Genomic DNA, 121,787 nt, shown 5'->3' on the forward strand with positions numbered 1-121,787 from the left:
TTTTTTTTTCAACCTTTATTTATTTTTGGGACAGAGAGAGACAGAGCATGAACGGGGGAGGGCCACAGAGAGAGGGAGACACAGAATCGGAAACAGGCTCCAGGCTCCGAGCCATCAGCCCAGAGCCTGACGCGGGGCTCGAACTCACGGACCGCGAGATCGTGACCTGGCTGAAGTCGGACGCTTAACCGACTGCACCACCCAGGCGCCCCAGGATTAGCTATTCTTAAATTGAATTTCTTGTTTCTTCTTAGGATTCACTTGCTAACTCTTTATGAACTTGAGCCAAGTGGCTCAATTCTAATACTCCCTTTACCACTTGAAAACTAGGCCACCTACCTGCTAATACTTGTGAGAATGAATAAATCAGTAGTTTCAAAAGTATGGTCTGTGGACCCCTACCCCAGAATCTCAGGGGGTATTTGTTAAAATGAAATTTCCTGTGCCACAACCATATTTGCTGAATCGGAATCTTCTAGTCTATTAGAATTACATAACAATGATGCTAGGCCAACATTTCTTCTCATACATTCATATTTTTAAAATGCCAAGTGAAGGTATTTATCTGAAAAGGTATCTATTGAACATGTAACATGTGCCTGGTGCTAGGGTTCAGTAGTGAATACACAAGGGCTAGTACTTGCTTTCAAGGAGCTTGCATTCAAGCAGGTGAGGAGACAAAAAGAAAGCAAATAGGACAGTAAGTCAGAAAGCTAAGTTCACATGGTGATAAGTAAAGAAAGTGGAATAGGATAATAGAATATTGGGGCATGGGGAGGGTTCACTTAGACTTCTAATTTTGGGGGTTATAGAAGGCCTGTCTGAGGAAGCGACAGTTGAGCTGAGAAGTACGACAAGGTACAATCATGCAAAGGTCTGCGTGAAGAGAGTCCCAGGGACAGAGAGCAAGTGCAAAAGTCTCTGATGGTGAATGCTTGGCACATTCTAGACAGAAAGAAGAAAAATAATAAAGGGCAGATGGCTGGTGCATAGTAAGTAGTAAAAGATGAGTTTAGGAGAAGCAAGTGGCAGATCACCTAGGCCTTGTGGGTCATGGAAAATTAATTTTACTGTTGTGTAACAGGAAGCTACCACTTAAGCCTAAATCACATGCCATCTGATTGATATTTTGAATAAGTAACTCTTGCTGCTCAATGGGCCCCATATGTGGAGCATGGATCATGGCAGGGCCACGAGTGAAGCAGGGGGCCCCATCAGGACCCTTACAGAAGTCCAGGTGAGAGATGATGGCAGCCACAATGTTGGGCAGCAACAGTGAGAATGGGAAGAGGCTGGATTCAGGGGCTGTTTTGGAGGGGGAGCTGATAGGTCATGGTAATGAACTTGGTGTCAGGAAGGAAAGGAACAGAAAGAATAAACTCAAAGGTGACTCCTTCCTAAGGCTTTGCCTGAGCAACTGAGCGAGCGCTGGTGCCATTTACTAAGATTGGACAACACAGGAGAGGAACAGGTTCAGAGTGGTTGGAAATATCAAGAGTTCTATTGCAGATGAGTATGTGATGCCTGGTGGGATACAGTAAGTAGGCATGCTCTCGGACAGGAGTCTGGAGCTTAGGGGATAAGTAAAGTTGGGGTTCAACCGTGTAGAGCTGATAGAGCCCATGACTACACAAGATCACCTAGGGAGGAAGTCGGAAGAGGGCTGAGACAGGGCGTGGGGCCTTCCCACACTTAAGATCAAGCAGAAGCGGAATGGGTGTGAAGGTCAGGATAAAACGAGGAGAGTGTTTATGATATAAGCCTAGAATGGGAATTTGGACAAGAAAGGAGTAGTGGATTGTGATAACGCTCTGAGAACTCAGGTTGGATGAGAATAGGTAATCAGCAAGCTGGAGGTTGTGGCCTTGATTGAGATAAAAACCAAATGAAATAGATTAAAGAGAATGGGAGATGAAGAAGTGGAGAGAACTACAGAGGAATTCAAGAAGTTGTACTCTGTAAAGGAGTAAAAGTTCCAAATTTCAATGGTAACTGGGGTATTGGGGTCAAAGAAGTGTTTTCTTTCATTTTTTTTTTATTCAAGCATATTTAAAAGTAGAATAGAACAAACCCCCACGTACCCATTATCCATTGCGGTAGGCTGAATGATGCCCCCCCAAAGATGTCCAGGTCATAATCCCCAGAACCTGCGAATATGTAATAGGGACTTTGCAGATGTGATTCAGCTAAGGACCTTGAGATGGGGAGATTATCCTGGAACATCCGAGTGGGCCCAGTGTAATCACAAGGGCCCTTCTAAGAGGGAGGCAGGAGGCTCGTGGAAGTAAGAGGCTGGAGTGATACAGGGAAGGGGCCTCATGGTGAAGGAATACAGGTGGCCTCTGGACACTGACACAGGCAGGGATATGGAGTCTCCCTGAAGCCTCACACAGAGGGAAAACACAGGAAAACGAGAAAGTGTTAAAGCAAGAGCAAGCAATTGGCTTTCCCAGCCCTGGAAGTGCTTTGGGACATTTGGCTTTTTGACAACTCTTGCAGAGTTAGCTTGCAGGTTTTTTCCTGGTCTTGAGATTCTCCCCACTGCCTTCTTAGTGTCCAACTTAGCTGTGATCTTCTGGAATCCCGTAAGCAAACAAAGGTAATACCAAGTCAAAATAAATAGAACGTGTTACCAGAAGGCTTTGCTTTCTTTCTAGTCCTGCCACCAAAGGTCTTTGTGTACCTTTGGTCTGGAAAAAACACAGAGGCCTAGCTTTGGAATAGATTTTGTAAGAGAATATTCTGGAAAAATTAAATGCTGCATACCTTCTGGCCAATAAAGAGCAGTGAGTGACCCGCCTTCCTGGCCACCTTTAACATGCATCTTTTGTCATCTTTACTTTTTGAAATTTATCTTTAAACCCCAAGTTAGTAGTTTCTAATACACCAGGGGTTGAGCTCTGGCTATACCTGTACTCTCTCAGTTGGAGAAGAGAAATTCCATTCTGGAATTCCTGGACTGTCCAGACCAGTCTGATTTTGATGTCCAACCATTATGGTTTTACTCTGAGTTTCTGTAATGAAATTTCCCCCTCTGCTTCTGCTTCAGCCTCTCGTTCCTGGCAACTTCCTCTCTTTCAACTATGAAAAGATGGTTCTTTGGGCAATGAGGAATCAGCTCTAGACGAGGAGTCCCAAAACCCAGGCTTCAGTCCACGTTCTGTCACCAACAAATCTCTTCCTCTCGGGGCCCGGATTAACTTATCTGTAAAAAGAACTAACTTGCCTGATAGGATTGTTGTAGGAATTAAATTATATAATGTGAGTGAGAGTGCTTTGAACTATAAAGTCTGATCCCGGTGTTGTCTAATTATAATTATTTATTTCTAGAATCCTAGAATATTATTACAGCTCCTCATTTTACAGATGGGGAAGCTGAAGCTTAGAGGGAGGAAGTTTATTCATTAGGGTGGTTAATTTTATATGTCAAGTTGAATTGGCTATGATGCCCAGGAGTTTGGTCAAAATCCAGTCTAGGGGGGAAAAAAAAAAAAGCCAGTCTAGGTGTTGCTGTGAAACTATTTATAAATGTGGGTTTTAAAAAAGAGATTATTCGGGGCGCCTGGGTGGCGCAGTCGGTTAAGCGTCCGACTTCAGCCAGGTCACGATCTCGCGGTCCGTGAGTTCGAGCCCCGCGTCAGGCTCTGGGCTGATGGCTCAGAGCCTGGAGCCTGTTTCCGATTCTGTGTCTCCCTCTCTCTGTGGCCCTCCCCCGTTCATGCTGTCTCTCTCTGTCCCAAAAATAAATAAAAAAATAAATAAATAAAAAAAATAAAAAAGAGATTATTCTCCATAATGTCTATAAGCTTCATCTAATCAGTTGCAGGCCTAAGAGAAAAGACAGATACCTAGAATAAACCTCTTCCTGCCCCCCTCCCTGTTTCTCCCTCTGTATGTGTACACGTGCGCGTGCACACACACACACACACACACACACAGAGCCTATTTGTTTTTCCTCTCTGCAGACCACTAACTAATACATTCCTCCTTTCATTCATATGGCAAATATTGGGCACCTACTGTGGGCTCTGTTAGAACAAATGAGACAGGGTCCCTGTCCTCAAGTAGGGAACAGACAAGTGACTTCCCAATTACGGCTTTGTGTGATCAGCATTGTGATTTGGGTCTGCTTTGGGAGCGTTGGGACCACAGTGAAGGAATGCTAAAATGGGTAACCAAGAGCTGTGAGGCGCAAGATGCTTCCCAAAAGAGGAGACCTGAGTGAATTTTGAAGGATGAATGTGAGTTAGCAAATCAAAGAGAGGGGCCGGGCATTTCTAGCTCTATGGAGTGTGGGAAAGGGTGCTAGCATCTGCCCACCTGAGGCTCTCAAGAGTTCCGGAGCTGGAGCCAGAGGGAGTTGAGAGACAAAGGTGGAGCGGTCCACAGGGACCCGTCTTGGAGAAGGCCTCTTTCCTGAAAATCACAGGGAGGCACACTGGGGATGAAAGCAGGGACGACAGAAACCCATGTTTTAGAAAGATACTGATGGCTTGTCGGTGAAAGCTGGCCAGGAGGGGGAGTCCAGCAAGGAGCCAAGGGAGGCCTGAGGTAAGGCACGGAGGAAATGCAGCAGAGGGGCTGGTGGTTAGATGTCTTCATTCACTCACACAGCAGGTATCTGTTGAGCATCTGTGTGAGCCAGGCACTCTGCCCGGTGACGGGGCTCCGTAATGAACACAGACACTGGAGCCGTGGAGCTTGGTGGGGGAACTGGAAGGATTTGGTGTTGATCTACTGGAGAAGGTGTGGTCAAAGACTGCTTCAAGGTCTTTCAACGGAGGTCAGTACCCACCCAGATGGGGAGCCCTGGAGAAGGAGCAAATTTGGGGCCAGATAAGTTCAGTCTGGGGTTTGTCGAGTTTGAGGTGGGACAACCAGATGAAACTGTCCAGGTGATCATTGATCTGTTAGTCTGAGGGGCCAGAGAGTTAGGCACCTGGGAGAGAGACTGGGAAGAAGCTGGGGGTGGCGGGGGTTGGGAGAGGAGTGGGGAGGGGGCAGAATGAAATCAGGCAGGAAGAACAGTCCTCAGGCTAAGAACCTGGAATTGTATGCAAAGTGTTCTGTGTTTGGATAAATGTAGGTTTCCCCCACCCTATGGTGGCTCCAGAGCCATCATCCTCACATTCTCAAAGGGGAGAAAAGATGCCCCCCCAATTATGAGCCACTGAGATAAAATGGGGTGAGCAGATGGCTAAAGATAGAGACCTAGGGAGTAGCAGCCTTTAAAGGGAAGCAGAGGAAGAGGCCACTGAGAAAAAGGAGGAGGAAGCCAGAATAGCGCCCCATCATGGAAACCGCAAGAGAGGAGCATTTCCGTGGTGCAGAGGGCAGAGAAGACAGATGCAAGCAGTTGGACTTGGAGTTGAGAAGGTAGCCCGGGGAGAACTTGGCATAGAAGCAGGCTGTTTTCATATCAGGAAGACTGAGACTCGACACATGTTCACGTGCTACAAGGAACAACCCAGGAGACAAGGGGAGCCATCGCAGGCCACCAGGCTCCCAAGCAGCATCAGTACCCACCTCCCACCCCCCGCACTTCAGGAAAGCAGTGGCCATGTCAGCACAGCAGTGGCTCCCCCAGAGCAAGAGGAAGCCAGTGATAGGTGAGCGAAAGCAGCCCTGTGCAGCTTGGCAAGTAGGCTTGTTCAGGAGACTGAAAACCTTGATCCCAGGAGGAGTAGCCCAGGACCGGGGAGTTGTGCAGCTTGAGAAGCCTCAGGGGGCAATGGTTAGCTGTTTTCAGATGAAGAACTTTCCTGGGACAGAGGGAACAGATAGGTTTTCTGCACCCAGAACTAATTTAAAGAGAGAGATTTGATTCAGCAATGGAAGAAAATTTCTAAACCTACAGCTACTAGGAGAGGTAGCAAGTTCCTCGTCTTTAAAAGTGTGCAAACAGAAGGCAAGGCTGGTACATAGAATCCAAACATCAGGTGGGAGTTAGGGTAGATGAACTTGAAAGTCCCCTCTAGGCTGGGCAATCTCTAATGCTTGTCAGATTTCCCTGGTCATCTCAAAGGTTTCTGTGAAATGGGCAAAAATACTATTTTGATTCATTTTATTAAAGAAAAATCATGCCATATAATGCTTATGAGGTTAGGAGTAGAAAGGGGTGATATAACTTGACAAGACAACACATCTAGCAAGTGGTATAGCTCCTGGGAAGAAAATCACTGGCTTAAGGTTGGATCAGTGATTCCGAGAAGTTCCAAGTCCTCCACTTGAGGACACTGTTTAAAAAAAAAAAAAAGTGCAGATAACCTCCACCACTCCATTCTGACTCTCAATTGCTGTTTGGCCCCAGGAACCTGCATTTTAATCAAGCAGCATTCCCCCTGCCCTCAGAATCTTAGGTGCAGGTCCCAGGACTCTTCTTTGGGAAACTGATAATGGCACGAGAACAAAAATCCTCTAAACAAAGTGCTCTGTAAATCTCTGTGTGCTGTGCAGATGGGAAGTTGGGCTCCACTGTGAGGGGGCGGGGGTGGGCTTGCGGGGAAAGTCAGGGTGTAATCTTGGACTGACTCTCAGGTCCAGTATTTCCCACAGCACTGAGCGGGCTAAATGGGGAATTTTGCAGGACTTAATCTCACTCATTACCATCAGTCCCATCTGTGGAGACCAGGAGGCTTGAGTCATTGCCTCAGTCTCCCAGCCTATAAAATGAAATTGCGATGGTTGGACCCTGGCTTCTTGATGAATGAGGTAGAACAAATCTGCAAGTGACTGGGGCTGGAAAACTCTAGGAAAGTGCCTCCCACTGCCTTTCTCAAAGGATTCAGAACACAGCCAAGATGTAATAATGGGACCAGCTTTGCCTTCCTGCCTGGAACAAACAAAAAACCAGGCAGGATACATGAAGCAACAATTTTAAAACACGGGACATCAGACCATGAAGGGTAATGATCGTTGAGACTGAATGCTTTCTCCTCAAGATCAGGAACAAGGCAAGTACGTCTAGTCTCACTGCTTCTATTCAACATTGTAAATGACCACTGAAATGAGAGAAAAAAATGATAGACATCCAGATTGGAAAGAAAGAAATAAAACTATCTTTATTCACAGATGATATAATTATCTATATGGAAAGTCTGATGGAATCTACCAAAAAAATATCTAGAACTAATGAAAGAGTTTAGCAAGGTATATATGATTGATGTACAAAAATTGTATCTTTATACAATTAGCAGTGAAAAATCAGAAATTAAAATTTGTAAATGCCACTTGACATTGAAAACCATAAAATACTTAGGGATAAATCAGACCAAGGATGTACAGACCTGTATACTGAAAACCATACCACATTGCTGAGAAAAATTAAAGGAGAACCAATAGAGATAAATGTAATCATTGGTAAGAGTACTCAGCAATGTTAAGATGTCAGTTCTCCCCAAAATGGGTCTGTAGTTTCAATGCTACTTCAATCAAAATTCCAGCAGAACTTTTCTGTAGAAATTGACAAACTAATTTTAAAATTCATATGGAAGTGCAAAGGACCTAGACAGAATAGCCAAAAAATACCTTTGGAAAAGAACAAAGTAGAAGGACTGATACTGCCTGATTTCAAGGCTTAGTATAAAGCAACAGGAATCAAGGCAGTATGGTATTGGTACCAAGACAGACTAATAGATTAGTGGAACAAATAGACCACAAATATATAGATTGCTGGGTTTTTTTTAAGTTTATTTATTTTGAGAGAGTGCAGGGGAAGGGCGGAGCGAGAGAGGGAATGAGAATCCCAAGTAAGCTCCATGCTGTCAGCACCAAGCCTGATGCAGGGCTCGATCCCGTGAACTGTGAGATCATGACCTGAGCCGAAATCAAGAGTCAGATGCTCAACCGACTAAGCCATCCAGGCGCCTCTATAAATTAATGATTTTTGACAGAGATGCAAGGGCAACTCAGTAGAGAAAGCATTGTCTTTCCAACAAATGGCACTGGAACAATACCATGTGCAAAAACAAAACAAGAATATTGATTCATTCCTTGCACCATATACAAAAATTAACTCAAAATGGGTCATAGACCTAATTGTAAAAACAAAACTATAAGCCTTCTAAAATGCAGAGGGTAAAATCTTTGTGACCTAGGGCTAGGCAATTATTTCACATATACAACACCAGAGCATTATCCATAAAAGAAAAAATCTGGGGCACCTGGGTGGCTCAGTTGGTTGAGCATCCAACTTTGGCTCAGCTCATGATCTCATGGTCTGTGAGTTCAAGCCCCGCGTCGGGCTCTCTGCTGACAGCTCAGAGCCTGGAGCTTGCTTTGAGTTCTGTGTCTCCCTCTCTCTCTCTCTGCCCCTCCTCTGCTCACTCTCTCTCTCTCTGTCTCTCTCAAAAGAATAAATCAACATTAAAAAAAAATTTTTTAATGAAAAAATCTGATAAATTGGACTTCATCAAAATAAAAAATTTCCACTCTTGGAAAGGCACTGTTAAAAGAATGAAAACACAAGCCACAGGCTGGGAGAAATATTTGCAAATTACACATCTGATAAAGAACATGTGTTCAGAGTATATAAAAAACCGTCAAAGCCCAGTAATGAAAAAACAAGCAATTTAATAAAATAAAATGGGTAAGGAATTTGAAGGAACCCTTCACCAAAGAAGAAATATACATGGCAAGTAAGCACATGAAAAGATGCTCAACATCATCAGTCATTAAGGAAATGTAATGTAAAATCACACCGAGATGCTGCCCCACACCTACTAGAATAGCTACGATGAAAAAGGCTGGCCATAGCAAGTGCCGGCAAGGATACAGAGCAAGGGAACTCTCCTGTTGCAATGGCGGGAATGTAAAATGATACAACAACCACTTTGGAAAACAGGCAGTTTCAAAAAAGGTAAACATCCAGCCATCTCACTTGCAGGTATTACTCCAGGATAAAGGAAAAGTCTCCTGTCCAGATAAAGATTTGTACATAAATGATCATAGGGGCTTCATTTGTAATAGCCCAAATTGGGAGTAATCCAAAATCCATTAACAAATGAATGCGTCACTGAAGAGTGCCTCTCTTCAGCCTGGAGTGCACCAATTGTGGTAGATTTATACAAAAGAATACTAGTCACCAATAAGAAGGAAGGCCGATCAGGCATGCTACAACATGGGTGAGCCTCATAATAGTTATTCTGAGCCAAAGAAGCCAGCCTGGCCAAAAGGGTATATACTATGTGATTCTATTTCTATAACATTGTAAAAAAAAAAAAAAAAAAAAAAAAAAAAAAAAAAAAGGACAGACTATACTGAAGAAAGATAATCACTGGCTGCCTGAATATGAGAGTAAGGACTGAGGAGAGTGAGGGTAAAGGGTGATGAATATGTTCACGATCTTGATTGTAATAGATTCATGGGTATGTACCTATGTCAAACTTATGAAAATGTACACTTAAAATATGTGTAACTTATTGTATGTCAATTATACTCCAATAAAGCTATTTTTATAAGTGTTTTTAAATGTTTATTTTCGAGAGAGAGAGAGAGAGAGCAAGAGGGGAGGGGGGAGAGAGAGAGAGAGACAGAGGATCCAAAGCGTGCTCTGTGCTGACAGCAGAAAGCCCGACGCAGGCCTTGAATTCACGAACCGTGAGATCATGACCTGAGCTGAAGTCAGACGCTTAACCGACGGGGCCACCCAGGCGCCCCGCAATAAAGCTGTTTTTAAAAACTCATTAACATATACTTGAGATCTATGCATTTACTGCGTGTAAGTTATACCTCAATAATTTTTTTTTTAAGAGGATTCAGAGAAATCACTTCTACCTTGACCTGGAGTTGCTGCATATCACTCAGAATCCCAGTGACACCCAGCAGACAGTCAGTGCCACTTTGAGCTGGTCCCAGTGTCCTCTTGTCAAAAGCCTGGCTGGGCTCTGAGTTTCTCACCACTTCCAATACCTGTGGTTCAGAGAGTCCAAGGATGGATGGAGAGTCCTGGGCAAACAGTGACCACAGAGGGTTAAAGCAGACCAGATTTCCAGTGCAAGCCCTGCAGTGAAGGCTGAGCCTCTTTAAATTTCATCCATCCGTCCCTGGGTGCGGGGGGTGGGGGGAGCCGGGGCCAGGGAGATAGCAAATATTGACGCTGGCTGCCTGGGTTCTCGATTCAGCCTGTGGCATTAAATCCGCCATTCTGTCCATGTGAGCCAGGGGAGGGGCCTGGCTGGCCGCCCTGGGCTCTGTGGCTTTCTGGACCTGGCGTATGAGTGTTGTCTGGGAGGTTGCTGTGGCACCTGCCTCCTTCTGAAAGGAAGTACCGATAAACAAGAAAAGAACAAACGCCATTCTGCCAGCGGCAGCCACCTCCTGTTGACAGGCCGGTTCCCCCTGGCCTGGCCTCCAGCTCTCTCTTCCAGGGAATCCTGGCTGAGGAAGAGTGAGACGTCAAGGGGCGGGGTGGGGGGTATGACAGGCTCTGGATCTGGACCTCTTAAGGTTTCATCCTGGCCACGTGATCTCAGGCAAGTAACTTTATCTCTCTGTGCCTCTGTAAAGTGCGAATAAGCAAACCAGGTTCCTGGAACGTTTGCGAACACGAGGGGAAATGAGATACAAGGGACAAGACGTAGATAAGTTTGTGACACTGCTTGGCAGATACTACATGCTGACTCAATGTTGCCTTTTAATAGTCACTAAAGTGAAAGGTCCCTGGCACAGTGCTTGGCCCTCCCCTTTCTTCTGCTTAAAGCTTTAAGGTTTCCCAGCGGCATTCACATTCTGGATCTCACTTTTTCTTCTCAATGAGCCTGCAAGGTAGTTTGACGATGACATCATGATTCCTGATGCACGGAAGAGAGACTTCTTTGCAGCCCCTCCTTGGAAGGAAGAATCAAATGTGTTCCTCCTGCTAAAGACCTCTGCCAGCACCCTGCAGTCTCCAGAGTCAAGTTTACTCCCTGCAGCCCAGAGTCGGAGGCTCTTCCTCACACTGCAGCCACGGGTACCGTCTCACATTCCCTCAGCCACCGGGTGCCCTGCCTGCACGCTTCAGCCTGGGCTGCCCTGTCCCTGCTTCCCACTTGGCTCCTGCATGGCCCTACTCAGGCATCACCACCACCAGAAGCTTCCCGGTGTTCAACAGCAGACTGCCACAGCTAAGTGCCCAGGCCCGTGGCTCTGCCCCTGACCGGTCGGAGGGTTAAGCTCTCACTTAGAACTGTGCATGTGTGGCTCATAGTAAGCACTCATCAAGTGCCAACTGTGTGCACCTGGAAAGCTGGCTTTTAGTCCTTGCCTTGCTACTGGCACACTTCGTGGACTGGGACAAGTTTGTCCCAGCCTTGTTTCTCTGTCCTGAGAAAGGAAGCATCTTTCACTTGCTTCCTAGGGGCCCGTGGAGGGGTTTGGTGGAGAGAGGAGGGTAAAATGATGTGCAAACAGTGGGGCCTCTGGGCACTTTCTTTTTTTAAAACTTTTTTTTTAACGGTTATTCATTTTTTGATAGAGACAGAGCGTGAGTTGGGGAGGGGCAGAGTGAGAGGGAGACACAGAATCTGAAGCAGGCTCCAGGTTCCGAGCTGTCAGCACAGAGCCCGACACGGGGCTTGAACTCACAGACCGTGAGATCGTGACCTGAGCCGAAGTCGGACGCTCACCGACTAAGCCACCCAGGCACGCCGAACGGGCACTTTCTGAAAAGAACCTCGGCCACTGAAGAAGCCCAGGACTGGGATGACCACTGGGGCCACCTGCCTCTACTCTGCAGGGCCCAACCACGGCACCAATAGGAAATGTTTTCCTGGCGGGAACCGGGCACTCTCCTGCTGCCCGAACCACTGAGGCTGACTGGTGTGAGCAAACTAAGGGCATATTCCCATGGCCTCCTCCCAGCAACTTTGTTTTCAACAGCCAGGGCTCAGGGCATTGGAAACACATTATATCTGAGTGCTGGAATGTGCCTCTGGAACGTTCCTTGTTCCTTTCTTCCCCTGGAGATGGGTGTCCTGTGGAGAAGGCATGGCCCAGGGAGGGAGGACTGGTACTCTTTCTCAGGCCTCTGGACTCCTCTATCTCCTTTTCCCTTTTCCCTCGCCCTGCCCCCCACCCAGGCACCCATAGGGACCTCCTCTCCCCGCCCCCCACCCCACTCCCATAGGGCCCTCCTCTCCCCACTGCCCCCCAGTGCTCCCATAGGGCCCTCTTCTCCCTGCCCCCACCCATGCTCCCATAGGGCCCTAAGGCCCAGGTTTCCCCACCCATAAGTAGCCCTTGACTACCCCCTCTGCCCAGTTGGTCCAAGTGCTGGCATCTCTTTCTTGGATTATTGCAATTAAAGTTCATCAAAGGTCCAGAAAACTTCCTTGCTCCTTGGCCCCGATGATGCCCACTGCCCTTAGGATGAAGCGTGACAAGCTGTGCCCTGAGGGATCACATCCCTCTTCGCCTCCTCACCTTGTCTCCTACTGTCTCCTACCCCCAGCCCATGCTTTGGCCTCTCTGGCCTGCTGGGCATTCCTTGGCCGAGGTGTGCCCTGTCACACACCCATACTTTCATTCACACTGGCCCCTTGGCGGGGAATGCCCTTCTCCTCCACCTCTACCCCTGGAAATTCTCCTACCCTCCAGAGCCAGCCCAAGTGTCCTTGCTCTGGACCAGGTGTCAGAAGTGCCTCACTTGTGCCGTTAGTTGGAATGAAACTCAGCCAAGGGTGCCAGAGCCCTGGGCTGACCATCCCTCAGCCAGCATCCCTGAGGCACCTTGTTCCAGGAGCTGGTCCTCAGGTCGTCAGTGTCGGGGACACGATTGTATCCTCACTCCCCAAAGGCCTCTCCTTGGTGCCCTGATCCCAGCATTTCCTGCTGTCCATCCATCCCTCTACGTGTGAGGTGCCTCCCCCATGAGACTCTGTTCCTCGTGTGCTGGGATCCAGCTGTCTTCCCTCTTGGGTGCCTGGCCCTGGCTTGGCCCACAGCAGGTGCACGGAGGCTGTGCAGTGAGTCAAAGGATGAACTGGAGCTCAGCAATCTCTCAGATGCTCATTTTCAACTCAAAACTCACAAAAGACTGCTATATAAAACCAATTAATTTCCAATGGAGATATGTCTGTCTCCTTCAACAGGAACCCTCTCGTTGGCCAGATTCTAAGTCTCTCTTTTGGAATAAGGGCAGGCCACATTCTGCCCTTCAAGCTACCTTGTTTAAATACCCCACAGAGATTCTGTTCCTGGCCAGGGTATAATCACATTGGTAGCAGGAAAGGCTTCAGAGCCTAGAGACCAGAGACCATGCTTGAGTTCCAGTTCCAGCACTGTCTTTGCTGTATGACCTGAGCAAGCCATTTCTTCCTCTGGGCCTCAGTTTTCTCATCTGTTCAATGGGGATACCGTCCTCTTCTGTCTGGCTATTGTGAAACCAGAAAGTATTCAAAGAAACAGTTCATTCACTCAGACACCAGCACCAAAATATAATACCCACTTCAGGAAACCTGGGCTGTTTGGCTGGGCAGCTGGTCACAGGGTAGAGGGTGGGGAGAGGTAGGGTGGAGAATGGGCAGTGAGCAGCTCCTCAAGCTTCGCTTTCTCCTGACCCTCTATTCTCCGGCTCAGAGCCTCCGGTGACAGCTTCCCAATGGCAGAATGGCCCGTACCCTGCCTCATATGCAATCTTCTGTGATCAGAAGCACTCGTTGGGATTACCGTGTTGAGAAAAATGCTAAGGCTGCACGTGAGCCCGGCCGTTTGTCTTAGGTACCAGAGGGGCAGAAAGTGGCATACACTTCACATGTATGTTCCATCCCTAAGAGCTAAATCCCTTAGCTTGGTTTTTTAAGTCCCAGACTTAACCTTTTTCTAAGGGGTGACAAGGTCAGGATCTGCAAGCCTGTCTTAGGGCAGAGGAACGTATTTCTTCTGTGTCGCCCAGAAACAGGCCCAAAGTCATGGAGGCAGATTCCATTCATCTTAGGAGCTGCCTATTACGGTAGTGAGCCCTTATCACTGTAGGCATTCAAGGAGAGGCTGACCAACTTGAAGGCAGGAGAGGCAGTTTTTTAAGAGAGAGAGCAAGCAGGGGAGGGGCAGAGTGAGAGGGAGAGAGAGATTCTTAAGTAGGCTCCATGCTCGGCTCAGAGCCTGGTGCAGGGCTCGAACTCACGACCCTGAGATCATGACCTGAGCTAAAATCAGGAGTTTGCGATTTAATCAACTGAGCCACCCAGGCGCCCCCAGGAGAGGGGATTCTTGTTCACAGGCAGTGGTGCATGGATCCCACTAGATGATCTTGTAGCCTCCTTCCTGCCCTCGCGTTCTTGGATGTGATGCTCATGTGAAGGGTTATGAGTGCCGTTCCAGCCAGCCTCCCAGCCTGGCCCGGGTGGCCCCCTCAGGGTCCAGGACAGGAGTATTCATCAGACCAGTCGGAGCAGTGCTGCGTGTGGTCACGGCACAGGACCCTCGGGATGCAGTCACAGTACTTGAAGACAGTGGAGGGGCAGCGCCACCAGCCGGGGCCACAGGGTGGGCATGCAGTCACTGTGGGCACAAGAGCCAGCAGAAGGGCTGCTGCTGTGTCCTGGAGTGCCCTAGGCACCCGCCCACCCCTGGCTCTGAAATCTGCCATAGCTCCCCATAGAGCCACCCCATCAGACATGGGTCGCCTGTATGCCTTATCTCCCAGTGGGAGAGAGAATTTAGACTCCCCAAATCATAGGCTATGTGACCACACACAGCCTTACCCTGTCTGAGCCTCAGTTTCCTCATCTGCTCAAGGATGTTATTAAGGAAGATAAGCAAAGTGCCAGGCCCATGGTCAGTATGGGATATTAAGGGGTGCATACTGTCTCCCGCAGCCCGTCTTCCCTCCCTCGCTCTGACTCAGCCACGCCAGCCAACTTATGGCGACTCTCGGAGGATGGCTCACAGACTTCCTGCCTTCACCCTGTACCCTGGGCCTCCAGTGTGCTTATTGCACACTCAGCATCTGCCTGTTAAAACCTGCTTGAACAGTGCCTCTTCTGAGAAGTCTCCCTTGATTCTTCCCCCCCCCCCGCCCCCCACTGACCACCCCGCAAACCCTCTCTAGGGTTTTTGGAACCCAGCACTTGCTTTTGGCATCAACGTGATGTTAGTCTTGAGGGTAGGACACATGTTTGACTCCTGACTATCCCCCAGCAGAACCTGGCACCAGGGCCAGCCCCTAACAGTGCTCAGAACACGTTTGTTGATTGAACAATGGGGAAGAGATTGAAAGGAAAGTCTGGGCAGTGGCTTCAGACTTGGAGTCAGGAGACCTGGGTTTATACTCATGCTTCTTTCCTATCACTTATTCTATTAAGTCCCTTCTCTGGCCTCAGTTTACCTGCATATGAATTTGGGGCCAGTGATTCCTATGCTGCTTCCTCACAGGGCTTTTGGGAGGTACAGAGGGGATGAAGGAAACTCGGGTTCACATCCCAGTTCAGCCATGTACGTACTCTTTGCGTGACCACCGTCTGGGCCCCAGTTTCCTCATCTGTGCCCTTGAGGGTGAGCTCCCCACCACAGAAGAATAACCCTCCAGCAGGAGCCACCTGGAGTGGTAGTGAGCACTCCATCACTGGAGGCATTCAAGCAGGGGTGGAGAACTTCATGGTATGTGAGAAGGGGAGGCAGGGGGAACCTCTGAGATTCTCTGGTCAACTTCTGCCCTTTGGCCACTGCCTGGTCACCTGCCCCAGCCCGGCCTGTGCCCAGACCCTTACCTGGGCTCAGTTCATCTGAGCAGTCCCCGCAGTTGTTAATGCCATCACACTTTTGGTCCGAGTAGATCCAGGAAGTCGGGTCTCCACAGCGGGCCACGAGGAAGCTGGGGAGGCTCTGGGGCACATCCCCTACAGGGGGACAGGTGAAGCAGGGGAAGTCCACATCCGGCCTCCAGACGTCTATCAGGAGGTGGATTGTCCTGGCCACCCTGGCAGTTGCCAAACGGGCTCACAAGGAGGTTTCCTGGGGCAGAGGTCACATCAAGGGCAGAGGAGTGCTCTTTCCCTGTCTGCCCAACAAGATGCCCAGAGAGTGGCATCTCCCTTCCTCATTCCCGGCTTGGCTCTGGTGCATGCCCACCCCACACCAGGGCTTGCACTACTCCTTCCTCCGGAAATGTCCTTCTTGACACCTCTCCAAAACCATCCCACTTCTAAGTCCAGGTGCAAGTTCCTTCACCTCTAGGAAGCCTCCAACAGGAACATAACAAGAGTAAACATGAAATCTTGCATTCGGGCGCCAGAACTCAGAGGATGCGGGTTCACATGCTTTGTGAGAGGGCGTCAGAGCACCGTTCTTGCAAATGGGTTCTGTGTTAGAGGGGTGAAAGGGCTACCAAAAATTCACATAAACTCAGGCCACATCACGAGAGGCCTTTGGGAGTGGAAAAGCCTTTGTTCCTTGGACAAGCCAGGGCCAGCCAGAAACGTCATGGATGCTTCTGGAGCCCGACCAGGGAGAGGGGCAAGGGTAGCTGGTGTGTGTCCTATGGTGTGCTGGTGGAATGGAGAAAACCAAGCACGAGGGGATGACTGTAGGAGTTCAGAGTGTGGCCCGAGGAAGGAGACTCTCACGGTAGGCGAGAGAGCAATCTGCAAATCCACGCAGTGCCACCATCATGGAAGATAGGTTAAAATGTGGTTCAGATGAGAGAACAGAGTTGGAACCAATCAAGGATGCTGCAGGGAGACAGCTCTAAACTTGGCACAAGGGAGACATTCCCATGGAAACTATGTGATGAAGGAGGGGAGCAGTGCCTCACACTGTAGTGAGCCCCCCGTCCTAGACATATGCAAGCAGAGGCTTGGTGGCCTTTATTGGGTTTGTTATGAGGGCATTTGAGCACGAGCTGGGACATGGACCAGATGACCTTTAACATCTCCTCTAGTCTAGCGTGTCCACGATAAAGTGACCCTTTCCCCATCCGTTCCCTCCCCCCCACCCACCCACTCCAACACAGTAGACTCTCTCCCTCCTACATGGAAAGTGCCTCGTCTACACAGCCATGGTTTTTCTCTCCTGAGTACTGTCAGGTCTCTAAGTTCTGGGACCAGGTTTTCCCACTCATTCACTCATTCCATCATTGATTCAGGAAATCATCCCAGATCTAGTCCTCTGCCAGGAACTGGAGCCCCCAGACCAAGTAGACCAGGCCTGCCCTAGAGGGGTTCACAGTCTTGTGGGGGTGGCCAATGTGCCAATGTGAGTAGGGATGGGACAGGGGGAAGCACGGGGGCTATGGGAGCCCAGGGGAGGGAATTAACCTACTTTGAGAGTCAGGGAAGGTTTCCTGGTGGAGTTAACACTTGAACTCTCCCTTGAAAGATGGATACAGGTTCTCAGGGAGTGGAGATGCACAAAGCGTAGACCTTCCTAGCATGGGCACGCATGTGTGCATGTGCCTGGGACAGGGTGAGGACAGTGCTCCTCGCTGAGGGTACCATACGAGCAAAGGCTGGGGGACATGAAGGTGCCTGGTAGACTGGGGACTGTAGAGCTTCAGTATGGCTGCAGGGAGAACAGAGTGGGGGGGCAACCGCAAATGGGCCCTGGCGGGGCCCACTCGGGGCAGGGCAGGACTGAGCAGGTACTCACGGCACATGGCCTCGTCCTCATCCTCGCCCTGGGCACAGGTGCGGATGCCGTCACAGACCCTGCTGGCTGGGACGCAGCTCCTCCGGTCGTGGCACAGGAAGCCTGTCCTGTTCATCAGTGTCACACAGGTCTGGACCCCTGAGTTGACAGGGAGAGACCCCGGAGGCTCAAGAGCGGTGCTTACAAGGACATCACGAGTACCTGAAGCTGAGCCTTACACTGAGCCTGCCCACAGGACCAGGTGTGACCCTGGCGGGATGGTGACGGAGATGAGGTCCAAGCCCCCACTCTACCATTTGCCAGCTGTGTGACCTTCGGCAGACTACTTGACCTCTCTGAGTCTCAGATTCCTTGTCTGTACAATGGAGATCAGAGCACAAACCCCATAGGACTGCTGGAGAGATTACATGAAAGCTTGTGTGTGAATGACCCTACCACAGAGAACAGGCAGAGTGAGTCATGGTTCCCTCCTTTACTGAGAGCTTAGGGCCAGTCCCATGGAGTCCCCTGAGGACAGCGTTCCAGTCCATGAAGTGGTTTTAATCATGGAGGTCCTGGTGCCAGGTCAGGTTGGCAGGAGCAATCTAGTGGGGCCTGCTGGGGACCGTTAGGCCACAGTCCCTTACCTGTGGGCACAACTTCATGGGCTGCAGAGCCCTTTCACATTTGTACTCTACTGTTTCCCCCAAAAGCCCTGTAAGGTGTCATCATTAGCCCCACTTTACAGATGAGAAAAGTGAGGCTCAGACAGATGCAAGGCCCAGTCCCACCACTGATAGCCCAGGCCTGCTGGGGCTGGCTCTTCCCTGAGGCTGAGGCTGGCCCCCCAGTGTCCAGCTGAGAGTCTTCTCTTCCATCCCACTGGGGGGAACACCCACCCCATGGCTGCTCCAAAGAACTAAAGGAGAGAGACTGGCAGACAAGTGGGGGGTCGCCCTGGCCCCACGGGCTGTGCCTGTGTATATATACGTGTGTGCAGGTTGGAGACGGGATCGGGGCTGTGCACGTGTGTTTGGGCACCCATGAACCACGTCTCACCTCCCGGAGCTAGCTTGGCTTCTAGGAGGGGGACTGACTCTCAGAGATACTCACATTGTCACACATACATACACACAGCGACACACATGCACCTACTCAGACACGTGCACACACATGCACACGAACACACACACAGACACCCGCACACACACTGACACACACATACAGACATACGTGTCATTCACGGGCACATGAGTGCAGCTCCACATGTGTTCACGTCTACCGTCAGTGCCCGTGTTCTTGCACAGGCACATAGAGTACTGTGGATTTTACCCCCTACCCCCACATTGTCCCCTTATACCCCCCCACCTGGCTCCAGAGACCTCTCTGAGAAATGACACCCCACCCCCAGCTTAAGCCCCTTCCCATGGCTCTCTGGACGATGACCCCTCACAGGACAGCCCTGAGGCCCTGAGCACCTGCTTCGCCCCCTGCTCTTGCCCTGGGTGTCCCCTGGCCTCCTGCAGTCTCTCCTTCTCCTCATGTTTCCTCTCATCCCAGGGACTCTACACATGGGGTTGCCTGTGCCCAGGACATTTTTCCTGCCACCCCCTCCAGTAACCAGTTCCCACTTTTTCTTCATGGCTCGGCTCCCTTTCACCTCTCAGGGCGCCCACGTGATTCCTAGACTGGGTCAGTGCCCCTGTTCCAGACTCGCAGAGCCCCCATTAATCCTGCCTTCAGGTGCTTATTTGATGAATGTCCTTTAATCTCCAAACTGCGAGCTCCACGAGGCAGAGACTGTGTTGGGGTTCAGCACTGAAGTCAGGGCTGCAGGGATGTCTCAGACACGTCCCTGTCCTTTATGGTGGAGGCAGATACACAGGTAGACGGCACCTCCCAGGAAAGCCAGGCCAGGGGAAGAGGAAGTATGTGGGGCTGTGGGGACCGAGACACATGGCCTAGCCTATGGGCCAGGGAGGATTCCTGAGGAAGGTGATGTCAGAGCTAGTCCTCTCAATAACTCCTGTCACGGATGTGCAAATGGCAGCTCAGACGTGCATGTGGGCCGTGTCTGCGCACACACCCTGGGAATTGTCCCAAAGCCTGTTCGTAGAGCAGCCAGCGGCGTTAGGATTCCTTATCTCCCTGTCCCCGGATCCCCTCCCGGTAAGTCCAGCCCACCCTCTCTTGACCACACTGACCTGGTGTGCGCGGGGGGAGTCCAAGGATGGTGACCAGGGCGATCAGGGCTGCGAGAGTCACCAGAAGCAGGAGCAAGAAGGCTGAGAGGCAGGCGCCTCGGCGTGAGCAACAGAGGGAGCCAAAGCCTATGATGTACGGGGTGGGAAACCAGTGACCAAGCAGCTAGGGATCCTAATCCCTGGCCCCTGTAGGTGTGCCTCCCCTCCTAGGGGTGCAGGGGCAGGAAGGGCTCCCTGGAGGAGGGGGTGCCTGAGCCTTCCACGATGCTCCCGGTCCTGCCTGTGGGCCAACCTCCACCAAGCACCCATCCCTCGCCCCGGCCAGTAGCTGGCCAGTGATAAACATGTCAGAATAAACATCCCAGTCACTGCTCCACTGCCCTCACCCAGATGTCCTCCCTCGAGGACTTCTCAGGGGACCAAGAGAGATGCCCACCTGCTTGGTGAGCCCCTGCCTGGGGAAAAACTAAAGCGGGCCTTCATAGTCATTAATTTTTCAAAAACAACCTTTATTTTATAGACGAGGAAACTGAGGCTCAGAGAAGAAAATGTCCAGGTCACCTTGTGCAGAGCTGGGACATGAGTCGTGCCCTTTGCAGGATGCCAGCTGATTGTCCATTCTGGAGCCAGCCAGGATGCAGGTTAGAATCCCAACTGGACCATACTGAGAAACCACTTTCTTTTTCTAGGCCTCTTTCCTCATGTGGAAAATGGGGGTCATAATACCTACCTTAGGGTTGTTGAGAGAGCTAAGCTAAGCTAGTTAACGGATAAGAGCAGAGCTTGGCACATAGTAAGTGCTCTAAAGGCTTTAGCTATTATTGTTTGCTGAGCACTATGTGCCAAGCTGTATCCTAGGCACTGTGGAAATAACTGTGAGAGGAGACATCCTGCTCCTTTAACTTCCCTGGCTCCTTTAAATTTTGCTTCCTCATGAAAATAATGAAAGAAAGCTTTATTAAGGACCTATGAGGTGCCCTGCTCTGTAAAGGACAGAAAAACAGTAGTCATGGCTCTGGCCCTTATGCCCTGAAAGCTTGTTGTACTTAGAGGACAAGGCATGGATGGGGAAAAGGAAGAGTGTGGGTGCCCACTGCTCTGTCCTCTGGGCCCCAGTTATCGCAGAAAAAGGGGCAAGACAGGTCTTAGGCATCTCGAGGTCTCCAGCGTCCCGTTGAGAGGCAAGACACACAGTAGGTGCTTTGTGACTGCTCTGACCTAGAGATGCCAGAGACACAGGAGGGCCCCCAGTTCGGGTGAGTTCATGTCACTTCCCTCCAGTCCACTCACATTTCCGGAGCTGCCTACTCTGTGCTTGCCCGCCCATCAGACGGGTACCTGGACACGGGCAGCTCCGGTGCCAGGCACTAAGTGTCGAGCAGGCATGAGCAAGGTGGCATGGCTGCTGGACAGAGGGGTGTGGGAAGCACAGGTGGGATTTCCACAGGCAGGTGAGGGGAGGGTGCAAGGACAAGGCATCCCAGGTAGAGAGTGTAAGAGTAAAGGCTTGACGGAGGGCGCGCGGGGAAGGGCAAGTGGCCTGGTGTGGCTGGAGCCCCTGGTGTGCCCTGGGAGAGGAGCTAGAACAGGCGATGCAGCGTGAACTGAAAATCCCCAACCCCCGCAGCCCTGGTCGGTGGCAGACACAGAGTAAACTCCGGTAACCAGGGAGACAGCGGGGAGCCTGGTCAGCCAAGCAGCTGCTCCTCAAATATTTGTGCAGCACGGGCTGCGGGCGGGGTGTCGCGGGAGACGCTTGAGACCCATTGGCGGCACCAGGGCCTGAGCCCAGGTGAAGATGCCGCTCGGCAAAGCTTAAAAGCCCTCGGGGCGCCAATCCGTTCCGGACAGACGGGAACCCAGACTGTCTGTTCCACAGCCACGCCCACCGGGAGCCGCACTGGGAAATACACAAGACCCGGTGTGGAGCCACAGGGACGCAGGGGCTTTGCCGCCAGAGGAACCCCAGTTCGAATTTGAACTCCACCTCTCCCAACCTCCCAGCTGTGTGGGATCCCAGTTTGGCCAAGTTCCCCAAACTCCCTTCTCCTCAGCTGCCCCGTCTTGTTACTGCCCCAAACAGGACCCCTTCCCGGAGCGGCCTGGGGATTAAAAAGAGGCCATACAGTGCCAGGCACATACTAGGGGGGTTGATTCTTTATAGCCATTATTATTATCATCCTCCTCTCTGGTTCTGTTTCCTCGGTGACAGAAATGGGCCAAGACAGGGCTCAATAGATGTGTGTTCCTTCCTTCCTTCACTGCGTAAAGGGAAAGCAAACTGTGCTGGGTACACCGTGAGTCAGTGTCACAATGGAAGTGCTAAGTATGTGATCCTGCCCGCTTTATCCCTCAGAGGTAAAGAGCAGAGCCCAGGTCATGCACTCAGTCAGGGCTTTGGCTCCAGAGCTCTTCGCTCTATAGGTTACAGGGGGCGCTGTATGTGGCGCGGGGTCTGTGATAGGCAGCGCACAGTAGCGCTCAACGAACGCATGGAGAGAAAGAACAAGCCTCGTAAGCAGGTGACCGTCAGCAGGGCTGGCCAGGAAGCTGGGAGCGGGTGACATTAGCATGGGGGCAGAGGTCCGAGGGACAGTGGGAGCCGTGGGGAGCCCTCTTCATGCGTGAGCCAGCCTCAAGGGAGCCCCACCTGGGAGCCCTCTGTCCTTTACCTTCCCCTCCAGGGAGGGCTTTGGTTCCAGCAGCAGCATTGCCATTGCCATCTCCCTGCCCAAGAGACAGAACGGGTTTTCAGAAGGGTCACGGAGAGTCTTCCATGGAACAACAGGCCCCCAAAGCCAGCGCGCTAAGTGCCTCAGACCTGCTTCTCCATTCCACACCTGTGCCTAGACTGTGCCCTCTGCCTGCAACGCCTTTCTCTCCACTTGGCAAACATTCCTCCTTCAAACTGGCTTAGGCTCCTCCTTGGAGGGGCTTTCCTTGATGCCCCCTCCCGTAATGGTGATGGCTGCCTCCCCTGGCCTCCTGTCCACCTGGTTCCTCTGTCCCCCTTCCAGCACCCACCACCCAAACTGTGCAGCTGGTTCACCTGTTGGGCCCCCTACAATCTGGGAGGGAGCCTCCAGAGCAAGGGGAACCTGGGCCACCTCAGCACCTCACCACTTTACTGCCCACTCCTTGCCCCGGGGTTGACTCCCCCAGGTCAGGAGCCATTTTAAAGCTGTTCTTGGGGCACCTGGGTGACTCAGTTGGTTGAACAACCGACTCTTGATTTCTGCTCGCATCATGATTCCAGGGTTGTGGGATCAAGCCCCACGCTGGGCTCTGCACTGAGCATGGAGCCTGCTTGAGATTTCTCTCTCCCCCTGCCTCTCTCCCCTGCTCACACACTCTCTTTCTTTCTGAAATAAAATTTGAAAAAAAAATCAATCTCTTACCTGGGGGAAGATTTTGTTCATGTCTCTGGCCTCTAGCTCCCAGCTCCAGCCTCCTGGCACTGGGGGCCCCATGCAGAGAACTCAGCGGGTTCCTGCCCTGTCACCAGGGGCAGCCTGGAGGAGGGAGGGTGTGAGGCCTGGCCACACCCTCCCTGCGGGCAGTCCCTTCCCAGGCTCCTGCCTGGCCTCTCCCCACCCTGCAGTCTGATGGCACACTCTCAGGTTAGAATCTTCCTGCCCACGTTACCAACCAAGAGCCTGTGGTTCAGAGAGGGAGAAATTGCCCCAAGTGTCGCAGTAGGGGGCAAGCGGGGTTCAGACCTGCTTTTTCCTCTACATCAGTGATGAGACTGGGGGATCTCCGGCCCCTCGGCCACATAAAGATCCAGGCAGAAATACCCAGAATTAATGTTCTAGTGGCTAAAAAACAGGAGTCGTCTTCTTATTGTTCTTCTATTCAATTTCATAGGTTATCTATGTGGAAAGAATATGAATTTTCCACTAAAATTATAAAGCAGATATAATTTTAAATTATTTTATTTTAAAAAGTAGCCATGTACCTTTTCTCTTCTCTTCTCTTTTCTTTTCCTTCCTTTAAAATTTTCTTTTAGGGGTACCTGGGCAGCTCAGTCAGTTAAGCATCCGACTTTGGCTCAGGTCATGATCTCACCGTTTGTGAGTTCTAACCCTGCATCGGGCTCTGTGCTGACACCTCAGAGACTAGAGCCTGCTTCAGATTCTGTGTCTCCCTCTCTCTGCCCCTTCCCTGCTTGCGCTCTGTCTCTCTTTCTCTCCAAAAATAAACATTAAAATTTAAAAAAAAATTTTTAATGGTTATTTATTTTTGAGAGAGAGAGAGAGAGAATGAGCGGTGGAGGGGCAGAGAGAGGGGGAGAGAGGATCCAAGCAGGCTCCATGATGTCAGCACAGAGCCCGACGTGGGGCTCAGTCTCATGAACCATGAGATCGTGACCTGAACGGAAATCAAGAGTCTGACGCTTAACCGACTAAGCCACCCAGGAGCCCCGCCACATACGGTTTCATCTTTCTGGAAGTGGGGCCCCTGATGGGGGAAGGGTGGGCAGGTTGTTCACCCGAAAAACCCCTGCCACCCAACCCTCATCCCACCGCTGGGGAGACCAAGGCCCAGGGAGCTTAAGGGACTGGTTGGAGGACCAAGGGAGGAGAGGTGTCCGTTGGGGCCTCCAGGGAAGGTCCCTCTGCAGCCTGCCTCTGATACCCAGGGGTTGTCTAACCTGTGACTGACCTTCTCTTTTGCATTGGGATATTAAGTACCAGATCCGCCTGCGGTAGGGCGGGATGGGCAGCCCTCTGGAGGCAGCAGCACTGGGAAGGGCTAAACCCGCAGGCTCTCCTGAGGGCCCTGCCACTGGCATTGCTGTGGGCGAGTGGCTCCCCTTCGCGGAGCTTCAGTTTCCTCGTGCGTAGGTGAAAAGCTTAGACTAGATGAAGGGGGCGTCTTAGCTGGGGACTCCTATAATCAGACCATAAGACCAGACTGAAAGGCAAATAGGCTTAATTGGGAGTGATGCCTGGAAATGCCAGCTGGGGAGTGCGGGAAGTGAGACGGGGAAAGGAAGGACCCCGTAACGGGCATGGTATGGAGCACATTCCCACGACGGGCACCTCAGAGTTCCCCCACCTGAAGGGCAGGGCACTGGGGTATTTATCTGCCGGCTCGTGCTAGTCACTGGCTGAGACTCACCAGAGGGTACTCACTCCTGGCACCGCTGGCCTGCCTCAGGCACAGAGATGCGGGCTAGGTTGATGTGCCCTGAAATGGAAAGGGCTGAGGGCTATGGGCGGGACGCGCCACACCATCTGCTAAAGATGCCGGCTAGATCCCATCTGGTGTGCCAATGGCAACTGATTGGTAGAGGATGTCTGGCGCACGGGGTTCGCAGGGTTTCTGAGGTCAGGACTCAGGGTTTTAAGATTGAGCAGAGACGTCTACCATGGGTTCCCTTGGGCAACCCTGCTGAGCTCCCTTGGCCTTGGCTGGGGCCTGCTGGGGCCTGCTGGACCCAACTTCCAGCAAGAACAGGAGCTTTGGAGCTGAGAGTCCAAATGGTCCCACGCTGGCTGTGTGGCCTCTGGCAGGTCGGTTACCCAACCTCTCTGAGCTTCAGCTCTCTCATCTATATCTCTAAGCTTCCTATCCATTCATTCCAGAAGAAAGGTGGTGCCCCAATAAAAGGACCTCTCTGTCCTCCCCACTCAACACCCAGTACCACCCCCAGGTGCCCTTTCCCTATTTACTCTCACCTATCCCTTCTTCCCCTCTTCCCTTCCTTGGAAAAAAAAAGAGTCTCCAAAACTTATCACAGAAAAGTAGGAAGAATCATGTAACAAATAATCATGTACCTACCCCCGGAGTTAACAAAGGGCAAGACTTAGTCATTTTTGCTTCAGACATCTTTACTATTAAGTTTAGCAAAATCAAAGGCATCTGTTCTCCCCAGTCGTGTTTATTCCCTTCCTTCCCTCCCCGGAGTCCATCAGTTTCCTGACTATGCCCTGTATGCTTCCAGGGGCTGATTTTTACAATGCTGCTGCCTTCTCTACACACACACGCGCGCGCGCACACACACACACACACACAATCACATGGTAAGGACACCTCAGTTTTACCAGAATTTGCCAAACTGCTTTGCACGCCCATTAGCAGTGTGTGGGAGTTTCTGCCTCCCATCTCCCCAGCCTTGAAGTGGTCAGACTTTCAAACACCTGTGTCTGGTAGGTTCAAAAATCGTATCTCTGGCTTAATATGTACATCTCTAGTAAGTACATCTCTACTACTGCTGCCACTAATCACTGACAATTACGGAGCGTTCGCTTTTGCCACTCGCTGTGCTACAGGCTGTATGTATGTTGACTCGTTTAGTCCTCTCAAGCACAGACTATGGGGACTCTCATGTCCATTTTACAGATGAGGAAACTGAGGCACGGGGACATTAGGTGACTTGCCCAAGGTTCACAGATGAAAAGAGGCAGAGCCGGGGCGCCTGGGTGGCTCAGTCGGTTAAGCGTCTGGCTTCGGCTCAGGTCATGATCTCACAGGTCGTGGGTTCAAGCCCCGCGTCGGGCTCTGTGCTGACAGCTCAGAGCCTGGAGCCTGCTTCGGATTCTGTGTCTCCCTCTCTCTCTGCCCCTCCCCTGCTCATGCTCTGCCTCTGTCTCAAAAATAAATAAAAACATTAAAAACGTTAAAAAAAAAAAAAAGAAAGAAAAGAAAAGAGGCAGAGCCAAGATACAGAAATGGCTGGCTGGAGAGTTCACACCCTACCTGTGCCCACACCCTCACTTCTCCAAACAGCATGTGCATCATCTGAGAGCTGTTTAGAACTGGGGTCTCACTCCAGCCCTACCAAACCAGAACCTGCATCTTAACAAGAGTCTCAGGAGATTCAAAAGCACATTCAGTTTGGAAAGCCTTGTCCTACTCCATGCTTTTGTGCCGCTCTTTTTTATACATGGGTCGTGCGGATTTCCTCCCTGGTGTGTTGCTTTTTCCTATCTGTTGTTCATTTTTCTACGGGCAGTGTGTCATTTTCTTATTGATTTATGGATTTCTTTATGCTGGATTTGAGTAAACTGTTACATGGGTTATACATCTCTCTCCAGACTATAGCTTGTCACTTGGTTAGAGTTACTTCTGCTGGCTCTCTCTGCCTTTTTTTGTTTTTTAAGATTTTTTGGAAGTTTATTTACTTTGAGAGAGAGAGTGGGCAAGCAGGGGAGAGGAGAGAGAGAGAGAGAGAGAGAGAGAGAGAGAGAATCCCAAGCAGGTTCCACACTGCCAGCACAGAGCCCGACAGGGGGCTCAAACCCATGAACTGTGAGATCATGACCTGAGCAGAAATCAAGTGTTGGATGCTCAACCACTCAGCTGACTGAGCCACCCAGGCGCCCCATCCTTCTGCCTTTCTAAATCCACCTTTTGTGCCCAGATCCGGGTAAAAACCTCACTTGGTGAAGACTTGACTCTCCCTCCTCCCCGGATTTACCTTTCCCTATATACCTTACCCTGTGGGGTTCTGTCTTAGCCCAGCTGTGGCTAGGAGAGACCCCCTAGATGTGAGATCAGCAAACCTCAGCTTGTCAGACACACCGGGGTTTTCATCCCAACTCTGTCAGATTAGTACTATCTCATTTAAGGTGGCAAGTCACAGCCTTTTGCAATCTTTCCTCATCTGAAGGATGGAGATAAGGACACTTACCTCAAAGGGCTACGTGTATTATGAAGTAAGAGCCCCTATGTGAAAAGAGCTCCGCTCCCTGCAATATTGTTTCTGGAGGCCTTGGTTTGTTTACAATCACAGAGAGATCCGCTAGGACTGCTTCTCAGTCCAGTGCCCAACGCTGGGTTGGAGAATGCTAATGGGTGCCACCGTTACATGGACCCAGGAACCGGAGAGATCTCCTTCCAGACCTGCCTAGAGTGAGGCCTGGTCCCTGCCTCGGCATTTATCACTCCTCCCCTATAAGTTGGGGAGCGCTGGCTGGCCGTCTCTCCTCTCCGAGACTGTCTACGCCAAGGCTAGAATGGGAATAGTGGGTCCCAGCCTGCTTTCCTAGAAGAATGTTGTAAGCACCCATTTAACGTGATAGTGAGACTGCTCTGAAGGGCTTGGCAGAAGTGACAAACGCCATCGTGATAGATCTAAGCAGACACTTTTCCAAGATAGCATTATAATATAGTTTAATGCAGATGATCCTCACGTTATTGAAGTTGACATACTTAAGCATTATGATTCAACAGATGTGGGGCTCCAGCAATGACTGCCTGATGGTACATCTTGAGGTAACATTATCGAGCTTTTGTGGAAACCTCTCATGTCTAATTAGTCGCTGTTTTCTTTCTGCCCAAGCCTTCAATTATTGCTGTTCCAATGTTGCAGAACAATTCAAATATAAAAAGCACACAGGAAACAGTAAAAAAAAAACAAAACAAAAAAAACAAAAAAAACCCAAATAATTTAGAATTGAAGAAGCAAACAAAAATATTTTGCTCCTAAAATGACAAAGTAAAACTGTAGGTGAACTGGAATTTCAATAAAATCTTATAAAAAATGACAAAAGTTAGATGTCCTTTAAACCAAGGATTCAGCGAACTTGAATGGGAAAAAAATTAAATCTTTATTTTCACTAACTTCTAACTGAAATCTATCATTTCCTTCAGTTATGAAATACAGGCAACAATCGACAGTATATGAGAAGTACCTGCGACTTTGTCACCAATAGAAATCACAGACATTTAGAGATCATATTACAGTTGCTGCAGATATTTCAAAATAATAATTCGCAGTTACTTTGAAATTACAGAGGTTTTAGAACCACCACTAGACCTTAATTTATGTGTTAATAAAGAAATACCTATATACACAACCACAACATTTCAAAAGTCTCTTAAGAACTATAGTTTAACATCATTAGTGTCCTTTGCAGTCCTTCATATTTAGTTTTATGCATTTGAAAACATTGTTCTAAGGAGTCCACAGTCTTCACCAGATCGCCAAAAATGTCCACAGTCTGAACAGGGTGAAGAACGCCTGCTCTAAACAAGTAAGTCATCAACATCACAGGAAGAGAGCACTTAATTTGAAATGTATGGAGCTGACTTCAACAATCACAACTTTCAGAAAAGGTATATACACTGTACCTCCCAGTATAATTATCGCAAGGAGTCAGAAAATGCACATTCATTGTACAATCTAGCTTCTCACGGAAGTCTGCATTTCCCACTATTTCAACCTCCGTTACTGTACATACCTCCACCCCCAGACTCTAGAACAAGTGGTCAAGGAAAGAAAGATAAAAAAAGGTAACTCAAATGTTGATGATACTCAAATGTAAACATGACACCCTTAGCAACTGGAAAGCTTGTGGGAGGGGCTCAGGAGCACACTGGGTTGGAAGAGACTGGGTTGGCAAACCTAGAATTTGAGCATGGTGAGAAGTTGACCTAGCATTGCAGTTTAAAAATGTAGCCCAACATAAGTCTGGTAAGAAGCTTGGGCTTCATGGAACAGCCTTCCCAGTTGGCCTGGTAACACTTAGCTTGTGACCAGGACCCAGAGACCGGTCCTAGGGTTTACCATCCAAACAGTAATGTGGAGGGGCAGAGACACTTAGAGATAAGGACTCAAAAATATATGTGAAGTAAAATGAAACAGGATTATTGGGCATTAAAAAAAAAGAACTCTGGGAAAGGAATGGAATTTCCCATTTTGGTGTGGCTGAATAAGTATGTAATTTAATAGATTCTAGAGGTTACTACAGAACCACTATTGTTGGCTTCTGAACTTGCCCCTCTGGTCTATCCTCAACGTTGCTGTCAAGTGAATCTGTTCTAAAACGCTATAACTTCTTTCAAACCTTCCTATGGCTCTCCGTCATGCTCAGGATCAAGTCTGGGTTTAAGAAGGTCCTTTATTATTTTGCCCACCCAGCACCATCTATCGTTATGCTTTTGCGTACTCTGTCTCAACCTGCCGACCAATTTGCAGTCCTCACATGTCTAGGTCTTTGTGCGCGCTGCTCCCACTGCTTGGGATACTTCTTTGTCTGGCTTTCCTTTCTCCTCCAGGTTTAAGCTTGGATACCACTTCCTCCCACAAATTAAGGTTAGGGGTCTTCCCATAGTACTTCTATGCTTATCTGCTCATAGCCCTTATCACATTAATAGTCATCTCCTTCCCCAGACTTTGAGCAACCAGTCTTGTTTGTTGCTAAAGTCCTATCACCTGGCATAGGGCCTGACACTCAGGCTCTCAAGTGGTTGTTGGATGGTTACACTGTGAATCGGGAACAGGATCCCGGCACAAAATCACTGCCATGGTGTGCGTGTGTGTGTGGCGGGGGCGGGGTTGGGACTCAGATGAGACTGTTTTATAGATTGCTCCAAAAGTGAGGGGGGCTGGTTGATTTTATCAGAAAAGGTCCAGAAACCTTTAGGTCAAGATTCCCAATATATGCCCTAAGATACACAAGAGCTCATAAAAATCCTAACAGAGCTATTTTATATATTACAAAAATCATAATGGAAATGGCACATATATCTGAGATAAAGCCAGACCAATAACAAAGGATAACGTTGTTTGCTTTTGGTTAGACTATCAGCTCAGAGTAAAATAGGTTTCACATGATGATTGAAAGCTCAGGTTGGCTGATAATGTATCATAGGAATTTCTGAGACAGGATTGATAGGCCAGATAATCTGGACATTTCTAATTTCCTGGGGAAAAAAGTGTATCCTAAACAAAAGATGTCCATAAAGTTTTGTGAAAAGATTGGGATTCTTGGGGCTTACATTCTTCATTATAGGGAATAGTAGTCTCTGTAACTGCCTGAATTAGTATGTATCTTAGACCAGGGACCTGATCCAAGCTCTTTGGAGTGTGGGGAGTTTCAGTCATAGACTCAAGGGTCTTGATAATTTGTCCAGGGCCAAGACAAGATTCTCAAGAAGATACTGTGTGGTAGGAAAGAAGGTGCTGCCTGTCTCATGGCAACAAGTGAAGATGGGCCCATCCAACAAGGGCTAAACTTTATTGATTTATTTTTTAAAGTTTATTTGAGAGAGAGAGGGAGGGCCAGAGAGAAAATCCCATGCAGGCTCCGCACTGACAGCATGGAGCCCAATGCGTGGCTTGAACCCATGAACCCGTGAGATCATGATCTGAGCCGAAATCAAGAGTTGGAGGCTTACCCAACTGAGACACCCCGGTGCCCCAAAAGGGCTAACTTTAAAAGAAGGAAAAAAAAAAAAAAAAAAAAAGAAGGAACTGGTTTTGTTGCTTCTTTTGGAATTTCAAGTCAAACATTTTTATGTTGTGTGTATTTTGTTGGGGGGGGGGGGGGTTTTTTTTTTTAAGCTAAACTCTTTCCGAAAATGTCTTTTTGGTTTCATACTAAAATAAAAAGTCAGAACACAAATATTTGCATGCCTACTAAATAACAGGAATGATTGGGTATTTCCACATATATGGAAATGTCTCATACACAAGAGGGGATAGTTTGTCTAAACTCGGATCGATACTTTCAAGAGGAGAGTGTCTCAGGGGCACCTCATTGGAGAAGCAAAGAGAATTAAGACCAAGAGAAGGTGGGAGAATCTAGGACAACTATCCAGTTGCTCCTTCTTATCTACGCATGCCTTTGTAGTGTTTCATAAGGAAGGCCCTCCCTAACAGTGGGTTCTCAGGCTACTATAAATTTGCATCATCTGGTGTACTTCCCTCGCAGCATGCTTCACTGGATGCATCACAATAAAACCTGTGCCTGACTAAGGAACATTAAGTATGTAGCATGGGTGGGAAAGTAAGACAACCGTGTGTGTTTTTAGATAACTCCAATCTATTCCTCAGGTTTTTCAACTGTTTTCTACAAAAAATAAGAAAGAGACAATGACTGCTCGACAACTGCTTAATAATTCCTTCCTTCTACCCGTTCTGGATGTGTTCGCATACTTTCAGACCCTCTGTCTTTCAAATCTAGACAAACTATTTTAAAAAATAAAACCCATCTTTTTATGACCAAAGTGTCACTTGATTAGTTAACCCTATTTTCTTCTGACTCAGAGAAAGCTGATGACCCAGCTGGAAGGTAAGCATGTGACTCACTCTGCAGAGTGCTGGCACGCAATGCCCTGTGAGTAGGGAAAGTAGTGGTCTGCAAAATTCTTTAACATTCCATGGTATAATGACACAGAATCATGTTCTGACTGTGGTGTACTATGTCGCCTAAAGTCACTCTTTTTTTAAAATCTGAATTATTGTAGGTTAAAGGAATGATGATAACAACAGTCTTTGACAAGTGAAATCTATACTTAATTCTGCATCCCGAAGAGTCTAATTCTTACCATCAACATGAAAGGTTTTCTCTGAAACTTATACTTTATATGCTTTCTAACACAGAAAAATCGTTTTTTGGAAAGACTCACCCAGCAAAAACTCTATAGCCTATACAAAATAACATCAAATGAACTTCTGAGAGAGTCATTTTTGCTTCAGTTTGTTCTCTGATCATCATATTATATAGCAATAGACATAGAACATTTCATAATTCTTTTCTAGGTTGGGTTGGGGTGAAAGGGGAAGATCTGGAAAATCAAGAGTATATTAACTCAAATTTTGGCACATAATTATTCAAATAAAATTTTAATGACTTCAGTCAATACAACTGAAAATGTAGTGTCATAAAGGGCATTTCCTGCTAAATTTCAAAATACAGCTTGTGGGCCATTTCTGAGCAGAAGCATCAAATCCTACCGAGTATTCAGTTTATTAACTAAGACGACAGATACTATCATGGTAGGAGGAGGGGAAGAGCAATGATCAACTCACACAATTTGGCTAAGAAAAAAAAAACAACAAACAAAACAATGTAAATAATAAAATAGCTACAGATATTAGTAAAATAAAAATGCAATCTCAAATATCTGTCTCTTAAATTACTAGAAAAGAAATTACAGATAAAGTTACAGCAAATACAGTCTTCACAGATCTGGGTAACTTTATTTGCAGTTTATAGTGATTTTTAAGCCCTATATCCAATGAAACCATTTTTAAAAGCTCTATGAGGAAGGGAAATTTAGATGTCTATTACCCTTTACTTTAAAAAAGAAAAAAAAAAAGCTTAAATTTCTGAATGAGCAAGATTCACTTTTGCAGGTAGAGGCCCTGCTTCTTCATGGTCTTCAGCTTTAGATCTAACAACCACAAGAGAGGAAGCTGGATATCTGTTTAGCTTTTGTTCGTTCACAAATTCCAAGTCACCATAGATACTCAGCTTCTGCAAAAGAAAATCAATGCGTATTACAATAGTTAAGAACCTCTCTGAGTACATCCTCAAATAGTAATTTAATCTACAGGTATTTGGTAAAACAAAAACAAAAACTCTACCGACATCCTCAAGAATGAAGAATGCTTTTACTCAATGTTACTGATAAGTGATTCAGCTCCCAATGGATGGCCAAAGAAAACTTTTCCACATGTCCCAGCTTAAAATACATAGAGGTATAGCAACTGAGTATCAAGAAAAATTGCTCAGGTTTCAGTGGACATAAATCTGACATGCTGTGGCCTCCTTAAACCCCAGAACTAACAGGCGCTAATTTGCTCTGCGGCACGGCGAGAGAGATACTTTCACGACCCTAACGGCATTTAGACCTTGAAGCAGTGACCAGGACCGGTTTCAGTGATCTCAAACATCCACATGGAAGAAGCTACCTAGAACAGGGTAAAAGTGTAAAATGTGTGCAGAGAAATGAATGGGAGTATATGGACACTCTGTAACCAGTAGGTATACTGATTTTGTGACTACTCTGAATTCTCAAATTCCAATTAAATATAAGGGTACAACAGAGAGCTTTTCAAAAGTGTTAACTTGATAAGTTTACCATCCAAGTATCCTTTATGAAAAACAACTACTTAAGAAAGTACTCCAGCAAAATAAAAGAATTCAAGAAAGCAAAACACACCGAATACAAGAAACAGTAGCAGTTGAGATGACTTAGAAAATGAGAAGGCTAGAACAAAACAATAAAAGGTTCCATTAAGCAGAGATATTTGGAAGATTCTCTTGGGAAAATTTTAAGTAATTCAGGTTTACATTTGCTTTTATGTGACTCTAATCACCACTGTATTTGGTTCTATTTTGCATATTTACATAATCATATTGTAAATGCTATCTACTGGATTTTAATGTTTTTAATATTTTTTAAAAGTTTTTATTTATTTATTTTGAGAGATACAGAGAGAGTATGATCAGGGGAGTGGCAGAGAGAGAGAGGAAGAAAGGAGAATCCCAAGCAGGCTCCATGCTGTCAGCACAGAGTCTGACGAAAACTCACAAACTGTGAGATCATGACCTGAGCTGAAATCAAGAGCTGGAAGCTTAACCAACTGAGCCACCCAGGCACCCTATTTTTATTTTTGAGAGAGAGCGAGAGAGAGCGAGAGCACACATGTAGGGGTGGGGGGTGGGTGGGAGGAGGAGCAGAGAGAGAGGGGGACAGAGGATCTGAAGCAGGCTGTGCACTGACAGAGAGCCTGATGTGGGGTCTACCGAACCATGAGATCATGACCTAAGCCAAAATCGAACACTTACCGACTGAGCCACCCAGGCACCCCTGGATTTTAATTTTTCAAACTAATCTATTAGAAAAGCACAGAGGGATATATAAATAATTAATATTTACATTTTATTGTCAAGGGTCATAATAACTAATGACAACTGAGAGATAGACTACGGGAAGAAAGGAGAGGGTTAAGAAGTATGAGGAGTTCAAGTAAATCACTAGAAGTATACAAAATTCACATTACAAAAACAAGAGCATGGAGAGACAAGGTGAGGTGGGACAGAGTATAAGTGAACCAAGTTCCTCATTCTTCAGTAGGAAGACCTTAGATGATGTCTGCAGTTGATAAAACAAAAAATGGAAGATAGAAGATCAAAGACAAAAATAAAAATGGAAGATAAAATTAAAAAGTGGCAGCTACTTGGAAAAATTGTTAAACTATTAACTGGTTTATCTGAGAAATGAAGAAAAGGAAGACAATTTAATTCACATGCATTATTACTTCTACAAGTTAAAAAGTAAATTAATAAATATGTATTTGGGTTTTAGGCCTCGTTCTGCCACTAACCAGTTATGGGATCGTGGATAAGTTACTTAAATCTCTCAAACTCAGTTTCTTAACAGAATTTGCATTTAAAAGCTGTGGCATTTACACTGTTTTCTGATTTTCTGACTCTTATCAGACTTAATACTTCAGAACAGCACGGTTTTTGGTCTTTTTTAAGTTAAAAAAAATAATGCTTATTACAGTTTTTTATTTTTTTTAAATTTATTTACTTTTAGAGAGAACACAAGCAGGGGAGGGGCAGAGAGAGAGGAAGAATCCCAAGCAGGCTCTGTGCTGACGGTGCAGAGCCTGACTTAAGGCTTGAATTCAGGAAACTACGAGATCATGACCTGAGCTGAAATCAAGAGTCTGATGCTTAACTGACTAAGCCACCCAGGTGCCCCCTTATTACAGTTTAAGACATATTTACTCTACTTCCCAGGTCTTGGAAGCCTTTATCATTCCATCTTGATCATAATATTCTCAATTGTATCTCTAGTGCCTTGAACAGAGCTTGGCACATATCAAGTTACTCATAAATGTATGTGATATACTAACATGAATGTTATTAGGAGTCTTCTAAAAGCCTTTTTTCTTTGTAGAAAACTGCATCTTATTTTGCAGTTAGAATTCTGAACAAAATAAACAAAACCCCCCACAACATACATCCAAACCTAATGTCAAATGTGGGAAGAAATAGGGTTTGAGGCCCTTGGATACTGCCTTAGAAAGACAGGAGAGGAAAAAACCCACTAGGTATCAGCAGAGGGAACGAGGTAGCCCAGAGCCACTCAGGGCTACTAGGAGAGCCATGGGGACACTATGCTGAGGGCACAACTTCTGCAAGCAGAAACTCCTCGTCTACTTTTTTTTTTTTTTTTTAACGTTTATTTATTTTTGAGACAGAGAGAGACAGAGCATGAACGGGGGAGGGTCAGAGAGAGAGGGAGACACAGAATCTGAAACAGGCTCCAGGCTCTGAGCAGTCAGCACAGAGTCTGACGCGTGGCTCGAACTCACGAGCCGTGAGATCATGACCTGAGCCGAAGTCGGACGCTTAACCAACTGAGCCACCCATGCGCCCCCTCATCTACTTCTTCCACACGGGAGGCATCCTCGTCACCCTCAAGGGGAGGCTCTCATCAGGAAGAGCAGCACTGGGGTCCTGTGCTGCCACTTCATCTGTATCAATGCCCGGGCCTAGTTTGACCATGAGGTAGAGACAGCTGGAGTGGGTCTGGGGATCCTCAAGTGGCAGGCCAGAAGACAGGAGTGGAGTTTCAAATACCAGCGCCACCAGATCCTTGACAACCTTATCATTCTTATGTGCCTCTGCCTTTTGGTGCAGTGTCTGCACAATGGGGTGGTCAGTGTTAAGCTCCAGGGGCTTTCTGGCCATCCTATTGCCCATTGTAGAGTTATCCCAAAGTGCCTGGGATATGATCTTTTCTGCGTTAGCTAAGTGCATTAGTCATAATGCAGCAGGGTGAAGACGTAAGCCTACTGGAAACTGTCACCTTCTTATCCAAGATTTCTTTCATGAGTTTGCAGAGGTTCTCAAGCTTGGCCTTACTCTCCTCCATTTTCTTCTTCTCCTCTTCATTCTCAGGTAGCTCACGCCCTCCTTGGTAACTGAGACCAGACTTTTCACATCAAACTCCTTGAGCTGCTACGTGCAGTATAGTCAGTAGGCTCGGTCATCTACCTTGAAGCCCTGCTTCCACATTTGCTCCACAAGAGCAGAGTTGACAACCTGCTCTTTGTTCTCACCAGTGATGTAACAGATGGACTTCTGGGTCTCCTTCATGTGAGAGACATATTTTGACAGAGAACTCACCTCATCTCTAGACTGGGAGGTGTGACAGTGCAGCAGCTCGGAAAGGAGTTGCCAATTAGTCAAGTCTCGAAGGATTCCAAGTTTTAACTTTTTAGAGATTGGCTCATACAGTTTCTTATAATTCTCCTTGTCTTCTGCCAACTCAGAGAAGAACTCAAGGCACTTATTGACAATGCTTTTTTGCAAATGACCTTCGAGATTTTGCTCTGCTGCATTCTCCGGAGATGTTGAGGGGCAGGTACTCAGAGGCAACCACAACCATGGATGAAGTTGAGATACTCCCATAGCAACTCATCACAGCTGTTCATAATGAACAGATGGCAGATGGAGAATTTGTTATTTTTCTTTTTACTCTTGCTTTCGGAGGTCAAAAGGAGCCCAATAGGGGATGAACAGCAATGCTCTGAATTCCAATTCATCTTCTAGAGGTAAGTGCTTGATTACCAAGCGGTCTTCCCAGTCATTGGTAAGGCTCTTGTAGAACTCTGCATATTCCTCCTGGGTGGTATCATTAGGTTTATGGTCCAAATGGGCTTAGTCTTGTTCAGTTCTTCCTGACAAATATATTTCTCCTTAGTCTTGTTTAATTTTTGTTGTCCTTCCTGCTATCACTCCTCCTCATCTGAGCCTACATCTCCAGTCTTCGGCTTCCCTTCATTATCCTTATCTTCTTTCTCACCTTTCTCTTCCTCTGCCTCATTATCAATGATTTCTCTCTCTTGTTCCTTCTCCAAATAAAGGGTGATAACATAACCTATGAACTGTGAGTGCTTCTTCACCACTTCTTTGACCTGACTCTCCAAAGTACTGTGTCCGGTCTTAAAGTAGAGGATCACTTCGGTAGCCTAGCCAATGGGCTCACCATGGTCTGCATGTACAGTGAAGGAGCCTCCAGCAGAAGATTCCCAAGCATACTGCTCATCATCATTGTGCTTTGTGATCACAACCACTTTCTCTGCTACCAGGGAGGCAGAATAAAAGCCAACACCGAACTGTCCAATCATGGCGATGTCTGCACCAGCCTAAAGAGCCTCCGTAAATGCTTTAGTACCTGACTTGGCAATGGTTCCCAAATTACTTATGAGGTCAGCTTTGGTTATGCCAGCCTGTGTCCACCAGAGTCAGCGTTATGTTCCTTGGGACTGGGATGTCAATTTTCACTTTTTAGCACTGTCCAACTTGGAAGGGCCTGTCAGGCTCTCATAGTGAATCTGGTTCAAAGCATCAGAAGCATTACTGATCAACTCCCAGAGGAAAACTTCCTTGTTGGAATAAAAAGTATTGATGACAAGAAATTAGAATCAGGCAATTTCTGCCTGGAAGGCAAAAGTCTCCATCTTCTCCACTCTTGGTACACTATCTCAGGCACCATAAAGGAGAAAAGCTACATGCACTACAGACCAGGGCGGGCAGGGACTGTGTCTGGCTCACACTCTGCAACAAGGCTGCAAAGGAGTTGCTCAAGAGAGATAAAACCCTTTCTAACTGACCGCCTGAAATCAGAGTATTACGATCTTGAAAAATAAGAAAAAAGGAAGCACACAGATGGGAACACTGAACAGCATCTATATCACCATCTGTTGCAACAGAAAATTTCCCTCTGATCTCTAGGAATGAATAATCCAATACTGCTACATCCTGATCTCACATGTCAAGTTTGACCTTCCTGACAAGGGCCACTATGAATGACGACTCTTTATCTTAAATGGATAGCTCAACAAGAGAAAGCGTCATGCCATGAAATTTCAAAAATGACATAAAAAATGTGAAATAGGAAAAAAGGAGAGAAAAGAGAATCAAAATCGTTATAAATGACACTGCTTCAAGATCAACCAAACAAATGAAATTCTTTGCCAACTCTTTCTGGTCATTATAATCAAATGATAAATGATGAGTACCTACTATGTGCAAAGCAGGCTAAAGATAAATTATTACAGAGCTTTCCTAAATAAGAAAAACAAAGCTGCTCGTAAGTTTCTAAGACCACACTCTTGACCTCTTTACCACAATTTTAAGCTTTGTTGTAGTGACCGAAAAGGAAGCTTTTTATATTTCGTGTTTGAGCTCTCAGATACCAGATCAGTACTGAAGAGAGACTCTCAGCAGACTTAAGATTTCCTACAAACACACAGGATTATATATGTAAGTAATTTAACAACATATAAGTAACATGGCTCACACGTGAGTTATACTTGTGGAACTTAAAATGAAGTCTCCTGTTACTATGGAGAGGGGTCAGAAATAGTTTGTGTTTCAATAATAAAATCAACAAAAAGGCTTTATGAAAGTAAAGTTTTAAAACAGGTGGCTTTTGGCCAAGAAAACCGAGTAATTTTTCTCGTGCTAAGTTTTCAGCTATTTTTTACAGTAAATAGAGGAACAAATACCAGGGACAGAGATATTTTGAAACAAGAAACAAAATATTAACAATACGTATTAAAAATTATTATTATTGGGGCGCCTGGGTGGCGCAGTCGGTTGGGCGTCCGATTTCAGCCAGGTCACGGTCTCGCGGTCCGTGAGTTCGAGCCCCGCGTCGGGCTCTGGGCTGATGGCTCAGAGCCTGGAGCCTGTTTCCGATTCTGTGTCTCCCTCTCTCTCTGCCCCTCCCCCGTTCATGCTCTGTCTCTCTCTGTCCCAAAAATAAATAAACGTTGAAAAATTATTATTATTAAAAATTTTTTAACGTTTATTTATTTTAGAGACAGAGAGAGCACAAGTGGGGGAGGGGCAGAGAGAGCCAGAGACAGAATCTGAAGCAGGCTCCAGGCTCTGAGCTGTCAGCATGGAGCTCGACACAGGGCTCGAACCCACAAACCATGAGATCATGACCTGAGCCGAAGTCGGACGCTTAACCGACTGAGCCACCCAGGTTTCCCAATATTAAAAATTATTTGTGCTGAAAAGAAATCTGCTAAAATGGAAACACCATGATAGTTTTGGATGGTGACTGACTTTTTTGTTTCTTTATACCTACTTTACAAATTTCGACAGTAAATATATGCAATTTGTATAATGAGAAAACAATAGTTAAAACTACATTATTACTTAGCCAAAGTTTGGATTCGCATTACAAAGTAAAGCCTAAGAGCAGAGAATCTAAGCGGCTGTTTTCCACACGTTTTTCTAGAAAATCTATTTTCTTAGAAAAGCACAGGTCCTTTGAAGATGGAGCCATAATTTTGATTGTTAAGGATATGCAGTAGAGTTCTAGGGAGGGGTGAGAAAGTAACATCCATATGGCAGGTATCTGGGGGGAGTATACCAGCTGCCCACAGGACTCTGCGTGGTGCTGATGCCTTAGGTTTTATGATCACAAGCCTTTTGGGGCATATGTGGCAAGAAGTGAGGTGTTTCCCCAAAGAACTTGGAAAACAGGAGAGAAAATTTCTCACAGAATTAAAGCTATACAATCAAAACAAAATTTATCAGAGCAGAGACAACACCTGAACAGAAGAGAAGATCAAGAGTCATCTAAAAGGGAGGGAAAGAGCCCCAGGTCTATAAGATGTAACCAAAGCCACGATGAGAAGCGGTCATCTCCACTAAGTCAAGTAAGGCGATAAGAGAGGAAAAACTATGAAATGTCCACCTATGAACTGTTTGGATAGGAGAGAATTTGAAGATCCTGGCGCAAAAACATGAACCACGTGGTCCGGGTGGTATCTATCTTCCTAGTGTCAAAGAGGTCCCACGGGGAGATCAGTCCTGAGATGAACCACATAATCAACTCTGCTGTTTATGATTTCAGGCTAACTAAAGACACTTCAGGGTACTAGCTTTGGAGTCAGATTCCCCGGGTTTAAATTCTGGTTCCACCACTACTGGTAGGTGACACTGGGGAAATTAAACACTCTCTTTTACAGTCTTCCTACCTGGGAAATGGGAATGATAACAGCAGCCATCTCACAGAGTTCCTGAAAGGACTCCATGTGCCAATTCAGGTAAAACACCTAGAAGGGTGTCTGCGAGAAAGTGCTCAACGTCAGTCAGGCCTGGGGACCAGGATCCAGCTTGTGGTGGACTTACAAAGTACATTCTGCCTGAGGCCAGCCATTCAGTCCTTCCCGGCAATCTCCAGACCAATCTCTACGGAATCTTGGGGATTCCAGACCAATCTCTATGGAATCTCTATGGGGAGTAAGGAGAAGGAGCTGTGCTGACATACAAAAAGCAAGGAACGAAGTGCCACAGGGTGGGTGGGGATCAACAAAGATTTAGTAATAGAGGTTTGTAGCTTTGTTGTCACGAGGGTTTAGAGAGAGCATGGGGCAGCTCTAAAGGAACAGGCCAAGGCATTCCTATGTTACATAAGTAATTTCGGTTTTATCAGGAATAAAAAAAATGATTAAAATATGGACAACAGAACTGAACAAGAACACAAGTAGATAATGTAGCCGGAGGATGTTATTAGTATATTCATATCATAAACAGATGAGTTCTATAGAGATTTACTCATTCTCTAATACTTCCACAGTTCAAGGTTCTTCCTAATCCTAACTTTATTCATTTTGTTTAATTTCCTAAGTTCTTTTAATTAAGTCAATTCCTTACAGTCCGTCACTGACAGCTTATTCTTGCCTGTACTTGGGAAAATTATCCACCCTCCTCTCTCTGCTAACCTATACCTTACTAGCCATTTTCCAAAATTCAGGTCAAGACCCCCATTATCCAAAAGCCCTCCCTGACAATCTCCACACATAGACTGTGCTTTCCTTAACACTTTATACGTTTCCTATTTGTGCCACCTTATTAGCCATGGGAAAGGTGGTATGTATACAGGAAAAAAAACAGGAGTCACAAGTCAAAAGACATGAGCTGAATTCCAGCCTCAATATTTTCATAGCTGTGCAAATCCAGGAAAGTCACCTAGACTTTGTAAGCCTATTTACTCATCTACAAAATGGATAAGAAAACCTGCTCCAGAGTATTGCTAGACATAGAAGATACATGAAAATATTTTGAACATTTTAAAGAACTCTAAATGTTAGTTACCAACATTATCCTGTCCCAGTTTCTAGCTGCTTGTATCACACAGTATCTTAATAAAAAATATGAAATATCATAATCATTACTCATGTGTAACCTTATATTAAATAAAACCTATCTTTAAAAACTACCTTTCTAGTCTATTCAGATAAGGCTATTATTGTTCAAGCACCATGGTAGGCACATCCTAACTATTTATTCGATTCTATTTTAATTTCTCTTTCTTCTTTTAAGTCTTTTTCTATTACACTTTGGAGGCACAGGAAAACTAAAGTTTCTTTCAGTTGGATTTGATGTCAACAGACATTATTATTCTCTACACAGTCACATAAATAACTTTCTTTTCTTGAAAGCTAAGTTGAGTCACCAAATTATAGCCTTTTCCGCAAACAAAAATCCTTTACACAGTTAGGTTTCTTGGGCCAGTTAAATTTTAATTACCAAGGAAGTCACAATCGTCTTCCACCTCTGTCAGGGTTAGATTACAGCACTCAGTAACTCAAAACCAAATACTCCAGCCATGTCACTTCTAAAGCAGCAATTCCTGCTGAACATCTGTGGCAATTAATTTAAAATTTTAAGTAGTTCTACAAGTCTTCCTTCTTACATATCACCTTAGAAACTGGTATCACCAGGTTCTCTCTATGCTCAAAAAATCAGGGAAAGAGAGAGACACCTTACTCAAACCAGCCAACATATGTGTCACTCTGGTAGCATCACAGAGCACTGGGAACAGTGATTCTTCTGCTGCAAACCTGCCATTTCCATGGGTGCCGACACGCATCTGTGTGATTAAAACCACCTAATCTTCTCTCATTCCATTAACAGACAGGCCTTGTTCCTCTAGTTAACAAATAAGGCATTCAAAACAGTAAATCATATGGCTCATACTTCAAACGGCCAAAGGGCTGGAATTAAATTTACCTCAGAGGGAACGTACTGCTCCACAGCCGTGGCAACAGTTGCACAACAAATCCAGAGCAGTACCATCACCGAGAGGACGAGAGTCGTGGTTAAAATCCATCCAGAGTTACTGAAAAACAAGTTAGTCATGTTAAAATTTCCTAATGTAAAAAGAAGGAGATTCTTAATAATTAAAGGCAATCAACCTGACGTATTTAGTTTAATAATACAATTAAAACTTCACATGTACCACCTTTAAAACTATTTGTTAGATTTTTTTTTTAAACATTTATTTATTGTTGAGAGAGAGCAAAAGTGGGGGAGGGGTAGAGAGAGAAGGAGACACAGAATCTGAAGCAGGCTCCAGGCTCTGAGCTGTCAGCACAGAGCCCAATGCTGGGTTCGAACCCATGGACCAATTTACAAAAGCACATCTATTATGAGACATTCTGTACCCATTATAGCATACCTCAGTAAAGAGATAGTTAAATTTCTCTTATGTTTAAAATATAAAATTGGCCAGTTACAAGAATTACCAACTGGAGTTATTTCTATAATTGACCTATTGTTTGCCAAACAATAAAAACAAAAGTCAAGCTATTTTTAAATATCTAGTAGTCCAGTTCTGAATAAACTGATACTTAAGGCAGGTAGTCTGATTTTCACATCTGTGCTCATCCGATACTGCCTGATAAGAGGTCTATACTTACCACTGTAACCCATTTAGTTGATGGTTTGCCAACACTTGAACATGCTAAAGAAAAGGTATGCGGAGTCACTGTGTGTGGGCAAAAGAGGTGGACACTGAAAAATGCACTGCATCTAAAAGCACGGAACGTCTATATGATGTTTTAAGTATTCCAATTTAGAAAGATAACAGTAGACAACATTTTTCATGAAAAAAAAAAAAAGAAAACAACACCCACTTTACATATGCCAGCCCTAACCCGAGTACTAAGGAATTTCCTTCCACGAAATGAGAAGAATATACTTGACATCTGGATTCTAGTGACAACTAGTTAAGCCAGAAAACAGGGGCTCAGTGTACAATCAATCTGCTTCTTCAACTTCCACAATAAAACAATCCTACAGATTCTCAACTATCTCTTCTCTCTTCTGTTCAGGAGTTACCACAGCTCTCCAATCTGATCTTCTATCCTTCACCTAGAAGCCTCTTCCTAATACTTAGATTTGATTACTTGCCTGCTCCTATCTAGTTCCTGTCCACCTGGTTTGGTCAAATCCCCGATTCTCCTGACTCTCCATACATAGTAATACACTTTATGTATTTAGTAGGAAGCCAGCATAACTGGAAAAAAAATTAAATCTGCTACAACTAGCAAAACTCTCTATTCATTATTTAAGACTTATTTCTATTTCCTTTGTCAATCCTCCCTTTGAAGGTATATTCCTTGTATCTGTATATGAGAGATGTGTATGTGTATGTGATACACAGCAATCACCATTGTTGACGGTTTGCATGTCTGTCTCTACCATATTAGACCTGAGAACTCCATAGAGTCAGAGACTGAAATTCTTTCTTTAGGTTCAAAGTCCCTAACACAGTTCTTGGTACACAATAGACTCTTTGAGAAGAAACGGCAAGTGGAAAAATGAGTCGACCTCAATTTCCATTCTAGAAGCTAAGGGTACCTCCATAACAGCTATACAGTACAATAAAAAGCACTGCAGTGAAGAGCCAGATTCCACTGACTGGCCAGGTGATCTTGCATTCATCATGGAACACTCATGACCCTTTAGAAAAGACAACTATAGCAGAAGAGGACAAGTAAAAGATGTAGGTTTAGAAAAGCTAGGTTTGAACTTTAACATAGTGGGTATATATAACCTTAGGGGTGGGCAATTCACCTCTGACCCACCTACTTATCACAGTGTACTGTTCTAACAGCCAAATGAGCTCACTGAGGGGGGGAAAACATTAACAAAAAAAAAAAAAGAGTATTTTTTATTAAAATGTAGAATACTATTATAATTCATGTTTGTGCACAGAAATTTCTAGGCATTAAAACTCTAGTTATAAAGTTACTTCTTTCACAAGTTAAACATTTACAAAATTACTTCTAAAATGTTAGATTTAAAAGAACTACATGAAATATAATGATAAAATGCTAAAGAGTGTAAGTCACCAATAAGCTACCAGGTAGTATACTATTGAGAATAAGCTGTAACTCAAGATTAGGTGATTACTTAGGTTTCCTAAGACCAGCAAACTACAACAAAGATCCTAAATATTAGAGAGAGGAAAAATTGCCCATATTCTGCCAAGGTCCAAAGCAGGTTTAGAGATGAAAGGAAGGGAAAATTTAAAGTTAAAGCCCCATTTTCTTACCCAGTCTTTAAAGAATTTGGTAAAAGGTATTAATTTTTAGATGCCAAATAACCCTACTGATACCTGACAAAACCTGTCGAGAAACTATTTCTATTGTAAGAAATGACAGAAGTGGGCAGTTTAGACTACTGCAGTGTTACACTTGAGACAGAACAGCATATACTGGAGTATACACACAGTGAGGGCAGGCATTGGTTGACCAAATGCTTTGTCTGGTGAGTAGATGATTATCAGTAAGTGCTCCAGGCCACTGTCTTTATCTTTTTTTTTTTTTTTTTTTTTTGGAAGGATGGAGGTGGATATAGGGGGAGAGCTCACATCAGAACTCTATGGAGGAGAAGAAGCATACGTATTTTTTTCATGTTTTTATTTATTTTTCAAGGAGAGAGAGAGACAGAGCATGAGTGGGGGAGAAGCAGAGAGAGAGAGGGAGACACAGAATTCAAAGCAGGCTCCAGGCTCTAAGCTGTCAGCACAGAGCCCGATGTGGGGCTCGAACTCACAAACTGTGAGATCATGACCTGAGCCGAAGCCAGGTGCTTAACCCACTGAGCCACCCAGGTGCCCCAGATGGCTATGTAGATAAAAACAAAATCCAACCCCAAACCATTCAGACATACTTTAAAGCTTATTTTAAACGTCTGGAGAAGCACATTTCTTAACATAATAAATCAAGGAATCTTAACAAGAACAAAAATGCTTTGGTATTGTGAAAAAAACTACCTGCTTGGGTTTTATTACAGTAGTCTATTAACTTTTAAACAAACTAAAATATCCCAAAGTACAAGTTTGGTAGGAAAAGGGTTTTAAAAAAGTTTTTTTTTACTTTTGAGCAGCTTGTATAATTTTTTCATATTTTACTTATTTATTTTGAGAGAGAGGGAGAGTGTGTGCATGCACGAGTGGGGAGAGGCAGAAAGAGAGAGACAGAAAACCCCAAGCAGGCTCTGCACTGTCAGTGCAGGGCCCAATGCAGGGCTCGATCTCACGTACCAGGAGATCGTGCCCTGAGCTGAAATCAAGAGGTGGATGCTTAACTGACTGAGCCCCCAGGTACCCCAAATATAATTTTAAAATAATAAAAAGGAATGCATCTGCTACAAGCCAGATTCTATCTCCTCTACATATAAATAAACAGGAATACGTACAGAGAGAGACATCTTAAAAAGCCATCACTTTCTCCATCTTCAAGATAGTTCCTATGTGTTTGAGAACTTCTCATTTGCAGATCTGCTGAAATAACAAGGTACAATTTATGATATCCTGTATCCCAAGAGCTAGCCTCAGATGACTACTCCTAGATACGTTCACTGTACAGACACCCAGTTGTTTTTATAAGTGTAATCTGATACGTTGATAATGAATGCAAGTTCCTCCGGCACATTAAAAACCAAATGGATATTCTACCACGTTATGGATTTCCTATTTTATTTCTAAATTCTTACTGATGTTGCTTTCTGTTTAATTACATTCTGTTTAATTCTAATTACAAAATAATTAGAAAATTAATTAAATCAGTATCTAAAATAAGGTATGAGCCAGTACATTTTAAAAGGTGAGCTCAGCTTTAGGTTGATGTTTTATATTCCTGTAAGTTAAAATTTATTTCTAGTCTAAAAGTAAATAGAACAGGAACTCACACCTTCGGGCTGATTTCACTGCTTGGTTAGCATATTACGAAATATCACAATATCTTACTAGTTTATAGTCAAAATATCCTTCAAAGCCAATTACATGTTTTTATACTATTGGTTCTCAAAGTGTGATCCCCTGACCAGCAGCATCAACAAAATCTGGGAACTTGTTAGGAATGCAAATTCTCAGGTCCTATCCCAGATCTAGTAAATTGGAAACTTGGGAAGTGGGGCTCAGAAATCTGTTCTAACAAGCTCTCCAGATCCTAATGCAAGCTAAAGTTTGAGAACCACTGTTTAAGAGTTATTTGTTCACTTTCTATTAGTGTAAGAATAATCATACAACTAATTCCAGACCACAACCAGATTTGCTAATGTTGTTATCCCAAGCTACTGGAAATAAAACTTACAGGACATTTTGCTTAGCGACGATTCTTTCAAATTTGTAGGCTCTTGCTCCAACTGTGGTGCATACTGGATTTCTGGCTTAGACTAAAATGATAATGAAAGCAATTAAGCCATTTGTACTTCTTATGCTTTTCTAAGTAACAAGTTCTATAACACATCATCTGTATAAACATTCGAATTGAGAAAAAGTAACAGAAGTATGGTATAAAAAATAAAACACATTTACCACAATATATTTTAATTGCACTTCCTAAACATCAGATCGAGTGCCTTGCAAAGAAACAGACAGATTTCTGGCATCATCAAGTATCTAGTCAGTTTAACTTTCTGACAACATTAAAAAAATTAAAAAGCAGGGACAAATGACAACATACTGCATTAAATATCATACCCTGCAAAAATGAGTTCTAATTCTAGTTGAAAAAAGAATAATTTAGCAGGCTGCTGAAATTTTGGGCTACACTAGTATTATCTCTATTTTTCTCATCTGAAACATTCCATTCTTCCCTCAGTATGAGTAACTCATACATTATAGCTAAACACTCCATACTTTACATCCTCTATGGAGCACAGACCCCCTGGAGAGGGGGTTTCTCCATTGTAGTTACACTTGATACAAAGAAACAAAGCTAATCTCACATCCAATCAGGAATGAATGAGGGCTCTACTCTCACATTCAACTCAAGCTTTAAAAGCTAATTAGCTTTAGGACACAGAACTTATTCACAAATTTAAAGAGAAAAAAGTCCTTCTGTGTTTTACTTATTACCAAATTATGTACAGAGGACCCAAGAACTCAGGATAGTGCTAAAAAATTACATGGTAGCCTTACAGTGAGCCATTCTATTAGCAATATTAAAAGGTTTACTTTATTACATGGGGTAAAGTGCCACAACATAGTTTGTGGTACACTTGAGGAATTTAAGTACCAAATTAAAAGGAAGATAGCATGGTAGGGTGTGATATGCGCCTGAGAGCGAAAAGTGACCTGTCTTAAGTCTAATTCTGTTACCTACTGGCAGGGTGATCTTAAAAAGTTAGACTGTTTCCTTATCAATAAAATAGGGATAATACAACCTCAGGAAGGTATGCAAAGATTTGAGATAATATATGTAAATGCCTAGTACCTAAGAACCTTCAAGAAAAGCAGCTATTATCATCACATCACATGGTAAATAATGAGGTAGGAGAAAAGTTACTTCTCTAGGAGGCAATATGCTTCTTTAACAAGCTCTTACAAGAATTATGAGAAAAAGCACTATAAAAAGCTAAAAATTATGTCATATTGCTTTTCTTTAATATCCGTATGTGATATATAGACATGCCATTATTTACATTCAAAGTATATTTATTATTCTTATCTCTCATATCTAGTGGTTTCATTTCATCAATTTAACCACTATAAAATTTAGAAGACTCAGAATTCTTGTTAGATAAGGATCAGCGGGGCTTCCACAGGCTTCCAATGGGTAGACAGAAGAATAAGTCACACTGTGCCCTGATGCCCAATGTTTTAATGTAGGTCAAATTAGTAATTATTATTTGATGATGTATATGGCTCTATGCCAAGACATTCATTTAAGACATGTACATTTACTCTTGTCAGTATTTAGATGAATCTATGAAGCATAGTCATTACCTGGAATATCACTATTTTTCCATCATCAGCTTGAAGATAGAAAGTCCAGGAAGAGGTTATGAAGCTCTGTGCAGAGTCCATCATGTCACTCCAGAATGACCTTACCAGAGTTAGAGGGAAAAGTAGATGCATTTTTGGCATCAGGGACATGAGCTTCAAAAAATAAAATAAAATCATATATTATTTTTATATATGTATATTCAAGAGAACAAACTTAATCAACATTCCTCAAATCCTGATTGAGACAGAGAATAAAAAGTTAAGTGATTCTACTAGCATTAAACTCTTAGTTATCTATGCAAATTAACTGTGATAAAGCTTATTATCCCAGGCTACTTTATCACCAAACACACATATAAACTACCTGTCACCTCTATCAGGCTTTTGAATTAGGTCCCAAAATACATTTTGGAGAATCTTAAGATTTGATTAAAAAAGGATTAGCAAGGACTCAAGAGATAGAAGGGGGAGGGAGAAATTATACCATCCTCATCTTTGATGTTTTCATGTAAAATAAATCATTCTAGGGGCGACTGGGTGGCTCAGTCAGTTAAGCATCTGACCTCAGCTCAGGTCATGATCCCACCATTTGTGAGTTCGAGCCCTGCATTGGGCTCTGTGCTGACAGCTCAGAGCCTGGAGCCTGCTTCAGATTCTGTGTCTCCCTCTCTCTCTCTCTCTCTCTCTCTTCAGATTCTGTGTCTCCCTCTCTCTGTCTTCAGATTCTGTGTCTCCCTCTCTCTCTGCCCCTCCCCTGCTCACACTTGCATGCACTTTCTTTCTTTAAAAAATAAATGAACATTAAAAAAATTTAAAATAAATCATTCTACAATGAACGCTGATGGAAAAGGGGAAGGAAAAAAAATCAATCAAAAGAATATATGCATAAAATGTAAGACATCTGATAATAGGGCAGAGTGAGGGGAGTATTTATGGGCTATATATATTCAGCTCCTAATATATAAGCTACTCATTTTAACATTAATTGGTTTCATGTCCCCATTCCCCCAGTTCTGACTTCTTTGCTTATTTATTAGCAGCAGTGGGCCCCTCTAGAGCACGAGTATGAGATACCATTTGCTGAACTCTAGAGATAGCTTTCGTTCTGCTGTATTTCAAGAGAGGCATTACGGGGTAAGAGATCAGTTTTTAGAATCAAAAGACCTATATTCATGATCCAATTTCCCCACTAATAGCTGTGAAATCTTTCATTGATTAATTCACCAAACAAGTATTCACTGAGATTATAAATTTTAGGATATCAGGGACCATGTGTATTTTATACATCAACGTACACCTGTGTTTAATCTGTGTAATCTATATAGGACAGAGGTTAAAAATAGGGTAATACATGTATATGGAGAGAGGCACCTAACCCAAACCAGAGTGAGAGGTGGTTAAGGCTTCACACAGGAAATGACACCTGCCCTGAATCAAGGGGATTCAATAGAAGGATGGAGAGTAGAAGAAACAGAAGCACGTAATAACTCATCATACTGTAAAAATTAAGAACTGTCCACTACGTATACAATTAAGAGAAAAAAAAGACTCTTAAAAATTAGAAAACATGTGGGGCGCCTGGGTGGCGCAGTCGGTTAAGCGTCCGACTTCAGCCAGGTCACGATCTCGCGGTCCCTGAGTTCGAGCCCCGTGTCAGGCTCTGGGCTGATGGCTCAGAGCCTGGAGCCTGTTTCCGATTCTGTGTCTCCCTCTCTCTCTGCCCCTTCCCCATTCATGCTCTGTCTCTCTCTGTCCCAAAAATAAATAAACGTTGAAAAAAAAAATTAAAAAAAAAAAAATTAGAAAACATGTTTAACATTAATCATAATAAAAGAAACATAAATTTAAACTACCTTAAAAGTGGTACATTTTCAGGAGTCGGGGAAGGGGGGAAGGAGGAAAGGAGTGGGTATGGGATTTCTTTTTGGGGTGATAAAAATTCCTGGAATTAGACAGTGATGATGGTTGCATAACTTTGTGAATATACTAACAACTATTGAATACTTTAGAAGGGTGAATTTTATAGTATGTGAATTATACCTTGAGTTAAAAAATTGGTAAAATTCCACAAAGAGCAATTTTGCTCTATTTCTCAAAATTAAAAATACAGATACCTCTTACTCAGCAATTCGACTGGTTTTATTCTATTCGTATAAGTGTGCAAAGTAGGCAACATCGCTTATAAATGAAAAAGACTAGAAACAAGGTACATTTCCAAATAAGAGACTGCTTAAATAGACACATCTATAATGGATTATGCAGTAAAAAAAAAAAAAAAGAATGACTAGACATTCTTTGTGTATACTTGTATTTTTAAAAAAGAAAGAATATCTGTTTCCTTGTATATGTATAGAATACCTGTCTTGGTAACACTTGCTACATTAATGGAGAAAAACTGAATGATTAAGAGATACAGGGGTACGAGATATTTCACTACATACTCTTTTTACCTTTTGAGTTCTTTACCATGTAAGTATGTTTCCTCTGAACAAATTTTTTCCAGTATGTTTGGAGGACAGAGTATGAGGGGTGGGGAAGAGAGATGACATAAGAGAGGAAATCAGGAGCCAGGCTGTGATAAGTGGTTTGGACTTACTCCTGTACGTAATGGGAGGTACTGGTACTGAAGAATATAATATAGGAGAATAACATGATGAGAGTTCCATTTAGAAAATAAACATCTGAACAAAGACTAAAGGATGGACTAGAAGCGGGTAAAGTGGGAAAATAGTTTGGAAGTTTAGTAATACAGATGAGAAATAGTGATGATTTAAGGAAGTAAGGCAATAGCAGTTGGGGTGGAAAAAAATGACTCTGAACTATCAACTTCTCTGAGCCTCAGTTTTTTCATATGCAAAATGGGGATAATATAGTGGACCGAGAGAAAAAACAAAAGAGATTATGGATGTGAACAGAACTTTTGGAACTTTTAACAGTAAAGCATTATACAAAAGTAATTATGCAGTTGAGTTTTCTATTTGCAAACATACAATTTGTTTGCTGAAAACTAATTATAAAATATAACACTAAAATAGTATCAAGTGGGCGATAAACACTTCAATACAAGTCAGTGCAATTTAAGCAGGCAATTTTGAAAGGCAGTATTGTTTCGTACTTGTTCTTGTCTCAGTTCAGCGAATGGCAGCTGATTCTGGCAACCAAGATGGCAAGCATATTGCTCATCAGATTGGGAATATGCTTCTGTACATGCTGTAAAAGAAAAACAGTCAAATTACAAGGAAAAAGAGAGAGAGGAAAGAAGAAAAGGAGAAAGAAGGAAGAAAAGAAAAGGGGGAAGGATAGAAAAGAAGGGACTTGGCATTTTATATAAAAATTTCTTATACTTAAAAAGCACAATATGAATTCTCAAATTTGGTAATAGTAGCAAATATATTATTTTTAATAAGCCCCATATCTTCTACCTCTCACATGTCTGATGTTTCGGGTATAAATCTACTGATTACACACTCAGGCTCAGGCTATATGATAACATTCATAATAAGGGAATCCTCACAGCTAAGGCTGTAAAGTGGAAAAAACACAGGTCTGGCATAAGTTTTGGCTCCATACACACTTGGCTGTGTATGTGACCTGGGCTGAGCTGTTTAACCTCTCCAACTATTGACTTCTATATTTTTTAAATGGAAATAGCATCACCTACTTCATGGAGTTGAACAAAACAATATATTTTAATGATCGACACAAATGTATGATATTACTGTAAAGAATTAGATCATTTCACTGAGAATCAAGGGTATTCCCACGGCAAGGAAAAACAAAACAAAGCAATCAGCCTAACACCCTAAATTCTGAGAAACTGAACTTAGAAAATGTTCTATAGTAGGATTCTGAAGTTGAAATGAGTATATACCCTCTCATTTAGCTCACTAGAGCCATTTCTTTCCTGTGACATAGAACACTTTACCACTATAACAATCTTTTATTTCTTTCCAACCCAGTCATGCATTTGTAATATACTTCTCAAAGGTGTTAGATCATAAACTGAACTGCACTAAGCAAACAGAAAGATGGCCAGTTAGGAGACTGAGCCATAAAAAGTAAGGTTATGATACCAAGGAGACTGGATAGGAGTCTTGGTATAGTGATAGGGAGAAGAGAGGTACTTCCTGCTACACTGAGGAAACAGCATGATGTAATGAATGGAGAAAATTCCATTACAGTTCTTTAAAAAGTTAAATGTCAGTTTTGTCTCGATTACAGGCTTCTTTTATTAAACACATCTCTTTCAGCAAAAGGTAAAAACAGTGGTTTAAGAGATGACAAAGACTTTGGTTACTTCTTTTATTGGCATGACCCACAAAGAATACACTATTAAATAGTGAGTCAAAGGCCTGATTCAGTAAAAAAAAAACCAAAAACTTGGAGCTAAATTAACTGACCTATGATTGAAAGGCTTTGGAAAATTATACTATCCACTGAAAAGGTAGTGATGAATTATGAGAAGGGTAATTACTACTGCATTTAAACCAAATGCTTGGTTAAACAAAGGTGTCCTATCCATAGTACAAAATAAATATTGTCTCAACAAACAGAAGTATCCCCTACTTTTCGGAAGTTCATAGCTATTTTTGCTAACCAAAAGAAATCAAAAGAGGATTTGTGCTTTTCAAAAAAGAAAGCGAAAACAGCATCCAGCAAGTGTTCCGCAGTGAGCCCCCACAGAGGCAGCGCACGCTCAAGCAGCAAGAGCGGCACCACCAACCTCCCTCCCTGGGAACTACGCTCAGCATCTCAGCGTCAGGCCACCATGGCTTTGAACTGTGTGAGCATCTGTGTTTTATCTTGATTTATTTTGTGCATCCGTTAGCAAGATGTGTCCTAAAGTATCAGAAAAGCCTAAGAGAGGTTATTTTTTGGGTCTAAAAGCACTCAAAAATTTTTCCATGTAAATTAAGGGGAGTTGCTTTGCTTTATGCCATTGTGGCTTATGAAAGGTTTCATAGGAACACTCTACTTTCATACAGCGGGGACTCCTACAGATGAAATTTAAAGCCCGTGAAATTTCTAGCAGCTGCTGCTACAACTCTGACTTCATAATAATTAAAATATGCACGAAATTAGTTTAAACAATATGCTTGCCATTTTCTGAGGAAAAGACATAAAGAGCATAACATAACCCAAAGAAAGCAGAATGTTATATATTGCTGATATCATTAGCATAGCATCTTACCAGATTCACATTCCATTTTGGTCCGATTTAAATCAATTCCATCATCCACAAATTGACAAATTGAAAACAGCCTGCAACCTCTCTGACATGCATACAACTCCTCTTCCTAGGGAGTTCAAGAAGAAGGAGGATTACCAAAAAATAAAACAGTACTTTTCTCTCAGGGAAAAGAAGGTCAAAAAGAAAGCAAAGTTAGTAGGGTTTATTATAAACGGTCCAATAAAATTTTATAACTGAAAGAAATATGATAGGAGCCAGGTGATTGATACCCAAGACCTTTGCCATATAAAGAGGCTTTAGTTTCTTATTTTAAAAGTGACACCCAAGAAAAAAGCCTACTGGGTAAAAGTATCACCTTTTTCCAATATTCCAAGGTCACATTTTATGGGGAAAAAAATTGGAGATAAAAACAACAGTGACATCATCAGAAATTTAGCAGAGGTGGAAATGAGTGAGCAAGTACCTTAGGATGAATAGCATACTTCTGCCACATAAATATTTATACAAATCATCAGGCTTCTCAAGAAAAAGTAGTATGACTGGCTTCACATAGCAAATAGTGTCATAAAGGCCCCCACAAAGTGAGGCACACAGCTATAAAAATGCTTACATGAAAGGGTTATTGAAACTTGGCTTACTTTAACTGAAAACACAAACGAGAGCAACAGTGTGGCATATGAGAAAGGCCTTTAGGATCAGCCAGACCTGGACTAAAATCCTCTGGGCGAGTGATGCTGCCGAAGTTACTTTACCTACTTAAACCTCAGTTTTCTCATCATAAAAGGGGATAATAGCTATAAATGATCTCCAAACCCCTCAACAATGCTGGAAGATACCTATTCCTAGTATAGTGGCTGGGACACAAATGGTTCTCAGTAAAGGGTAGTAGTGTTAATCATAACAGATTTTTAAAACAAAACAACGGTTGCAGGCATCATTGTAAATCTATGGGAGCTCAGGACAGGGTAGATTTTTCATTACCAGAAAATGTTAGCTGCTTAATAAGACTAATGACGATGTCTTCAATAGGTTTTTCTTAGAGGAAATATATACAGTATTGGAAACAAACCGGTACATGTGGGGGAACCCCCTCAACTTACTGTGTGATCCACTGTGTACAAATTGGCAGGCACCTAATAAGGAAGCAAACAGCATGTGCATATACTAGTTAGCAACCAATGAACACAAAGGTATGCATTTCTTTCCAGTAGAAGGATCAGTAAAATTTATGCAGCAGCAACAATCCATTAAGAAGAGATGGCTGCAGTCTAATATTAAGCAGTTGTTATCAGACGACTTTGAAGGTGGCATATATTTGGACCTCAGTTCTAGCTGCATTTACTGTTAAGGCGAAACTGAAAGAATTTTAACAATTAAGATAAATTTCATACCTGAGTAGCTTTTGCAGCTTTGGAAAAGTGGAAGAATTCTCTTACGTATTTGGAGTACACGTTTTCTTATATTGCAGAGGAAGCCTGAGCTCATTAGTAGGAGCTATATTGCATGCCATCTCATTTTCAGGTATGTTTTCTTTTGTTAAACCAAGCCAATAAGCCCTCCAGTCCCATTTTCAAAAGGGAGTATGGCATGATGAAAAGAGCCAGGGTCCAAGAATCGGTCCTGGTTTGAAGCTCAGCCTCACCACTTATTCTGTACAATCCTGGGAAGGTGACAATTTCTCTCACAGTCTCAGTTTCTTTGGTTGTAAGCTGGGGACAATACTCTTGAATCAATCTTATGATGGGGATTATATATTTTATATCCACAACATCATGAATATTATGCTATACTATCTAATAAATAGACACAACAATAATATATTCAACGAGTACCCACAATGTGCCAGGCACCACGCTAACACCTAAAGTATTATACAATATCCAGCACAGAGTAGGTACTCAGTCGGTAGCTATTAAGAATCCTATCCCAGGGGCGTCTGGGTGGCTCAGTCGGTTGAGCATCCGACTTCGGCTCAGGTCATGATCTCACGGTCCGTGAGTTCGAGACCCGCGTCGGGCTCTGTGCTGACAGTGCAGAGCCTGGAGCCTGTTTCGGATTCTGTGTCTCCCTTTCTCTCTCTGACCCTCCCCCACTCATGCTCTGTCTCTCTCTGTCTCAAAAATAAAAGAACGTTAAAAAAAAAAAAAAGAGGGGCGCCTGGGTGGCGCAGTCGGTTAAGCGTCCGACTTCAGCCAGGTCACGATCTCGCGGTCCGGGAGTTCGAGCCCCGCGTCGGGCTCTGGGCTGATGGCTCAGAGCCTGGAGCCTGTTTCCGATTCTGTGTCTCCCTCTCTCTCTGCCCCTCCCCCGTTCATGCTCTGTCTCTCTCTGTCCCCAAAATAAATAAACGTTGAAAAAAAAATTAAAAAAAAAAAAAAAAGAATCATATCCTTATTCCAACTAAGTGTTTCATGTACTACATAATATTATTGTTCTAAGTAAATATTTCATGCTCTGTGTATCTCAAATTATTGGCAAACTAATCTAAAATATATCTCCTCTGATTTAGAGCACAAGGAAATGGTGCTCCCCACCAAAACAAATACCAGATAAATAATTAGAAGGCACTTCAATGATACTATCTATAGAATATACACATTTTCTTTCCCAGAGCTAAGTCGAGCTAACTATTCTCATTATTCAGCACCACTGATACTATAGGTACCAAACGGGTTTTATGACATATAGCAGAAGAAATAACTACCTGTTGTCATCTGTTAGGCACTGTGATAAGAGTGCCACATACATTATCTTTAATCATCACACCAGCTCTGCCAGGTGTCAGGGTTTTGTTTTTGTTTCTGTTTGTTTTTTTACAGCTGACAAAATGAAGTCATGAGAAGTTAACTGATCAGCAAAAACACACAGTAAAAGTGGAGCTGGGAATGGAACACAGGTTTATATGGTTCCAGAGCCCCCACTCTGTTTAAAAGCAACCAGGCTGCACGGGATGCCTGGGTGGCTCAGTTAGTTAAGCATCTCACTGCGGCTCAGGTCATGATCTTGCAGTTTGTGGGTTCAAGCCCTGGATCAGGCTCTGTGCTGACAGCTCAGAGCCTGAGCCTGCTTCAGATTCTGTGTCTCTCTCCCTCTCTCTCTGCCCTCCCCCCTGCCACTCTCTCTCTCAAAAATAAACACTAAACAACAACGACAAAAAATGACCAAGCTGGTTCTAATTAGTTTTGTTGTTAACATAGGTCTCTCCTATTTGGATCCAGACAAATGACACAATTGCACTGCTGAGGAAAGTGAAATGGTAACTACATAGTAATTTTAAAATAATTACTTACAAACAGGTCAAGTGTTCTACTTTCTTGCAACAAATAATTAATTCTGAAAAAGAGTCATTAAAATGACCCTATCTTCCAGTTGCACATACCAGGCTAGAAAGGCTATGTGAGCTTCTAAATTCATCTCATTTGTGGTAACACACAAGGCTTTTTCCTGAACTGCAAAGCACAACAATTCAGAGGGCCAACAGAAATCAGTGAAGTAAATTAAAAATTTTAAATATAACTTTACTAACAGAAGGCAGCACATTGTAGCCAGTTTTAGGACTGAATTCCTACTACTCCACTACTTCTTGGCTATGTGGCCTTAGACAAGTCACTTAACCTTTCAGAGCCTCAACTGTAAAGCCCTACTTTGCATGCTTGTGAGAATTAGGGATAATGGGTGTAACTCTCTCATCACACTGGCTCACAGAGAGTAGGCAGTTAATAGATTTTAAGTTGATCTAACATACAGGGAGCCAGATGACTTAGAGTTCCTGGTGAGAACAGCTTTAATAAATAAGCAAAAATGACTTACAGATATCACATCAATTGTTAAAAATTGTTAAACTGTGGATATTATAAAAGTACCTGAAGTTTCCAGAAATGTTTATATTACTTAATTACTCTCCCAGCATTCTGGGTCACACTACAAGTTTGCTAGGAAAAGCTCAAAAAGGGGGGAAAAAAAAACCACAACCAAACACTAGGTTACAAAATAAGTCTCCGCCCAATGCCAGGCCAAATCAATATTAGTGAGTTTCCTCAATCTTGATGAGAGGTTTACAAGCAGAGAAGAAAGTAATGTGTTTAGGGGCAGTACACACTGATTTAAGCCTGGAAGTCAGAATTTCTCATTTCTCTCTTGATTGCTCTATCAGTGTCTGAAAACTTTAGGGTAATCTCTCCCACACTTTTTCTTGAAAACATAATCCTCATGCAATGTAAAATCCTGCAGTAAACAAGATATAGGGGAAGTGAAAGCATTTAGAGCTTTTCATTTCAAAGACCTTAAAGTATTTTGCCAATAAGAAACATCTTAAACTTCAGTAACCCTGTCCTCATGGTCACTTTGTAGTCTGAGAGAGCAAACAGGGCTAGCCACACAGTAAAGCCAACAGCACAGAAGAGATGAAGGGAAAACAAGGAGAAAAAGGCCAGAAACATGAGCAAAAGCTCTTATAAAAAAAGCAGTGGGGGGAGGGGAGCATAGATCCAAAATTACATATGGGAAAGGGTGGGGAGTCGCCACGCAATTGACCATGTCGAGTAAACAGAGTTCCTAAACTGAAAAAAACAACTTGAGGAGTGGAATGGAATTAAAGGAAAGGCATCACAGACGGGTGCACAAGGAGTGAAAGCTGGGTCACTCCCCTCCGTAAACTGGGACCCTGACCCCCCCCCCCCCGCCCCAGGGGCAGTCTCATTTCTATACTCGCTCCACAAATTCCCCCTGTCTTCTGCACTGAACGGTTACGTTCTTTGAATGCAGAAACCTAACTGCTTCTTCTCTAAGCCATCCCAAAGCCCTAGTGGCAGCGTCTTGCACACAGTAATTCAACACAAGCAGAAAGCCCTTCCTGGGCGTCTCACAACTCCTAGGGCTGACTTAATACGTTTCATACCACAGTGGAATTGTCTACTTGTCGGACTCCCAGAACAGACTGTGCGCTCTCAGCCCGGAGAAGCGCTCAGTAAACATGGGTTACGAACTAATCTTTTGTGGGTTTGCATATCTGCTCCTCCCCCGCGACCGTCCCTTAAGCTCGTTGAAGGTGAAGACCCTGCATTAATCATCCATACCCTGCATTAATCATCCATATCCTCCTCCCCAGCCGCCTCGCAAGCTCCAGAAGAAAGAAGTCCTGTCTTTTTCATCTTTGAGTCCCCCCGGCCCATATTATAGAGTAGATGCAGCACAAACTTCCTATTAATTACAGCAGGAGCGGAGTATGGGGTAGAATTAGGGAAGAAAACAGGAGCTACACAGGTGGGAGACAGAGGTTGAAGGGTGTGGGTTCGACACCCAGGTTCCCAGAGCTGACAGATGTGCGGGACAGCGGAGATGGGCAACCAGGGGAGGGTTGTAGCCCGGTTCGGACGGGCCCTACCTTGGGGTAGGTATGCAAGGGGAAGGTCAACTGACAGGCCCGGTGACAAGACGCCGTATCACCCAAGATCGAGTCAAACGCTTCAGCCGAAGCGGTCCCCGAGCCTCCGGCCAGGGCCATGGTCAGCAGCAGCAGCGGCGGGAGCCCCAGTTGGGCCCTGACCCAGAGGCTCCCCTTCGACGCCGCCATTTTGTTTCCCTCTGTCACAGCCGCTCAGCTTGTTGCTGTTTTCTTTTCAGGTTTTCCTCCGCCTTCCGGGGCCAGCCCCTTCCCCGCCCCTCAGGCCGCCGCTTCCGCCTCCGCCGTCTCCTCAGCTCCGCCCTGAGCCCACCCCGCGCCCCGAAACTGCCGCCTTCCGCCCCACCTCCAAATCTACGATCTTCTCTTAGGTTGGCAAGAAGAGATGGATCCAACCATCGCGAGTATTAGAACGAACCGGCATTCCCTGACTCCTTCCCTCCGCGGGGTACGCTGGGGGATGTAGTTCTCCGCTGGCTAGCAGTGCACGGTGGGGTCGGGAAAGTTGATCTCGGAGAACTACAATCGCCCTGGCGGGCCTCACCGGCTCCTTTGCAGTGCATTCTGGGGAATGTGGTTTGCTGTGGCTCGGAGACGCTTCGCTGGGTGGCGGAGCCAGTTCCGAGAAACCACGGTCTGAGAAGGAAGCGTCGGTTTAATTCTCACCCCCACGGCCCAGGCTTGGGTCCTCAGCGGGTGCGCTCTGGAAGGGTCCAGCTGCTGGCAGGACTGCTTTTCCTGGTGGGTTTCACGTCAGACCGTTGTTGGGTTCCCCTTGCTGGGCCCCTGAGTGCTGAGGGTAGAGGAAGATGGTGTTTCCCTTTGCCGGGGGATCCACAACACGACAGTCCTGGTTAGGGTCTTTTGACCACCGAGCAGTACCTGGAGATGGTTGCTTGTTGTGAGGACCCTGCTGAGATCTGGAGGTGGTTGTTAGTTGCTAGTTACTAGGGGGATCTTTGGAATTGTGGTTATGGTGAGATAGTTGTTAATAGAGCTTCACGGAACTCGGTGGAACTTTTAATCCTGCCTCAACCTCACCTAAGTTGGAAGAGGCTTTGGAAGTCACCAGATTCAACGCCTGGCCCAATATTGGAATCCCTTGCACAGCGTGCACTTCTGAAGCTAGGCACCTCCTAACTCAGGAATTAGACTGATCGTTATATACAATTTCAGTTCATAGCAAGATATTTCTTTTCCAAGACGAAATTTTCTTTCCTGTAAATTCCACCCCAGTCCTCCTAATTGAGGAAGGCTTCCAGAGTATATAAAAGGCCATTGTGTTACTTTAGGAGCACACATCACAGCAGTTTTGATGACGTTTTAGAATCTTCCCTCTTTCTTGAGCAGAACACGCTGCAAGCACGTGAAGGTAGTTGGGAGTCCACTAGCCATGGATAAATTCGTCATTCGAACGCCTAGAATCCAGAATAGCCCTCAGAAGAAAGATCCTGGTGCAAAGATTTATAAGCAGGCCACGATTGAATCTCTTAAGGTGAGAGGGGATATGGGACCAGAGAAAATGTGGAAAGGACTGTGATAGCAAGGTGGTGCAGGAGGTGTTCTGTGGAAGACCTGTGAATTCTTTCTTGCTGTTTTCTCCCCAAAAGGTTCCTGATCACTCCTAATTTATTTTCTTCATACCCTATACAGACTTCTATTTATCAAGGCCTGCATGCATTTCTGTTACTTTTCTGATTACTTTGGCTTTATGGTGTGTTTTGCTGTCTGGTAGGACAAGCCCCCTAGGTTATTATTATTATTATTTTTTTTTTGCAAGATTTTCTGGTTTATTAGGAATGTTAAAGTACCAAATATGATTCTATGTACTCTGTACAAACTCAATAAGGCTGGGTGATGATACTATACTCTCCTGTCTTACTGGCTGGAACTGTATCACATGGTCTTAACAGCTACAGCTGAGACTGGGAAACAGACTATTTTTTTTTTTAATTTTTTTTTTCAACGTTTATTTATTTTTGGGACAGAGAGAGACAGAGCATGAACGGGGGAGGGGCAGAGAGAGAGGGAGACACAGAATCGGAAACGGGCTCCAGGCTCCGGGCCATCAGCCCAGAGCCCGACGCGGGGCTCGAACTCACGGACCGCGAGATCGTGACCTGGCTGAAGTCGGACACTTAACCGACTGCGCCACCCAGGCGCCCCGGAAACAGACTATTTTGATAAGACTATTTGCAACTTTGACATGTCTGATTTCTGTTGGCAAAGAAGAGGCAAGGGAATAGATACAGGATAGACAACAATGCATCAATGGACATAGGTACCCAATTAATGATCAAGTAAGAATTGTTTCACTACAAACAAACAAACGGTTGTAATTAGTTCCCTTTGCCTTCTTGAACTTCTACACTTCTGGCCTTTTCTTTTTAGTTTCCTTAATGGGCTCCTCCTCTTCCACCAGACTCCTAATATTTGTGCTCCCCAGGGCTTGTCACACTTTATGTATTTGGCCAGGGTGACCTTATTTGTCTTACGGCTTACCACGGTGATGACTGCCAAATGTGTACCTCCAGCCTAGGTCTCTGAAGGTGAGAGTGGGATCTGGGGCTAGAGAAAATATGCACAGGGCTATGATAGCAAGGCAGCATTCTGAGTACTTAACTTCCGTACTTAGTTGGACTCCTCTTCTAGATGTGCTACGGATTTACCAGACCCTGATTAGAAAGCAGTGCAGGGGAGTATAAACAGAAGCCTTGGTTCTCGGCCCTGTTGTGCAGCTGGGTGATCCTTAGCAAATCATTTCTTACCTGGGATCTCAGTTTGTCCTCATCTGTAAAATGTGGGGGTCGAACCATATCAGTATTTCTTCAAAGGAACATTGTTGTCATTTGGGGCAAGGTTAATTCTTCATGATTTGGAACTGTCCTGTGAATTATAGGACATTTAACATCCTTGGCTTTCAGACACTAAATGCCAACAGCACCTCCCATTGTGATAAGCAAAAATGCCCTCATGTGTTTCCAGGCAGCCCTTGGTTTAGACCTACTGAATTCTAGATGATCTTTTTTTTTTTTAATTTTTTTTTTAACATTTTTATTTATTTTTGAGACAGAGAGAGAGCATGAACGGGGGAGGGGCAGAGAGAGAGGGAGACACAGAATCGGAAGCAGGCTCCAGGCTCTGAGCCATCAGCCCAGAGCTCGACGCGGGGCTCGAACTCACGGACCGCGAGATCGCGACCTGAGCTGAAGTCGGACGCTCAACCGACTGAGCCACCCAGGCGCCCCTTAGATGATCTTTAAAAGTCTCTCCTGGGGGGCGCCTGGGTGGCGCAGTCGGTTAAGCGTCCGACTTCAGCCAGGTCACGATCTCGCGGTCCGTGAGTTCGAGCCCCGCGTCAGGCTCTGGGCTGATGGCTCAGAGCCTGGAGCCTGTTTCCGATTCTGTGTCTCCCTCTCTCTCTGCCCCTCCCCCGTTCATGCTCTTTCTCTCTCTGTCCCAAAAATAAATAAACATTGAAAAAAAATAATTAAAAAAAAAAAAAGTCTCTCCTGGTCTTGGATTTCTGTGCATAATCAGATTTTTCAACTGTCTGTGTTTTATCAGAGTGTTCATGGATACTTGTATACAATAGTGATTCTCAATGACGTGGTGGGCAGGATTGTGGTATCAGACTGGAAGAAAAAGAGGAGGGTAGTAATCGAACTATTCATACACTCACATACAAACACCCAGATTCTAATATACCTCCACCTGCCCCTTCTCCTCTCTGTGTCCCCACTTGGGCCTCAGTTGAGAGTCCCTGTGTGTGAAGATGAGAATATGTCATGTGACGATGGAATCAGAATAAATAATAAGTGTGTATGGGGAATAACTTTCCCCTTAAATGCAGTAGCTTTTCTCTCAAACCTGTTCTTTATTCTCTTGTTTTTACTTTTAAATCCATATGCCAAGAAACTGGGACTAGAAACGTGGAAGCCATCCTTAACTCTTTCCTCTCTTGTATCTAATTTCCAATTCTGCCTCCTAAAAGTCCTTCTTGTCTCTACATCTCCAACTTTAAATTTAAAAATCCCTCATCTAGAGCAGTGCCATGGTCTGTTAACTTGTCTCCCTGCCTTTGGCATTCTCTTTCATTCTCCCCTTCACACTGAAGCCAGAGAAATCAGTCTTAAAAAAAAAGAAAATCTGTCGGGTGACTTCCCTGCCTAACCCTTCAGCTGTTTCTCATTACCTGTCAATGAAGACATTTCTTTACTTGGCACCCAAGGCCCTCTGTGACCTGGCATCTGCCTGCTTCATCCCCTGCTGCTCTCCTTGTTTACATTCTATCCGGTGCCAACCACTCAATTTTCCAAAGATGGTGTGCTGTTTCTTACCTCTGTACCTTTGCATATGCTGTCCTGTTTGGCTGGAACGGCCTTACGTTCTTGTCCTGGAGGCAATATAGTATGGTAATTAAGAACACAGACTCTGGGGGCACCTGGGTGGCTCAGTTGGTTAAGCAGTTGAGCTTCTGACTCTTGATTTTGGCTCAGTCGTGATCTCTAGGTTTGTGGGATCGAGCCCTGCATCAGGCTCTGCACTGATGTCATGGAACCTGCTTGGGATTCTGTCTCCCTCTCTCTCTCACCCTGCCCCACTCATGCACACACTCTCTCTCACAAAATAAACATTTAGAAAAAAAAAAAAAAAAGAACAAAGTTTAAATCCCAGCCATGCCACTTACTGTTTGCATGACCTTGGGCGAGTCATTTAATCTCTGTGTCTTTCTTCATAAAGTGGGATTAATGAACTATCTATTTTATAAGGTAGTTTTGAAGTTTGAGTGAGCCAATATATGTAAAGTGCTTGGAACCGAGACTGGCACATAATAAGTACTTGTGCAAGTGTTTGCTGTTATCATCAATTTATGACCTCCAGTTTATTCACTATGACCTAGTTCAAGAGTCTCCTCTACTATGAGGCCTTTCCTGACCACCCCTCTGTCTCCCAGACAGAAAGCCAATCTAATCACTCCGTTCTATAAGCCATCCCTGTATCTTAAACATGACCCTGTCACTGCACTCCTTTGTGCTATATTGTATCTTTTTTAATGCTATATCCTACTATACTCTGAGCTTCTTGAAAGACTGTCTGACTGATTTTTGCGTCCCTGGTACCTGGCACAGGGCTTGGTACATAGAAGATCACTGTGTATTTTTCTGAATGATCAAATGAACTAAAACACTAAAAGCCTTGGCATTGTGTATGAGACCCTGTTCTGCCCCAGTGAGCCTTCTCATCTCATCCCTTATGGCTCCCCATTCCCAGGAATGCATTCCAGCCACACCCCGTTCTTTGCTGTTCTCTGTATAAACTAGTTTCTTTCATGTCTCCAGTGATTTGACTTGATGCTGGTCCCTTTTCCTGGCAAACTTTTTTCTTTCTTTCTTTCTTTTTTTCTTTCTTTCTTTCTTTCTTTCTTTTTTTTTTTATGGAGACAATGCTTCTCATGGGTGAACCCACTCAAGTGCGACTTTCCTTGTGATTCCTAGATTATAAGTTTCATGAGTACAGGGACCTTGGGTATTTTATTTACCTCCTGTCACAGTGCTTGGCATATATTAAATGGTTAAATAAGTGAGTGTTGAAGTGCTTTCTGAGTCCTTTGGAGGGAATTAGTCCTTCCCTCTTCAATACTGTCTCAGCACTTCAAATATCCTCATAACACGTACCTTACTGTATTGTGATGATCAGATTACCTGTACTTTTCCCCAGTCTACTATGAATTCCTGAGCACTGAGACCACAGTGTCTTATTATGTTCTGATTCTGCTCCAAGACCTAACACAGTGCCTGCATGTAAAAATTTATTGACTAAATAATAATCATTCTTATTTGGGGATGCCCTTGCAGGGTCTGTATAGTAAACTATTTAACAAATATTATTACAAAACAACTTCATGCCCAGCACTATGCTACATACTCCAGGGAACATAAAAGAAATTAAAAAATTTTTTCTAAATGTTTATTTATTTATCTATTTATTTAATTTTTTTTAATGTTTATTTATTTTTGAGACAGAGAGAGACAGAGCATGAACGGGGGAGGGTCAGAGAGAGGGAGACACAGAATCTGAAACAGGCTCCAGGCTCTGAGCTGTCAGCACAGAGCCCGATGCGGGGCTCGAACTCACGGACCGTGAGATCATGACCTGAGCCGAAGTCAGACGCTTAACCGACTGAGCCACCCAGGTGCCCCAATGTTTATTTATTTTTAAGAGAGAGAGAGAGAGAGAGAGAGAGAGAGAGAGAGACAGAGCACAAGCAGGGGGGAGGGGAAGAGAGAGAGAGAGGGAGACACAGGATCTGGAGCAGGCTCCCAGCTGTCATCACAGAGCCTGATGCAGGGCTCGAACTCAAATCGTGAGATCATGACCTGAGCTGAAGTGGGATGCTTAACCGACTGAGCCACCCAGGTGCCCCCATAAAAGAAATTTAAGATGAAAGTATGAACCCTCATGGGACTTCCTATTGGAGGATCATATTATAAGAAATTAATAAGTAATGATAGAAAATCATATGTGATCCATTACAAAACTGTTGTTTAGACAGTAAAGGTTAAGAGATAAGAGGAGAGAGTTCAGTGTCTGTTTAGTGCTCAGAGCACCTTAAAGATTTGAAAAGATTTGGCGAGGTAGAGGGAAGTAGTGACGTATAACCACTTAATAGTAAGTAGTTCTTGCTGCTCTCTTCCCTTTGTCCACGCACACATGCTTGCTTTATGTATACACAATGACAAATTAAAAATAAGTTGAGTTAAATTTGCATTTTAAAGAGATCTACTCTGCCAAGTAACTTATTCCCACATACCAGTGTCACATTTAACTGCCAAGAATCTGCTGAATGTTCAAGCCTCAGTTTCCTCATCAGTAACATTAGAAATAACTATAACCTGCAGGGTTGTTGTGAGAACTAAATAGATAAATACATATTGAAAGGGCTAAGCATTGTGCATGTCATATAGTAAAACTGATCAGTAATGTTCTCTTTTCATGTGTGGAAAAGGAGGGGCTTGTGTGGTAACATTAGAGCTGGGAACAGTGATGATGATAGCGATGGTCATGATTACAGCTAACATTGAGCCTGTTTCTCTGGGCCAGGAATTGTGCAAAGTGCTTTACATATATTAACTCTTTAACCTCTGATAACAGCTCTATGAAATGGATGCTTTTATCATTTATATTTTACAGATGAATCTAAGTCACAGAGAGATTAAGTAGCTTGCTCAAGGTCATGCAGCTTTAAGTGGCAGAGCTGGGATTTGACCTAGACAGTCTAGTTCCACTGTCTGCCCCCTACAGGGTGAACTAAGAAAGTGGAGGTTTCTGAATGTCAAGCAGAAGAGGTATAAAAATCTTGGATATTGGGACCATTGTACTTCTGTTATCGGTATATTACAAGTAATTTTGCCGTAGCCTTATCACATTCAGTAGAAGTGATACCCAATAGAGCGTGTGTAATATACATTTGAATGGTAGAGGTTAATTTAGTTAATCTCTTCTTACTTCCTGAAGGGAAAGTGATTTCCTCTATTGGTTGCAATAGGAGATTTTTTTTAATTATTATTAAAAGATTCAAGAATATGTGAATTCTTTTAGGTTCAGCACTTTAGAATGTTCTGTAAACCTTTCCTCCTTCTGTAGGATGGAGCAGCCAATAGATTGTCCCCTGCCCCCTCTGGTGGGATGGTTTCCATGTTATTGCTTATGAGTGAATCATTTTCCCTAATTGGTTTTGTCAAACCCGATGTTTCAGCCATCCACAACTATAAGACCAGATGGTATAGGAGAGAGCACGTCGTTCTGGTGATAACCTTTCCACTGCTCATTGTAGCTTCCCCTTTGATACCTTGTGTCCACTTCCCTTGTTCCTCTAAATAATTCAGATAATAACTTGAAATATCTCTTTTGAGACCCATATTTGGACAGAAATAAGGAACATTCTTGGATATATGTGGAATTCTGTTCTGGAATTGACTGCAGATTTTTCTATTTCTGAGCTAAAATTTCGGATCTGAAAACTATACTGGATTTAGTCCTCGAGGGTAGAGATGACTTGTTCAATAATACCTAGTGTGGCAGGGAATAGAGAGACAAATAAATTGTCCCAACCCTCAAATTGCTTAGTCAGTGGTGAAGACAGCCTTATAAATAAGTATGTGCATAAAATGCAGATACAGTGGTAGGAATGTGTCCAGATTACAAAGGACTTAAAAGGGAGTGTGGTCAAATTTGGTAGGAGAGAGTCAGGAAAGGCCTCATAGAAGACGGGATGCTCGAAAGGAGTCTTAAAATATAAGTAGGTGTTTATCATATGGTTGAGGCAAAAAAAAGAGCATCCCAGGCAGAGGGTGTGAAACACTGCAATTCATTTAGGCAGCTTCAGATAGTTTGCTATGTAGCTGGAGCAAATTATGAAGCTGCAAAGGATGTCAGGAGCCAAGTCATGTAAGGCCTTTTATTCCATGCTAGAGTTTGGGCTTCTGTAGTTCCATATACTAGAATGATCTCATGTGGAATCCCTAACCTCATTCTAACCATGTAGAAATGCTAGATAAAAAGTCTCTAATACAGAGCTGAGCTTGAAAGCAAGAACGAGAAATCTTCAGATGCCAGAAAGAGAGAGGAAATTCAAACCCTAAGCTTTAAGTGGGGGCTGAAGCTGAACAGTTTTATGAAACTAGATACAATGTTTGGGGTGTGAAGTTTTAGGGCCAGTGTGGGGCCTAAGGCCTCAGGCTAATAATTCCTACTTCAAGCTGGGAGCCAAAACAGGTCTACCATGTTTGTGAAAAATGAACTAGAAAAATTCCATCCACTATTCCAAGGCAATAGCATGAAAATGATGATCTTCTCAGGGGTTTTGGATGGAAAAAGAATTGACTATAATAAATTAGAACCCCATACTTACTACTATGCGTGGTTTTAAGTTTACACTCTTAGCAAAGCAGGAAAAAAGTGAACATAACTGGCATAGATCAGAGAAATCCAGAGGCTTTGGCCAAGGCAAATGTGAGATTTCCTGTTAAAACACCTCACACCCTAGGACACCAGATCCCCATGGAAATAGTCTCCATTGAAGATGAACTCATGGTCAAAATTACCCAGAGGGAGAATGAGCAGATAGAGATAAATAATAGCATTTCTACCCCAAGAAGTGGCAATAAGAGAACAACCTGAAAGAGATCTTAAATATGTGAATTTTATAAAGAAAAGATGAGATACTGTAAGAAAAAAACAAAAGACTATGAAAAGAAATTGGGCACATTTTGAGGAAAATATTAAGTTGTCCTATGAAAAAATTATTCCTTGATGGAGACATGGAACAGGTTAAAAGTAGACAAGCCATAGCTACAGAGAGAAATAGTGTATTGGAAGCTTGAGGCGAGGAAATCACTTAGAATTCATTCCAGAGAAATAGAGAAAAATATGAAAGAACAGTTAAGGTACACGAAAGGATAGACAAGTCATTTATATTTCTAGTAGGGATTTCTGAAGCTGAAGCTTGTGAGGAGGATACTGATACAGATTTCATAGAGCATATGTCTTAAAAAGTATAATAACGAACACTATAATGATAGAAATAGAATGTATAATTTGCCAACCGTAAAGAAAAGATCAAAGAAAACTCAAGCTGTTACAATCAAAGATAAGAAAGGAAAAGTAAAAGAAGCAAAGAGGAAGTATATCCAGTTATATCAGTAATCATAATAAATGCGAGTGGCTTAACCATGCCTGTTAAAAGATAGAGATTCTCAGATTGGATGGGGAATGGGGGCAAAATAAAGCAACCATAGGCTATTTAAAGCATAATGACCCAGAAAAGTTAAAAGGCAAGGGATGGTAGACGATATTGAATATGTCACAGGCAGGAGTTCATCCTAGCAGTGTTTACAACAGGAAAAATGTTGGGTGGGGTGACCCTAAATATCCATTAGGGGAATAGATTTTAAAATTCTAAGACATTTGTGTGTAAAAATAATGGAATACTATCCATTACTATTAAGTGGATCAACTGGGTTTATGTATATGAGTATGAGTGAATGGAGAAAATATATTGAGTGAAAAAAAGCCTTTTGCAGAATGATATGATATTTATACTTTACATCTTCTTCCTATTGAAAATATCCCCTTAACTGGCTTCATTTATTTATTTTGCATACCATGTACCACTGACAGTATTGTTTTGTATTGTAGCAGATCATAACAAAGAACTTGTCTCCCTTCTGGCTAAAGCACCCCAAGGCTGAGAACAAAGCAAAGTGTTCCCAGATGAGATTCTAGACTATGCAGAAATTGTGAAGGCGGTACATGAAGACCAGTTTCGGAATCCCGAACCCATCACCTACTCTAGGCCATAAAGAAGGTTGAAATTAAAAGAAGAGAGGAGAGAGTTCCCTTGGATATAGTGGGAGGGCTGTGGTATTTTCACTTGGAGAACTTGACCTCTGTACCTGGATCTGGTGGACACAGAGACCAGATCTGTGCCTGGGAAAGACTAAAAACAGAGAGTGGCTGAATGGGAAGGCTCTTAACCCTTAGAATTCTTCAGGGCAAAGACGAGGATATAGCAGAAAAAATGCGAGCTGGCCTGGAGTTGATTTAAAGGGGTTAAGTTCACAAGGATCATTGGAAGGTCAGTGGGACCCCCACAGAGAGCGTGTGTAAAGTGGTTTGCCGAAAACTGGGGGCTTGCGGGGAGTTGGAAGTGGCTGGCTAGAAGGGCATTGCCAACACTACAGGGATGGCAAGTGAGGTCTCCACAATGGGGGCTCTCTGAGGAACCACAGAAACACCTCAAAAGAAAAAAGAGTCTGCTTTCCGAATCTGCCAAGTCTAGAGAGCACACTAAAACCGGACTAGTGTAGTATCACAAAAGAGGAGAAGGCTTTTCCTGTCCCTTACCTCTCCTCCTTTTCCCAGCTTCAAACCTGGAAGGGTCAGAGGCCAAAGCAAACAAGCAGATGGGGGAAGGGGAAGCAAAATGGGGAGAGGAGTCAGACCTCTCCCACCATGGGCTGCTAGGTTGGAAGCAGACCCCAGCCAGGGAAGGAAATTGAGATTTTGTTGTTGTTGCTTTTTATTGAACTATAACCTGTATATAGAAAAGTGAACAAATCATGAATGTGCATCTTGACAGATTTTCACAAAGTGAACATACCTGTGTCACCAGTATCCAGATCAAGAAACAGAACATTACCAGAATCCCAGAAGCCCTCTGTGCCCCCTTCCTTTCCCTAATTGGGCCTACCTCCCCGGGGAAATAACCATCCAAGACAGTATTTTTTTGTAATTATGAAAGCAACTTTATTATTTTGTCTTTCAGTTTAATTTTTTTAATTCTTAGCTGAAATAACTTCAGAACTATGAAAAAGTTGCAACAGAGTACAAGGAACTTCCTCATCCCCTTCACCCAGATTCCTTAAGTGTTCATATTTTACACCAAATGGAGAGATGCATATCAACTTGAAGGTGGTGATTTCTCTTAGAAACAGGAGCGAGATGAGTTTAGTGAAGGGTGTAAGGAGACAAACTTTAGAATGTTTTGTTATTTTATGGGAAATGGCAAAATGTTAACTTTTTTTCAGTTATAAATAGTTACTCTGTACCTTATTATGTGTTTCAGAGTTTTAAAAACTTTTCAAACAAGAGAGTTTGACTTTTATCATCTAGGAAGTGGGGAGCTGTTGAAGTATGCTTTTTATTGTTAAAATAAATATGCCTTTATGGCTTCTTTGCTTTCTATCCTTGCTTGTGAATGAAGACACTTAAGTGAGCTATAAGGTTGATTCACCTTAGTATCAGTTTTCTTTTCTTCTCATCCTTATTGCCTCTCTCTGCTAAGTGCCCAGCAGTGTCTGACATGGTTAGATTAAAACTTGCACTTTTCCTAATAGATGTAACTCTCTTCCTGATTTGCAGTAAGCGGGACCTGCTTTTAAGCAATTACCCATCATTTGGGGCCATCACGTACTGTGCTTTGGTTCAGGTCATAATCAATAATTCATATGTCAATAGGAGCCCCATTAACTCAGGTGAAGGCAGATGTTTTTCTAATGAAAATGTTCCATTTCCAAATGACTGTTCTTTTTCCCAGAGAGTTGTGGTTATAGAAGACATAAAAAGGTGGAAAACTACGTTGGAGCTTCCTGGTCAGACCAGAGAGAATCTAGTTGAAGCTTTACGAGAATTAAAGAAGAAAATACCCTCCAGGGAAGTGTTAAAATCAACAAGGATAGGTATGTTCTTCTGAATTTTATGAAAAGTGCTTATATTTTGTCTCTTCTTCCTCTCTTCCCTGCCTCAAACATTAAGTTATCTATCATATCAGTGCCTCTCAGACTGTCCGTGGTGAAGGACCATTGTTTAAAAAATTCTCCATTGGTTGCAGACCAATACTTCTATAACACATAATAAAAATTTCCAGAAAAATAAAATTAAAATATACAAAATACAAGCCCCACTTCTTCTTCTTCTTCTTCTTCTTCTTTTTTTTTTTTTTTTTTTTTTTTTTTTAGATTCAACGGATACAGAATTACTCTGTCAAATTGCTATTAAAGTTTCTTAATACATACTTCAGTTTCTGTACTTAACCTCATAGACTGGTAACCAGCAGTGATCTAGGGATAACATTTTGAGCGCGTTTGATGCAAGCTGTGTAGAAATGAATGAGACATGGTTTGTCACCTCAAGGAACTTGAGGTTTGGTAGGAGAAACAAGCGTGTAGGCAATGAGGAGCAGAAAATATTATAGGTTATAAATAAAAACATATAAAGAGTATCCTGGATATCATTTACTCTGTACAAGGTCCCTGCTGGCACAAAGGACAGAGCAGTCACCTACATCTGGGGAATTCAGAAAAGATTTCATAGAAGAGATGATATTTCCGCTAAATCTTGACAGTTAAATCTTAGCTTTTCTGTCTTGAGCAGAAATAACTTGCAGAGTGTGGTTTGTAAAAACAAAATGATGGCAACATTTGCTGCGACATCCTTTATTACAGCATTGAGATGTTTAAAAGGTAAGTCAGGGACTATGTTGAATTGCCATTTTAGTACAGTACACAACTGTGAATAATATGTAAGGGAGGGCCAACATGTGTTCCTCAAGCTGCTCCCAGCTCCCTAGGGAGTCCAGGGTAGTCATTCACAGCTGCTGTTCTTGCCCTCGCCAGTGCAACCAATGCCTTCTCTGCCTCCCCTTGACCTCTTGTTCATGGGAAGCAAAAGAGAGAGCAGCTTCAGACTGGTGCTAACAGCTGGCAAGAGCTGTGTGGAATCCCCCAGAGGGCCCCCCAAGAGTCTCGAGAGTTGCACCCCTGTAATATAAACCAGAATCTGAGAAAATTAGATGCTTAAAGAACATAAAACCCCATCATTACAGCCAAGGAGATTCTCCCATCTGCTGCTGGATTTTCTCTTTATAAGTCGTGGTCACTAGAGGGCAATAAGACCATTCATATGAGCCGATAAGGTATTTCCACCAGTAGAGGGTACTAGTGATTAATATTTTGTGACATGTATATATGTACATATGTGTATGTGTATGTTCATATTTAGGCACACACCACAAATGCCATTTCTGCTCAGATCATAAATATCAACGGAATAGGCTGGAATTGTCCCCCACACACAGAACAGATGATCATTTAAAAATATATATTTCTGTTTATGGGGTGCCTGGCTGGATCAGTCAGTAGAGCAGGTGACTCTTGATCTTAGGGTTGTGAGTTCAAGCCCCACATTGGGCACAGAGATCAATTAAAAAAAAAATTATTTGTCCTTTGAGTACAATTGCGAGTGTGCTTTTAAGAATGGATGTGTCTGATGTTCATAGATTTCAATTCAAGGATCATAATGAAACCATAACAAGGAGGCTTAACTTAGGAGGAGCTGGAAATTATCCAACTTTTGATTCCTGACCTTACCCTAAGCCCTCTCTAAACCTGAGGTTGTATGGAATATAGGGGTTTCTTGGTTCCTTTGTAGTTACTTCAGTTGCTAGGCTGAAGATTCATTTGGATCATTGCCTGAAAATGTCTCCATTCTTCTACCTTTAGCCTCCTGCCTGTCCATATCCTGTGTACTAAAAGGGACAAATATTTACTGACTACTTTGTGCTAGGAACTGCGCTGGCGTAATAATAAAGGAGACAGATATTGTCCTCTCCTTTTTGGATCCTGCAGTCTAATGGAAGGACAGACAGTTTAATAAGAGTTTATCATACAGTGTGATGAGTGCTCTGATGATGGGTAGAAGCTAGCCAAAGGAGTATATGCATTGGGAGTAGAGAAGAAGGTGTTGAAGAATGTGTTAGATAGTGGGTAACATGTGCGCTTTACAGAGGACTGGAGGGGGGAGAGAACATGATGCATTCCAGAAACTAAAAGTTTGGTGTGTGTGAAATGTAATAAACAGGAAAGTGTGGCAAGAAATGAAACTGGAGAGGCAGTCTGGACCAGATGGAAGAGGCTCTTTGTAAGCCTGTTCGGTCTTAGTGTGTGTATTAGTTGTCTATCCCTGTGTAAAAATCACCCCCAAATTTAGCAGCTTAAGCTTTTGTTATCTCACATAGTTTTTCTGAGGGTCAGGAATCTGGAAGCTGCTTATTTGGGTGGTTCTGGCTCATGGTCCCTTAAGAGGTTGCAGTCAAGCTGTTGGCTGGGGCTGCAGTCATCTGAAAGTTTCACCAGGGCTTGAGGATCTCACGATGGCTCATTCACTGAACTGTTGGCAGGAGGCCTCAGTTCCTCATCACATGGGCCTCTTCTTATGCCTGCTTATGACACGGCAGCTGACTTACCCAGAACAAGAGACCCAAGAGAGAACAACCAAGATGGATGCCACACTGTGTTTCATTACCTAATCTTGGAAGTGACAAGGTATCGCTTCTGTCACCGAGACCAACCCAGGTAAAATTTGGGAGGCAACTGCATACAGGTTATGAACACCAAGAGGTAAGGATCTTTGTAGGCTATTAGTAGATTGGCTACCACAATATGTATTTCTTTTTTTTTTTTTTAATGTTTGTTTATTTTTGAGAGAGAGAAAGTGCAAGCAGGGGAGGGGCAGAGAGAAATGGGGACAGAGTATCTAAAGTGGGCTCTGTTAACAACAGAGAGCCCAGTGTGGGGCTCAGACTCATGAACCATGAGATGACCTGAGCTGAAGTTGGATGCTCAACCAACTGAGCCACCCAGACGCCCCCAAAGTGCTTCTCTTTCATTATTCCTTCATTTTTGGATTCTACAATTAGAAGTATGTTTAGACCTTTTATTTTCCATACCCCTTAGCTTGTCTGTCATAACCCTATCTCCTTATCCCATAGAATTCCAGTAAATTTCTTCAGATATATATCTTCCAAGTCATTAATTCTCTCTTCAGCTCACTCCAATCAGCTGTTGAACCCATTCACTGAGTTTTTTGTTTCAAAAACTGTTTTACATTTTTATAAAATTTCCCCCCAATCTGTCTCTTTTAAATATTGTTTGTATATCCTTGTGATAGTGCCTTTGATTTCTTTAAATATTAATGTATGGTTCTTCTGTATACTTCATCTGACTATTCTAATATTTATAGTCCTTGGGGGTTTAAATCTTTGTTTCTTCTAAGTCTTATGGTGCTTGCCTTTCCATGTGCTCGTTGATGTTTAATTGTGAGCTCATTCTTTTCTTTTAATCCATGGAAATTCTGTGGGGTTAAGTTGGAGCTTATCTCTAGAGGGGATTTACTTTTTTTTTTTTCTTTCTGCCAGTAGTCAAGGACCACTTCTTACCTGGAATACTTTAGCACACCTTGCAAAGATCCCAGCCCAGTATCAGAGTCCAACTAACCGGTTAACTCTCCCACTTCACCATGGGCCCAAAGCTAAGTATTTTAGTAACATCGCTGTTGACATCACCCCTTAAGATAACCCTACCTCTTGTTTCCGATTCTGTGTCTCCCTCTCTCTCTGCCCCTCCCCCGTTCATGCTCTGTCTCTCTCTGTCCCAAAAATAAATAAACGTTGAAAAAAAAAAATTAAAAAAAAAAAAAAAAAGGGGGCGCCTGGGTGGCACAGTCGGTTAAGCGTCCGACTTCAGCCAGGTCACGATCTCGCGGTCCGTGAGTTCGAGCCCCGCGTCAGGCTCTGGGCTGATGGCTCAGAGCCTGGAGCCTGTTTCCGATTCTGTGTCTCCCTCTCTCTCTGCCCCTCCCCCGTTCATGCTCTGTCTCTCTCTGTCCCAAAAATAAATAAACGTTGAAAAAAAAAATTTTTAAAAAAAAAGATAACCCTACTTCTTTAGCCTCTGTCTACTTTTTTTGAAGGAATGAAGTGACTTTTGTCCAGAATTTATCTAGTATATTGCAGTGCAAGGGTAGCTTTAGTCCATCGTAAAGCCTGAGTTCTTAAGGATAAAAAGTGGTTGCATCGAAGTGTTTTGAATGGAGGAGTGACATATTCAGATTTGCGTTTTAGGGAAATCTGTCTACCAGAAGAGTGTTGGAGAAAAGCAAACCTAGAGGCAGGGAGGCCAGTTAAGATGCAATTGAAATGTCTGGGTGAGAAATGAGAGTGACCTGGATCGGATAGTCATTGTGGGTATGGAGAAGTGTGGTTGGAATCAAGAGATTAAAATCCGAAGGATGTAGATATTGATTGGATGTTGGGAATGAAGATAAAGGAACGAAGGTTGAGGCCCAGACTTCTCATATGGGCAAATTGGTGGATGGCAGTACCACTTATTACCATAGAGATGGGGGAAATAACAAGTTCCATTTTAGACTTACTGTATTTGATATACTGTGGGGCATCCAAGAGGAAATGTCCAACAAGATGTTGGATGTACAAGGCTGAAGCTAAGGAGAGACTATAAATATACACTTGAGAGTCATCATCAGCATATAACTAGAAACTGAGGCAACAGAACTAAGAAGCTTGCCCGGGGAGAGTATATAAGAAAAGCTAAGAGCCAAGTCCAAAATCCTGAGGCACACCAGTATTTAAGAGACTTGTAGAAGGAAACTGAGAAGGTGTGACCAGGAAAACAGGAGGGAATGCTGTCATGCAGTGGGAAGGAGTGGGCATTTGCTGGGGGGGGGGGGGGGGGGAGTGTCAGTATGTCCATTGTTGTCAAAGGGCCAAATAAGCTAAATCTAAAAATTGCATGTTAGATTTTGCAAAGTAAGGTCATTAACAGTTTTGATGAAGACAGCTTCAAAGGCAAGGTTAGGAGCAGAAACGGGAAGAGTAAGGAAGAAGTAAGGAAATGAAACCGGCCCTTATAAAAAATTTTGTATTGAAAGAAAAGAGAGGCAGCAGTATCAGAAAAGAAATGTGGGATGGAAGAAAGTTCTGACTTTTGGAACAGGAGAGAAGCCAGCCTGCGGAGTGACAGGTTCATAGAGGGAACCTGGTCTGGGCAAACGGACTGGACTTAGCAGGGACTGACTGTGGAAGTGACAGGGAATGAGGATGCCAACATGCCTTTCGCATTGTTGCCCTCTCCTCCAGCTCATCCTGTCTGCCCTCAGACACACTCAGATCTCCCCCTTTAACTGTCTGCTGCATCTTCCAGGCACCTGTTTCTCTTTTATAGCCAAATTCCTTTAAAAATGATTGATACGCATTCACAACTCCCATTCCCGCCCCTCCCATTCCTTCATTAAACCCTTTCCATCCTGGCTTCTCCTACACCACTGTTCTTTCTTCACAGGACACGAGTGATTTCTTTCTACCCAGATCCAGTACTCTTGTCTCATTTCTCATCTTCCCAGAACTGTAAACTTGAGACCATTGATTACTCTCTTTTCTGTTGACATAAATGGCACTGAACCTGTTGCCCATTCTGTGTCTGTTATTTTATATGTTTATTTCTTTCATATGCCTTATCTGACTTTATAATTAACTCATTTTTTGGCTTCTTTGTCTTTTATTTGCTAAATCGCAGCTCTGTGCCTGCAGGACCATGCTATTTTATTCACCAGTACTTTTCAAGCATTAGTGTGGCATATAGCAGCAGCTCAGGATATGTTCATCAAATCAGTGAAAACGACAGGGTCAAGGATTCCCTCCATGGCTCTTTCTAGCTTTGTATATCCTGTTTCTTGCCCTTGTCTCTTTCTTCAGTCCTTGTCCCTTTCCCCAAACAGAAGGGACTTTAGAGTACCTACCCAAAGAGCTTGTCCACTTCAGCTTAACTGAGGCCTTATTTCAGGTAATTCTTGGGCATATATATCTCCTAGCCTGATTCATTTTTGAATCTTAGACTTTTAGAAATATTCCAGTTTATATTCCTGCCATTTTCTTAAAATCTTACTAATTTAATGGGTAAAAATAGCATCTTGTTTTTCATTTGCTGCATAGAATGAATTGTTTTCTGTGTTTATAGGCACTCTCTTCTTTGTGAATTGTATTCTTTGTTTACTGTTGAGATCTTTTAATTTTTGTTATCTATTTCTGAATTCTATAAATGTCAATGTTGTAACACTTTTAAATCCATTTAGCTACTTGAATTTGTAAAGAAGGAAACTAAGACCCAGGAAGATGAAGTGACTTATCCAGGGCCACTTAGCGAGGTTAGCACTAGCAATGTAATGAGAACCCAGGTCTCTTGGGGCAGCGTTCTTTCCTGGTTAGCAGACAGACTGTCATTGTGCCCTGGACCCCAGCCATATGTGCCTTTATTTTATTGGAGCATTTCTATGGGTTCTGCCATCTGCTCAAACTCACCTCTTTTAAGTCAGAATTTAGTGCCATTTCTTACCTACCCCAGTTGGGAGTTTTCTCCTTGTATTCCCATTTTAGTCAGCATCTCTTGGATTTTGCTCTGACGTAAACTCTCTTAGGTAGAAATGTCCAACAGGCAATCGGAGATGTGGGATTGAAGTGCAGATGAGAGATTTAAGACTCAAAATACATGTTTGGAAGTTCATCTGCCTGGAAACATTTGCTTAAAGTCACCTAAGTGGATGAATTCTCTGAGTAAAAGAACAGATTAAAGGGGTGAAGGATTGAACCTGAGCGAATGTCTGTGGAGGGGAAGCGGGAGGAGGAAGAGGAACCAGTGAAGAGGTAGAGGGAGTGTAATTAAGAAGGAGCAGGGAGAGAGCCAGGGCAGTACAGTGATGTGCAGGCCCAGGAGGAGAGTGTTTTAAGAGGCAGGAGAAATGTGTGCCCTCACTATTCTCAAGTGGTCTGGGAAGTTGAGGCCTGGCTGGACAAAAGCCTTTGGACCTAGCAATTAAGGGCTCTGTGACTGGATACCTTTATTGTAGAGGAAATGAGTGGGCAAGGAGTACTGGGTAAATGTCTCGTAAGGCCGTGGAGTGAACAAGCATGCTCCCCTTTTTTCATATTGTATACACGAATATTCTGGGGAAAGTTTTATGTCAGTCCTATTGATCTGATTTCAGAGACGTCTTACTTTCATTCACGACTGGTTAACAACAGCAAAAAACCCTGTACTTCCAAAGTACTTTCCCATCTATGATCTCATTTCATCCACTTAACAAGTGTGTGAGGGAAACGTTATGATTTTCTCCATTTTACAAATGGGAAACTGAAGCTTAGAGAGTTTGAAGGAACTTGCCCTAGGTCAGAAAACCAAATAATAAGTGACAAAGCTCTGATGTACTTACACCATGTCATGCCACCTCTTGAAACCTAAAGGCGCACCTTTGTCCCTGGTAAACTCTTACTTTTCCTTCACTTGAGACCCAGATGAAACAGTCTTCTATGTGAAGCTAAAAATGTTTGTTGGATGAATAAGTGAGTTAGTGAGTGGGTGAATGAATGGGTGTGCGATTTAACTTGATAAAGGTTATGGAATAAGTTAGTGGTAAAGACCTTCCAAATGTCCTTTTCTTTTCGATTTGTCCCATAGATTGTCACTGCTTCAGCAATCTTGACGTATTTCTAGATTCCTGTATTCATTTTCCATTGAATGGTGCCATGACAAAGTGCCACAAAATTAGTGGTTGAAAACCTTGAAACACAGATTTATTTATTATCTTATAGTTTTATAGGTCAGAAGTTCAGGACAGGTCTCATTGGGTAAAATCAAGGTGTTGACAAGGCTGTCTTCCTTCCTGGATATTCTAGGGGAGAATCTGTTTCCTTGCCTTTTCTACTTTCTAGAAGCACCTGCATTCTGTGGCTCATGGTTCCCTTCCTTCATCTGTAGAGCTGGCAGTTGTGGGTCGAATTCTTACACTTACCTCTCCAACATAAGCCTTCTGTCTCTTCTACTTTTAAAGACCCATGTGAGTATACTGGGCCCACTTAGATAATTAAGGCTAATCTCCCCATCTCAGGGTCCTTAACATTAATCTCATCAAAGTCCCATTTTCCATGTGAGGTAATATATTCACAGGTTCTGAGGATTAGGGCATGGATATCCTTGGGAATCATTATTTTTCTTACCATAGCCCTTAAGTTATGCCATGCTATTTCAGGTTCTATGTTCTCGTTCACTGTACTTCTCATGTGAGTCCTGTCTTCTTGAGTCATTGTCGAGACTCAAGACGAGAATTACCTCTTTTCGTGGTGTTCCCCTTTGCCAGCTGAATTGACTCCTCTGTCCTTTTGATCCCCCTGGGTTTCCCCTTCAATACTGTCTTAGGACCCTGGATCTGCCTGTAATACTTTCATATTTTGTTTTGTTTAGGTGTCTTCTCCTAGGCTTAGACCTACCTAGAGCTCCTTGAGTACAGGATTGTCTTATTCAACATTCTATCCTAGGGTCTAGCACAAGACCTGGTATATACTTTGTATTCAGTAATGTTTGCCAAATGAGCAAAAAGACTGCTTCCTGCAGGGAATTCGTCTTAACAATGTGTTGGGATGCAGAAACCCCCTACCCTTAAACCTAGGGGACTGGACTTAGATCATAAGACCAGCCAGGGGCACTGCTTGCTTTAAAACATAAACTTCATGGAGCACATAATGACTTTGCAGATCATTAACTTCCTTGATGTAGCTACTGACCAACTTGTGACCTTGGGGTAAGGTCACAGAGCCTCATATTTTTTCATCTCAGTCAGGAGGAGGTAGGACTGTATCATTACCAGAGACAAGAGTATAGGATTAAAGCGTGAGCTCTGGAGCCACTTTGCCTACATTTGAAACCTGGTCCTGCTTCTTACTTGTGGTGTCCCACAAGTCACTTAATTTCCACTTCCTTAGGTTCTTTACCTGTAAAATGGTGAATCCTAACAGCACCTACCTCATAGTGTTGTTCCAACGCTTAAGTGAGTTAAGATAGGTAAAGCATTTAGCACAGTGACTAACTGTCATCATTGTTACCATGAAATTCCCTTTATGATCTAAAATTTGTTATTTTGTCTTTTTTTTTTTTTTTGTCCTAGAAGAGGATTTCCTAGACCCCCTCTCTTCTCTTTTCCTGCCCCGGACCGACTGCCTTTCCTGCTCTCACCCTCTTGGTGACAAATCTTGGATCTTCCTGGGCTCCCTTACAGTGCTACCCTTCCCGGAAGGGCTTGGCTGGTGTTGGCAGTACCTCCTGACCAGTCTGGGTGGGGTTCCTATGGGGCATCTGTGAGGTATACTGCCCCCTACAGGCCAGAAGCAGTGACCCCACTGGCCTGGCCTGAGAGTCGAAGCCTTTTGCCCTTTGGCCACCTCTTAAGACCTGTGCTCTTCTGATTTGGGCATATCCAGAAGGTGAACTACATTATATCAAACACTCCCCATGTGCCAGTCCCCAATACAGAGAAGTACAGGGTATAAGCGGCTAAGTGTGCAGGCTCTGGAGTCAGGCTGTGTGTGTTCACATCCTGGCTTATACACTTACTGGTTGTGAGGCCTTGGGCAAGTTACTTTGCTGAGCTTCCTTTTCTCATTTGGAAAAGGAGATAGAATAGTTTTTAGTTCGTTGTTCAGTTATAGAAATGAAATAACTACATAATGAGGATAATTCATATACAATCTGGAGTAGGAAGAATTCTTAACAATGAGTAAGAATTAGAAACTTTTCATTTTCCCAGCGCCTTTGGATTCCATTCTTTATAGTATAGTTCCATTATTTTGTTTGCAGTTGTGTGATTTTCCCAATCAACTGCATCCATATTCAAATGTTAGTACAAAAGCAATTTGAAAGCCAAATGTAAGTGGTTTTTATTTAACTGTTTGATTCAGTTCAGCAAACACTTATTGTGCTAGTCACTATGCCAAGAGCTGGCAATATAACTTGGAGTGACGTATGGGGTCCTGCCCTCAAGATGTTTACAGTTTAGAGGGGAAGGTGGGTATTTAAACCTTGTAGACAGAGGGAACAGTGTGAGCTAAGGCACAGAAATGTAAGAAGGCCAGACAGCCTGACCCAAAACAAGGACATGCAAGTTGCTCTCCTTAGCCAGAACTTAGCTCATGGAGGCAAAGGGGTAGGAGGGCTGGGAGGGAGGAAAGAGGGCAAAAAGGTGAGAGGTAAGGCGGGGGAAGTTCCAAGTCATCGAGAGCTTGGATGTTATACTTAGGAATTAATTTGAGAGCAGTGAGGAGAGCCATTTAAGGACTTTTGGTAAGGGAGTAATGAGATCACATTGTGTTTGTAAAAGGTTATTTTGACTTCAGTAATGAGATTGAGTTGGAGAAGACCAAACTGGGGACAGAGATTGGTTAGTACATTTTTGCAGTAGACCTGTGGAGAGGTGATGAGGACCTGGATTAAGGTAACAGTGAGGAAGAAAAGGGAAAGATACAATGATGGGTGAGTGGTGGTGCTATTGTATGACAAGTACCGGAGGAACAGGTATAGGACACTGAGGGGGGATAATAGTGAGTTCCATTCTCCATTTAGAAATGTTGAGTTAGAGGTACTTGCAAAATAAACAAGTGGAGGTGTCCAGTAGGAGACTGGTGTCAGTGGGAGCCTTTGGGCTAATACTTGGGAGTCATCTGCTTGCAGATGGTAGTTGGACCACAGGAGTGGGTAAGATTCCTCAGGGAGAGCAGGTGGAGAAAGAAGAGAAGAGACCAAGGACAACGCCCCAGCTTGGGTTCACTGATAATTAAAGTTTGGGTAAGGCATATGCAGCCAGCAGAAGAGAGAGAAAGAACAGTAACAGGTGGTGTCTCAAAAAGTGGTGGAAGAGAATATTTCAGAAGATAGAAAACAATATCAGAGGCCACAGAGGCATCAAGTTACATCAGGATGGAGAAGGTCCATTGGATTTGACAAGCAGAGGGACTCTGTTTGAGGGACTTCGGCATCTTCATTGCTCACATATAAAGCCTGATCAACAGTGTCTTTCTTGGAGAGAGAAAGGGATAAGAAGGGGGACACATGAAGAGAAGGATCTGTGTTCCAAAGAAACCGGAATGCACCTCTAGTACAACACAACCATGCCGTTAGGATTGCTTACAGGCTGAGCCAACCCATGAGACTGAGCTGAACTGCACAGATGCATTCAGTCCTACGACTCAGAGGAGATCCCAGTTAATAATTTCATTATAAATTCTTTAGACTTTTTTCCCTGCATATAAACAAATATGTGTGCTTATATGTATACACAAATATAATTTTAAAAGTAAATATTGGCTCATGCTGTGCGTGCTCTTCTGAGAACCTGAGTAAAGTAATCATCTTTCCATGTTACTACATGTAGAGCTATTCCAGTCTTTAATGGCTGCAAAGTATTTGTTGTTCAAGTGGACTATAATTTATTTAACAAATTGGACCCTGAATGATGAACTTCTCATTGTTTCTAGCTTTTCACTATCACAGTACCTATAAGGGTATTTTTGCACACGTATCATCTTTGTACACTTTGGCAGAGTGAGTGTAGGTTAAATTCCAAGGACTGTGTCTTACTTGTTTCTCTTTGTGCTAATCTTTCTATTTTACAACATTGTACATTTTCCCCTTTCGTTCACATTTTCTCATGTATTTTAGTAAAAATACATTCTTTATATGGGTGTTTCATTCCACCAACATTTACTGGACACCCACTCTGCCAACCCCTACCTTCTGCCACTGTGTTCTCTGCTGGAGAGACAAAGATGAACATGTCACAGCTCTTGCCCTGAAGCTGTTTTTGGTGGGCAAGAGAGATAGCTGATCAGATGATTACAACTTACTGTGACAATTATTGTGAACAGAAGCACAAGGTGCTAAGGAAGCACAGGAGAGGAGAGGCACCAACCAAGACTGGGGGGTGTTAGGAAGACTTCCTGGAGTAGGGGACTCCTAAACTGAGTCTTAAAGGCAGAAGGGAAGTTAACCAGATAGAGGGAAGCAAGAGTATTCCAGGCAGACTGAATGTTCATTGGAAAGTAGGTGGGAGGAGACAGATTGTGAAAGGACTTGTGTGACAAGATATGAGTTTGGATACAGGATTGAAAGCCGTAAGTGGAGGAGTGAAATGGTCAGATTTATGTTTTAGAAAAAATATCCTGAAAACAGAAAACAGTTAAGTTTTGGGGTGCCTGGGTGGCTTAGTTGGCTAAACGTCCAACTCTTGATTTCAGCTCAGATCATGATCATGAGTTCATGAGTTCGAGCCCCACATCGGGCTCTGCTGAACCTGCCTGGGATTCTCTGTGCCCCTTGCCTGCTCGCTCACTCTCTCTCCCTCTCTCTCTCTCTCTCTCTCTCTCAAAATTAAATAAATACACATAAAAGAAAGAAAGAATAGTTAGGTTTTAAAAAGGCCACTCTGGCTGCAGTGTGGGAGATCCATTAAGGGGTTTGAAACTTAGGCAGAGAAGCCAGTTGGGGCTGTTGGAATCAGAGATGACATGCCCGAAGACAGGGTACCCCACTCTTGTTAATCTTTTGCTAAGTGGTTTATGGTTTTACTTATTTAAGCAGAATCTCTCCCTAATGTGTTCAGACTAGCTATTGCAGATGTAAGAAAGCAATTGATTTTTTTAAATATAGCTAATATTTGTCTACTTTTTAAGTGTTTAAAATTTTTTTTTATCATTTATTTATTTCGAGAGTGAGTGTGAATGGGGGAGGGGCAGAGAGAGAGAGAGAGAGAGAGAGAGAGAGAGAGAGAGAATCCCAAGCAGCACACAGAGCCTGACACAGAGCTTGAACCCATGAAACCATGAGATCGTGACCTGAGTTGAAGTTGGATGCTCAATCAACCAAGCCACTCAGGTGCCCCTCTACTTTTTGTTTTTATTTTTTATTAAAAAAAAAATTTTTTTTAATGTTTATTTATTACTGAGAGACAGAGAGACACAGAGTGTGAGCAGAGGAGGGGTAGAGAGAGGGGGAGACACAGAATCTGAAGTAGGCTCCAGGCTCTGAGCTGTCAGCACAGAGCCCGACGCGGTGCTTGAACTCACGATCTGTGAGATCATGACCTGAGCAGAAGTCAGTCGCCCAACCAACTGAGCCACCCAGGTGCCCCTACTTTTTAAGTTTTTAAATCTAAGTGTTTAGTTGATTTCTTTGCTTTTCTGTGTAATTATTTTTGAGTACTTTTGCATATTGATATATTTTTGATCCTTTCCCTCTTTTTCCATTTTTATTATGCACATCTCAAACATACATAAAAATAAAGAAAATCATAGAACACACCCCCTTATGCCCTTCGCCCAGATTCAGTAACTATTAGGATTTGGTCCTGGGGCACCTGGGTGGCTCAGTTGGTTAAGTGTCCAACTCTTGGTTTTGGCTCAGGTCATGAGCTCATGGTTTTGTGAGTTTGAGCCCCGCCTTGGGCAGTTCTGCTGGCAGCGTGGAGCCTGCTTGGGATTCTCCCTCTCCCTCTCTCTCTCTGCCCCTCCCCCACTTGCACTGTCTCTGTCTCTCTCAAAATAAACAAATTAAAAAAAAAATTTTTTTTTTTAATTTTTTTTTCAACGTTTTTATTTATTTTTGGGACAGAGAGAGACAGAGCATGAACGGGGGAGGGGCAGAGAGAGAGGGAGACACAGAATCGGAAACAGGCTCCAGGCTCCGAGCCATCAGCCCAGAGCCTGACGCGGGGCTCGAACTCACGGACCGCGAGATCGTGACCTGGCTGAAGTCGGACGCTTAACCGACTGCGCCACCCAGGCGCCCAAAAAAATTTTTGTTAAAGATATGGTCCCACTTACTTCATCTTTCCTTTTTTCATGGTTTTGTGCTGTTGCTGAAGTATTTTAAAGCAGAATCCCAGACCTCTTATTATTTCAGCTCTACAGACTTCAGTACGCATCTCTGAAAATTTCCTATGTTTTTCGGATACAAATTTTCTTTTTTTAATTTTTTTAAAATTTATTTTGAGAGAGAGAAAGAGCAAGCAGGGGAGAGGGGCAGAAAGAGAGAGGAAGAGAGAATCCCTAGTAGGCTGTGTGCCGTTAGCACAGAGCCCAGTGTGGGACTTGAACTCACAAACCATGAGATCATGACCTGAGCCAAAATCAAGAGTCGAAAGCTTAACTGACTGAGCCACCCAAGCACCCCAGATACAGATATTTTCTTACATAACCACAGTGCCATTATCATTCTTAACAAATAGTAATTTCTTGGTATAATTTAATATCTAGTGTATATTCATATTCCTTGTGTATCTCAAAATCTCTTTTAATAGTTGGTTGATTTGTTGCAGTCGGGATTGGAATCACACATTGCATTTGGTAGTTTGAACTCAAAAGACTCTTAATCTATAGCAGTCCATAACGTTACTCCCTTTAAAAAAAAAAAAAAAAAATCAACAAATGAATAAGCAGGAGCACCTGGCTGGCTCAGTCTTCGGGGCATGTGACTCTTGATTGCAGGATCATGCGTTCGAGCCCCACATTGGGTGTGGAGATTACTTAACAAATAAAATACTTAATAAAAAAACAAACAAAAAACAGAATCAGACCTGTAAACACAGAGTATAAACTGATGGCTACCAGGGGAGGGGGGGAGTAGAGGATGGGCAAAATGGGTGAAGGGAAGTGGGAGATACAGGCTTCCTGTTATGGAATGAATATGTTACAGGAATGAAAAACATAGCAGAAGGAATATAGTCAATGGGACTGTCATAGCGTTGTATCGTGAGCATAGCATAAGGTATAAACTTGTGGAATCACTATGTTGTACACCTGAAACTAATGTAACATTGTGTGTCAACTACACTCAAATAAAAACTTAATTATAACACAAAGTAAAAATGCCATTGACTATTGAGGAAATCAGGTCTGTGGTCCTGTAGAATGTCCCACATTCAGGATGTGTCTTTTTCCTCCTACTATAATTTAACTTATTCTGCTGCCTCTCATATTTTCTATTAGCCAGAGGTTAGCTTTGAATAACTAGTTGGATTCTGGTTCCTCTTTTCTTTGGGAGGAGGGTGCAAGACTACTCATAGGTAGGGCTGTGAAGTGCTACCTCTGTCCGATAGCCGCACTCTTCGGGGCACTAAGATTGATTACTGGTTCAGGCATTGACGGCTCCTCCCTCCATTATAAATTTCCCCATCAGCCTTTCATCGAATGAGTTCATCCACTGATGCTTGTCACCTGAGTGAATTATTTCATCATGGGCTATGAAATTTTTAAAAATTCTGTCAATCTTTTCACACTTCTTAGTTGAATAAAGAACATTCCCTCAATAACTAGGGCTATTTGGTTGTTCTGAAATATAATATGTACCAAAAAGACAAGACAAATGCTTAATTCATTTTCTTTTATTGCAATTTTTGAATTAAGGAGTTGGTACTTTAATTGTTCCATTTTAAGTATCTATTGATCATGCTTCTATTTTATGACTTATTGCATTGGCAAGTCTAGTGATCCTCCTGCCATGATTATCTGGTTATCTCAGCCTTTGAGAAATGGGTCTTCCTTTGCACAAGAGGCTTTACATCCTTAGCTATGTGAATGACTTTCTGCATGTCACACATCAGTCCCTCTAGTCCTGTAGTTTTCAGTAGAAAACAGAACAACCTTTCCTTTGGTTTCTCCTCTCTTGTTTCAGGTCACACTGTGAATAAGATGCGTCAGCACTCAGATTCAGAAGTGGCTTGTCTTGCTGGAGAAGTTTACACTGAGTGGAGAACTTTCATTGAAAAACATTTAGATAGACCTTCTATTGAAGTGCGAAGTGACCCCAAAACTGAGACATTCAGGAAAAATGCCCAGAAGTTACTCTCAGAAGCCTTGGAATTAGAGGTAATGTCTCCTGGTTGGAATGTGATTCTCTTAGGTAAATGAGCCTCACATTTTCGTAATGATCTTTCATAGTCTTAGTGCTTTGGCTTTATTCTACCTAGGCTTGCTTTCTTTCTTTCTTTCTTTTTTTTTTTTTATTAAATATAATTTATTGTCTGATTGGTTTCCATACAACACCCAGGGCTCAAAAACCTCTCTGACCTCAGCCGCAGCAATTTCTTACTTGACACATTTCCAAAGGCAAGGGAATTAAAAGCAAAAATGAACTAGTGGGACCTCATGAAGATAAAAAGCTTCTGCACTGCAAAGGAAACATTGAACAAAACTAAAAGGCAACCGACGGAATGGGAAAAGATATTTGCAAATGACATGTCAGACAAAGGGCTAGTATCCAAAATCTATAAGAACTCCCCAAACTCCACACCCAAAAAACAAATAATCCAGTGAAGAAATGGGCAGAAAACATGAATAGACACTTCTCTAAAGAAGACATCCAGATGGCCAACAGGCACATGAAAAGATGCTCAACGTCACTCCTCATCAGGGAAATACAAATCAAAACCACACTGAGATATCACCTCACGCCAGTCAGAGTGGCTAAAATGAACAAATCAGGAGACTATAGATGCTGGTGAGGTTGTGGAGAAACGGGAACCCTCTTGCACTGTTGGTGGGAATGCAAACTGGTGCAGCCACTCTGGAAAACAGTGTGGAGGTTCCTCAAAAAATTAAAAATAGATCTACCCTATGACCCAGCAATAGCACTGCTAGGAATTTATCCAAGGGATACAGGAATGCTGATGCATAGGGGCACTTGTACCCCAATGTTTATAGCAGCACTTTCAACAATAGCCAAATGATGGAAAGAGCCTAAATGTCCATCAACTGATGAATGGATAAAGAAGTTGTGGTTTATATATACAATGGAATACTACTTGGCAATGACCAAGAGTGAAATATGGCCTTTTATAGCAACGTGGATGGAACAGGAGAGTGTTACGCTAAGTGAAATATGTCATACAGAGAAAGACACATACCTTATGTTTTCACTCTTATGTGGATCCTGAGAAACTTAACAGAAGACCGTGGGAGAGGGGAAGGAAAAAAAAAGTTAGGGAGGGAGCCAAACTATAAGAGACTCTTAAAAACTGAGAATAAACTGAGGGTTGATGGGGAGTGGGAGGGTGGGGAGGGTGGGTGATGGGCATTGAGGAGGGCACCTTTAGGGATGAGCACTGGGTGTTGTATGGAAACCAATTTGACAATAAATTTCATATTAAAAAAAAACAAACCACCTGGTGCTCATCCCAACAGATGCCCTCCTCAGTGCCCATCACCCACTTTCCCCTCATCCCCACCCCCCAACTCTACCTGGGCTTTCTTTAAGGATTCTGAATTTGTAAGCATTCTGGGAGATAGTATTGCAGAAAGACTAGCAAGACCTGGATTAAAACCCTGGCTCTATTGGGAACTGGTTGTGTCACTGTAGGCAAATCCCTTAATGCTTCTGAGACTTGACTTTTTTATCTGTAAAATGAGTATTATAATTCCTATCACCTATAGTTATTGGAAAGATGAAACACTTACACAAAGGAATAGTATATATAGTATGTGATGATTAGAAGTCACTTAACAAGTATTGGTTCCTTCCTACATAAAATTCTTCCCCTTCCCACTGAAGCAAAAATTCTGGTATGGACTCTGCTATGGACTATCAGTCTATTGAAAAGACACTACTCCCCCTTTTTTAAAATGCCAGCACTCATACCTTTAGTTCCAAGGCATATAATCAATTGGCAAGACATAATCTCTATTGTTTCCATAGCTGACAGTTCAAATGTTAGTAGTTTGAGGTACACCTGGTAGAAGGAGTTTTGCTCATAATCATCAAAAACAAATCTTATAGATCAATTAATATTTTTGAAAAATCAGATGTAACATCCATATTTTTTCCTACTCTTAAGATATCCCTATTAAAATATACTTAAAGAATAATTTGAGAGGCACCTGGGTGGCTCAGTCCATTGAGCATCCAGCTCTGGATTTAGGCTTGGGTCATGATCTCACGGTCACGGCATTGAGCCCTGCATTGGGCTCTGCCTGCTTGCCACTCTCTCTCTCTCTCTCTCCCTCTCCCTCTCCCTCTCCCTCTCCCTCTCCCTCTCCTCTTCTCCCTCTCCCTCTCCCCCTTTCTGCCCTTCTCCTGCTGGCATGTGTGTGCACTCACACTCTCTCAAAAGTAAATAAGAATAATTTAATATTATTAACAAAAGAAACAATTTCAAAAGTCTGATTTAAACACTAGGTCTGCATTCTCTGAAAAAATATTTTAACCTTTCTATCTCAATTATACATCTCCAAAAGAAAGGTAAATGGACTTGTGGTATGTTACTTTTTAAAAATAGAGTTTTGGGCTTTTTAATACAAACTTATGATAGAAAATGAGAAAATGCAGAAAGGAAAAATAAAATCACCATTGAACTACCATCAGACATAATCTTATTGACATTTTGGTGCATTTCCTGTTTGGTAAATTATTATAGCTCTTTAAATGAATATTGGGCAAGTTAATGATTATACCATATTTATTAAGAGCCAATCATATGCTAAATGTTCCATATGATGCTTTTATTGATTATTTAAATAACCGCCAAAAACTGACGATTATTTACATTTGCGTTTTACTTTTAACCTTGATCAATATCAGTGTCATTTAATATATCCTTTTCTATATATCTTTATTTTTTCATGTTTATAATTTTTAATGTCTATTTGATAGTTTAGTGAATTAATATGCTGTAAGTTTGCTTAAGTTCTTCTAAACGAAGTTTTAATATGACTATTAAACCCTTGAAGGAAGAAAAAAATACGAAGACTGTAAGTCTAATTTTCCAGAGTATCGATTAGCCAACAAGGTTTGCTATTTAATATTTTACATAAAGTTTATTTTTTAAATAAGCCAAAATTATTGCAGGAACATAGAGTGTGGGTATACAATATGTAGTTAATGTGGTGGTAAATACCAGTTCCCTGTGGTATCTTTTTAAGTAAATGATAATAACGAAGCTATGCTTGTAAGGATTAATGAGCAGTTTGCCTGCTATATTAAACTCCATAATAATTATCCTTTTAGTTTATCCATTAATTATCCTTTAAATGGCACATCAAGTGGTAAGCACTCAAGTGTTACAAAGCAAAGTTAAAAAAGTGATACATTCGTTAGCGCTTCCCAATGTAATTGGAAAAAATATCAGATTAAGCATAGCTGAATGGTTTTGCTCCCAAAGAATAAATTTTTAAAATTAAAAATGTGCATCTTACCATCTTCCTTGGGCAAAAAAAATCAATCTGTTTCCCTTGCATAATAAACAGCATTTGATAGTATTTTTATCAGTTTGGTATGTCAGAAGATATAAATATAAGCACTTTTATATAAGGTTAACTTCTAGCACCTATCATCATCTGAAATATTTCCATATTAGGGTGAATCAATGAACCATCTAATCCAGTATCTGGTCTTTGACAGTAACCAATGCTGAGTGCATTCAAATCAGACATCAGATCTCCATAAATGTACTCTATCAGCCAGTAGTAAACCATTGGGTAAGTTACTGGCCCAATGACTAAAAAGCCTTTACAATTTGATCCTAGTATGTGTTCTTGCAAATTCACTCATTACATTTTTGTAGAAAAAATGGTCTCGTGTTATTTGTTTGGGTCATGTCCTTTAGTAGTGAAAGCCACAGATGAAGAATATACACACACAGCCAAAAGGCACATCTCTTTATTACTCTACACAGGTCTCGCTTTCCAGATTTATGGATTGTTTCCTTGTTCTTGGAATAATGGGATAGATGAATAAAAACTCCACTTTTGAGACCCATGCTCCATTCCCCTTTACTTCTCCCTTCCGGATCTTCTTTGTTCTTCCCTGTCTTTTAGATCTTTCCTCATATGAACGTCCCCTGTGGTGTCATTCTCTTACTTCCCCTTCCTCATTATCCACTCTCCTTCCTACCTCATGGCCTGTGATCATTTTCCTATTATGTCATTAAAAAAAAATGAACCTGATTCTCAAAGTGAGCCCGTATCATTAAGAGTTATGAAACACTGGCCGGTTGGCCCAGTTGGTTGTCGGATGGTGCTAATGAGATCCAGGTCAGGGGTACGTCCCCATATGGGACTGTTAGTTTTTCCTTTGTTTAATGGCCTCAGACTGCACCTCTGGCTTTGACCAGCTCTCTCATAAATGTATTCGAGTGGTCAAAAAGGAGTGTGGTTAGATGTGTACAAATCCAGTCAAGCTATTGGAAAACTCATACGAAGTTTGCTCCCAGTGGATATTCAAGTCAACAAATGTTTAGTATTGGTGCTGGTGCTGGACAGAATATAAACATAAATGAGTCGCATTTCCTGGGCTAAGAAAGCTTATCCTTTCTTGGCTGAGAGCCTGCAAATGACTAAATATAAGGCAGGATGAAAATATGTCTGGAATAGCGGTTTGGCAAGTGGTATAGACACACAAAGGACAGAACAGTGAAGTCTGATGGGGGAATCTGGGAAGGTTTTATGGAAGAGATGACAGTCGAAGGGGATAGGATTTTCCTAACTAGAAAATACATATTAAAATAGAAACATTATATTTCAGATCTCATCTTTTATGCGTAGGATATTATTGGAAGAGCAAGAAAGGATGGAGGTATACACAGGGAAAAAGGATATTCATTTAACAAATGCTTACTGAGCACTTGCTTTGTGCCTGCACCTATGCTGGGCATCAGGAATTCGGGAATAATTCCGACATGGTAACAACCCTAGAGGGGCTCACCATCTTCTGAGGGAGATAGACAGATAAATAGTCACAATCCAATGTGGGAAGTTCTACACTTGAGGTAGACACCTGAAGAAGACCTCCTTAAGCTTGCTTTTAAAGAGCTTAAGGATGTGGCAAACATCACTAATTGATTATGGCACCATTTCCCACTGGGTCCAGACTCCTTGATGGAAGACAGCTCTAGATGGTCACATTTTAATTTTTTTTTTCAACGTTTATTTATTTTTGGGACAGAGAGAGACAGAGCATGAATGGGGGAGGGGCAGAGAGAGAGGGAGACACAGAATCTGAAACAGGCTCCAGGCTCTGAGCCATCAGCCCAGAGCCCGACGCGGGGCTCGGACTCACGGACCGCGAGATCGTGACCTGGCCGAAGTCGGACGCTTAACCGACTGCGCCACCCAGGCGCCCCTAGATGGTCACATTTTATATCTTCCCCAGTTACAGCCAGTTTGTCCAGGATTGGACACACAGTGAATTTACAAATAGATAAGGAAGGCAAATCAGATTCTCTGTCTCTGAGAAGTGTGAACTAGGAAACGGCAAGAAAGCAGCAGTAGGAGTGTTGAAGCAGAAGGGGTGTTGGAAGAGTTACGAGGGAGCAGAAGCTGTGGGCAGAGATGTGTAGAACAGGGGAGAGAATAAAGCGGTTAGAATTGGTAGTAAGGCAAATAGAGAGGAGCAAAAACATGTAAGAAAGAGACCAGGCAGATCTTGAGACACACGAGAGAAAGGGTATGGTCTCTAAATAAATCCCTAGGTTTCTTGTTCCCATTCCCATTCATACAGATATATCCCATTCCGGTTCCCGTTTCCATTCACATGGATGTTTCTCATGGCAAAACCTCTTTTTCTCAAGGTCTCAGTGAGACTCCGGTCCTTTCACCCCAAAGGACTTAACCTGAATCACCAAGTTAGGACCCATTGGAGAGGAGTCAACAACTTGGGTAGGTTTGAAATATCCAAAGGCAGAAGATAGACACTCTTCACTTGGGGCAATGAACTTGTACACATGGGTGTGTGATGAATTCTTTCCCCTTATGATTTACAGTTTAATATCACTGCGATTTTTCCTCCTTGTGATTGGCCTCCATTTAACAAGAAGCATGCATGAGAATCGTTAGGTGTTTGCTTTCTGTCCCTGTCACATCACTGGTACGGCACGCAGTCCACTGCCCCACGGTTATCTGTATACATGCCATCTCCTTTTTCCACTGGGAGTTCCTGGAGGGCAGGGTCAGGTCTTTTCTGCTCTGTGTCTCTAATACCCAAATCAGGCCGGACTCAGAGTAGTGACTCAGGAATTATTTGCTGAGTGAAGTATGGGTGGTATCCAGTTATGTGAATTTCAAGGTACTCTTAAAGTTCTTTTTATATGTATATTACAGCTTGATGGAATGGCCATGACCTCTTTTTGCAAATGCACATATACCCTTCTCCCCCAACAACCACTTTCCTCAAAAAAAAAAAAAAAAAGGAAAATGAAGACTTCCTCTTGTCTGTTATGTTAAGAGAATTTCTGAACAGTGACTTACTATCCTCACACTGAGGTGAGCAGCCTCTCTGGCAAATGTTGCTGGACAAACAGTGGGCCAACAGCAGCTACCCTTTCCATCTCCTAAAGTAGTCTGGTACCAGGGCTGCCTCAGGCCGGGGGCTAGTTCGGTGCCCTCCCAGGAGGCTACGAGAAGCTCAAGGAGTCTGGATTCTGGAGAACCATGTTGCCAAACCACTCACTCCAATGCAGGCCTTGGAGATAGTCATCAGGATCCCGAACTTCCCTGAGCATCTTTTGTCTGCTACACATAGGCAGACGTCTGGGCCTAGACAGTCATTCTCCTTGTCTCTTTGTTTCTCTCAGTCCTGTTCTGCTCTCTGCCTGGTCCTTATTTCTCCCAGGCTTCCCTTCTCTATTCGTTTTGTTCTGTCGGTCTCTCTGTTATGTGAGGATGTTTTATCGAATATCAGGTGTTCCTTTTTTACTTTTAGTACATTTTTTCTTAAACTTTTCTTTTAAATAGAACTGTAGTACATATATAGGAAAGTGCACAGAAGATAGATGTGTATGTAGCTCTGTGAATTTCTCACAAAGCAAATGCCCACTTTACCTCACCAGATAAGTCTCGGGTCAAACATCACTCTCTCCCAAAGCCAGGCGCTGCCCTCCTGGCTTGGGACCCTGTGCTGTATCTCTGTGCCCCAGCACCCATTCCTGTTCCCTTTCCTGATACTCCGTATACTTACGATCCTGTTCTCTACTTGTCTCCAACTGGGCTGTGCTCTCCGTGGAGTCAAGGACTGTCAGCCTTGTTCACTGCTTTTTCCTCAGCCCATGCACAGAGCCTAGCACATAGTAAGTGCTGAATAAGTATTTGAATGAGTGGCAGGGTGGGGAGAGAAGGGAAAAAAGGAAGTGAGAAAAAGAAAATTGTTTCCTGTTTTCAGGGAAGACAAACTCAGAAAATAGGTCATTCATCTTATGAAAGTGTCTACAGGAAGCTTAGGACATTGTGGCCACCCATGGAAGAACTTTCAGTCCTTTGAGCTAGGATTTGCTTTTTTGCTTTTTGGTTTTGAGCTGAGTTTTCACATGCAAATAGGAATATGTTTCTTGGGAAAAGTGGACCTTGGTGAGGGAACATGTACCTGGGCAGCGGCACAGCGGGATGTGAAAGCACCTTGGCTTGCTCAGGCTGGGCCACGGTCAGGGCTGGCGAGGCGAGTAGTGGGAGGTGGGCCTGGAAAGGAGGGTAATGAGGGAGTCTCTGAGCAGCAGCCCAGTCTGGCCTGGATCCAGACTGTGGACAAAGACCCAGACCTGTCCTGCTTTGATTAGGTCTGTGACTTCAGGAGGGCTTGGGCCTGAGCTGGACCACCCCAGAATTGCCACAGGTCCCATCCGCTAGGGCCACTCTGCTTAGCTGGCCCCGTGGAGGTCCCTTCAAACTCAACTGGTCTCTCCAAAAGTAAGGGGGCAGTTAGTGTGGTGAAAGGAGAGGATCATGAACTTTGGGGTCAGGGGTGCCAGGTCAGAGTCCCGGCTCTGCCTCTTAGTTGTGAGACCTTGAACTTTTCTTTACCCTTGAACCTATTTCCTCATCTGTAAAATGAGGTAACAGGAGTTGTGAGCATTAAATGTGAAAAGTGATTTATAAACTGTTCTACACGCATATCAGGACCCAGACCCGGTGTTTCTAAAATGTTGTAAGGGGTTAAAAGGCACTTTAAAAAACAAACCAAAAAAAGTATAAACTGTTATACTGATTTATTATCCTTGGTCTTCGTTTCCTGGTTGGTAAAGTACAGGGCCCAGTACCCGTTGCTTAGTTCAGGCCAGTTTCCTGTTATAATGGCAAATATTACCACCCGGCAGGGGTTGTGAATGAGGTCCCTGTCACAAAGCACATGGCCTTGTTCCTTAATTGCTAGGGTGGAATTAATTTGCTCTTCCTGTTTCTCTTGTGACAGGAAGTAGATGTCCTTGAATTTCAGTTGATTAATGGAGGCCTCTGAGCAGAGTGCTCCAGCCTCTCTTGCTTTTAATCCTTATGCAATGCAAGGCCCTAATTTGATAATTTTGCTGTTTTTTAGATGGATCACCTACTGGTTGAAAATATTGAGCGGGAAACGTTTCATCTCTGCTCCCGCCTCATTAATGGGCCATACCGGCGGACGGTGAGAGCCCTGGTCTTCACATTAAAGCACCAAGCTGAAATCCGGGCTCAGGTGAAGAACGGCTCGCTGCCAGTCGGCACGTTTATACAGAACCACAAAAAATGACCCGAGGATGGTTCCAAAGCTGGGCTGGGCAGAAAGCAAAATGGGCCTCTCTCTGCCATTCAAAGACTCTTTTGAGTTTGGGTGATGGCTGCTGCTGGTGGTGCTAAATTTTCCCATGGTGCCATTCCTTCAGACAGAGGATGCGGAGAGCCCCGGGAGCCAGGCCTGCGGGAGATGCTTCATTAGCTGTATGCACTTGCGCTGCCTCACGGGACGTGCGCTGGCTGTCACTAGGAAGCGCGGTATGGTTGCCATCACCCAACCCAGTGAAAGGGTGACAGATTTCACTGTGAGTGCGCCAAGGACACCTCTAAACTTCCCCCATGTCAGGCAGATGAAGTTACTACTTTATTTCGCCACCCTGCAGGTAACTGAAACTCAATTACTGTGGCTGCACACTCAGTTCCATCCCCCTGAGTTTAGATAGCTCTGGTGCCTCTCAGAACTCCCCTGTCTGTTCTCTTTGCTCTACCCCGGGGGTGAGCCTGCTGGAGCCAGCCAACTACCCCTTCTTTCCAGAACTCACTTATCTGAACATTTCAGCTCTCCCTGGAAGACCTTCTGCATTGGTCTCCAGAGCCCCCATGCTGAGGCTTCTAATGAGGAACTGGCCTGAAGCGTCCCCCTACCTTGGGGTTTATTTGAATACGCTGGCTCTTGGTTTAGGGCTCCGTAGAAGATACATAATGAAATTTCTCTTGAAATGAATTACCACAGTAGAAAAAAACACATCTATATTCTGAAATGAAATGCCTCTGTACAGGCCTGCTTGAACAATTACATAAATGAGATTTGCTCTTTTAAAGTCATAATAAACTGGGACTTTTTTTTTTTTTTTTTTTTTTTTTTTTGCCTAAAACAAAAGGTATGGCCTGTTCATTGAAAAGTATTTGGGGTTGAGAAAGGGGACAGTTGGTGAAAATAAAGAATGACTGGATGAGAATTTGAGGGAGATAGCAATACCCAAGGAAAGCTTTTTAGGTTAGGGCAGATGAGAGCATGTTTATAATCTGAAGAGAAGGAGCCAATAGAAAGGAAGAAATTAAACTGTTTAAAAAGAGGGGCTAAGTTCAAAAGCAAGGAGAAAAGAGAGGGGCCTAATGTCTACCTTCTAAGTGCTAGAGACCATTCCTAAGCTAATTTGTTAGCATTTACATTGATGTTTATGTAGGGTCTTAAAAATCCTGTTTAACCTTCTCATTGTTGCGTTAGTAAATATTGTTTCAGTTTTTTAGATTTCTTCATTTATTTAGCACTTATTTACTGAGCACCACTCCTCGGGGCACTGTGGGACCGACCGAGCGGTAGCAGCAGATGAGACCCTAAGGCTCACCAGGCAGAAGTGTCTTGCTCAGTTCCCCACTGCTAATAACTGTTGGAGCTAGAATAATAATCGAGCACTTAACCACGGGCTCGGCACTGTGGTAGACATTTTAAAAACTCCTAACAAACCAAATAAAAAAGTAAAACTAATAAACTAATACCTAATTAAAGATGAGGAAAGTGAGGCTCAGAAGGGCTGGTAACTTACTCGGGGTCACAGATGGTGAATGGTAGGTTCAAGATCCAAAACTGAAGTCTACTTGATATAGATGGTCTTCCTGGTTGATTTCGTCCACGCATGCCCTTAGGCATTTCGTATATGCCGATGACTCTCCAGTTTGTGTCTTCAGACCCCTGAGCTTCAGACAGAATCTCCTAGATGCGCATCTCAGAGGTAACATGTCTTCTTGTACTTGGCAATACTGGCACGTTAGCCAGGAGCCTGGGGGTCAGCCTAGGCTCTTCATCCCCTCACCCCCCCTCACCCCCCACCCACCCAACCAAATCCTGATGGTTTTACTTCTCACCTAGGTTTACAGTCTCTTGTCTCTCCTCCATATTTAGCACAACTTCAGGACTTTATCCTCTCTTTCCCAGGTGATCACATGCCCCGCTAACTGATCCCTCTGCCTCCAGTCTTAACCTCTTCAAATTGGCCTCTCTGTGCTAGAAACAAAGTGACATACCAAAACTGAAAATCCCACTGTGTCACTCCCCCTTGGAGCATTTTCACATGTGAGCGTTTTCTCTCTCTGGAATGCTACTCTCTATCTAATTCCCTCCCCTGCCCCTTCTGTAATACCCTGTTCTATATACATACTCACATGTTCTCTGGGTATCCCCACTCGATTGGAACCTCCTTCAGAAGTCCTGCCAGAAGTCAGAAGTCCTGTCTTACTCCTCTTGGTATCTTCAATCCTTAGAACAGTGCTTGTCCCATAGAAATACCCAATACGTACTTGTGGAATTAATGGATATCCAGGTGCCTATGCCCTGTCTACCTCCACCTTTGTTCCCCTTAGAATCTATTATCCGCTAGGGTAGGTAGAGTGAACCTTTAAAAATGTAAAACAAATCATGTATTTACTCTGCTCAAAACCTAGTGGCTTCCCTCTCAGAGCAAAATTCCAAGCCCTTCCAATGTCCTCCCAGGACCAACGTGATGTGGATCCTGGCCGCCTCTTTGACCTCACTTCATAACATTCTCTCCCTTTCTTACACCTGTGTGGTCCTACTGGCTCCCTTGCTGTTCTGAATACACACACCAGACATGTTCCTACCTCAGGGCCTTTGCACTTAAACTCTTGCGCTGATTACAATGCTCTTTTTATAGATACTTGCGTGTTCCTATTTTCACTTGATTTGGGTCTCTGTTTGCCTTATCAGAAAGGCCTTCACTGACTCCCCTAAACAAAACAGCACTCTCTCCCAATCATTTTTTAATACTCTACCTTGCTTTATTTTTGTTCAGAGTATTCATCCCCTTCCTTGATACAGTTTATTATTTCTTTATTGCCTATCACCCCACCTCCTATAAGAATTTAAGCTTCTTTTTTTAAATTTTTTTAATGTTTATTTATATTTGAGACAGAGAGCATGAGCAGGGGAGGGGAAGAGAGGGGGAGTCAGGATCTTAAGCAGGCTTTGCGCCGACACAGCCCGATGCGGGACTTGAGCCCACAAACCGTGAGATGACCTGAGCCAAAGTCAGGTGCTCAACTGACTGAGCCACCCAGACGCCCCAAGAATTTAAGATTCTTGATAGCAAGAGTCTTTGTTTTTGTTCCTACTATACCTCCAGCACCTAGAACAGAGGCTGGCACAAACTTCGTCTCCATAACTGTTTATTGAATAATTGAATGGCCAGTTGTAGCCATACAGGAAAGTCATCTAATCCAATCAGGGAATGCTTCCTGGGGGAGGTGACAACCTGTGTGCAGTCTGAAAGGGCAGAAGTAGGTAATTGGGTGGTTGAGATGTATGCCTGGCAGAGAAAGCAGAGTATGGAAAGCCCCGGAACTGTGATCCCTAGGGGGTGATTGGTATAGCTGGAGTAGAGAACACATGCAGGACAGTACCTGGGGTTGAGGCCGGATGGGAGGGCAAGGACCAGGACAAATCTGAAGGGTCTTGAGCACAAAATGAAGAGGTTTGGACTGATTGCAAGCAGGAACTAGTTAGTTTCTTATTACCGGGCTGTGTGGAAGAGAAGCTAGAGCAGGGAGAGCTGGGCAGGAGGAGGAAGCTTCATTTATAAACATCCAAAGAGTTCTGCTAACTTAGGAACCCAGAGTAAGTTGAAAACAAATTGCTGTCTAGCTGAAAGGCTTCAGTGGTGATAGTTAGAAAGTGAAATGATTGCAGAGATGTGCTTTGGAGATTTGGAAGGCAGGCTGTGTTATTTGTGGCTGTTTTCTCCTTGATGCATGTGCAGAATTTCCATGCATGGTAATGGAGCTATTCTGAGTGCTTGCCAAAGGGAAGGAGGCTCACAGACACCCACGTACGCCTGTCCACCCACAGAGAAGCACCTCTGAGCTCCAGCCTGTTACAAGTGAAAGGGACAGCTCCTGAAAAGGGGTGAGAGAGGTCCCTAGGACTCTGAGTTACCTGTAAGTCTATGCATGAATATGTCTTCTGTATTTACTTGCTGTAGGAGATTAGGAAATTAAGTACCATTAGAGTCTGCTCCACTAGTTTATTGGTCCTTTTTTGGTGGTTGAATCGGAGGTCCTGGGCCCTTGGGTAGGGACTGGGTCTTTTCATTCATTTGCTCAATGAACAGATGTTTCCCATCTACTGTGTGCCCATGACTGGACTGGCACTGGGGAAACCGCAATAAATGAGATACAATTTCTACCTTTGGGGAGCTCTTAGTCTGGTGGCGACACAGACACATAGGTAAATAATTATACATATATATATACATGTATATATATACACACACAATAATTATACATATATTTACATAGGTAAATAATTATAGTATAAGATAATAGGTATTTACTGTAGATATTTAGTTAAAATGTTGAGAAGGTGGGAAAAGGAATGATTCACACCATTCTAAGGGAAGAAAGTCTTCACAGAGCATTGATGTTTGAACCAAATCTTGAAGTAGAGGTAGGAGTTCTTAGCAGAGGGAGCAGCGTGTGCTCAGAGGCACAGGTGTAAAGGCTTGTTTCACTAGAGGCAAATGTGTGTTGGAAGCATAAGGCTCTTGGAATGGTGGGCAGAAATGGGGCAAAAAAAAAAAAAAAAAAAAAAAAAAAAAAAGTGGCCAGGGCCGTGGAGACATTATGCAGGAGTTGGACTTTGACCTTCAAATAATGGGAGGCCATGAGATGTGTTTGAGGAAGTGAGGGACCTAGTAAGGTGTGTGTTCTACAAAGATCAAAATGTTCCTACGTAAAAACGTATTTAAGAAAAAAAAAAAATTGTTAACCCAAAAGCTTAAGACAAAGGAAAGACACGCTTGAGATTCAGTAAATGAGAGATTTTTTTTTTTTTTTTGACAAATGAAGTTTAGAGTTGACCAAACAGATATCATTAGAGAGTCCCAGGTTTGAAAAATGGCAGGAGGCTGAGATAATGCATTTACTTTGTTCAGTGGTGAAGGAACAGGCAGCTGGCCTTTTTTCATTTATAGAATATCAGGTTCTTAAACTTGTGCATGTCAACCTTGGTTTTCTTTTGCTGCAGCCTCAGGCCTCAGAGCCTCACTCTGAGATTTGTAATGTGTTTTGGATGCATTTATCACAGGCAAATGGGGCGGGGGCTCGGCTTGTTACTGCCCATTACTGCTATCAAAGGGAGTCCATCCAGAAAACAAGGCTTTGGGAGCTTTGATTAGGTCAGTGACACTGCCTTCGTTTCAAAAGAGAGATGGTTTGATTGGATAACATTGTATTTTCTTTTAAGTCAACCAAAATAATAAAATTGCTGTCAGGGATAGGCTTACCCAAAAGCAAAGGAGCTTAGTCTCAAGATCCCAAGAATACCAGGATGTCCAGTCAAATGCTACTTGTTCATCTTGTTAAGATCACTCACTCAGTGTGTATGTATTGAGCTCTTACGAGCCAGGTCCGGGGGGCACAGGGATAAATGAGACATAGTCTCTGGCCCCACAGTCTAATGAAAGAAACAGATAAACCATTAAAAAAAGACAAATGATTGTGAATTCTGGGAATTCAAAGGAAAGGAAATAAGCCAATAAACATATTAGAAGATGCTCAACCTTACTAATAAAAGGGGAATGGCAAAGATCAATGCCATCCTTGAGGATGTAAAGGATGCAGGGGCAGTGATTCTCATCGTCTTCATTTCATTCACTGATCTGGCCCCTGCACAAATCAAGTGGTTCCTGGAGGATGACTGTGGATTATGGCAAAATCAACCAAGTGCTGGTTTTGCTTGCGGTGCTGTGCCAGATGTGGCGTCTGTCCTAGCGCACATTCGCATGTTCTCAGGTCCACGGTATAAAGCTATGGGCCTGGTGAGTGTGTTTCATCTCCTTCCCCATCAGAAGCAAAGATCAGAGTTCATATTCCCTTGGAACAGACAAATGTACACAATTACCATCTTGCCCCAGGGCTGTTAAGCTTCCTGCCCTCTCACGACCTAGTCTGAGAAGACCTATACTGCCTAGATACCTTGCAGAACATCAACTTGGACCAGATGAGCAATGAGCAAGTGTACTGGAAGCCTTGATGAGACACATGCATTGCAGAGAGCGGAAGAACACGCTATGAAGATTCAGAGGCCTGATAGACATCTCAGTGAAATTTTTAGGGACCAGTAGTCTGGGATATGCCAGGGACATATCTTCCAAAGTGAAAGATAATGGTGATTGCACCTCCCACCTCCACCCCGCATGAAGAAGGAAGCTCACTGTCAGGTGGGCCCCCTTGGGTTTTGGAGGCAGCGCATTTCCCACCTGGGAATACTGCTCCACCCCATATCAGATGACACAGAAGGCTGCCAGTTTTGATGCTGGCCCAGAATGGGAAAGGGCTCAGCAGCAGAACCAGACTATACAAGTAGCCATATGATCTGGCAGAAACCATGGTATTTGAGGTATATGTAGTGGGAAAAGGTACGTATGGAGTTCGCGACAAGGCTGAGTAGGAGACAATATAGACCCTTGGGGTTCTGGAGCAGGGCCATGCCATCTGTAGCCAGGAATAACACACTTTTCAAAAAATAGCTTCTGACTTGCTGAGCGTTCTGGTGGAAACAAAACAGATCATCTGACTGCAGAACATCAAGTTGACCATGGAACTAAAGCTGTTCATCGTAAGGTAGATTCTGTCAGATCCACCAAATCATAGGGTCACACAAGGCCCAATTCATCAGGATAGACATGGTACAACTGGGATTTGGCACAACAGGGCCAAAGGGCAAAAGACAGCTGCATGAGCAGGTGGCCCAGACATTTATGTCATCCACCATCTTTGCACCAGTGCCTCTCCCTGAGGTCACCTATGGCTGCCTGAGGAGCTCCTTATATCCAGCAGGAGGAGAAAAAAAGCCAAGCTTTGTTCATGGGTGGGTCAGCTCAGTATGTGTGAGTAAGCCAAAAATAGACTGTTGCTATACTGCAGGCCCCACTGCAGTGTCCTTGAAAGACAGTAGAGGAGGAAATTCTTCCAGTGGACAAGCTCTGAATAGTACACCCAGTCATCCACCTTTTGTGGAGAGACAGAGGGCCCATCGTTAGAAGACACATGGATCTAGTGGGCAGTGGTGAATGGCTTGGCTGGTTGGTTAGAGGCCTGGAAGGATAAGTTTGAAAAATCAGGGACAAAGAGGTCTGGGGTAGAGGCACGTGGATGGACCTACGAGAGTGGGCATCAAGTGTGAAGTTCATTGTATTCCATGTTAACACCCACCAGAGAATGTACACCACAGAAGAAGCATTAAACAAATACAAGTAGCCATGCTACTTGTGAACCATATGATCTAGCAGAATCCATGGTATTTGACCATGCAGCCAAAGCTGTTCATCATAAGCTGGGTTCTATCAAATCCACCAAATCATAAAGTCACACAGTCCCTAACAAACTTCCTGTACGCTAATCTCCATCTCACGGTCTACCTTCCAGGGAACGGACCTGCAACATAGCTCTTCTAATTGCTGGTAACAACTCTTAAATCAGGTGTCAGCAAAATTTTCTAAAAAGGGACAGAAAAAGTCTGGTTTGCAGGCCATATGATCTCTCACAACTACTCAACTCTGGCGTTATAGTACAAAAGCAGCCATAAATAATACATAAATGAATGAGTGTGGCTGTATTCCAAAAAACTTTCCAAAGGCATGTGGTAGGTGGCATTCAGTCCACAGCCTTAGTTCGCCAACCCCTACTCTAAAGAAATATTTTTACAAGCGTACCAAGTAGGCGTTACAAAAATTTAATTGCAGCATGGTCTGCAGTAAAATTTTAGAAGTAATCTTACACTAAAAAAAGGAAGGTTACATAAATTGTGGTATTTATAGATTTTGGAATAGTATGCAGCATATAAAAAGAATGAGTTTAGATCTATAAAGCAGCACTGTCCAATAGAAATATAACATGAGCCAGCCACATACGTAATTTTGAATTTTCCAGGAGCCACAATGAAAGCTGTAGAGAGAAACAGATGAAATTAAGAATATATTTGAGGGGCACCTTTGTGGCTCAGTCAGTTGAATGTCTGACTTCGGCTCAGGTCATGATCTCGTGGTTTTTTGAGCTCGAGCTCCGTGTTGGGCTCTGTGCTGACAGCTCAGAGCCTAGAGCCTGCTTTGGATTCTGTATCTCCTTCTCTCTCCGCCCCTCCCCTCCTTGCACTCTGTGTGTCTCTCTCTCTCTTTCTCTCTGTCTCCAGAATAAATAAACACTTTAAAAAAGGAGACATAGGGGCACCTGGGTGGCGCAGTCGGTTAAGCGTCCGACTTCAGCCAGGTCACGATCTCGCGGTCTGTGAGTTCGAGCCCCGCGTCAGGCTCTGGGCTGATGACTCAGAGCCTGGAGCCTGTTTCCGATTCTGTGTCTCCCTCTCTCTCTGCCCCTCCCCTGTTGATGCTCTGTCTCTCTCTGTCCCAAAAAATAAATAAACGTTGAAAAAAAAAATTAAAAAAAAAAAAAGGAGACATATATTTGAGCTCTCTACACTGAAGATATTATCACTTTAACATGTAATTAACATAAAAATTATTTATGAGATATTTTACATTCTTTTTTTGTACTGAGTTTTTGCAGTCTGATGTGTATTTTACATTTAACAGCCCATCTCAATTTAGGCCAACCACATTTTCAAGTGTTCAGTAGCCATGTGTGGCTAGTGCTACTGTATTGGACAGCGTAGATCTGTACTGAAAATCTGTTACTGCCACGGAGACGCCACTGATACATATATGGTTTAGTGAAAAAGGGACGGTACCACTTTGGTATGAACCACTTCGGTAAAGGGGAAACACTCCACGAACATATTGAAGAAGAAGATGTATACACATGTGTACCCAATTTAGAATGAGGCTTTGGGTGGAGCGATGGAGGGACTCACTCTGTCCTTACCTGATTTTTTACAATAAACTTTTTATTTGTGGATAATTTTAGACTCACAAAAAAGTTGCAAAGATGATACAGGGAGCTCCCATTTGCCCCTCACCCAGTTTCCCCTGTCGTTAACATTGTACATCAGCGTGGTGCATTTGTCAAAATTAAAAACCCACGATTGGCACACGACTATGAACTAAACTCCAGACTTCATTCAGCCTTTGCCAGTGTTTCCACTAGTGTCCTTTTTGTGTTCCGGATTCATGCTGGGATTGAACTGCATTTCGTCATTATGCCTCTCCAGTCTTCTCTGCTCTCTGACCAGTTTCTCAGTCTTTCCTTGTTTCCTATGACTATGACAGTCTTAAGCAGTGCTGGCCAGGCATTTTGTAAAATGTTTCTAAGTTTGGGTTTGTCTGAAGAAGGCCTCCTGACTGAACTGGGGTGATGGGTTTTGGGGAAGAATACCACAGAGGTGAGCTGTCTTTGTCACAGCACATCCAGGGGTATAGGACATCCATATACCTTATCCCTGGGAATGTTCACCTTTGTTGCTTGGTTAAGGTAGTGTCTGCCCTGTCTCTCCACTGTAAATGTTACTATTTTTCCCTTCCCATACTCTGTTCTTTGAAGGCAAGTCACTAAGTCCAGACCTTCCTCAAAGGCGGTGGTGATTAAACTTCTTTCTCCTGGGTGGAGTATCTACTTGTATTATTTGGAATTCTTCCCTAAGGAAGATCTGTCCATTCTCCCCTGTCTGTCTGGCTAGCTAGCTCGCTCTCAGTATGGACTCACATATTTGTTTTATACTTTCAGTTGTAATCCAATTGGATTGTTTTTCACAATGAATATAAATTCATGTATTGTGATGTTTTTAATGCAGAAAACACAAACAACCATGCTGTGTGAGACACAAATTCTATGATTGGCAAGACTTTTACCTCCACAGCTCTTCAAGACTGCCTTTGAGGAGGATAATCATTGGCTCATTACTATTCAACTAGCAACTTTAGACACGCTATTTCAACTCTGCAGTTCTCAGTACCCCCATCTGAATAAGAGAATGTATCATGAAATGGTCTCGAGGTGAAGAAGGGGATGATGTTTGTATTACAGGTATTTTGTTGCCTACTAATAGACATTAAGTCCTTAATGGCAAGTGTTATCTTCTCTTATTTATGTTGGAAGATGAGCCCAGAGCTAATAGCCCTTGAGAACATGACGTAAACATAATCAATATTTACATCCCCTATCACAACCCCAAATAGTTCTCCTGACCTACTCATTCACCTCTGAGTGGGATCTGGCTTTCCTATTCTCCCTCAGCTTTTTCTCCAGTGGCTGAAGTCTACCCTGAGGCCTGGCACTGGGAGCCCTGTCCTACAGATGTCTCCTGACCTCTGGCTTCATTCTTGTGCCTCTCATCTATCTCTGCTATGACCACACTGATGTCCTTATCACCCCCATGAACGAAAACGCTTACTGAATATCTCCCTCCTCTGTGGCAGGCCCTGAGATGAGATGAACCGGATAGGGGCTTTGTGTCCTAGCCCATCTTCCAGTGGGGGAACCAGGTCATCAATCCATAGCAATCTGTCATCTGGAGGAATGGGTTGGGGACTATGGGAGCATTATAGAGGGAGGGCCTAGGTGTGCCTGTGGAGGGGGTTGGTCTGGAGAGAATGAAAAAGGCTTTGCAAAGATGCTAATTTGGGAGCCGGCCTGGGACAGGTATATAGGAATTTACCAGGCAGGGAATGGGAGAAGTGGTGCTCCAGCACAAGGAAAGGTATATGCAAGCCAGAGAAATGTCAAAGAACAGGGAACAATAATATGCATGATATGGCTAGAGCCAAAGTGCAGACAGAGGACGAATGGCCTGAAGTGAGAGTGGAGACTGAGGTGGGGGACAGTCTGTGAAAGCCTGAATTCTGGGCTGGAAATTTCTACTTGGGGAATTTTTGATATTTTGAGATGAGGAAATTACCTAAGTAAAAGGAGAGGTCCTGGATCAGGGACCTACTACTCAGGTAACTGTTAATCAACAAATATTGAGCTCCTGTGGCACATCACGAGGCACTTGTTCATTTCCTCCTCCACCCTGACGGTGAGCTTTGGGACAGGGACTGTGTCTCATTCATTTCTGTGTCCCCAGCAGAGTCTCGTACAGAGCAGGAACTCAACACACACACACTGAAATGAGGGAATTAGAAGCCCAGGTGAGACCCGGTGCCTGAGTCCTGTTTAGGTTCTCACCATGCAGGATAGGGGCCAAGCCCTCCCTCATGATTTTCACGAGTCTCTCATGGTTCTGCAGTTTCTCTATACATGCAAGAGTCTCATCCTCTCCTGCCTGATGCAGAGAGCAGAGCTCCCTGAGGAAGCACTAAGGGTTGGATTGCTTCAGAGCCAGAAAATGCATGGCCCATGGGAGGTTCATCTCAGAGGTAAGCAGCCCACGTGGCCACTGGGGACATGATTTGAGGACAGCCCACAAGGGAAAACGCGGCTAGCATTGTCGTGGGGGCCTCCGGGCCAGTACTTGAGCTGATCAAATACCAGGATTTTTCAAAGGTATTATTTTGGAAAGGCTGTGTGGCAGAGTATCAACTAATCTAAACTCCAGCCATCACATAGTGAGCTTCCGCTGCATGTTAGAGAATGTGCTGGGTACTCTACCCTCCATATCTTTTTCTCACTGTTACCTCCAAAACGTAACCTCAATCCTATTCTTTTCCCCACCCCTAGTGCCAGAGCCTCTGACCTTGTCTCCTTGGGGGCCCTCTTGGCCCTCCTGTAATCGGTTCTCCGCCCCGCAGCCAGAGTGAACATCTAAAACAGACTGCAGGTCAGGTCACTCCGTGCAAAGCCCTCCAGTGGCTCCCATCACACAAAGCCCTTATGGTGACCTACAAGGTCCCCAGTGGCCTGACCTCTGGCACTGTCTCCATCTTGTCTCCTACCCCCGGCTGCAGCCACTCCGGCCTTCTGTCCCTCACACTCATAAACCGTGGCCCTTTATTGGGGTGTCTGCTCCACTGCTCCCTCTGCCTCGTGCACTCTGACCTTCCAGTGGTGACTCCTTGTCGTGCAGATCTCACCTCCTCAGCCTGGCCACCTCTCTAATTAGGCCCTCACCCCCAAGTCATTTTCTGACACATCGATGCTTTTTTTCTTCTTAGGGTTTAACCCCATCTCCACTTCTTTACTGTACTCATTTATTCCTTTTGCCTGTCCCACCAGAGCACATGCTTCATGGGTGCGGTGACTTTGTCTGTCCCTCCTCTGGGTCTCCAGTGCCTGGCAGGGCTCCATACATATGTCCTGAATGAGTGTCTCCCCCTGCACACCTTCAAGCTGGCCCATGAGCGCCCACACCACTGAGCGGCCCTGTTTGCACTCCATGGGAAAACCTAACCCAGAGCAGGCGGACGGACAGATGGTGGGGAACCCAGAACCGAGGCGCGGCTGTTACTAGTCTGAGTTGCTTTCGCTTGGAATAGGATTAGCATAAATACCATCCCTGGCAAGTGGATAAGGTAAAGCTCTGTTAGTTACATTCAGATTTTGTTTCCCTGCCGCAATCCAGAATCAGCCCTTTGTTGGGGTCGTTCGATTCCCGGCTAAAGGTGTTGTCCAGAGAGGTCAGATGGGGTGGGAGTGCGGAGGGTCGCACACACAATCCTTCTCAGTCCCTGCCCCACACCGGCCTCTGAAGTGACCTCTCTAACCCCTAGAATCCAACCTCACCACCGCGGTGAAAAGCCTTGTTCTGGTCTGCGTTGTCCCCAAGGAAGCCCAAAGGCCTTATAATAATGAAGATGTGATGAAGGTAGCTGCCACCTGACTGTCAGAGCCTCACAGCAGCCCTACAAGGCAGAAGAGTAACTCTGTCCTCATTTGTTGAATGAAAATCTGATGGCTCAGAGAGGTTCAGTGACTTGCCCACAGTTACTCAGCCAGCAAGTAACAAGGACAGGTGCCAAGCCCGGGGCTGTGGACTGACTGTTTGACAGGCATTTGAGGCCCTTCGTGGGTGGACGAGCCTTTCTCTCAGCAAAGCTGCCCTGCTCTTCCAGGTGCCCAGGCGTCAGCCTCACCTGACTCAGCGAGGAGCCCAGTCAAAAGCAGGTGTCTGCCCCACGAAATGCCTACGTTCTGACTCAGAAGCATCACTTGCTTTAGCCTCTTCCTCTTTAGCTCCATGAAGGAGCATTTAGCTTTGGGGGGGGGGTTATTTTCCACAAATAAACAGATTCTTAAAAACTGATTTATAATAATATATATAATGACAGTAAAAGCTAACATTTATGGAGTATTATGTGAAGACTCCTGTCTCCCATTTCCCCTCCCAGAGCCCACCGTGACCTGTTCCTTGGGTATCCTGCAGGGTCCGTGAATGACCGTGATCTCACTAATCCTCAACAGCCCTTTGAGGTAGATATGAATATACTTGTATTACAAATCAGGACACTGAGGTTCAGAGACAGGAGGCTGCTTCCTCAAGGTTACACAGCTTTGGGTGGCAGAACTGGGATTTCTCCCCGGATGGACTGCCTCTAACCCCACATGCATTCTCTCCCCGGATCACCCTGCCTCTTCTGGGGAGGAAAAAACCAGTAAGTTGAGCTAAGAAGTGTAGGCCAGGCAGGCTTTTCCTCCACATACCGGTCTTCGAGAATTCAAATTTGCGGGGGGGTGCCTGGGTGGCTCAGTCAGTTAAGCGTCCGACTTTGGCTCAGGTCATGGTCTCGTGGTTTGTGAATTCGAGCCCTGCGTCGGGCTCTGTGCTGACAGCTCGGAGCCTGGAGCCTGCTTCAGATCTGTGTGTCCCTCTCTCTCTGCCTCTCCCCTGCTCACTCTCTGTCTCTCCCTCTCTCTCAAAAATAATAAAATATTTTTTAATTAAAAAAAAATAATTCAAGTTTGGGCCTCAGTAAAATGACAGATTATGACCTGTCTCAAACCTCTGAGGTTATTGACCAATAGTCAAGACCTCAAGCATTCCAATCCTAAATACCCCTAGATGACTGCTAAATACCCCTAGATGACTGTCTTGCTGTACTTGCCTTCCTGTACCTTTGTGCCCTTGGTTTACCCTTTGGAGGCATCAGCTCAGACAAGCCATTCAATATGAATCAAGTTTTGTGAGACCAAATAGAAAAAAACACAACTGCTCAGCCATAAACCTAGACCATGCCTCAGCTGCCCCTCTGGCCTGCATGACTGGGGTGGGCCAAGCACCTCTCTGTGCCTCAGTGTCCTCACTCATAAGGCGGGAATGATTACATCTCACGTAAAAGGTTTAGAGATGCTCAAGTGAGGTAATAAAGGCCAAAGGGCGAGTAACAGTGCCACATGCAAATGTCATTATTTTTAATAACCATAAAAGTTGGAGTGAATCTGGTAGTCTCTATGTAAAGACAGCTGGCTAAATTCACAATGACTATCGCTTCACTTCTTTCCATCCCACCCCCAAGCCTGCATTTGTGAAATCTTTTACAGTCTATAAAATCCTTTTCATCTGTTGCCTTATTAATCTTTGCCCAAGCCCTGAGAGGCAGCGGGATTAGCAACCCCAGTTTACTGATGAGAAGACTGAGGTTCCAAGAGGAGAAGTACCTTGCCCAAGGTCACAGAGCCGGTGAGAGGTGGTGCAGTCCTCACACCTGGCCTGTCACTGCCCTGCCCTCGCCCATGCCACAGACCCGTGCTCCCTGGCCCCCAGCACCGCAGGCTCGGCAGGATCTAGCCCCGCCTTCCTCCCCAGATTCATCTGTCACTTTGCCCCTCTATGCTCCGGTCTTTTCAAGTATCTCTTCATTCCTCAGACAAGCAGTGACCTCTCTCAGCCCTTGTCCTTTGCTTCCCTCTGCCAGGCCAGCCGGTAGACTTCTGCCTATCCTTCAAGAATTTCTCCCACAGTCCCCGTGACAGACACCTGACACAGTGAATTTCCATTGTCGTTGTCACTACTGTATTGATCATTTTGCAGAGTGTTTCGGGGCCCAGACTCTGGAGCCAAGCTACCTGGGTTTAGATCCTGGTCCAGCCACTTACTAGCTGAGGGCTCGTGGGCAAGTTACTTAGCATCTCTGTGTCACGGAGCTGTGCCTTCTAGGATTGCAAGGAGTAAATAATACATGCAGAACAATAAGCTCAGGGCGTGGCACAGACTGAGCGTTAGCTCATTAGCATTAGCTATCGTGATTATTTTCCATTACTTGTATTCAGGGATGCCTGCCCTGTCCCAGTCCTTGCGCTGGCACACCGAGCTGACTCAGACACAGTGTCTGGGCTCAGAAGCTGAGGGAGGAGAGAGGCATGTATACACCCTATGACAATGCATTCATTCTGACCAAGTCACTGTTTTGCTTAAATCCTCCAGTGCCCGTGTTCATGGGCTCCAAGGAGCAAACACCACGCTGCAACCACTCCTTCCCTGCCAGCGGTGGCCTGGGTCCTCGTTCCCCCCCACCCTGTTGAGTGTCTGATCATGGGGAAGGGCTTTATCGGCCCTCCCTTCTTTCCACATTAACCCCAGAAACAGGCGGCTCCTAGAATGCAAGGAGAGTCCGCTGCGGTACAATTTATCTCCCTGGGCTGCTTCCCCAGCGGAGATTTACAGGCTGTGCCTGTCACAGGGACCCTGCAGGCTCAATTACAGATCTGCTTCCAGGCTGGACTGGAGCAGCAAAGCTGCCTAGATTTGCCAGGCGGCCCTGAGGGAGAACCATGGACCCTGTCACCTGGGGCCTCGGAGAGCGTAGGGCCCATGCAGCTGCCTTGCTTGTGACACATGAGGAAACTGAGGCCAGAAATGGGGAGATACTTTCAAAGCTCCCACCAGGGAGAATGGGCCCAGTGTGAAGTCTAATGCAGGCCCCTGAGTACCATCCCGGGAGTTTATTGTACTGTATGTGAGTGTGTATGATTTTATTACCCCAATAGCTTTCTCTTTATACAACAAAAATAATTGCTATGGAAACATGCTCTTTGAAACTGAAGCCTAAAGCAAAACATTGCACTTCCATAAACAAAGACCCTATTCGGTCTGCACAAACACATTAGGAGTGTATTCAGTGCGGCCTAAACATTGCCCGGCTTCACCAATCTGTGATTACAAAATGGAGGTTTATTTTTGTCCAAAGACAATGGCCCTGAGCCCCCTTCTACGTAAGGAAGAAATTATCCCCAAAGAGTCCCCCAGTTATTCCTGGGACTCTCCAAGAGTAGACACAGACCAGTCTGTCGATTGCAGTCATCATAAAATATTGGCCTGTTCTTCCTCTCCAGCTGTCTCCTTTATCAATATCCTCAACTAGTTGAGGTCCTTAGAAGGAGTCCCACTGCTGCCATTGTGAATAGTGCCTGTTGTGGGGACAGTGTCAGGGCCTAAAAATGCCCCAGGTTGCCTTTTCTCTGGGTGTGACCACGCAGCGGGGCTGGGCCCCTAGGGAGGGAACCAAGGTCCCTCAACACCCAGCCCTGCTAAAGGCTTACCATCTGACAGCCCTTGGTCAGGCCTCTGAACTGAATTATTTCAACCGTTACATAGAGGCATAAGAGTATTGTCATGAGGATCACATGAGGTCATATGTACATGATACCTGGTATATAGTAGGTGTTCAATAAATGGCCGTTACTATTATGATGATGATGATAATGATGATGTCTGAGACCAGATTCCCCCAGGAACAGCCCCTGAAACAAGGATTTGAAACAGTTGATTTGAAAGATAATCCGAGGAAACCCCTGTAGAGGTTGTGCTAGAAAGTGAGAAAGGGAAGGGAAAGAAGCAAAGAATATACTATCAAGCAAGATTCTGCTGGAACCAGCCCGGGCTCAGTTCCACTAAGGAATTCTGGATAATGGTGAAGAATGTGCCTCAGTGTTGTCCCAGTCAAGGGGCAAGGAAGCTGGAGTATGTATCCACCTGTCATTGGTTGGGATTTGCTCAGAGGAAATAGATGTTAAGTCTCTGGCAGTGTTCCTGCACAAATGCAGGCCGGGCCAAGTGGGCTTTGAGGCCAGAAAAGGTCCTCAGGGAGAGTGCAGGGGCTGGCGCTTGGAAGCTGTTGGGTCGAGATGCACAGAAATGGTGGACACCAAGAGACACAGGCAGGACATTCAGAGCATCTGCTGCAAATACCATGTAGTGTCACTTCATCTTATAAGAAAGATAGTAAAAGCACCTCCTTTGGGCTGGGGGAACCTGGGAGAAGGCAGGAGGCTCTGTGGGTTCTAACTCCAGCTCTGGTGCCTTCAAATTGACTGTGACCCTGGTCTGTGCCATCTCTGATCCTCAGTTTCGTCTCCTGTCCAGTGGGGAGTTCAAAGCAGGTGGATCTTGAGGTCCCAACCAGCTCTCTCAGAAGTTCCATAATTCTACAGCTTTTTGATTCGCACCCCAGAGCACGCCTTGGCAGGAGGTAAGCCGGGCAGGCGCGATTCTCCCTGTTGAGAGCCAAGGAAAGTCAGACTCAGACAAATGGTTAGGCCAGCAATTCTCAAAGTACGGTTCCTCCCTGCAACGTCAGTTAGAAATGCAAATTCTTGGGCCCGACGCTAGACGTACTAAATCAGAAATTCTGGGGGGAAGGCCTGCAGTCCGTGCCACTGCCTGGTGATTCTGTTCCTTGCATGCTCATGTTTGAGGCTAGGCCACACAGGGAGTTAAAGACAAAGCTGGGACTCGAATCTGAGTTCCTACCTCCCAGGCTGTTGCATCTGTGGTTGGCACAGTGCCCCGTACTTAGTAGACCCTCAATAAATAACCAGGGGATCTTTAAGCCTCACACCCCTTTCTGGTCACTGCCTCTCCAGGGCACCTTTCGTGCTGTGCTGTCTATTAGTCTCTGGCAGTCAGGTGAATCCATGGTAGACAAGAAACAGTCCTGGAGAAGAGGAGCCCCTGGCCTCAGGTCACTCAGCAAGGAAGTGATCAAACCATATGCAAAGACCTGGTGTCCCTCCTCTTACCTCAGAGCTCCCCTACCACTGCTGGGTGTCTCCTCTGGGCCAGCAGTGAGGTGGAGACGGGTCTTTTGAGCCGTCTGGATGCAAGATGATAAAGTCCTGTGACACTAGGTGCTCCTGGGGTCTCTCAGCCTTTTTTTTTTTTTTTAATGTTTATTTATTTTTGAGATAGGGGGAGTGGGAGGGGCAGAGAGAGAGGGAGACACAGGATCCAAAACAGGCTCCAGGCTCTGAACTGTCAGCACAGAGCCCGACACGAGGCTCAAACTCACAGACTATGAGATCAGTAGCTGAAATCAGACGTCTAACTGAGCGCCCCTCTCAGCTTTTTCTAGATGCTTCTCCCTTCCCATCTGGTGTGCCTGGGGCTTATGAAAAAGCTCAGCTTTGGGGAAAGGAAACTATTTTGGTCTTGGAAACTCTGGCATAGCAGCCAAAAACTTCTAGTTATGTCTTCCCCACCTAACTACTTCCCGAGTCTATGTAGAAAGGTTCCCCGAGGTAAGGAGCCCTTCCCTCTACAGAGCCAAAGGGCCTAGTCACAGCACTAAGTGAGGGCTGGTCCTGGGGAGGGTCATCTGAGGGGGCAGCTAGTGAAGCAAAGAGCTGAGTCACTGCAGACCCCTCAAGAGCAACTGTTCGAATACCCGAGAGGGGAGGGACCCAGCCAAGGTCACTCAGTTGGATCCTGGCTCCCTGACTGGCCTAGACTGACCAGATGAGGCCTCTCGGTTCACTGTCTCCACTCCATGCACCTCTCCTGCAAGGGCTCTCGGGCTTACCCCGACTTGGCCCGACTCTGCAAATCTGACTTCGTGCTCACTGGGCACCACCCCCGGCTTCCACTTCCACCACTTGCACTTGCCTGGGTCACCAGTGCTCTCTCCGTTTCCACACATAAATCAAGACTATCGGGGCGCCTGGGTGGCGTTAGGTTAGGCGTACAACTTCGGTTCAGGCCATGATCTCACAGCTCGTGAGTTCGAGCCCTGTGCCGGGCTCTGTGCCGACAGCTCGGAGCCTGGAGCCCGCTTCGGATTCTGTGTCTCCCTCTCTCTCTGCCCCTCCCCTGCTCGCACTCCATCTCTGTCCCTTTCTTTCAAAAATAAATAAAACTTAAAAAAAGTTCTTACCCAGACTGACAGCTGCAGCATCAGCCAGCCACTTTATCCTTGAAACGTGTTCCTCTCGGTTTTTCCAACACCCCGTTTTTCTGATTTCTCCTGCGAGGTCCCAGGCTTCTGTGGACTCCTTCATTCATCCTACCGGGTTGTAAGTGGCTGTGTGTATATGCTAGTCATTGTGGCTGGGTCTGGCAATCAGTGGGGAGCAAGGTGGTCAGGTCCTGCCTTTGGGAGTACACGGTGTAAGAGGCTCTGTTCTGAGCCCTCCCATCTCCCTCTTCCCCGCTCTCTTCTGTTCTTCTCGGCGACACACTGCTGGCTGCCAAGCCCCACTCTGCCCAGAACTTCCCCCCAAGCTCCAGGCCCACAGCTCTTACTGCATGGAGGACAGTTCCCTCTGCATGGTCCACACACAACTCAAACTTGCAAGGCCCAAACCAAACCCGTGACCGTCTTCTCCCACCTGTCCTCCTTCATGGCTTGTCTTACACAACTGGGGCGACATGCCTCACTTCTCCCTCCGGCACCTCGCAACCATCTGCCTCCCTAAATAATGCACTCCTCTGTCTTTCCCACGGCCAGAGCCCTCGGCCTGCCCCCCTGACATGGCCCCAGCCCTTCTTCCTCGTCCTGTCTTGTTCCCTCCAAACCATTGTACGGACAGAGCTCGAGGGGTCAAGAGTAAGCCTGACCAGCCCAGTGTCCGTCAGCAGGCAAATGGATACTCCATGAGTGGCAAATCCACACAGCAGAGTACTACTCATCTATAGAAAGGAATGCAGTACTGGCGAGCCGGTGAACCTTACAAACACGAAGCTACGGGAGGCAAGCCACACACAAAAGGTCACGTATCGCATGGCTCCATCTGTGTGAAATGTCCAGAACAGACGAATCCGTAAGGCAGAGAACTGACGGTTGCCAGGGACTGGGGGAAGGGACACTGGGGAGAAACTACTTACTTAACACGTAAGGGGTTTTACTTGGAGTAACAGAAATGTTTCGCCACTACATAGAGAGGAAGGTCGCCCAACACTTTGAATGTACTACGTGCCACCGCACCGTTCACTTTAAAAAGGTTAATTTTAGGGGCGCCTGGGTGGCTCAGTCGGTTAGGCATCCGACTTCAGCTCAGGTCACGATCTCGTGGTTCATGGGTTCGAGCCCCGCATGGGCTCTGTGCTGACAGCTCAGAGCCTGGAGCCTGCTTCGGATTCTGTGTCTCCCTCTCTCTCTGCCCCTCCCCTGTTCACACCGTCTCTCTCTTTATCTCTCAAAAATAAATAAATGTAAAAAAAAATTTAAAAAAAAAAAGGTTAATTTTATGTTATTACGAACTTCACCTCGGTGAATTAGTTGTTTTAAATGCCACCGCCGTACCCATTAGGATAGCTCCTACCAAAACCAAACAAAAGACCAAGCAAAAGAAAGTAAGCGTTGGCAAGGATGTGGAGAAATGGGAAGCCTTGTGCCCTGTGGGTGGGAATGTAAAGTGGTGCAGCCTGTATGGAAAACAGGACGGTGGTTCCTCAAAAAATTAGAAATAGACATACCACACGACCCAGGCGTTGCACGTGGGGGTGTACATCCGAAAGAACTGAGAACAGAGTCTCAGAGAGATGTTCGCACATCCACGTTCCTAGCAGCGCGATTCACAAGAGGTGAAATGTGGAATCAACCCAAGCGTCCATCGACCGATGAATGGATAAATGACACGTGGTGTAAGTATACCCCCCGGAATATTATCCAGCCTTAGAAATAAAAGGAATCCTGCAACATGCTACAACACGGGTGAACCTCGAGGACACGATGCTAAGTGACATTGACCAGGCACACACACACGCAAAAGACAAATAGTGTATGATCCCACTTATATGTGGTGCTTAGAGTGGTCAGATCCACAGAGACAGAATGGTTATGGGGGTTGCCAGGCACTGGGGGGAGGTGTATGTATAGAGTTTCGGTTTTACAGGACAAACAGGTCTGGGTATGGGTGGTCGGTGATGGTGCACGACAGTGTGAGTGTACTTAATACCAGTTCACAGTGGCAAATTTTAGGCCGTATGTCACCACAACATTTTTTTAACAAGGAAATCTGACCTTGTCAGTATCTTTTCAGTTCCCTGCCATGGTCTGTTCTTGGGACGAAGTGCCAGCTCCACAGTTGGGCACCCAGAGTCCCCTGGGACGCAGCCTCCCCACCTCTCAGGCCTTATGCCCTGCTCCCCACAGTCGTCACTCCACAGTCTCAACTGCTGACAGTTTGTCGCACAAGCCAACCGTGTTTTCTAATGCTGGGGCCTTCGTACATTTTTTTTTTTTTTATTTTCAACGTTGGGATTTGATTTTATTTTTTTAAAGATTGTATTTTTTGGGGGGGTGCCTGGGTGGCTCAGTTGGTTGAGCGTCTGGCTCTTGATTTCAGTGTCACGAGTTCAAGCCTTGTGTTGGGCTCACGCTGAGCACGGACCCCCCTTGCTCTCCCCACGACATCCTTCTTCTCCAGCCAGTGTTGTCCTTGTTTATAGAGGCCTCTGTCATCAACCGCATTATTATCTCCTTTGGCCAAAAACTTGATATGTCCATTTTGCTTTTCACGAATCTTCAAGACTCCACGAACTATAGGAATCTCTCTTCCTTCTATCCTAAAAACAATTTCTCCCACTCGGATGGGATCTTCAACTCCATTTGTTAAAAAGAGAAGATCTGGGGCGCCTGGGTGGTGCAGTCGGTTAAGCGTCCGACTTCAGCCAGGTCACGATCTCGCGGTCCATGAGTTCGAGCCCCGCGTCAGGCTCAGGGCTGATGGCTCAGAGCCTGGAGTCTGTTTCAGATTCTGTGTCTCCCTCTCTCTGTGGCCCTCCCCGATTCATGCTCTGTCTCTCTCTGTCCCAAAAATAAATAAACGTTGAAAAAAAAATTAAAAAAAAAAAAAAAGAGAGAAGATCTCCTCTATGAAATTCAGGTTCCGTGCTGCCACTGAGCAACTACAATTGGACTTTGACTTCCAGTTATGACCATTAACCCCTTCCAGATAATTAGTGCCGAGGAAACTATCATTCCAAAATTTAGGACTTGATAATACAGCTGCCGCTTGTCCATTCGCTGCACATCGTCCAAAAAATCTAGAGACAGCATGGTGAGGCCGGCGAGGGGGGGACACGGGCAGCAGAGAGGGTGCGATGTGACCGGCGGGCGGTTCTTCCCCAGGATATTTTTCCCCACTTCTTCTCCAGGGGCATGTTTCATCCTTTAAAACTACGCTTGGGGATTATTTTCTCTAGGAAGCCTTTTTTTGCCTCCCTGCTCCCAGGTCAGGGGCCTCTAGCTCCCCTCCATTATAGCACTGATGTCACAGTGCTATGTGTCCGTCTTTCCCACCAGGCTGTGTGCTGCACAAAACCGCTGACGCGATTTTTATTCACCTCTGTGCATGAGTCAGCAGAGAAGAAAGGAAGAATGTTAGTGTGGAGATTACTGAGGCGGTGAGCTCTTAGTCTAGGCGTGTAAGACAAGGACACAAAGCGGGTAGATGTGAAGGGCAGTGGTGCGTAGAGGAGGGAGCAATCCTGTCCCTGCCACTGAGCCCCAGAAGCTTCTTGGAGGTGGGACCATTTCAGAGGGTAACATTTCTACAGAGAGAGATGGAGGTCTTTGGAAGAGCCTGGGTAAAAGCACAGAGGTGGGAAGCTGCTTGGTGTGGAGGAGAAGCAGAAAACAACTAGTCATCTTAGAGCAATGACTCTTTGCAAACCTTTCAAAGCCACAAAAGCCTTCTTAGAAATAAAGTTGTAAGGAACCCCAATCCATAAAACGTACACAATTGGAACTGCTCTGGTCAAAGTAGATGTGAGCAATCTGAAAGCTCTATTCTGCCCCTACCAACACTGACACACCAGCGCAGCCACTGGAAACATACCATCCCAACCACACACACCATCCCAACCACACACACACCATCCCAACCACACACACCATCCCAACCACACACACCATCTCAACCACACACACACCATCTCAACCACACACATCATTCCAACCCCACACACCATCCCAACCACACACACGCCATCCCAACCACACACACACCATCCCAACCACACACACCATCCCAACCACACACACCATCCCAACCACACACGCCATCCCAACCACACACACGCCATCCCAACCACACACACCATCTCAACCACACACACCATCTCAACCACACACACCATCCCAACCACACACACCATCCCAACCACACACACGCTGTCCCAACCACACACATCATCCCAACCACACACACGCCATCCCAACCACACACATCATCCCAACCACACACATGCCATCCCAACCACACAGATGCCATCCCAACCACACAGATGCCATCCCAACCACACACACCATCCCAACCACACACACACCATCCCAACCACACACACGCCGTCCCAACCACATACACGCCTTCCCAATCACACACACATCATCCCAATCACACACACATCATCCCAACCACACACACCATCCCAACCACACACACACCATCCCAACCACACACACATCATCCCAACCACACACACGCCATCCCAACCACACAAATGCCATCCCAACCACACACACCGTCCCAACCACACACACATCATCCCAACCACACACACGCCATCCCAACCACACACACGCCATCCCAACCACACACATCATCCCAACCACACACACGCCATCCCAACCACACACACCATCCCAACCACACACACACCATCCCAACCACATACACGCCGGCCCAACCACATACACGCCGTCCCAATCACACACACATCATCCCAATCACACACACATCATCCCAACCACACACACCATCCCAACCACACACACACCATCCCAACCACACAAATGCCATCCCAACTACACACACCGTCCCAACCACATACACATCATCCCAACCACACACACGCCATCCCAACCACACACATCATCCCAACCACACACACGCCATCCCAACCACACAAATGCCATCCCAACCACACACACCACCCCAACCACACACACACCATCCCAACCACACACACGCCATCCCAACCACACACATCATCCCAACCACACACACGCCATCCCAACTACACAAATGCCATCCCAACCACACACACGCCATCCCAACCACGCACATCATCCCAACCACACACACGCCATCCCAACTACACAAATGCCATCCCAACCGCACAAATGCCATCCCAACCACACACACCATCCCAACCACACACACGCCATCCCAACCACACAAATGCCATCCCAACTACACACACTGTCCCAACCACACACACACCGTCCCAACCACACACACACCGTCCCAGCCACACACACGCCATCCCAACCACACACACGCCATCCCAACCACACACACCGTCCCAACCACACACACGCCATCCCAACCACACACAGGCCATCCCAACCACACACAGGCCATCCCAACCACACACACCATCCCAACCATACACACGCCATCCCAACCACACACACACCATCCCAACCACACACACACCATCGCAACCACACACACGCCATCCCAACCACACACACACCATCACAACCACTAGAAACACACCATCCCAACCACCACACACACACCAATAATGCCACATACACACCAGTGCACCCATACCATCATCATTCTCACCAGAACACAGAAAACCAGCAGCACAGTGGGTACAGGTGGAGCAATGGTTAGAAATGTAACTCTAAGGGCAATAAGAACTGGTCACATAGCAAGGTCAAGGTGCTGCAATTTCATCCTGAGGACCACGGAGAGCCATGGAGGGGCCTGAGCAGGAAGACGCTCCAGCTGCAGAGTGGATATGGAGTAGAGAGATACCTGAGCTGGCCTTGGCCAGCCTTCCCAAACGCTCTGAAGGACAAAAACAGGGCCCTCACATTCCTCTCATGCAGGGTGGCTAGAGAGAGTGTCCCCAGGCTGGCATGGCAAGAATTCTCAGGACTGAGGACCTGGAACCGAGTTCAAGCCAGCATTCTCATTTATCCTTAAGCTGGGACCAGACTCCACGTTCTGGCCTGTTCTAGATGAACTCAGGGCAATTGCTGGAGACCGCAAGGCCAGGGGAGGATGGTGGTGACAGTGTAGTGGCAGCGGGGATGAGAGAGAAAGAAGTAGACTGGAGAGATGGTGGTACATGGAATTGAAAGGACTGGATGTGGAAGGTGAGGGATTCAGAGGGATCAAAGAGGGATCAAAGATGTCTGGCTGGGTGACCAGTGGGTGGGAATGACACTCGTTGAGATAGGAACACAGGAGAAGAAAGAGGCTCAGGGGACATCATAATCGCATTTGAGGCCTGTGGGGTGGCTACGCCCGTGTGACAGCCTGGCTCACTAGTTCAGAGCAGATGAGGGGACCGAACCCAGGAGAGAGGTCTGGGTGGAGGCCCAACTGGGAGTCAACAAATCCCACGGAGATGGTAACAAAGCCCTCAGGATAGAAGAGATTGTCTAAAGCATCTGTGGCCAACAAGACCCCTGCTGGGGTGAGGGCACAGAGGCCTCCTCTGACCCTTCAGACCAACCTAGGTCCCCAGGAATCGTCTGCACAATTTCCCCGCCGCCACACTTGCTCATCTAGCGTGACTAACTAGTCCCATTTGCCCAGGACTTCCCTGATGTTAAAACCGAGGGTCCTGTGTCCTGGAGACCTGTCAGTCCCAGGCAAACCAAGGCAAACCAGGACACGTGGCCACCTTTGGCTTTTCTCACTTTTAAGAATTTGGTTAGCGTCTGACTTCCCTAGTCAATGGGAACAGTATTTAAGAGTCAGAGGAAGGAGCATCCTCCAGGAGGAGCCAGGAAGGCAGGGGGAAAACCTCAGGGAAGCCTCTTGGATCTCTTTTGTCCCAGGAAATTGGCACAACCCGGATCTGGTGGCCCAGGTTCTGGGAGCGGTTTGGCCTTCCAGGTTCCCCAGGGCCACTCTTCCCCA

At 44.5% G+C, this 121,787-nt stretch overlaps 3 protein-coding genes, 1 long non-coding RNA gene and 1 pseudogene across 7 annotated transcripts; 2 read left to right on the plus strand and 3 right to left on the minus strand.

Moving 5' to 3' along the window:
- Positions 1-14,144: 14,144 nt before the first annotated feature.
- LDLRAD1 (low density lipoprotein receptor class A domain containing 1) lies at positions 14,145-23,200 on the minus strand. Its single transcript, XM_030326143.1, has 6 exons — positions 23,147-23,200; positions 22,421-22,475; positions 19,749-19,874; positions 17,566-17,703; positions 15,690-15,818; positions 14,145-14,481 (listed from the first exon to the last, which is right to left on the minus strand). Exons 1-6 carry the CDS (start codon positions 23,165-23,167, stop codon positions 14,333-14,335), a joined length of 618 nt encoding a protein of 205 aa, XP_030182003.1. The 5' UTR covers positions 23,168-23,200; the 3' UTR covers positions 14,145-14,332.
- A 9,112-nt stretch (positions 23,201-32,312) lies between these two features.
- Positions 32,313-59,398, minus strand: TMEM59 (transmembrane protein 59). 4 transcript variants are annotated; one of them, XM_030323988.1, is made up of 9 exons: positions 59,132-59,398; positions 54,849-54,881; positions 53,749-53,854; positions 51,673-51,767; positions 48,558-48,710; positions 46,921-47,002; positions 46,025-46,106; positions 42,548-42,656; positions 32,313-32,962 (listed from the first exon to the last, which is right to left on the minus strand). In XM_030323988.1, exons 1-9 carry the CDS (start codon positions 59,318-59,320, stop codon positions 32,807-32,809), a joined length of 1,005 nt encoding a protein of 334 aa, XP_030179848.1. In that variant the 5' UTR covers positions 59,321-59,398; the 3' UTR covers positions 32,313-32,806. The 4 variants fall into 4 exon arrangements, with proteins under 4 accessions (XP_030179848.1, XP_030179847.1, XP_030179850.1 ...); XM_030323987.1 differs by having other exon boundaries at positions 46,025-46,109; XM_030323990.1 differs by lacking the exon at positions 54,849-54,881 and having other exon boundaries at positions 59,132-59,397.
- On the minus strand, positions 35,829-39,071 carry LOC115520033 (annotated as a pseudogene).
- A 127-nt stretch (positions 59,399-59,525) lies between the features above and the next one.
- Positions 59,526-96,693, plus strand: TCEANC2 (transcription elongation factor A N-terminal and central domain containing 2). The gene is made up of 5 exons (XM_030323993.2): positions 59,526-59,890; positions 60,500-60,644; positions 71,250-71,391; positions 87,055-87,248; positions 95,674-96,693. The coding sequence occupies exons 2-5, from the start codon at positions 60,543-60,545 to the stop codon at positions 95,860-95,862; spliced, it is 627 nt and encodes a 208-aa protein (XP_030179853.1). The 5' UTR covers positions 59,526-59,890; positions 60,500-60,542; the 3' UTR covers positions 95,863-96,693.
- A 7,597-nt stretch (positions 96,694-104,290) lies between these two features.
- LOC115520040 lies at positions 104,291-117,194 on the plus strand. The gene is made up of 3 exons (XR_003970676.1): positions 104,291-107,167; positions 113,030-113,152; positions 116,464-117,194. It is a non-coding gene; the product is annotated as an uncharacterized LOC115520040 (long non-coding RNA).
- The last annotated feature ends 4,593 nt before the right edge of the window (positions 117,195-121,787 follow it).

The sequence above is a fragment of the Lynx canadensis genome, chromosome C1, assembly GCF_007474595.2.
Source record: "Lynx canadensis isolate LIC74 chromosome C1, mLynCan4.pri.v2, whole genome shotgun sequence".
Lineage (NCBI taxonomy): Eukaryota > Metazoa > Chordata > Mammalia > Carnivora > Felidae > Lynx > Lynx canadensis.

Bases quoted from the DNA above. Each gene is read 5' to 3' on its own strand.
- LDLRAD1 (XM_030326143.1), bottom strand. From the start codon at position 23,167: ATGAACAAAATCTTCCCCCAG. The intron at 22,476-23,146 runs GTAAGAGATTGA...TCTCTTGGGCAG, and splicing joins TGAACAAAATCTTCCCCCAG to GGAGATGGCAATGGCAATGC. The intron at 14,482-15,689 runs GTAAGGGTCTGG...TTGTGCCCACAG, and splicing joins CTCAGATGAACTGAGCCCAG to TGACTGCATGCCCACCCTGT.
- TMEM59 (XM_030323987.1), bottom strand. From the start codon at position 59,320: ATGGCGGCGTCGAAGGGGAGCCTCTGGGTCAGGGCCCAACTGGGGCTC. The intron at 51,768-53,748 runs GTAAGATGCTAT...TTTCTTTTACAG, and splicing joins CAAAATGGAATGTGAATCTG to CATGTACAGAAGCATATTCC. The intron at 32,963-42,547 runs GTAAATTTAATT...TTTCTTTTGCAG, and splicing joins AGCAGTACGTTCCCTCTGAG to AAGCTGAGTATCTATGGTGA.
- TCEANC2 (XM_030323993.2), top strand. From the start codon at position 60,543: ATGGATAAATTCGTCATTCGAACGCCTAGAATCCAGAATAGCCCTCAG. The intron at 60,645-71,249 runs GTGAGAGGGGAT...TCTTTTTCCCAG, and splicing joins CCACGATTGAATCTCTTAAG to AGAGTTGTGGTTATAGAAGA. The intron at 87,249-95,673 runs GTAATGTCTCCT...GCTGTTTTTTAG, and splicing joins CAGAAGCCTTGGAATTAGAG to ATGGATCACCTACTGGTTGA.